Genomic DNA, 141469 nt, shown 5'->3' with positions numbered 1-141469 from the left:
GGCGACTCGACTCGTCACTGAAAAGCCACAGAGTTCATTCGAACCAGGAAGACGCTGCGCCAAAACGGAAAGCGCAGTGAGACGGGGGATTTTGACTGGCGGTGTTGTGCGTGGCAGAGCGGTGCAAGTAAAGGCCTCGTCTCTAACCAGCCGACACCGACTCAGCACAGGAGGGGATGCGGATGGATCTTTAGCATCCCATCCATCCACGCACTCACAGATGAGGGCCTTTTTACTGAATTGCAGCCAGGCGGCCCTGCAGAGCGCCCGGTTTCATATCCATCCACACTTGACGGCAATGCTCGAGACAATTTTGAGACTCTAAGCTATTTGACAGAGCTGAAAACACGTCGAGTCAGATATCCCCATTGCGTCACTGCGCAGGAACACCGGCAGCATTTACTATTTTCTTTTCAAAAGAGAGGTCCGCCTGGTCGAGATGACCAGCCTCATGAATTGTGATGCAATGCAAGAAAAGCTCCTTTGTCTGCTATTCCTCAGTCCACATTTGCACAACAAATCCTAGTTCACTTGAGATTTAAAACCATGATGAGGACGCAGCATGCGTTCCTGCTAGCCAGCACCACATGGCTAATATCACAACTAGCTCAATACGCCTAAAGACAAAAACACAATGCGTTTCAAGTATTGTGACAGACAAAAGGCCTTCAGGCAGACGCACACAAAAAGCAGCAAAATGCATTTGGCCCAAGCGGGTGTGTGTACACTGCAGCCTTCCCTTTGTCCGTTTGTGAGAGGGAGTCTGTCTCGACCCAGAAAGGGCCCGCTGGGATTTACATTCCACTTTTTCTCATAAAGAAATACAGCCTTGTGCGTTACATTTTACTCCTGACCTCTGAGGGAATTAACTTACATCTGTCGTACCCCAACTCTCACGCTCTGCCCGTTTACTCTAGAAGTGGTGGCAGACAAAATGGGTCATTTTTAATACCGTGTCTAATACAAGCAGAGGGGGATTTAGTCGTGTTGAGAGCGTGGCAGGGGTTTGGAATGCATTGTGCATATTGCTGGAGGAGGTGGTGCATGAGAGGGGCTGTTGATACTGATGCTGGGGCTTAATGTCGTCTGTAGATTTACCCCAGAAGGTTGCCACAATGCTGATATTGATTACAAAACAACAAAGAGACATTCAAACATTAGGACTGTAACAGATCAATTGTGTGCGTCTAAACACAAGGTGGAATGCAGGTGCCTTTTTGTATTAGAACTGAAACTCTAATTAATTTGATAATCAATAAATACTTTGTTCTTCTTTGTCTTAAGTATTTTGTAGAGATGTACCGATCAGGTTTTTTGGTGCCGATCACCGAAATCAGTATCTGCCGATCCGATAATACTAGAGATGCACCGATCAGGTTTTTGGTGCCGATCACCGATCACTGAAATCAGTATCTGCCGACCACCGATAATACCGATCACGGTGTCGATTTAAGCATTATTGCCTAGGACTATGAGGAAATACATATATAGAGCACCTCAAACATTAAAGAAATTACCGATTTCTTTAAACATTTAGGACTTTTACTTTGAAAAATGACCTAATTGATACATTAAAATTGATTGATTGCTATTGTAGGGGATTTCAGATATGTATGGAACACATCTGCGTTATTCATTTCCTTGAACTCTTATCGAAATCTATATACAGGACTTTTTTTAACATACAAAAGTCTGACTTCTTTTTATAAACTCTTCCTTGGTACAGTAAAAATGTTTTAATGTTAGCATAATTTAAGCTAAATCTAAGAAACTATCTATAAAGATCCAAAATCAGTTCATTGTTTACTTTTATTTGTTCGTGTATGATTTGTCGACATCTTATTTTGATAAACGGATGTTGTTTCACGTGGTTCTTTCCGCTAACTTTGCAAAACCGGATGTTGTCACTTAAATCCTTTTGCTAACTTGATCAAAACCCTCGGGCGCTCCCGATCGAATGCGTTTACCGTCAACATCAGTCTATAGGGGCAGACATGTGAGAGTCGGCTGAGTTGACCCAGAGATTCAACTCGGGGGACGGGGACGCCGCTCGGTGGTGAGGATCCCCTCGTGGTCCTCTCATTCTGCGGCCCTCGCCGGGCGCATCGTCTCCGTTGCGATGCGCCACGATTGAAACGTCTGATAGTTCTCGCAGGTGTTACGTCATCTGATCGGCCGTTTTGAGAACGCCGATCAAAACCGATGATGGGAATATCGGCCGATATGGATCGGCGCCGATCAGATCGGTGCATCCCTACTATTTTGTTCTGTTTTTTTGTTAAACAAAACAGGGATTTCCCAAATTATTCTAACATCTATCAATCCAAACCATTAATAGAGTCATGAGGAAAATAGTCAGGTAAATTGAATTGATCAATAAAATAATCCTCTAGATGAAGCCCTATTTGGTATATCAAACGATCCATTTTGGTTTCCTGATGTCGAGTTTCTACTTTAAGCATCTGCTCCAAGATGATTAATGGCAGAAAGAGAATGCCTAAAGCAGCATCAAGAGCACATCCAACCCATCCACAAATCTGCTCTGCTGACTTCTTCGAGACTTCTCAGGGATACACAGTGGCAGCTGTGTGTGTGGTCAGTGAAAGGGTCATAGGAAGTCAATGACTCAGATGGAGCAGTGCGTTAGGAGAGTGAGTGAGCAAATAATGTATAGGATGAAAGTGTGCATGCTTTTAAATTTACATCTCACTCGGCACATTTGATTCCTCTTAGAACCGCACCTTTGGACATAAGAAAACAAACAAATCAAAGCTGGCCTCGTGAACTTGACCATGGTTTCAGGTCTGGGAGCGTTCAGCAGACCGTGGAGCATAACCGTTTACATATTAGAGACAAGCGTCTTTGAGTACTATGAAAAGCGCTATAGAAATTGTATGCATTATTATTATTATTACATATGAAGCCCATCTGTCTATTTGCTCATTAGCTTTCCTCTGGTGTGTGTGTGTGTGTGTGTGGCAGAAACAGGCAGCATTGAGTCAGTGTAGACACAAATGTATGTGAATTAAATGACTAAAGAGGAAGAGTTTGGTCCGTTAATGCAGAGGAAGAACAAGGTTTTTGTTGAAGTTGGGCTCAAGCTTCAGATCAGATGCAGTGAACACTGCTCTCAAATACCTGTCTAACCCACATGGCTGAAAAAAACTAAACATTCAAATATACAGAGCCAGTCTTCAATGACCAATCTAAACACAATTGTTTAATTAATACATAATTTTATGTTAGAGTTGGGACTGTAAATTGACTTCGAGAAGAAGGCTTTTACAAACACAGCCTCCCGTCGCTCTTATCTGGCCATACAAGGCCTTAGTGTCGTTTCTGCTGCATCACAAAGAGAGTGTTTAGTTTACACACTTGGAGTGATGAGAGAAAGAAGATAATTGTAACACACACGTACAGCGGTTATAAATATGCAGCTCTACAGAGCATACTGCTGAATAGCCACCGCAATCTCTCCACACCACCAGTCTCTGCAGCTCTCTCCGTCACACAGACACGGTACAAAACCCTTGGAGGGCATTTCACACACACAAATAATGATAAATATATCATTGTCAAAAGGTTCTACCCTATTCCGCTTGAATATTAAAGGGACTATGCTTTGCCCTAGATCTGCATCACAACTTGTGACTTCTAAACTAAAAGCAGGCTAAGTAAAGGAATGCGTCACCCAAAGCAGAAAGCACTAAACAAGAACTCTCTGTGCTCCATGGCCAAAAGAATGAGATCATAGTGTAGTTTTATGAAGCTTAGATAACCAAAAATATACATTGTCCTAGTTAACTTAGTGTTAGGTTGTAATGGTTTATTTTGATAACATGTGCAGAGGTCTTATGCTTTAAATTAATACATATAGAAAGATATTATAATAGGAAATATTAGGGAGGATATTGATATTGTTATTAATGTATTATGAAGCATAGGGGTAATGTTTACTCTATGCAAATGGCAAAAATTTATGTATGTTGCATGAGAGTGACTGTTAGTTGATGAAGCCGGTTGAAATCTGTGAAGTGACTTACAATAATAGACGGGACATTTATTGTGAAAATACTTGACCGGAAGTGACGTTTTGACCTGGGGTTCAGTGACATTCGACCCCTCCATTGTTCTAGCGGGACTTTGAACCAATCACTCGGTGGTAAAGGCTGGACTCACCTTTAAGAGTGAGGATTGGCTGATTTTGAGTCTAAGACTTTGTGGATTAGAGATAACGTTCTCTTCCGACGGAACCACGAAGGCTGGAGGAGCCGGGACCGATGAAGACCACGATCGTGAGGCCTTGAATGTTTGTTTTACACTTCCTGCCATTACATGTTGATAACTTAATTCACGCGCGTCCGGAAGCCCGTTTTCCATCATTTGCGAAGTGCCCAGTTTCAGAATATCCTTACATAAGCTAAAGATGCAGTTCAGATATTATATTTAGTCGTCTTATGAACTAAACTTCCTCTGGCAGGATTACAATCTGCTCTCCTTACAGGCAGCATTCCCTGTTCCTGTCATTTTATGTTGTTTACCCAGTTCGAGAAATGTAAACAAGAAAAACAATATCAAAGTTAGGCCAACGGTAATGTCAGAACAAAAATAAAATGACAGTAGATTTTGTTAAATTAGATTCAAATCTGAGATCAGACTGCAGTCTTTACTCAACCCTGTCCTGCCACTATATTGGTGTCTTTTTATACATTTAAAAAAGTTTTTTTCTAATTGCAATAAAACGAGAAAATATAATAAAATGATTTATTGAATAATAGAGTACTTAGCCTTCATTCGGTGACGTGTGAACAATAGAAGTTTATCTTCAAAGCTCACAGCTTGAGAAAAACCTGTCTTCTCTCGTAACTTGATCCAACATAATCCTAAAATGATGCCGACAGCTTGCACCTGTTGTCCTACAGAGACGACACATGACCGAGGTGCGTAAACGGGAGACGACCGTCAACATTACAACACCTATTATTACACTCTCGATGCATACCTCAGCAGGCTGCCCGACAGGCGAAAGAACACACACACAGAAACAATAACAACCCGATTACTTTAGGGCCGCTGTGGGATGATGAAGTCAGGAGACGCTGTTATTCATTCTCTGTCTGTCAGCACTGTCACATTAAAACAAACTTGCAGAAACACATACCGTCTGCACCATCTATTGACTAAAGATCCCATAGCTTAAATGCTCTTGGTGGAGATGAGAACAACAGGCGCTACTGCGGGCTCTGCTTCCTACCTCAGAGCATTTTGTCGAGATTAATTTTTAAACGTGCACTATCCTACCGCTTTCAGAAGAGTTCATATAGCGTTTGTGTGGAGGGTAGGTCTGTCTACAGAGGCTCCTCCCCCCCTTTGCAGAAAACTATCAAGAAGATGAATGGCACTCAATGCACCTTGTTAATTGTTGACAAAGAAACAAATGAGTCCTCAATGATTTTACCCACCGTCTTCTCTTTCATCTGTTAGAACAACAATAAAGTGTGCAAGAATTGACAAGCATTTCATTCCAGGACTAAATAAGATGACTTGTTGTCCACAAATTACATTATCATGAATCCCTGCATGAATAGATGACATTTTGGCATATTTAGGATCTGTAGGTAACGATCCACGTATGTTAATACATTAACATGTTCATTAAGATTCATAAGGGGCTAGAATTAGATTTGTGGAGGAAATTAGAGTTCCATAGAAGTGAACAGTATAATAATCTTCTTTCATGGCACAGATACAAATAAATATAAGCAGAAAAAAAAGACAGGACTGACAAGCTGTTATTGACAACAAAACCAATGCCCTCAGCAGGAGAAAAAAACACTTTCATCAGTGTGTGTGTGTGTGTGTGTGGGGGGGGGGTTGGCTTGACGTTAAGCATGCAGCTTATTCTAATCAATTCCACACGGGACACCAGCATGTGCTAAGTGACCGTAAACTACTCGATAAGGCCGTTAAGAGCAGGTGGTTAAGTGTGACGACAAGCTAAATGGACTATACCAGTGGGCCTTTAAGGGAGGGGCAGTCAAAACGGGAAGGACTAGAGGCTCCCGGCAGCCGAGTGCTCAGAAACGCTGCAGGGAAACGCGTTACAATCCGTTACAAACCTGGCACGCTTTCAGAAAGCACCGGGCCAGTCCCTGCTGCCACCGGGGCAGGCTGACAGAGGGTAAAGTCAATAAGGTGTCATCAGCCGGGGAGGGAAGCACGCATGTAATCAGATCTGGTCGAAAACAACAACAACCCGCCATGATCATCGCAAGTGTTTGCGTGCATAATAGAGAACAACATGAGCGTACCATGTAGGGGGGGGGGGGGGTGGACCAGCCCTATTGTCTTCCCCATGCAACTCGCTCAGGCATGGTGCACGGGAGGGTGGTGTTGAGTGGATTAACTGGTGCAACGGGACGGGGGAGCAGCTGGTGCGGGTAACTTCACCCAAAAGAACCCAGGGGTATTGACTAGGCTGCAATGTGAAAGGGAAGGATGGATGACATGCTTCACATTCAACTTGTATCCATCAGGACCATTGGTCTACATCTGCAGATATAGGCCCACGTCACTCACCTCAAATAATTGGGATAAAAGAAAATCTTAAAAGTACACATTTCATGCCGTCACATAACGCATCAGTTTTGGGTCCGGCTGGCGTTTGCTTACTTTAGAACAATGAAGTCCGTTACAAAAGTTCACAAAAATCAAGTATAACCTCATGTAAATAGGGTGCGTAGCAGAAATGAGCAGAAAGGTTGCTAGAAAAAAAAGTAGGGAAGGAGTTATAGGATGATGGCATGGCTATAAATTAGATCTGGACCAAGCTGCTGCAGTATAAAACTCATCCCAGCATCCAGCCAAGGACCTTTGGGCCATGGCATCTCCTTCCCTCTTTGCTGTTGCTTTCCAATGTCAATAAACTAATAAAAGTAGAGGGAGCGTGGGTGGGGCTGGAGAAGAATATAAAAGCTACCCAACATTACGTCGTTATTTTGTATGGAGAGATTTTGACATTTTCCTTCATTTGAATTAATCATGAAAAAGCAAAACAATTTAATTGATTCTGTTATTGACGATCGGCTGTAGAAATGCCAGCGCTAACATCAGTTTAGCGCCTCATATTCGGCCGGTCTCCTCTCCTGTGCGCCAGCCAACTGGCCACAGACAGGCAGGCAGATAGTCAATATAATGCCGGGGAGCACAGAGGGCCAGACCAGTTACCGGGCAGATTCAGCTGGACAGTGATCCCACATTTTGCCCGCCTGCCTCTCTAAAAACAGCCACACCCCTGCACTGTGAGAAGCACACACACACAGACATGATTCTCTTGCATATTATATGGGCAGAGGATCATTACATGATATGGTCAGCAGGCACAACACAAGCAAACACACCCTTACCGCAAGGCGGACCTCGATCAATAACTAAACCGATCAAAATAAACAGCTCTGCTTCAGCAGACAGCTGCTACACGCGGTAAAGGGGGCTCGAGAAATCATCGTCCTTGTACAATATACTTGAGCCCCCTCTTTTCTTTTTACACATGCACAGGTTTTATTTTGATCTATTCCTCTCATTAGCTCCAAATATAACCGATGTGTATAATGCTGCAACATGCCGCATACACTACATTCAAGGCGAGCAAAGTGAGCTAACAGACTCTGAAAGTGCTGAATTACTAAAGATAATTACAGTGCACCGAGCCCAGCTTCAGTCCCAGACAGACTGAGTGGCCAAAAGTGCAACGCCAGCATCCATCACTTCATCCTAATGGGTCGGAGAGCGCCAGCTTCCAACCCACAGTGGCGAGAGTCACCGCACCCAGGGATGGATTAACCAACGGGCCTACCGGGCCCAGGGGCTCCCTGGGCCTGAGCCTCCGCGCGTGACGTCGCTGTGATTAACATTGTATTGATATGAATATGATGATATGACACGATGCGCCGTAGCCGGTATATGCTGGGCTTAAGTCATTCATGTCAGTAACAGGGCCCCAATAGTCCAACTGAGAAACTAAAGAATAGCCTAAACATTCACTTTGAAGATGTCACAAGAAAGAAACCATCATGATACCTTTCAAGTGAGTGTTTATCCCCTCAGTTTATCTAGAGGACTTTAGAGGAGCTGAGTACTCCATGCAATATGGGCCCTTCAACTCTGTAGGGAGAAATCCAAAAAGCAAGTGCAAAACAATAGCAGTAGAGCTCTGTCTACACCCCAACACACACAAATGCGCTGTTTATGTATTTCTGTAAAGTTGTTCTTCATGAAGACCCCATTATGATGTTATCCACCCCTGATCTGTCTGAATGGAGCCCCTCAATCATAACACATCATAACATTTCACTGTATGCTCCTTTAAATAGGTTTTACTGGTAGGCCTTAACTGGGACAAGTGAGATTCCTTACATGAGCTTATAAAAACTATTTTGAACAGTTTCTAAAAAAAAAAATCTCGCGGTAAACTCGCGATAAAAAAATGAACGGCGTTAAAATGGGTTTGCGTTAACACCGTTAAACTGACAACACTAGTTACAACTATCGAATATTTAAAGTTAGTAAACTGGAGACAGGCAAGTTCACGATAAGGTTTTTTTTTTTTTTTTTGCGGACGGGGGGGCCTTGACACGTCCAGGCCCAGGGGCCCGTGGTTTCTTAATCCGTCTATGACCGCACCGCCTCACGGCCCAAAAGCCAAGAGCGACTGAGGAGATGCATTGGAAACCCTAAAGGTGTGTTCACACCATAAGCTAAACTATTTTTCGCGTCCCCCAAAACGCGCGAGTTTACTTGCTCGACCATTTGCCGTGTTCAAGCCATAAGCGTCGAAACGCTCCGCGAAGGGCGGGGCTTGTCTCCGTGTCTCGTCTCCGTAAAGACCGTTATCTCCTTCATCCACCAGAATAACTAACCACTAGTTCTGCTTTACGTTTGTTGTGGACGTCCCACACACCAACGCCCTCGTGTTTGGGTTCATGACATCACCCGTAGGCTCACTCAGCTCGGTCACTTTCACCGATGAAGTTACTGTTGCGCCTGAAAGACTTCCGCTTCCAGCTACGAGAGCGGAACATCTAAACGTGTGTTATTGTGTTCATAACATTATTGTCCTTCTTGTTCCGATTCAACAGCGATGACGCGCGGAGCAACTCAAGAGCGGATTGGCCCGAGTTGCGAGATTACCGCCTCAAAATGTAAATATTTTAACTAGGGGCGAAAGTTGTGCCGCTGTAAACGCGCCGCCCGGGAAAATATCACGTCTATCGCAGCCACAAGTGTCTGTACGTTGACTTTTCATGGGATTCGGTCGCACGAAAAAATAGTTCCGCTTTTGGTGTGAACGCACCTTAAGGCTGAATGATGAAATGTAGTTTAACCCGAAATATCCCCGCAGTAGGAGGCAGGAGTTTGGATTGAATTTCCATGGGTGTGGGCCCCGAGTCCGACACGGCCGTACCAAGCAGCTGACTTCCAAGCAGATGCAAATATCTGTGCCCTCTACAAGATTTATGCTCTCCATTCAGCTGCCCGGATTTTGGAGCCAGTTGAAAAGTGCCAATGCTCCTGTGGTACAGACGATAGCTTTTACAAAAATTCACTTCACCGAACATGGGCTACGACGATTAGTCAACCAGTAACAATAATCAATTGAGGTGTTTTTATATTTTTTTTAATTAAGTACAACCATATATTGGTTCTGGCTTCTCTGCAAAGCTTTGCTTTTTTGGTTAAACATATTTATAAACATTTAAATGGCTCAACTCTGAATTTTTAATTTAATAGATTAAATGATCAATATGGAATTGGATGGTTCCACTTGCAGTGGATGATTTCAGGTTCTTAAATGCGAACAGGATTGCTAGTCTGTCACAGGTTAATCTGTACTTCCCATTCGGAGACCTCCATCTGCAACTGTCGTCGAGCCACGGCCAAGTCATGACTCATCAGTTTCAGGTTAAGATTGATTCTACAATTTTGATGGGAAATTTTAATGGACCAAACAATTAGTTAATAGATCAAATCAGCCGATTAATTGATAACATCCTTTAAGATTGTCTCCATAGTGACTCTAAAAAGACCTAAACACCGATGCTTGAGGCAGAGCGTAATCTGCACATTCTGACGGAGAATAGATTTGAACCCTTGACCTCAGCATCCACAACCATTTTAACCTCACGGCTGTTGCACATGAACCCACACCAAGCTGAATAAACCGGTAACAGGGCAGAGCCGAGACTACCGATGGTAGTAGCTAGTCTAGTTTTTGTTCACAGGCATTTCAGCTCAGATCAAAATCCACTTTTTGACTAGTCACACTATCACAAATGTTGCAATGTCAACCATCTGCATCATGTCCCCAAATGCCTGGAGAAAACCCTGCAGCCACCCCATTAGACACCAGACATAACCACACAAGTAGGCAAATTAAAGTTTACTAGATGGAAAGAGCCAAAATACCCAGCGAAATTTTTTTATAAAAAAGGAATGACTTTGTGTTTTAGCAAATACAATCCAATCACGATTAAACATTCATCTTCACATAATGCTTGCAGTTTCCCATAAAAATAAAAAAAAAGAATAAATAATCTGATCCCTTCAGACTTCTCACAATGTTACAGGATGCAGTGAAATGAGAACTATTTTGAGCTCCTCTTCTGGATTGCTCTGGCTTTTAGGAAGAGGAAGAGGGGAGACCGGTGTTGACAGCAGCAGAAGAAGCTGTGCATAAAAACATGGGTTGTGTCCCAATTCAGAGGCTGGACGTGTGTTGCTCTGCCACAGAACCCATTCCTGCTGCTCTGGGAGCCAGTAACAAAGTGTGGCATCAAAGGGACAACACGATTAATGGTTCATTTGGACTTTGAACTGATCACACATTTCATTAACTTCAGTTTAGGGTGCCAGAAACACCAGCGACCAACGGATGTGCATGTGCTCTATTTGTGTTGATAGCACTTCCCCTCTCAAATCCCATAACAGGAAGTTGGACTTCTCTGGACCCAAAATAACTCCATATAAAAGCGTGTCATGTGCACAGCTGTGTCTGTAAATTACATTTTGTTGACTGGCAACCACCACATGGCAAACAGTGTCTGACAACCAACTAAGTGCAAATTCCTGATAAATATAACATAATGTTAACCAACTTTTCCCAGCACCATTAGAATAGTGAAAAGCTGAGTGCATCAAACACACCACTCCTTCAAATTCAGGACAACACAGAATCAGTGACCATGCAATGAGCTCTTGGAGCATAGACAGAAAGTCAGAGAAGAAGTGCATGTGTCATTTACACTTGATTTCACACTTGTGACAAACGCCTCAGCAACACACACCGTGGCAGCATTAGCACAGGGGGATTCAGGAAACAACACACTCCACAGAGCGTCTGCTGCATGTCAAATAACTTTCTAAATTCAAAGAGTCACTGCTCTCACACCCAAACCCTGCTGACCACACCCAGAAAGCCCCAAAACACCCCGATTATGTAATGTAGCCTCTGAGTCAAAACCTGGATGATAAACGTAATCCCTTCAATCCCTTAGAGCTGCAGACGATGCCATCTGATGGTCTGCCTCTGCGCTCTCTGCTCCTCTCTATTCAGATAGAGAAAGAAAATCACTCCATATGCAGGGATGCAAATATGAGAACAGAGATGTTGGTTATCTTGGCTAGAGACAACTGAGAAGCCACTGAAATAATTAGGTCCACAGGCATGAAACACAGTGGGAGCTTCCTCAAAATCACATCAGCTGACGTATTGAGGAAGTGTTTAGCTATTTATTTCAAACCAAATCTCAAATGATAAACAAAGACTTCAGGCCCACAAATAAACTAAAAGCCCAGCTGAGTTGTGTTGTGCATTAACAGGAGTTCCTGTCAAACACATGGGCTTCTTCCTGTAGATTTTATTCCCCAGACCACAGACGACCAACATTATTAACAGTTCCTCGAGTTGTTAGGGCGCCTGTCAAGGACCCTTAGGTGGTCCCAGGACCCCACTTTGAGACAATTGTTTCTATTTCAAGCCTCAAGTGGATCTTTTAATAATGCGGTTTGTCTCCGAGAACAAGCACGCTGAATCTTCCCAGTTTTAGCAGAAGGCCCGGTGTAGCCTCACGGAACAATAGCGGGACACGGTGGCGCGGAGGAGCACACAAAGCCGGGTGAATGAACCGAACCCACGAGCCCAAGACCCGGTCCGCCGAGCCTCGTACCGGCCACAATAAATGGCGTTTTTTTAGAGTCACCCGCACGTTGAAAGCTCAGACTGTCCCCGCCCAGCCGACCCATGCTAGCCGTCATCCCTCATCACAGCCTGCCACACACCGGCCACTCCACGTTGCAACGAGGGCGTCCGTCTTCAAAACAAACGTTTTACACAAGGTGAATTCACCCCCCGCCCCCCAAAAAATAAGAAAAGCGAGAGGGAGAGAAAAAGATTAAGAGAGAGACTTTATCTGAGCAAAACAGTCCTTTCTTTAGGGAACGTCAGTTGGCGACAGCACAAAGAAACGACAATGCGGCGCAGTTAACTTAAATATCGTCGCTCCAGCAATGGACGTTGTAATTTCTCCGTACCTTCTAATTATCCGGCTCCGTTCCTGAAGACTCGAACAGCCCTCCCTTTCGGTCCAGCACTGAGGCGAAACGCGCTCAACGTGTCGGCAGAGCCGTGAATCTCAACGGGACCAACAATAACCCCGCGCGGTCAGCGGCGAGCGGCGAGCGTCCCTCTGCGTGTCCTTCCCTCCACGTTTGCGCGGCGGCGGCGGGCTGCTCCCCTTCATGAAGGATGGACTGGGGCGGGGGGAGTGACCGAGGAGTCCCGCAGCAGATTGAAGACGACGGAACGCGGTGGTCATGAAAGAGGATGCAGATTAAATCCCGCGAGTGGTCCAATCAACAGCGCGAGACCGGTGGTTATGCAAAGCAGGAGTGACGTCACATTCAAACCAAGCTCTGAGCTCTGGGCTCCGGGCCTATGGGGCGCGAGGAAGATTACTCAAGTGTTCAAAAATTGAGGTCAGAAAAACGCTTTTTCACAAATATATTAAACAGATGAATACATGCACAGCTTTGTTATCGTTGTACCTCTCACACAAAAGAGAAGAAGAGGAGAAGCAACAAGAGTAGCGTGCATGGTTACAATCTGGTATCTTTAAATAGAAAGAGTCCCTAAATAATTTAGCTCCTCGACGAGCAAAATATCCTCACGCTCAAGTGTCCAAACAGCAAACCAGCGAAGAGGTTAAAGAAGGATTAGAGCAATTTAGTTGTGTAAGTGTATCTCACAGGAGACACATCAGCAATGTCCTGCATTTCCCACAATGCAACTAATCCAGAAATGCATTTGTCTTTTAAACTCCCTGTTGGCAACATGTTAGCCTTAAAGCCCTATGGTTGAGATGACCCCTGATTATTCGTTTGTTTATTATTATATGTTTTAATTTCAGTCTGCTACTATCTGGATTTATGATCCAGTAGTTATAAGTTGTATTCAGCAACAAAAACAAACATCTCCAATGATCAAACACGAGACAATGGCATTACGCACACAGTGCTTTTGTCTCTTTATATTTTCATCTTAACATTATCTTATTTAAGTGTTAAGTGTTATTCAAGTGTACTTAAATTACATGAAAATCAGCTATAATGAACGTTGTGGATGTAATTGCAATGAGGCAGTGAAAAAGTAAAAGGAGCAATGCAATTTGATCAAACAGGTTAAAAAAATCTCTGTTTGAGGAATATAGATCTTACACTCCACATACACTTATTGCTTTTTCCTTCCACCCAGGTGTTTATTCTCTGTGCAATAAAATTTGACACACCAATTTGCTTGATTAGTATTCTTCTTCCTTCACATACACTTATGCTGCATTCACACCAAAAGCGTTGCCAATATTCACAACGCAGCATGACGGTTTTCAGTTTCCTGCCATTTTGATTATCAGAGTACAACTGAATTCAACTAATTCTTACAGAAGTTTCATTATCTGTGCTTGTAGTTGAGCACTGTGTCCACTTCCCTTTGGTACAGGCTCACAATAGCTGAGAGTTGAATGCTTTTCTTCTTCTTTTTTTGAGCTGCAGCTGCAGGCTCCACAATGGAGATTAATGAAAAGGGAGAAGACACACAAAGACTATTGCGACTTACAGAGAGAAGAAAGAGTGAATGGCTAAAGATATCTGACATTAACTATTGTTTTTTTCTATTAAAGCTCAGCGACGAGGAGAAAGAATGGAGATATTTAGGGGGGGGGGGGGGGGGGGGAGGCCTGGGGGAGTGTAGGGAGGAATGAAGGCTAACTAGAAATCATCAATCAGTGAACACATTCGTAGGTGTGCCTCAATGAGAAGGCAAAGTGTGTTAGTCATGTCTCAGCTCTGCGTCTCCGTTCCTGTTTCATCAGCAGCATGTCAGCCTTTCTAATCGGCGAGCGGCCCAGAGCCAGAGGGAGGAGGGAAACCACAAAACTCCCCAAAGTTTCACAAAATCTTCAACTTAAACTCATTGTTAGTATTGAGCAGGTTGAACACGACACAAACAATGTCAACGTTAATGCAAATCACGAAACCAAGTTCCTGCCACAGAAAGGGGCCTCTTTGGGTGTGGATCCACCAGTAGAACCATTCCATAGGCTCCTTCTTTTATTTGACTAAACCCTGCACTGATTATATACTCCATCGTTATATCACTGAGCTGAAAAGGCTACTTAATCCCCTCGCATCCTGCCCATCCATTTCAGCTGGCCTCTTAATGTTGTTTCACAAGGGTGTGGCTCAGCACTGGAAGAAATCCTTAACATAATTAGGATGGAGTGATAATCTACACAGTTTTTATCCACACGTCTCTTTCTTTGGTGGGGCCTGCCCGAACACTTCTATCGCAGACAGCTGCAGGCAGTGCCTGTTGCCTGTGGCACAACACCGCTATGCAGGCTCACGCGCAGACGAATACGCCAAACACAAACTCAGGAGGCTGATGATTCAGTGACTCTCAGTATTAAAGATGTAAGACAGGAAAGGGAAGCGCTTCCGGTTTATATACAAGGCCCCGGACTTCAAACAGCGAGCCACAAGTGACTGGATTTCAATTCAAGCTGAGATTAAACTGGCGTCCACAGAGCACCATTTCCGGCATCAGGGCACACCAAAACTACAGCAGATGGACCAGCAGCCTCTGGACAGAGACACTCCTGCAGGGCTGTGAGTGTGCACCAAAGAGTAAAAGTAGTCCAGCATGTGCACGCATCACACGACCAAACGACAATCCTGCTCTAGGAAGAATGGATGAAACGTGTCTCTGAGGTGTGTTCAACTCCAAAGACTTCCCTCTCACACCCAGGCGTGGTTAGAGCAGTGCAGAATGAACGGAGATGTTCGACTAAGTGGGCAGGAGGCAGGCCAGGCCTCACTTGGGAACATTCAATAACCAGGAAATGAGCTCATCATATCGGACTGTTCTGGGGGGAATAAGAAAAGCCCAGAGTTGCTATCTCTGAGAGCTCTGTGCTGCAGCGTCTCAACTGAGGACTCACAGCAACTGGGTTTGGCTGTGTGTCAGATTGAAGGATTTATTTGGCTAACACAAGAATCAACCTCAGTCAAAGTGCTGCTTCCCCCCCCCCCCCCCCACGTGGTGACAGTGTTGATGCACGGATCAGTCTGCAGACACGTGATCTCCCTCTTCCGACAATCAGAGGAATTTCACCAGAAGTCATGTGACTATGTCAGGGTGACGTTTATCAGATACAACATTAAAATCCTATTTCTTTGACATTCTTTATTTTCCATTTAACAGACTTATTAATTTAGCTAGGCCTTTATGAAACACTTTTTTAATTTTTTTTACTGCATTTCATTTTTAAAAGCTTAGGTTACTTTTCAAAGAGCTTCTCTCGAACCTCCGTCAGAGACTTTTATTTTTGTATGCACACGTTTAATGTAGACAATGTGCTATTTTTTGCATTAAAATTACAATAAAATAAATTCACATTTATTTTCTCTGACAAAGTAATTGGCCTGCATGCTTTAAATAATAATAATAATACATTTATTTTATAAGGCACCTTTCAAGGCACTCAAGGTCACCGTACAACATTAAAAACAGTTCAAGGATGGACACAATTAAATAAGCAGAACAGTCTTGATATATCCTTAAAAGGATATATCACCTCAAACATACAAATCTCTTCCTCTTGTGCTATTGATCAGTTAAGATTATGTTAGTGTGTGTTGCTTAGTTTGGGAGCTATTGGTTCTAATTTCTTTCCAGTACGATGGTACTATATGGCACGCAGCTTGTGATGCTCAAAGTGCCAAAAAGTACATTAACCTCAACGTCTCTTTCTAGAAGCCATAACCCGGTTACACAAGGTAATCCACAGATGTTGTTGTGAGCAGTTTCATGTACAAACTATGGTTACAAACTATGTCTTTATTTGGCGATGAACCAACAAGGGGAAGTGAGGCTTCTGAGGTCACCGAGGTCAACTTGAGTTCACTAGCAGTACATCTTCATATGTCGTTGTTCTGGGGGAAATCAAAGGAAGACGTAATGATCTCACACCATAATTATGTACTCTAACAGCGTGATTTCTGTAGATGAAAACAGATCATGACAAAAATGAAACAAATTTACATTTTAATATCAAAGATGATCCGGGAAACTTGAACCAGTAGATTGGCGATACATGACATCGAGTAGATGACTTCAGGACAACTTTGCATCCATTTTATCAAATGCAGATCATTAAAAACAAAAACATCTAACTATAGGAAAGGTGCATCTCGGTAATTCGAGATATTATCAACGTGCATGACATATAAGTCAAAGTTAAGGCCGTTGATGTGTGTGGCACATGTCTGTAATCTAGATTCAAAACCCAACAGCATATCTGAGCTTCAACGTGGAAACTGCTGGTTTATTCGATATCATCCTACATCTATGAACGTGTTAACGCTCAGGCCAGAGATCATCTCTCCTTCATATAAGCAACTGTTTTCTGTGAGACTCCTTTTTGATATAGTGCGTTTTGTGCGTTACAAAGAAACACAGAGATTCAAGCATGTCCTGAAGACCGAGCCACTGGGATAGAGACATCAAATATAACAGACAGACTAAAAAGCATGATTCAGTGCGACAGGACATTATTACGGAGATGCGAACATGTCTCTGCCTAAACCCTGCTCCACTCTGTCAGGGGGATTCAAGTCATGCTTCTTTTCAGAACATGTCAGATACGGTTTGAGGACTGAATCGGCGCTCTGCCTCTCTTCTTCTTCTTTACCACCATTAAAGAGACATGTGTACAAGTCTGGAGGGGAGGTAACCACAGGCAAGGTCGAGTGCTTCATTAGCGACATTATATTGATCGTTACTCAGATAAATGCAAAAGTCATCACATACACTCTGCTGCTACAGTAGTTCACGAGGATTGCCATTTGAAGGCAACATGATGCTTGGGCAGTACAACCGCAGCTAAAGGTAACTTTATACTGAAGGCTCACGGGAAAGGAAAACAAAATGAAATGAAACGCCTGAAACCGCACGTCTGCAGGTGGTCACGTGCGGCGACATTTTTTGAAAGGAAGTCATCTTGATTGTCTCAAAAAAGACAGACTACGACCAGCTGGCTTCTCCCCTCAATTTTGTGCAAATTGACATCTCCGGCTGTGGGTTCCTTATCACTCCAAAGTTGTTTTGAATGCCTGGTCCTCGAGAGGTAACCTAATTTTAAATACTACAATTTTTTTTTTAAACACAAAAATAAAATAAAACAGGCCCATCATGGCCCATAATAGGCCCACAAAGTATCTTGACAATAGGCTCCCGCTCCAGCAACGTGCATTAAATACATTAGAAAAGAGACTGTTTTTCATTTAAAAACGAAAAGGGAACAGAGAAGTGCCTGTTCATTATTCGTCCGCGATGCTTCCCCGTCCTGTCCCATCTCGTCTTCCTCATGGACAGGAAAGGTCCAATCAGGAGATGGTTGTTACACATCCCTTCTACAGCATGCTGGTCCAGCAGATGGTGACTGAGTTTTGACCAGAAATACAGCAGGTTGGTACGGAAACTATGGGCGGCAGGAGTGTGCAGTGTACCCCTGTGGTCAGCAGGGGGCGGTGGTGAGGCTTCTGAGGTCACCGAGGTCAACTTCAGTTCACCAGCAGGACGTCCTCGTATGTCGTTGTTCTGGGGGAAATCAAAGGAAGATGTAATGATCTCACATCATAATTACATACTCTTTTCATGTAGTGGTTATATTTATAGACACAAACTTGAAATTCCAAATTTAGAGCATATCTGTGATTGAGTAACTGCCTCCAGCGAACAGTGAGAACAGTGCAAACACCGGCAACAGGCATAACAACACGATAACGACACGTGCAGAGGGAGAGCGACTTCAGTGTCTGCTCAGGAAGACATTACTCCACTAGATCTTCACATTGCAAATTTGTATTTGCTGCTACATTAATGCTGAGTATCAAATTGTGTACCTTTAACTTAAAGTGACGTCGGAACGGAAAAGGGTAAAATAGTACAAATATTTTTCTAATGTGATCTTCACTGTGTTCATACGACTTCAAAATACTTACTTCTGTTATTTATTAATTATCCGCTGACGAGTCATAATTCCTCCCAAATAATGAATAATAATTAACAATAGACGATGCTTTAGTCTTCATCGATCTTGGGCCCTGTCCTCCTCACCTGTCACAGCAGCAGAAGAAGGAGCATGGCGAGGTCTCCAGAACTCTGTACATCCCAGAGGTGGGTGCGTCCGTACACTCCGCTATGAAGGCATGCAGGTCTGTGATGTGCATGGCTTCTTGTGTTTGGTGCTGTGGAAGTCGACGAGTAGACGTTACTATTTCCCCCCCGCACCCCGTCCATCAATTCTGGCGGTCATTTCCTACGTCCTTTCCTACCTTGATGGTCTCGTAAGCTCCGGTGATGAGCGCGATAAACAGCGACAGCACCATGTAGATGAAGAGGGAGATGAAGGTGTACAGGTACACTTGGCTGAACAGCCACACCAGAGTGCTGCTCTCCTGCATCTCCGCGAACGTCACAAACATGTCGTCCCCGTTGATGAGGGAGAAGAGGCACTCGGACACCATGGACAGAGAACGGAACTGAGGGACACAGAACAGCAGTCAGGCTTCTGCAAACTGAAGTCGGTGAGCAACGCCGTCGGCTTCAGTGGTCGACGCTCCAAATGTGGCCAGGAAAAGACAACTTCCTGAAACATGTGGCTGCAGCAGTACTGTGCATAAGACACCGACTCAGGGCGTCCTCTAGTAAATGAGAGGGACGACAGCGATGAGTCACGTTTTCTGTGGTCGAAGTTTCACTGAGTCACTTTCTTTGGATGGAGAAGGGTCCACAGAGAGAGGTTCTCATCATTAGAACCTCTCATTAGAATCTAATGCAGGGGTGCTCAATACGTCGATCGCGATTGACCGGTCGATCGCGGCGACCTGCCAGTCGATCGCGGCGTAGTATTGGTAAATCGCATGACATAAAAAAAAATTGGCCCGCCTCCCTGAAATTTTCTCTATAGCATGTCTTTGTTCTTTTATTAAACTAAACAGTCGTCTGTTGTTGATCGTATCTACACAGCAGCATGTCATTTCTGTCTCTACGTGTCACGTTAACACTTCTCGGTTCTCCGTCTCGCGCGCCGCAGGCAGAGCTGTGTGTGCGCGCATCGGGCCGGAGCAAAAAAAAGTCACTTGCACCCCCCCCCCCTCCCCGTAGGTAGATCATTTTGACCTGGTCATTTTATAAGTAGCTCGCGTGCTGAAAAAATGTGAGCACCCCTGATCTTATGGAACAAGGCTTCACCTCAGTTATTGAGAATGGGGACGCTCTTCTGTCAAAATCTGGTTTTGTGACCAAAAGGACGGGGTTAATCTCAAACGACAGCCATAAGAATTACAAACCAAAATACTTATTAGGCAATGACAAACACACTGATCTTAAAAAGGCTCTTAAATGCAAGGACTCTGTAAATAAAATCTGTAGATTGCGCCTGTGTAGAAAATCCTTGTTGTTTGCACTGTCCTGTTTTATGCAGATTAATTGCCATTTTCCCCCCGATTGAATGCCAAACCAGTGGACATTTCCCAAACCGAATGTCTACAAGCGTTGGAGTTGCGTTCACCTTGACGTGGTACGGCCCTAAGACGATCCAGCCGCAGAAGCAGTAGCCGAGATAGATGACGGCCACGCAGCAGCAGAACCGAATCACGTTGGGGAACGCTGCTCGAAGCGTCACGATCAGGATCTACGGGAGGAGCAGAGATGTTGGATCGAATTACAGTGGGAGAGCACCTGGTTCCCAGGATGTATTACCCAACATCAAACTATTCAGGGAAGTGATTTTTATTTAATTTGTTATCATCTTTTGACAAGTTATTAACTCAACAAGGCCCTTGACAACGTTACCAACTGATGCACACCAGTGCGTCGGTGTCTTACATTGTACTTCTGGAAGAATGTGAGGTAGCGAATCACTCCGACCCACACCAAGAGCGTGGAGGTCCCCAACAGGATGCCGCACACGTCATATGAGGACATATTCTGTCAGGAGATAAGGAGAGACACCTAAAAGACAGCTCACCACAGTGCTCACTGGCATCATCAGGTAATAACTAACCGCGAGGGGGGAAAAGAACGGCGGTTATTGCCAGTCAAGCGGGTGACTGTACGCGGGACACACCTTGGACTCAATGCCGATTTTGATGATGCTGCCGGTGATGGTGAAGATGTCGCTGATGATGAGGAGGATGTACCATCCGTTGATGAACTCCATCCGGTCCGCAAAGCACACTTTGCGACCCAAGGTGTCCCTGAAGAACTGCACGTACTCCTGATGAACGCACAATGAGAGAGAGGGATCCGCTTGAAGCGCGAGGCCCACTGGCTGGACGCTCACGTTCAACTCAAGAGCTCATTCTGTTTTTTCCGCAGACGTTTGCGTACCCGTTGCAGCGTGATGCCTCGCAGTATGGAGCGTCCACACAGCAGCAGGGACAGCATGCACACCAGGGCCACGGCGACGTCGAACGCCACACGCGTGTAGTTGTCAGCTGGAGGTTTTGAATAAACCGGGGGGAAGCGGAGCGGTTAGCAGGCTGGAGTAGCGGTGCAGCCGCTAAGTACTGCCACTGGCGTAGTTAGAACTTTTCACAATGGAACTTCTTGTACGAGTAACTGAAAGCATTTTCTTTTAACACCGTTGCTAGTTTGCCACCGGTCCATCATCATCTTTCACTTGATAGACTGTTGTTGTATTTCCACGGGGGCTACGAGTCTTAAGTCATGTCCCGTCCGTCCACTCGGTCGCCTCACCGTGTCCAGAGACGCTCGGGTCTTTACACTCCTTTATTGTTGCCTGGTTCTCCAACCGGATCTTCACCTTGCCGCTGTGAGCCTTGTTGTCCAGGACCATCTGCAGGAGAGAGGCGAACAGCAGACACTTCATAACCAGTGAACTGAAGTATTTCAGAAGATAAAGTTTGTCATGAAATAGAGACAGAGAAGTAATTATGTCTCAAACGTAAGGCCACAGGCACCATCGAGAGCAAAGATGGAATACATGGAATATTTAACATTAGGTTTAATGACATGAAGAGGAGCTCACATTATGCAATAACACACATATTTAGGCACCAAAAAAAAGAGGATTTAGATTTTTTCTTTCGACTGACTATTTTTAAAAGAAATGTCGCTTCACGGTTGAATGTTGCAGTTTGCATCCATGTCTATCCAAAATGTCATCCCTTCATGATTTTAACATATTAGATATTTTTGTGCAGTTATCAAAATGAGCATATAAGCAACTCTCGAGTTTTGGTCAAAAAAATCTAAAACTTATTTTGGAATGTAACAGTTTTAATGAGTTTCTTGAGCCTAATTTAATGGAAGTGTCAAATAAAAATAAAAAACCCTTCAGGTGTTCCTGAGATTCAAAATGACGAGAATGGACCAGAAGGACAGACTGAAAACAATATTTCTTTGGCCCTGGCTGTCGCAAGCAAAAAGTCTTCATACAAGTTCCAGTCTACAGTTTAAAGTGTAGCAAAGGTTTTGAAACAACATTTAGACCAAGATGTAAGGAGATAGTGTGTACCGATCAGCATAGACTTGATCATGGCTTAGATTGAACTAATAGTCAGACTTCGCAGAAAAGGAATCCATTGCATCTTAAGATGGTTAAATCATACTTTTTTTTAAGATAAAGGAACATGTCTAAAACATGGCATCTAACTGCTCAGCTCCCTTCACTCGCAGAAAATGTTTGTCACCTGGAAGAAGACACAAAACACAATCTTCCTTCTTGAGCTCAGAAATGAAACTTCATCATATGTATTGTCATGTGAACATTCCCATAAAGATGTTCCCTCACCTTTATGTGGAAAGTGTAGCAGTCTGGGATCTCATTGTAGATTATAGTCTGTATATTGATCGCCTTCAATTTGAACTCTATGGTAACATTAATGAGCCTTGGAGAAAGAAAACACAAACAGATGATGATTCAGAGGGAAGCATTCACACCTGTGTGTGTGTGCGTGTGTGTGTGTATGTGTGTGTAATTTGTGCAAAATGAAGCCTTACTTGTGGAATTTGAGTGTGAAGTTCCTGTAGTTGCTGGTGAGCCGAGCTTGAGGGACCGCCAGCGGGTCCACACCAACGCACTCTGAGATTAGTGGAGGTCAGACAGAGAACAGTCATGTTGAGTGAATACTGACACTGAAGGGAAAACAGGGGGGGGGGGGGGCATCTTCTCCCTTTTGAATTTCTGGCATTTGGCTGTTCTTCTCTGTGAGTAAAACATTAGAAAAACAAGTATGAAATCAGAATTAGCAGCGCACAAGGAAGCGTTTCACACATATGTGATATATTAACACAAGGTTGGTTCCATTCGTTGGTTCGTCAGGCTGCGCAACAAACTGCAGTAGATCGCTGGAGATCCTGGCAAACTCAACACTTTACTCAGCACTTTACTTTACTCAGCACTTTATTTAGTATTAGTATTTAGTTTTTTAGTATTTAGTTTTGTGTTTTATAATTATTTTGATTAATGCTCTGATGTGCACCGCTGCTGTGATTTTTGAAATGTCCCCACTGTGGGACGAATAAAGGTATATATCATATCATATCATTGTTCTTACTTCCTCCTGATTTGGACAACTTTGGAAAACACACTTATATGAGGAAGTAAGAAACAGGAAATGTGTCTGTTTTCAAAAGGTCAATTAACATAGAACACACTAACAGGACACAATCATATGATTATATAGTGAGCTGGGCCACAAAATAAGAAGCAACCATTTAGCAAATGACGTTTCAAATGTGTCTAGAATATCAAAACATGGACGTCTGCAAAACGTGCAATCTACAGGAGCGCATTGCACTCAACAAAAAGACAAAAATTGGCATCCTTCTCACGTAATAATAACCTCAGCATCTCATAGTTGTGACTCGCTACCTCATGATTACCAGATCACATGTTCCACAACCGATTGGCAGATGTTGCAATATACTATTCTGCCACTGTAAATGTTCATAATCACACTGGACTGCATGTCTTATCACCACTTGGATGCAATTACGATGCATGACTTTGTAGCCAGTTTGTTTTCTGCTGCTCCTGCAGGAACACACACTGTGCTTAATAATAATAATACCTATAATCTTATTATAACATTTACGTAACTTGGTGATTTCCATCTCTCCCGATGTCTTGAACATGGTAGACATATTAGGGAAAAACCCTCATGAACAGAGCACAGAACACTTTATCTTACATTTATATTCTTAATTCTCGCACTGTCATTGAGTGTTATTAATGTTATTGTCTATCGTTGCACCACCCGCCATGACAAATTCCTTGTATGTGAAAACATAAATGCCAATAAAAGGTTCTCATTCCGATTCAGAAATAAAGATAATAGAATCAAGTACTGGCTCAATTCATGCGAGTGGTGCAGTTGTTATAGTCCCATGTTTTCATGTAGAAGTGAACTTTTTGCACTTTTTTCAGCTGCTCTGGTTAACATGCAGCGAGCGCAAATGCTCCCGGTCTACTTCAGCATTACATTCTCACAGAAATATGGATTTAAAATGGTGCTATTCATACCTATTAAAGCCCCCATCCTTAAATTCCAACCGTTGATTCAAAGAACCAACAACGTCCCAGAGACAGTCGAACACAGCCTTCTAGCACTGTTGGCAACGCTTGTGGAATAATTGACCGGCAATGTCTCCTCCGCCACATTGAACAGCAAGGTTCACGTACCCGTCATGACGCGCGGGTCTATGATGAAGGTGTCATTGGCCGGATCGATGCTTCCCTTCTTGTAGTACTGTTGGCAGAGGGAGAGCGCACTGCCGTTCTCCCCGTAAACGTACGCATAGCGTCCCACTGTGGTCTCTGCTAAGGCCAGGTACTGTGGAGAGGAGGAGACGATTGGTACTCAGTAATTATTTTGAGGAGCAAAGCCAACCAGCTCTCTCACACCATTTTCAAAGAAAATAGTTGTATTTACTTTATTACACCCTTACTAAAGCACCAACTTCATCGTTCAACTTCATCAGGGGATGACACCGTCAGTTGCTGCACCTATCTGGCCCAAGCTGAAATAACTCAACAACTGTTGGATGATGTGGCAGAAAATGTAGCACGGACATTCATTGTTGTGCAAGACAATGGATCTCAGTCGACCTTCAGTGACCGCCTGGCCTTTCCGGTGTGACCACTGCCACTGTTGGTTCTAAGTGAAGTGTCCCAAGCAACCGTCATCCGCCGCTCTACACTGCTGATAACGCAGTCCCGACTGACGGCCTCCGGTTGCCCCCTCATGAAAACACTGTTCGCTCTGTCGGCACTGTTGCGTTTGCACATTCATCGATGTGCCTGCGAGCCGTCTTTAGCGAGCTCTCTTTCTCCACGAGCAGCCAAAGTAGTGGCCACAAGCTTTTCTGATTTCCTCCGGCTCACCTGCTCCACGGCGTAGAACATGTGGTCGTAGACGTCGCTCCGCGTGTAAACAGCCAAGGAGCCGTCTGAGGACTCATCGTAGTCTTTGAGGAAGAGGTTCTTGAAGGTCATAGTGTTCTCCTCCTTGAAGGTCACCACCACCTGGTTACTGAGGCCAAACAGCACCAACTGCAGCAGAGAGAGAGGCGAGAGTGAGGCATTAAAGAAAAACCTGAGGTGCACCTCAGCTGCAGACTGTTTTATATTATATTTATTTGAGTTATTTTAAGGTATACAAAGACATTCACTGAAAAAGGCACACACATTTGTTTACATATAAATTCACTCAAATACTATTTATTCCAAGTGTTTTCCTGTATTTGTTACAACCTTTTACAACAAAAATGTCAGACTTATAAACAGAGCGTATATGATGGGTAAGGCCAGAGAGAGAACCTGGTCACAGGGACAACACACATGACCCAGGAAACAGTTATCTGAGTCTGTGTGAAAGAATTAACACTTAAATGACATTAAACAGTCTCGGTTAGTTAATTCAAATTCAACTGTATATATAGTCACCTAAAAAAATAAGACAGATTATTTGACAATTTGGGCAGACAGAAAGTGTACAAAAAAAGACATATTGGAAGTACAGAGAGGCCCGATGGAAAACAAAGCGTGTGGTTCGTAAAAAAAAAAGAGCAACGTGGGATTTAGACGTAGCACAAGACGCACCTGAGCCGTGACAATAATGATCTTGAGCAGCTGCAGGATCAGCTTGTAAGGCTTGCGCCCCTTGGCGTCATATTTATCACAGGGGCTCATGAAGAAGTACTTCAACTTCCTGCGAATGGCCTCCTCTTCCTGATCGGCCCCGACCCAATGGCCTGCCGTCGGCGTGGGAAGCCGGTGGTTGCAGTCATGATTGTCGTGCTCCCCGCTGCCGTCCATGGAGCCGTAGCGAGTCCCCGAGCTGGACAGACCGCCTCGTTCTGAAGGAGGAACAAATAAGGAGCTTTCATTGTTGTAGTCTCTTTACTGAGTGTTTAAGCTGTGCCTCTAAGGAGGTGGCTGGCGTGGCTTTTGGTCTTGTTTCGCCACGTCAGAGGAGCTGCTCGCTGTTCCGTTAGAAGTGGCGCTAAGTCTGCTGTAAAACAATACCTCAGTAAACGAGGCTTGAATAAAAAGGGAGCTAGGTCACAAGACTGGGACACTAGAGAGCGCCACGGCCATCTTAAATCAAAGGTCGGTGGTAATAAAGCAGATGCCGAGCACCAGGACGAGAGATCCTGTTGTGCAGTTGTGACAAACTGCACCAATCACGTGAATTGAGCCATTCTATTATTTGTATTTCCCCAATATGTCTATTGAATATCGTGAGCACCAAACACCAAGGGAAAATCCTTGTATGTCAACAACCTACTTGGCAATCAAACCTCTTCTGTTCATGCCAGACTTGACTTCCACTCAGTGACAGGGGGACGACTTGCTCCCTGACAGCATCCCGTCAGCACCAAACATGCCCGAGCGTGAACAGTCTGTCTTCAGCTTCCACCTCCGCCTGACAACTTGTCTTCGTCTCTCGGGATGTGTTCGATGTACTCGTCTCCGTCCCCTCCGGCTCTTTGATCATGTGCTCAACGAGGCTCCACGTGGGATTTAACTCCATTAACTCTGAACCAAGAGGACTAATGGAAACAAAGGGTTGTCCACCAAAGCACAGAGCCCATAAATAACACGGGAGATTTGTTTTTTTTACACTTGTATTTAGAGTGTTAATGACTTTTAGATGCAATCGCTCCACTTCTTATCTTATTAAATAATGTATGTATGTCCCCGTTACAGAACATAAACCACAATGAGTCTTACAGCAAGTGTAGAAAAGCATTTCAACCAGGAAGGCGGAAATCTATCGAGTTTGCAGTGTGTCTGCTAGTTACTGCTGACATCACTGGTACACGACTGGGAGAAGGAGAAGTGAAGCAGATTCCTGCGACGGTTGTTGTGTCAAAGATGAAACATGTTATAGTCTGCAGGTACACAGACATTCAGGTGTGAGGTCACACGGAATAAACCCGCCACATCCCTTTGGGAGGAATGGGAAAACACCACCAACTGGTACTAATCATAGTCATCGAAAAGAGATGACAAGGGCTTTTAATTAAAAAAGAATAACTTGTGACATTACTTTCCCTGGCTGAATAATCAAATAAAAACTAAATATTCTATCATCCTAACTCCAAGGTGTAACACTATCTGATGTTCACAGATGTAATGTTTGATGCAAGTCTTCCTTTGTAGTAAAACTGTTATATGCTCTGGCTTTTCAAATATGATCAAGCCTTATTTGGGTCGTATCACAAATGCTTCAATCTACTCCGACTCATTTCATGTGCACTAATGTATGAAGGTGGGTGGAGACGGAATACAAAGTAGTAGTTTGGTCAAATTTCAACGGTACATCAAAAGTGTAAAAACACATTCTTCGTCAATTGTGTTGGTCTGGCCTCATGAGTGTTGTTTTTAAACGCTGGTTGTCTGAATAATAAATACGTCTCGTTCTCACGTCTTCATTGAAAATGAGATCACACTCTCAATGAGACTACCTGATTAAATAAGGTGCAAGTGATACAACATCAGAGCTGTCTCAACAGAGCAGACAGTCGACGGTGTCGTCTTTGTAGGAACGCTACAACTCAGTCGGCTAATCACGCCTAATTATTGTCACATGCTGGCTGGGTTTGGCTGCTTCCAAGAAAAAGAAGTAGAAGAATGGGGTCTCTTTGTTGATTCACTCAGTTTTACATTCAGGACATGACGAGTCGGCACGCGCTCGGTCAGATAAACTGCAGGCTCGGGATGAATCCAAACTCAAGATGTCCAATAAGTCAGACGAGAACACCACCAGCATAGAAGAGTTTCCTAATGGGAATGAGAAGTGAAACAGGACGAATAAACCACCGGCATTCAACACGAGTCAGCGCTAACCGTCGACGAGATGACAAAGAAAGGAATTTGGGAACTCCAAACACTTGTTACACATTTGTTTTCTGGTTCCGCCACAACCAAACTACAACACACAAGAATACATTTAAGTCATGTATGTTCTCTGGTACTCATAAGGATGCCATGAGCTTTTTTAATATGAGCTTTTTCTTCTCGTGTTTCTGATGTGTTTACAAGGAAAGTCAGTCTATTTGGGAGTGATCGCAGGAAATTTGTTGATATTTCTAAACAAAGGAACACAGGCTTGTATTCAGAATATTAGTGTAAAAAAATTTAGACTTCCAATCTCTAAACTGGCTTAAAAGAGTTCCTCACTAATGCAGGAGTGCACTCGGGTGACGTTGTCAGACTCACGATGGACAGTTGTGAATAGAGGTTCATGTTTTCCGTTTCATTCGTTCTTCCTTGTCAAAACCTGGTGCCTACGTCACGCAATGTTTCAGATTTCGTTTTGCTTCCACTGCAGTCACAAAATATAGTTATATAGTTTTAAATATGTTTAAAACCAGGAGGCCATTGATGTAATCATTTAGCTTGCCCAGACGTAAGTCAAAGTAAAATAAATCCCAAGTTTTTTGTGACTGAAAGTGACAAACGTTTACTGGCTCACCGTAGGAAACGAATGATACCCGGAGATTGTATCAGATAATATAAGATATTCATTTATGAGTCCCACAGTGGGGAATTTGCAGGATCACAGCAGTGGGTGCAATTAGAGCAGTAGCAAAAGATTAAAAAAATACAAAATACAATAAACAATATTAAATATACAGAGGAATACTAAATATATATATATATATATATAAGGTCGTATCACAACAAGGTAGTATCACAACCACATGTAGTTTCCAGAACCAGGCCCACCTGTTAACCCGTGTGAACTTTCAGCTGCTGAAGCGAAATAAATAACTTCCAGATGAGCTCTACAAAATGTGACATTTCTATTACCTACAAATGCCCCCTGGCTCCAACAGGTGAAAGACAATGGGTGCAGACACATCTTTGACCAGAGGACTCTGTCGATCGGCACAAGATGGATAAATCGGTAAAGATATCTGTGATTGTGATCAGAACATATGTGGTTGTGGTGCAGCATCTGGGTCTTAATACCAACAGTGTGTTTATCAAGAATACCTTCAGTCCCTACACCCTCTGCTACTGAGGCAAGTACATCACACCCTGTGTTTAGTACTTTTACACTTCAGTAGTTATGTTAAGTCGGCACATTCAATTTAAAGATGCATTCTATCACCTGAAAAACTAGGACGAGCTGCTAAGGTCGATAAATCCATCAAATCAGTTTTTAAGATTAAACAACCAATCCCGTTGTCCAAAAATGTCAGGTAGTCAAGTGGTATCACAAGTTCAAAAGAGTCCAATGTAATGTTGTTACATGTCTTTTGCTGGGGTATAAACCCCAAATGTGGCATACACTCATGTTTTCTAGTGTTTTCGCTTACAAAGTTAGACAAACAGTTTAATTAAAACGCAATAGTCATAGAGAAATATAATGAAGTGCACATGTTCCACCAAAAGACTAACTCTCAGGATGAATATAACAATACCTCACAACTCCATTAGTGTCCGTCTGTTATTGTGTTCCAGTCGTATCAACATAGGGCCTTTCTGGATGAAGACACCACTCGAGAGGAGAGGAGAGGAGAACCCCACTTTGTCAACAAGGACACAGGAGACATGTCGACTGTTTGTTGGAAACACGCTGGATGAAAATGCCCTGAGCTGTCACGACTAAGGTGGCCTCATTGATGTGGATGTCTCAACAACAACAACAACAACAACAACGACGACGCTCTAAAACTATCTTATAAACCAGAGTGACACAGCAACGCTGCGTATTAATAAGCATAACAAGCTGTGCCTGTAAAAAGACAAATGAGTCGTGAGTGACGGCTGACTTGATTTAAAAGTTAAATGTCGGCGCTGCATTCGTTACCTGAGGGGTTCTCCGGTTTCGTCGCAGCCATGTGGTTATCCGTTTGAATGAACAATAAATAGGACAATAATACCTCTAAAGCTCAGAGAGTGTGTTCACTGTACCAATAACAGTGCACAGTTCACTCACAGCGGCGCCGAAACAGCAGCCGGGCCAGAATGCTCTCTTCCTCACTTCCTCTCTCGCTCTCGCGGGTCATGTGACCGGCGCCACGTGACCACATAGCTGCGAGCCGAGGAGCTAGCAGGCCGCAGATGTACAGCACGTTTTGGGTGGTCGCGGTTGATTCTTGCGCAAGGCGTGACTCACCGTGCAGCCGAACGACACACCCTTAAACATATCCACCCGTGGTTTTGTGTGAGCTGATGTAAGTCCACTCCCAAATAAAACAACAACAATGTGTATCACATCTGATACACAGGGCTCTCAAGTTTTGAAGACAGGCAAGAGTAACATTTCCATCAGCACCCCCCGGATACAAAAGATACGTTTTTTTTTCTGATTGGCTATTGTGTAGCCCAAAAGTGGCACCTCACAGCAGAACTCCAGGGGAGCGCTTGATTCCTCCATGGTGAGGGCAGCGCGGCTCATGTTTGCGCGCTGCGACACATTAAAACATTAAACCATAGCTCTCAAGTGTCACGCATTGAGCGTGACACTCACGCATTTCGGTCTTAAGTCACGCACTCCCGCCACACATCGTATTTCTCACGCTGAAAAAAACTCTCGGCTATTTAATGTTTTAATGTGCCGCAGCGCGCAAACATGTGCTGGCCAAGCTGCCCTCACCGTGGGGGAATCAAGCGCTCCCCTGGAGTTCTGCTGTGAGGTGCCATAATAAATCCTTTTAAAACCAGCTTTATAGTTATTCTTCTCTCAATTTGTAATTTACTGAATTGAAGACACATCCAGATGCAAACAAAAAACGTTTTATTAAGTATAGTTTGTTATCAAAATAATAACTAATGGCAACCTTTGCGGAAGCGTATGTATTTTTTCATGTAAATGAGGTGATAGACAGGTTATTTTCTAAAGTTATAATTTTAACACAGTGACTGCAGTTTAAAATAAGTTTAATGATGTCCTTCATTACATCCTTGTTTTGATAGATCCTTGTTGTTTGACGACCATATAGCAGCTCTCTAGATCATGCTTCTTCCACTTAGCCTAAGAAACATCATCAAATTGAGATCCGTTTTATCTGCAGCTGAATTGGAGATCACACATGCTTTTATCCCTTCTCGTATTGATTACTGTAATGCACTTTTCTCCTCTCTCAATAAATCTGCGATAAACCGGTTGCAGGTAATACAGAATGCTGCTGCCAGAATACTGACAAAGACAAATAGACGGTCTCACGTCACCTCGATACTCAATTCCCTTCACTGGCTCCCTGTAGAGCACAACCAGCCACATTTTAAGAGTGTCAGAGCCTACTGTGTCACCGCAAAGAAAGAGCCACATCACAACACACCACACACAGCGCACACACGCACACACACACCTCTGATCAGCCAGATTTGTTCACACCAACATGACACCAACATGATAATGACGAAATGGACTGTACCTTGCAATGGACATTGTCAAGTTCAACACACACACACACACACACACACACACACAACACACACACACACAACACACACACACACAGTTCAACCACATACCAAACAAACAAATTAGAAAACTTTAATTTTTTTTTTTTTTTTATTATATAGTGGGACTTATGGACTTCCCTTGACTGAACTGAACAATCCCTTTCAAATCTTAATTCCAATTCCGCCACTGCCACAATTCCATTTCAATGGTGTCAATGTGTCAAAAAATCGAAAATCGAACTTGCGGGTCGAACGGAATGCTATGGGGCTGGTATGGGGGGTGGGGTAATCAAACGCCACCAATAAACCACTTTAGCCGCCGACGTTCGGGTTCGACATTCAACGCTGCTTCTCCCGCTCCGCTGAATTGAGGGCGGCTGCGGGCGAAGAGGCGCTGGAGAACGCGTCAGTAATAGTGCGGGACATCAGCTGCCAGCCAATGCGACATAATGCGGCGTTCATGGCGTGATTACTTTTTTGATTTCTTTCTTTTTCACCGTAGTAACACACGCTCGACATTCGGATGTGGCGGTTTCCGTTGGTCGTTCGCGTTTGTTTGAGACCCGTGCCCCCCGTGCTACTTTTTTTTTTTTTCATCTCTCATGCGCGCGCGTTTGAAAAAAAATACCGTAATGAACTCAAGCGAAGAACACGCACATAAAAAAACACAAACTTAGATATGAACGTAAGAGCCGCATGACACCAGGCAAAGAGCCGCATGCTGCTCGCGAGCCGCGGGTTGGCCACCCCTGCTGTAGAGCATAATATCAACTTTAAAAGCCTCACTCTCACATACAGACTCCTTCATACATGGCTGAATGACTTCGCCCATATTCAACAGCCCGCCATCTCAGATCCAACCTCCAAAACCTTCCATCAGTCCCTCATACTCGCCTTACAACTCGTGATGACCGAGCTTTTGAGGTAGTAGCGCCAAAGCTGTGGAATGCTCTGCCTGCACCCCGAAGGTTTTCAGATTAGTATAATTTAAACTTGATCTAAAAAATGTACCTGTTTACACTGGCATTTGGTTGATTTTAATATTCTATGACCTGCTTTTTATCTTCTTTGTTTATTTATTTGATTGCACCATCTTTTACTGTGCATTGTACTTTGCTCTTTTAACTGTTGATATGTTTTGGCCCCTGTTATTGACAATTCTTTTTTAAATTAACTATTGTACTACACTTTGTGAGACTTTGTCTGTGATAAGTGCAATATAAATACACTTTACTGACGTACTTACCAACAGGTGGTTTTCTTTGTCTGTTGACTCAGTGAAAAGGCTATTGCTGCTCAACATACCAAGTTATTTTCACAGCACAGTCTAGAGACGGTCAATTCTGTATTCATTAAACCTTGTCATACTGACTGTCGTGTTAAAAAAACTCCATGTCTTGCAACTGATTCTAACTTCGATAGTAGTCGAATAACTAGCAGAGTGAAAAGTCTCTATTTGTCCTCTCGACCAATGATTCACCCTCCCTCCCTTTATTTATTTCCCAACACTTAACTTTCCCGTTGCAGCATCCAAAATTGTAAAATACCTGATTTATGAAAACAAGGCCACACCCAGAGATTGAGGATGAATATCAAATAAAGAAACATACCTTCATGTATTTATTTACAAATGATCAGAGCAAAAGACAAGAATACATATTTGCATACAGACACATAAGTACAGCTGCAATACTTCCGCATTGTGGTGATTCTACAATACAGACGTGTGTGGACAGAGAGGGCAGCGACGGCCGGTCAATACCGATGCAGGCACAGATTTTCTCTGACTCATATACGGTAACATGGGGATGTGGTCGACTTTCTATCAGCTGCTTGGCTCGGAAATGGTTCGGCATCAGTGGAAAAAAAGAAGAACCTCATTGTTAAGATGAATCAACTGTTCCAAGTTTGTTGCAAGTCTCATTAGATTTGTATTCTTTTGTTCTTTACCGGCAGAAATGTGCTTCAATAGATTTTGACTTTGATTGTTATAAACATCTATTCATTGATTTATCTTTGTGGGTTCTTCCACTCATATTGAATGTTTTGAGTTTAAATTGTTTCATGACTTAACATCCTAAAATGTACTAACCTTCATAATATTACAAACAACAACTAGGCAGTCATATTATTTTTTCTTCCATAGTTGGCATGAATTAAAAGATCATGTGACAGGACAGTTTATCAAAATGTTTCCTGGCCCTGGTGAGTGCACATCAGTTATAACATCACATGCCGGCGTAATGGTTAACCATAAAATCTACTTTATCTTTCAAAGTCTTTCTCACGAGGCTGCGAGACAGTGAAGAGTAACACAACCCAATATCATTAAAAAAAATGCACGTATTTGAAACTTGTGTAATAAACCTAACTGTGGGGCCACGATTTTGTTTTGCTCATGACAGACTTCGACTAACTGTAGGCTGAATCAATATTTGGAGGCATCAGTGTACAAAGAGTACTTTCCCCTATTAGGACACAACACTGCAGTCATACGTACACCTACAAAAACACAACTACACAACTCCTCTCAGAAGTTGTCCACAACTGTGCTTTTGAGTGTACTTGCCCGTTGTGTTTGGTTCATGTAGTCTGGAGAAACCCTAATTCAGTTTTTGGTTGAACAGAACTTTTTTTTTGTTAAAGCAACAAGCAGGAGATGCAACATGACTTTAATTGGACTGTCGTTTTTTGTTCTGGCTTTATGCAGCTTCTTCACTGTCCATAGCAGGCCGACAGGTAAGTTCAGTTATTCAAAATATGTCGATATTTGTGTTATCTTGAGTTATAATCTTCATGAGGCTACGTTGTTTCTTTTTGGTATGCTGATAAAGAGTATTTACCACCTGTCATGTTGTGATTTACCAATTCCATGATATCTATTTTTTTTTACAACTCTTTCACTGTTTTCTGCATTTTCTGAAATAAATCAACCAACTATTTTACAGATTAACTTAACACACACAGATATTATCAAATGTCTATCCGGCCCCACAGATAATTACCAAATAAAAAAGTAAAAAGCCTACAGCAAGATAATACCTTTCACATTATACACACTTATGGAGAATTAACAATGAGACAAAGGGGAGCCTGATCTTTGAAAACATTCCGGTAAAGTTGTATTCCTAACTTGTTTCAACAAGTATCAATGAGATGATTGTGTAATCATTTTCAATATGAATAGAATCAGATGCCACCACCATATACCACACAAGGTTAGGAGACTGTATGACAATTATTTGGAGCATGTGTTTGTGTGTGTGTGTGTGTGAGAGAGTGACAGTGGGGGAAGGCTGTTAGACCCAGCACTGCCACTGGACACCAGCCTGCTTATTTGGCTATTTTATTGTAGCCAGTGTAGCACTTCATTCTGTTTTATTTTAAGTTATACATATACGTTTTATATCAAATAAAATACTAATCCACTCCGAACATAGCTGTGATCCCGTCAGTATCGTTAACTATGACGAGTCTTGCCCAATTTAATCTTGTTCGCCCTTTTTCCTATGAGGTGAAAGATTTTGAGAAATTGTCTTTTGTGATGTCATTCAGGAAACCCCAGTTCCTTCACCGACTCGTTGTCCTGCATTGATCTTCCTTCACTTCTTTTGTTCCTCGTGTGCATTGTTGTCAGGTGCCTACCTGCGCAACATCGACAGCTTCATCCGAGCCGTGGAGCAGGTGGAGGACTCCAACCCTGGTCTGTCCCCCCTGGCTCTGGTCCGGGCCCTGCGGAGGACCGCCGGCAACGATGACGTGATGACCGTCCATTTTTTGGGTGCCTCGTATAATCTCACTGATGCGGAGGTTCTGGAGACAGCCATTCTCAATGCCTCATCCTTCAGCTTCTTTGACAAGGCCATCCACCACATTGTGACAGATTACGGAGAGGAACGTGGGGTGGTTCTCGCTCCAGATGGGACCACGTTAGCACTTGCACCCTTACTGCTGGGAATCGAATCGGGACTGAAAGCCAAAATGGAGGGGACGCCAGCTGTTGGGCTCTTCCCTCTCACTTTAGGCAGGACGCTGGGCTTGTCCTTCCTCAGCCTCAAGGACTTCCCGCCATCTTTTCGCCTGGGGCCGAACGGGTGCTGGGACAATGTGGACCGTCCTAAATTGTTCAAGCTGTCTCGGCCTGCCACACTGGCCACTGACGCTGTTATTAATGGCGGCATGGATGGAGCTATACTGGGCATGGACTTCAGCAACCTGCCGGCATCAGAGGAGCCGCATGCCCTCAGTGAGGTTTTGAAAGGATACTATAGTTTTATTCTGCAGGAGGGGCATGGTCTTGATGCTGTGACCAGCCATGTCAGCGCGAGGCGAAGGGAGATCTCTCGATCTACTCTGGAGCCACTCGATCTTTACAGCCAAGTGATGGAGACACTAGCCTTAGTCTGGAAGTTGGAGAAGACAGAATGGATTGCTCTGGACACCGAAGTGGGGAAGGCAGTGATGGATGGACTACAGACGTTTGTGCACAAGTACTGGGGTGAGCTATGAAATAATCAACAAACTGCACTAAGGTACAAGTGGCTGCAACTAACCTTTATTTGCATTATCCATTAGACTTTCGACTGTATTTCTGGTTGATTAAATGGTCGGTTAAAACATGAACGATATCCACAACAAGTCCCCAAATCACATGGCCTCTTTTTAAAATGTCTTGTTTTATACAACCTAAAGTCAAAAACTCATTGTTGTTGACTGCCACAGTATGAAAACTAAAATAACTAAATGAAAACTAAAATATGAAAACTAAAATATGAAAACTAAAATATATGATATATATAATATTTGTTGCTGATATATTCTGGCACCAAAGTTAGCACTTAGGATGGTGAAAGAACCCTTTTGTCTTGAGTGTTATTGTGGGTATAGCCTGACTATTGGAAAGCATTAACAATTTTGCATATATAATCCTAATAAAATATTTCATTTTGTAAGTGTAAAAAATCAGACCAGCCAATGTTCCTTTTTAAAAATCTTTATTTTACATAAAAACATTATATTTAAAAATCCCACCAGGCTTAAAAAGTGATGTCAGGATGTACTGGCACACCCAGGTGTACACTTCTACGTCATTGCAGCAAGGTGAGAATTTAAAGGAAGAAGAAGGGAGAAATTATTGGGCTTACATTGACGGGCAGGTTTTAATTTTTTCAGAAAAAACAACAACTATATGTTTACTGTGGTGGAATAAATGTTCCGATGCCTTGTGAGAAATCAAAAGTATTCTAAGCACGGTGGTCTTATCACACTTTATTATATAGTAACAAGTTCACAAATGATCAGAATGTGAGCCAGGTACAAACAAGTGGAACTAGACACAAGTCAGTCAAAATAGAACAAATAAGTAAAAAAAACAAAAACAAACAACAAAGCTGAGTGGGAGCAAAGTCTGAACCCTCCTGAAGAAACCTCTCTCTTAAAGTCTCTGTCTTTCTGTCTTCTTCTTTCTCTATCTATCTCTTCTTATACACATCGCGGACGTGCACAGAAGAATTTGTTTTCCCCCAGGAGACCTTTAGACCTTGTTTATTCTGTTTCTGCAACAACAACCAACATTTGAGTGACCTTTTTGGTCCATCACTCAGTCATCGGTTTTTGTGACCTTCACATGACCCCACACAGGATTAGATTATCCCCCATAGACAGATGGGAGAGACAGCTGTTGATACATTTTCTACTCCAACATTTACGACATCATTGTTTCTCAAATAAAGCAAATATATCTGCAGCCAATACACACTGGTATACCTGAGATAAGCTCATATTGGTCACGCAGTGTCTCGTCGGCAGTGGTGGTTTTAGTATCCTAACTCTCATCCTTTCTCCTCTCGCCAGACTGCCCTCAAATCATCGCTCGCTGTCAGTGGGGGGCAAAAGCCCACCAGGGTACACCTATCCCTCTGTCTCTGCCCCTCCAATTTCTCTATGTTCACCACACCTATCAGCCTTCCTCTCCCTGTTTATCCTTCCAAAACTGCTCTCGCGACATGAGAAGCATGCAGCGTTTCCACCAGGAAGATCGTGGTTGGAGCGACATCGGATACAGGTAACCCCCCCCTGGTCTGACATCTTGGTAGAATTTGCTTATTTTTTTGTTGCCAACAGTTGGATCAGAAGATCGATACCCCTTAAGACAGGCCGGGTTTAGAATAGTTTAGCATGAAGATTAAAAACTATGGAAAAATGCAGGCTTGGCTCAATCTTAAAATAAAAAAATCAGCCTGCCAGCCCATTCATAAGTCAGTAATCAACACATTGCATCTTGTTTGTTTTTACACATTAGAAAAATAGTATAAAATATCGGACCCTATTTTGATCTCAACATCAACCAAGTTTGTGCCCTCAGCTTCGTGGTGGGCTCTGACGGCTACGTCTATGAAGGCAGAGGTTGGAAACACCTCGGGACACACACCAGAGGGCACAATGCCATCGGGTACGGCGTGTCAATCATTGGTAACTACACTGCCGCACTTCCGTCTCGCCATGCCTTGGACCTGCTGCGCCATCGTCTCGTCCGATGTGCAGTGGAAGGAGGATGGCTGGTGGCCAATTTCACCATCCAAGGCCACAGACAGGCGGCGACCTACACCTCCTGCCCTGGAGACGCCCTCTTCTCAGAAATAAGAGGCTGGGAACACTTTGGGGAATGACTGGACCCTCACTGCCAGTTTGATATTCTCAAACATCATTAATGGCTCGTCAGGATATGATAACTGCCATAGCTGTGGTTTTTTATTTTTCTTAATTCTTTCAACGAGTTGTATTGTTCTTGGATGACCGTGGACTAGTTTAGTTTTACCATGGGTTTAATAGAGAGCTCATTCAGGTGTGGGTCCCCTGAAAGGGCTTCACAACTAACACTATCAATGTACTTTGACCCAGCGTACACCAAAGATACAAAGGTCACCAGGATGTCATGTGCAGTGAACCGTCTTGTTAACATCTTTGAATATATATTCACCTTAGTTGGCAGATGTTCACAGTATGAAACTTTGAATTTTTTGAATCAGGGTAATCAGTATGATAGAGTTTTATAGGGCAAATAAAGCATGAATAAATATATTTCTAATTATGTTCAGCTTGTAGTAATTGCTAACTCAGGCGTTTACAACTCTGATCATTGACACTGGTAATGCATGAATATTGCCAGGCTTGTATGAATACTAATGTTTTGATTTTGACCCACGTCAGTGGGACAGAGTTGAAAAAAGAAAAGCGCTTTTAAGAATCTCAATCCAATCATCTTTCTTTTGTGCCGAACAATACTACCATTACTTCCTGAAGAATAAAGGAAGTTTAGTGGATAAAGCTGCTAACTGGAGAGCAGAACGAACCAGTGTGTTAACCTGTGAGGTATATCTGTGATTACAGTGAAGACCAGCCGCGAAGAAGAAGATACCATACAGTGAAAGAAATAAAGAAATTGGTTTAAGTGAAAAGAGGAAGGTTAGTTAGAGTCTTCTGTGTCTACTTCTCACTAATCGGAAACAAGTCACAGTTTTACACAGTAAGTACGAGCCATCTAAGTAAACAGAGCCTTTAAATCTACACACATGCACACACACACACACACACACACACAAATGAGTCACACAAGTTTCAGTTGAGTTCCAACTTATATGTCAAAGTGGCCATATTTTTCAATCCGCTGAGAGAAACACTGAAAGGCCCAGCAAAGTGCGGCAAGTGATTATTTTTGTTATTGATTAATGTGCAGATTATTTCCTCAATTAATCAATTTGCCTAATTATTTGGTTAAATGTCCAAATGTTTTCCAGAGCAACCTCTTAAAACTTCTTAAACATACTCATTTTGTTTTGTCGGACAAGCAATTAAAAAACAAATATGAAGCCAAAAACTGAGGAGGTATTTTTGACAGAAATTTAATTTAAAAAAATGGCAATTCATTGTCTGTCCAACGACTAACAGATCAAGTCAGCAGACCCCAATGTTCTCCAACACTTTTTGCACTTTTACATGACCCACTTTTCCTCACTGACACTAAATGACCCGACTCGTGCTGCTGAACTAACAGACTGTTTACTTTGCAGAGGTCATCAGAGGCCATCGTACAATGGGAAGCTGCAGCAAATGAAGATGAAATGAAAAGTATACTATAGAAAAGCAGACAAATCTTCACAGTGAGGATGCTGAGACGGATAAGTCATTATTAGTATTTGGCTCATAAACTGAGCCATCAAGCCTAAACACCAGTATCGACTGTGGTTTTTAATATTTCAGTCATAAGCCTTTACAGGAGGCTATCAGGACTTCAGCACCATCTGCAGGTTCATAGTGGTGAGGTTGTGTATTTATGTATTATGTTATATTCAAATAATAAAATGTTTAAAAAAGGCTATATGCGAGAAAAAATACCATATAAATTAAATGGTATTTTTTCTTGCATATAGTTCATACACATGCTGACTCAGCATGTGTATGAATATGAATAGAATAGAGCAGGCTCAAGCACTGTTCTCAAGTCTACTTGAGGATCTGGGAGAGTCCTAGGTACCAGAATGTGGTAACCAGGATGTGTATCGATATAAATATACACATGACATATATGTACGATACCAGGCACGTGCACAGACATTTTGGGGGGCAGGTGCTCAAACCAAAAAAAAGGGCACCCAATGCCAAAAAAAAAAATTCTGACAGAGTTGAAGCATTAGCATCAATACACTAATGATGCTCTCCTCGACCTGCGTTTCCTCTGGGCAGCATCAAACCACAAGCTTACATTTTCTTTATGAATAAAGATGAATTATTATATTGCAACAACAGTACAAGTGTTCTGATTGGCTAATGGGTCGTCATGCCAGCCACATATTGCCCTCCTCGCTGGTCTGATACGGATCCGTATTGCCCTCTGACGTCATTTTCAAAATGAGCGATATTGATAGACATCAACAGCCAAGAGCAGTGGTCCTCAAACTAAGGTCTGCGGGCCGGATACGGCCCGCCTCCACATTTGGCCCGGCCCTCTGAACAATACCAGAGAGGCCTTATGATTTTTTTTTTCAGTCTGGCCACGCAAATCCTAGACAAACCCCTGTTAAATAGAACAGAATAAGAACTCTCTCTCTCTTCTCTCTTTTCTCTCTCTCCTCTCTCACTCTTCTCTCTCTCTCTCTCTCTCTCTCTCTATTCTCTAAACATAACTAACGTCAGTAAACAGCTGCAAGGCTTTGAAATCACGGATTTCGTGAGTTTTTGTTTGTTTATTTTGTTTAGGAACGTCATGTTTTCAGCAGCGCTAATGTTGTGGTTGATTTATCACAAAACAACGTCAGGGGACAAACACCGTCATGACCTGTTGGTCTGATGCTGCGGGTCAGAGGAGAAGGAGGCGCACCCGTTTGGTGACGCGAGGAGCACTGCGCGTAGGAGGGGGGGGGGGGGGAGGGGCGCGGCGGGGAGAGGGGGAGGAGGGGGGGGGGGCTCGCGAGCGCCGCGGAGCATGTCGGGGCGAAATTCTCAAATAAATGCCCCGTCGGATATTAAAACACATTTGGGGGGAGTTTATGACAGAAAGAGTAACTTTTATTCTTAAATCCTGATGAATAAAAAAAGTGGGCTCCAGCAAAAAGGGCACTTTTCTCATCCAGGGCAAAAGGGCTGGTGCTTGAGCACCACTAGGGCTCTATCTGTGCACGTGCCTGTACGATACGATTCTCTGAATCTGGGTTTTACGTTACTTAATAACGCAAGAAACACGGCAACTTTATCTTTTTCCGTCTGCTCCTTCACAATAAAAGCCCCGCACCGGAAAACTGGTGAACTAATCTTACATTAGGTTGTTCAGCTGTAGTAAGACGGCATTGAAGGCCTAGGTAGAAAATGCACGGCCCGCCACTGCACATAATAGACCTGTAATAAACCTGGAGTTGTCCCCAGAAAGGTCCTGCTAATAATCACTCTGTCATGTGTTAAAACTTGAGAGAATTAATTATGCAAAATGTGCAGGATTTAGAGGCATAAATGGAATATAATAATCATAACTACATATCGTCGAGTGTTTAATGACATGAAACTTTAATTGGCTTTCCTCAAGTTGTCACATTCATTTAACCTTCTCTGCAACAGATCTTTCAATGTTTTTGGACAGGTAGGGGGGGTTGGAGATTGGACGGTAGTTAATGGGGATGTCGGGGTCAAGACCAGGTTTTTTCAGCACAGGGGTGACAGCAGCAAGCTCAAGTGTGTGTGTGTGTGTGTGTGTGGGGCGGGGGGTATGAGACCAGAGTTGAGTGAGGAGTTGATGATGTTTGTGATGAGAAGGGAGAGTAAGGGGAGGCAGGCCTTGACCAAGGAAGAGGGGAGGGGGTTGAGGGCACAGGTGGAGGTCTTCATGCTGGAGACTATGGAGGATAGGTCCGTTTTAGTGATTGAACTGAAGGATGAGAGTGAGTGGATTAGAGGTAGGGGAGGGGAATGTTGGGGGCTGGGGGAGAGGTAGTGGAGGAGACAGCCAGCTGGTTGTGTATTTGGATGATTTTGCTGTTGAAGAAAGATAGAAATGAGTTGCATTTGCTGGTGGTGAAGGAGGTGGAGATAGTGTCCATGGGTTTGAGGAGTTTGTTGATGATAGATTGATAAATAAACATGTTTACAGCTTTTTGATCTGATCTGAACACAGTTACAGAGGCGTCTTAAAGGTGTTGCATGTTCATTGAGGTCAGTCAGGATGGAAAAACCCATTCGTTGAGCTTGACTGTGCATAATTAGAACATAAACATTAAGGATAACGTTAGTTTTTATTTGGTCTGAAGTGCAAAGCGATTTCAAAACTCGTGACATGTCATTCTGAAAGTGAATGAGAACACAATTGATCTAAATTATGTTAAGGGTAAAAGACTAAAGCAGACTTTAGTCCCTGACCTGCAAAATATGAATCTAATTATAGCAAGGACTACAAATTATGTAGACACCAGTATTGACTGTTGTTTTATAATATTTCAGTTATAAGCCTTTACAGGAGGCTTTGGTGAGGTTGTGTATTTATGTATTATGTTTAGATTAAAATTATAAAATGTTTAGAAAAGGCTAAATGCGAGAACAAAATACCTTATAATAAACCTGTAAAATATCAACCAGCTCATTGCATTCTATAAGATAATACAAATTAAACACATGTAGACTTGTAGACATCCAACATTCCTGTTCATTCCTGTTCCAGTCAGAGGGCTGTTTCTTATAAACCAGCTGATATCTGTTGGCTCACTGGCAAACCTCCCTCTGCAGGTGACACATAGAATAGGAGATAAGACGAGCGAGACGTAATGAAACTGAGATAAAGACGCACTGGGCATAAATAGGCCGTCGTGGGTGAACAGAGGAACACCGTGTCACAGCCTTCACTGCTCAACGAGACCATCAGAAGAGGAAACATGGGTAATAACTTTCAGCTTTCTCTTATATAGATCACCTGCAGGGTTCATATTGTGAGTTTGTTATTCTTAATTTCTGTACTTGTGTAGCCCGCTCACTATACATGCTATCTATGTATAGCCACTCTTAGGCATGTCACCGTGGCTCTTTGTTGTTGTAAAGAAGTGTTATGCAGCTGGAAGTTGCATTCAAGTCGTATGTTGTGATGAAAACTCATGTGACAAACTGATCAACAGGTTATGGAAATATCATGGAGATTGAAACTACTGGAGCCTCGATGCAAACAGCTCAGCAGGACAGGCTGCCCAATTCAGGTAAAGAAGATTGTTTTTAAAGCCTTTTCCATTTTAACATAGTTCTTCTTTATTTAATTTGGCTTTGTCTCTTTTTTTAGGTTTGTTTCTGAAATCTGCCTCTCGGACCACAGACGAAGTATAGCCTCTTGGCTAACTCTGGCGCATTTACAGAAATGTTTTTAATAATGTGCACTATCCCTTATCAAATAAACCAAAGTAGTATATCCATCCATCCATTTTCAATACCGCTTCATCCTCATCAGGGTCGCGGGGCGCTGGAGCCGATCCCAGCTGACATAGGGCGAAGGCAGGGGACACCCTGGACAGGCCACCAGTCCATCTCAGGGCACACAGAGACATACAATGATTCACTCTCACATTCACACCTACGGGCAATTTAGAGATCAATTAACCTGACGGCGTGTCTTTGGACTGTGGGAGGAAGCCGGAGAACCCGGAGGGAACCCACGCTGCCACGGGGAGAACATTCAAACTCCACACAGAAGGGCCGCCCCGACCGGGAATTGAACCCACGGCCCTCTTGCTGTGAGGTGACAGTGCTAGTCACTACACCACCGTGAAGTCTTGTATATGATTGTTCATATTATAATCAGTAGCTTCAATTAATAATAGTGCCATTTAACTGATTAAACTGTTCATCAGAGTGACAGGAGAAGGGTTGTTTTGGGAGGGCGCTAAATCACTAAACCACTAATTGTTATATCTGTTGACTGACAGGGAAATAGCTTTATGTGTTGCACCGAGACTATAATCCTGTTCTCCGTTGGATTTCCCTCTAAAAGGTGTGAGTGCATCACACCAGATGGCAAAGACGGATGCAGCCAGGATGGAAAAATATAGGGGTACAATCAACAGAGTGGGAGCAAAATATGGAATCGCTCCAGCTCTCATTGCTGCCATCATCTCCAGAGAGTCCAGGGCTGGAAAAGGCTTAGACGGTGGCTGGGGAGACCACGGCAATGCCTGGGGACTGATGCAGGTTGTAATAAAGTCTACTGTTTCACTGGCATTCTCTTAATAGAGTCCTCCATTACAAAAATGCTCAATTAATTTCCATATCTGCAGGTTGGTGTCAATCCATCCGGAGGCAGACGAACTGCAGGTGGTAGCTGGGACAGTGAAGAACACCTCTGCCAAGCCACTGAGATCTTGGTTCATTTTATCAAGCTTATCCGCAACAAATTTCCCAGCTGGAGTGCGGAGCAGCAACTGAAAGGTTTGTTTGACTGAATTTGTAGATTAAAAGGTGCTTCAGCTCTCGTCACACCTTCTCATTCGTGTTTGTCTCCGCAGGAGGGATAGCGGCCTACAATATCGGGGATGGAAACGTGCGATCCATTGAAAATATGGATGTAGGGACAACAGGGGGAGACTACTCCAATGATGTGGTTGCCAGATCGCAGTGGTACAAAAACCAAGGATCATTTTGAAACCTGGAGCCGTCCCCAACAGAAATCTCCTGCTAATAATCACTTTGTAATGTGTTACAACTTTAGAAAAATAAGCATAATGTGAAATTTGCAGGATTTAAGGGCATACATGGAATGTAATAATCATAATTACTTTACTGGCTTTCCTCAAGTTATTGTCACATTCATGTAACCCAGTGGCAGGCCGTGCATTTTCTACCTAGGCCTTCAATGCCATCTGACTACAGCTGAACAACCTAATGTAAGATATTAGTTCACTAGTGTTCCAGTGCGGGGCTTTTATTGTGAAGGAGCAGACAGAAAGAGAGTTGTGGGTTGTTAGTCGTATTCACATGACACTGCAACAAGTGAATCAAAATGTTACATGAAGCGCAACACCTACAAATACATACCCACAGAGTGCAGATACATAAATACACCATGACAGGATGCTGCGTCATAAACGGACAATGCGTGTAGCCCACACCACTGTAATAAACACAATAACAAGAACACATTTACAAGAACCAGCCACATTTATATATAACAAAACATGACAACACAATCAGACAGAACTGTGGCACTAAAATGCCTCACACGCAATAGAATCAGAAATAACAATATAATAAAAACAACAGAGACAAATGAACACAACAAGCAGCTCACTCACTTAAAGTTAAAGTCCACTCTCCTCTCTTTGCCAACAAACAACTCAATGACGCAGTCGTAGAGTTTATCGTAGAGCTTTAAGTCCACTAAAAGCTCCTTCTGATGGCCATGAACGCCAGTGATGAAAGTCGAGCCTCCCCAGTTGCATTTCTGGAATAAGTCTTAATCCATTTCAGGGATGAAAATTGCTGGGTCAAGCTAGCTAGCTGTGGTGCGGCCGTAGGTTATAATGTCCGTCTTTTCCTGAAACATCCTCCTTGAGAAAGGCTTCAAGATTAAATTCGCCACCAAGTCCGCCTCTCTTTCTTCCACCATTCAAAGTTTAAAGCAAAAAACTTAAACTGTGGTGACTTCTTAACTTCTTCACCACCGCTAATCTATCTCCTTCTCTCAATTGAACTGCATGCGGGGCCACTAACCAATCACAGCGCAGGTTACTCTGACGTACTTCCATGGCCTTCCAGAAGGCCAAAGGTCCTCAAGAAATACACCCAGTACGTCAAACTGACAATATTATACAGATTGGTTGAAGATTATTTCAATCACCGATAAGGTCCCCATGTACTTCACCAGGCTGTACTTGGCCTGTGTGAAGGCCTGAGACGAGCTGCTCTTCTTCCATAGAGACTGTGGAGGTGAAATCTGATTGGATAAAAGCTCCCGTTAAAATAAATTGGACTGGAAGCAGCACTGCCGGATGGAATCACAGCAACAGAGGAAGACAATAGTTCAATAAGAAAATACAAATTAAGAAAATAATACCATATAATAAACCTGTAAAATATCAAGCAGCTCATTGCATGCTATAAGATAATACAAATGAAACAGATGTAGACTTGTAGACATCCAACACTCATGTTCCAGTCAGAGGGCTGTTTCTTATAACCCACCTGATTTCTGCAACTTCACTGGCAAACCTCCCTCTGCAGGTGACACATAGAATAGGAGATAAGACGAGGGAGACGTAATAAAACTGAGAGCAAGACGCACTGGGCATAAATAGGCCGTTGTGGGTGAACAGAGGAACACCGTGTCACAGCCTTCACTGCTCAAGGACCATCAGAAGAAGAAACATGGGTAACACTGTTCAGCTTTCTTTGGTTTAGATCACCTGCCCTGTTCATATTGTTAGTTTGTTATTCTTACTCTCGTACTTGTGTAGCCTGCTCACTATTCATGCTATCTATTTATAGCCACTTAGGCACGTCACCGTGGCTCATTGTTGCAAAGAAGTGTTATGCAGCTGGAAGGTGGATTCAAGTCCTCATACCGTACCCTAATGTTGATGTGAGTTGTGATGAAAACTCATGTGACAAACTGATCAACAGGTTATGGAAATATCATGGTGATTAATACTACTGGAGCCTCGATGCAAACGGCTAAGCAGGACGGGCTAAAAAAATCAGGTAAAGAAGATATATATATATATATATAACATATCTATAAGAATCTAAATGGCTAGTTAGTTATGAGTTTACATACCAGGAAGTTCACTTGTTTTTGCTCATTGTACAAACACAGAAATAGGAATACAGCTCAAAAAAGGACAAACAATCATTTTGCCATTGCGTATGTACACTACAGAATGTAAAAAGAATAAAGTATAAATATAGACATAAACACACGCAGAAATTAATCAGTATTAGCATAACAATGCAGCATAATATTGTTTTTTAAAGCCTATTACATTTTAACATAGTTCTTCCTTATTCCATTTAGCTTTGTGTGTGTTGCATATGTGAGCCTCTGTTGCATGTCTTGTTAGTACTTGACAATGTCCAAGAGTCTCCTGAATGATGATACTACGTATATGAATATTCTCACTCTATTCATTGTTTGTGCACCCATTGTAAAGCATCAATATTTATTTATTTATTTAGAGAATAAGGGACAGTGCATATTGATAGACAGTACAATGTACATGTAAATATGCCAGATTATAGCCAAGAGGCTAGTTTCCATCTGTAGTCCCTTGGCAGGTTGATGTAGTTTAAGAATACAAGCAGAGTGAAATAGAAAGCACGCATCACTTCACACGTAATGACAGTACACCGATACAAAAGAAGAAAACCTTGTATATGTAATCTTATCTGTTTTTAGGTTTGTTTTGTGACATCTGACTCAGACTACGGATGAAAAATAGCCTCTTGGCTAACTCTGGCGCATTTACAGAAATATTTTTATTAATGTGCACTATCCCTTATCAAATAAACCCAAGGAGCATGTGTTTGTGTCAGTTCATATTATATTCAATAATTTCAATTAATAATAGTGCCATTTAACTGATTAAACTGCTCACCAGAGTGACAGAAGAAAAGTTGTTTTGGGGAGGGCGCTAAATCGCTACACCACAATTTTTATATCTGTTGACTGTAATAATAATCCTGTTCTCTGTTTGATTTTCCTCTAAAAGGTGTGAGTGCATCACAAGAGATGGCAAACACGGATCTGGACGAAATGGAAAGATATAGGGGTACAATCAACAGAGTGGGAGCAAAATATGGAATCGCTGCAGCTCTCATTGCTGCCATCATCTCCAGAGAGCCCAGGGCTGGAAAAGGCTTAGTGGGTGGCTGGGGAGACCACGGCAAAGCCTGGGGACTGATGCAGGTTGTAATAAAGTCGACTGTTTCACTGGCATTCTCTTAATAGAGTCCCCCATTACAAAAATGCTCAATTAATTTCCATATCTGCAGGTTGATGTCAATCCAAAAGGAGGCGGACACACTGCACGTGGTAGCTGGGACAGTGAGGAACACCTCTGCCAAGCCATTGAGATCTTGGTTCATTTTATCAAGCTTATCCGCAACAAATTTCCCAGCTGGAGGCAGGACCAGCAGCTGAAAGGTTTGTTTGACTGAATTAGTAGATTAAAACATGCAGCAGGTCTCGTCACACCTTCTCATTCGTCTTTGTCTCCGCAGGAGGTATAGCGGCCTACAATATGAGGGATGGAAACGTCCATTCCATTGAACATGTGGATGAAAATACGACAGGAAGAGACTACTCCAATGATGTGGTTGCCAGAGCGCAGTGGTACCACAAACGAAGAGGCTATTGAAACCTGGAGCCGTCCCCAGAAATCTCCAATAATCACTTTGTCATGTGTTCAAACTTGAGCGAAATAAACAATGCAGGATTTAGGGGCAGAAATGGAATATAATAATCATAACTCTATGTCCTTTAGTGTTTAATGACCTGCAACTTTCATTGGCTTTTCTCAACTTGTTGAAATGTATTATCATGTCTCACTTGTTTGTTTAATTATGGAAACAACTGCATCACATCATCTTCCTGTGAACTGCATGTTGTACACATTATTTTCTCAAGTATTAAAGAAAGAGTGAAATTAATAGAAGATATCCGTTTACAGCTTTTTGATCTGATCTAATAGGCGACTGTGGGTCAGTGGTTAGCAGGTCTGTCTTTCACTCAGGGGGTTGGTGGTTCAATCCCCGTTGCTTTGGATAAAAACGTCAGCTAAGTGACGTGTAATGTAATTGTAGTGGCACTCAGTCTAGTTCTGGGTCTTCTGTACCACACTTTTGAGATCAGTCTTTAAAGCTATTAATTGAAATGCGAGTGACACAAGTCGTTTCATACAAAATGATGTTTACTTAAAAAACGTATAGTACATGGTCACACGGTCAAAAATCTATGTCGCTTCCAACAACTCTGAGCTCCAACACGACTGACAGTCCAACACAGCTGTTATACTGACGTGACGTCATCTGATTGGAAGCTTACATTCAGACAAATTATTAAGCTTTCAAATACAAGACTAAATTATATATGTTAAACTAAACATTCTTTCAAATCATAATGAAAAGGATTTATATTCAGTTACCTTTTTTAATTTTTAAAACTAAATTATTATAACAAATGAAATCATGCATTTGGCTCTTACATTACCCGGCCCCTAATTGGTTAGACGGGAGGACTAAGCAATTATACTTAAACATTATAACAACAAACAAGAGCCACAATACTTCAACTGTCCATAACTATTAAACTAGTATCTTCTCATATGGCCTCTTCCAATAGGCACAGCTTGTTTACTGGCCTTTCCAGCATGCTGGTTTTAGTCATTATCTTTACTCTTCTCATTGTTCCATTTGAGTCTGGCAATGTTTCCACAACCTTCCCCATGAGTTGCGTGGAGAGGAACTATCCACTAGTAGCACGACGTCTCCGGTCATGAAGTTTCTTCTAGGCTTCCGCCATTTCTGGCGCTCCTGTAGAAGTGGAAGATACTCATGTGTCTATCTGGTCCAGAATAAATCCACGAGATATTGGAATCGTTTCCGTCTTCTTCTTGTGTATGTGTCGTCTTTGCTGAATATGCCTGGAGGCATGCTGTTTTTTTCTTCTTTTCTTCCTGTACTGTTTAAATTTGGACTTTTGCTTTTCAGGGTCCTTTTCAGATTGATGGATTGTTTGTGAAAACTCTTTTCTTTCTTCTTTCAGTTTCAACAGAGTTTCCTTTACTTTTAAAATCCAGGCTACTGATCTTTTCAATTTATGCCAATCTGAATGGTAGTTTATCAGTTCGTTCAATGGTTCCATATCTTCTTTGACTTGGATTGCGTTGACTGACTTTGTTCTTGACTTCCGGATCGTTTGGAAGGCTTTCTTCTTTTCTGTCTGGCCAGTCACTTTCACTGTTCAACAAAAAGCTTGGCCCGTTGATCCAGGTTCTCCCTTGGACCAAGTTCTTTGCCTTCAGGCCTCTGCAGGATTCTTCTGTAGCTTTCTTCAGCAACGCATCGGTTGTTGGGCATTTTGACCCTCTAGTTCCTGAGTGGCAATCCAACACAGTAATGACCACTCTCGAATGTTGGCGTCTTCTGCACAGAATGCAAACAATGCTTGTCCTCCTCGGACATCTCGTCTTTGTCATCGTACTTCCGCTCTGTAAAATCAGTGTTGTACTGTTCGACGAGAAGTTTCTCTATTTCCATCATGGAGATCCTATTTACTGAAAGATGAGGTCACTCACTCTCTTTGTCTTTCAGTTCTTTTCTTATGGGTCCGTTCACCACCCAGCCTATGGCAGTCTTGACAGCATACGGCCCTCCATCTTGACTGTTGATGATGTGCCATGGCTCCATTGCTCTCGAACAGTTGGCTCCAATAAGTTGGCCTATGTCAGCTTTTATCTCTGGCAAACTCACTTCTCTGAGGTAAGGCCACTTCTGGATGTCTGACTTCTTAGGTATGTTTCCAGAGTGCACGGATATGCTTCTGTGTGTGAACACCTTCGGCAGGTCAATGAAGCTGCTGTCTTCCCATCCGCACACTTCAAGGTCTGAGATAGCTAAACTGTTCATGAGCTTTGGTTCTTCAGGTTTGTCTTGTCCCATGGTGCTGAGAAGTATTCGTGTCGGTTTTCCTTTAACATTCAGTTTTCGTTGTAGGTCTTCCGTACAGAAGGTTGCTGTGCTTCCTGGGTCTAAGAAGGCGTATGTTTCTACACACTTGTTACTCTTCTTTGATTTAATTTTCACCGGTACTATTGACAACACACATTCAGCTTCTCCAGCCCCTGTGAGGCTACAAGACTTGTTGGACAGAAACCTTAGCACACGATACTTGGCTTCCATGAGCATCTTCTTTCTGTTCAGGCACAGCAGATCCTTCTTTGATTATGTGCAGAATGTCTGGATGCTTCAACTTACATTCTTTACATTCACTTCTTCTATTGCAGAATTTGCTGAGATGGCCAGGCATTAAACATCCGAAACACAAGCCCTTTGACTTCAAGAAGTCCACTCGTTCTTTGTGTGGCTGAGCTTTGATTGTACTGCATGCAGCAAGAGTGTGAGGCTGCTGGCAGTATAGATAGATAGATAGATAGATATAGGAAATTTGTAAGGGTTAGGGTGGAAGAGGTGGTGGAGGGTGGTCTTGTCCAATATGGACACCAGTTTCTTCAACGACCTCTCCAGGTGCTCAGCTCGATGATGGAGCCAGCCTTCCTAACCAGTTTGTTAAGACGGCTGGTGTCTGCTCCCCAGCACTGGCGACAACCGACTGGTAGAATAACTCCAGCATCTTGCTGCACACGTTGAAGGAGCTTTCGACTCATCCGTTGGCCTTCCAGTTCAGTCGGCTGTCGATGGCTCCTCCACCATGACACGGCTTATCGAAGGCGCTTGTGGTTTTGCTTGAGATCGCTGGCTCGGCATGCGTTTCTTGAGGCCCTTTGCTTTCTGCTGAAACATTGGTGGCGAAGCTGCTTCCACGTATTTCTTTCTTTGGGGGATACCTCTCGTTCTGTTCTGTTTTTCCACTGGTAGATGGGCGGCTGTCTAGTATATTACCAAAGAGTGGATCTGATGCTATTTTAGCTTGACGGTCAATGTATTTCACCAAGTCAGCAAACTTTGCTCTTCTGCCACTTCACTCTTTGATATCGAAAGCTACAGCCCGCCAACATTCTCTCATTTTGTACGGCAATTTGGACAACATTGTCCGTAGATTGGTAGGGTTGTCCATCTCCTCTAAGTATTCAATGTCCATCATGGTGTTGAGACATCCAATTAGGAACATTGCGTAAGCACTCGGTGCCTTTTCATCCTCGGACCTCACTTGCGGCCATTTTAGTGCTTTATCAATATACGCGCTGGCAATCCGTAATTCGTCCCCGTAGTGCTTATGAAGTAGCCGCTTTGCTTAAAGGTAGTCTTTGCTTTGTGTCACATGAGTGCAGCTGCGGACAAGCTCTTGGGGTTCACCGGCTGTATACTGTTCCAAGAAGTACAATTTATCCTGTTCATTGTCAGTCTTCTGTTCTATCGCATGTTCGAACGCTCTGATGAAAGACTTGAACTGTAGCGCATCGCCCTTGAACACAGGAATGTCCTTTGTTGGTAGCTGAGACAGCTGTTGTTGTTTTACAAGTAGCTCTGTGATTACATTCTGCCTTTGCATGACCTTTAGTATGTCATCACTTCTGTCTACTTGAGTGTCAGGCCGATGACTTGTGGCTGACTGAGGCGGTGGTGGTTGCGAGTGCAGCATTGATGGTTGAATGTGAACGTTTGTGTTAGCTTGTTGCGGTATCCTTATGCTAACCCTTTCCTTCTCCACTTTCCTAAATTGTAATTGTTGCACTGGCATATGGTAACTGTAACCATCTTCAGATCTTTCATATTCTTTAAGCACCTTTAATTTTGCTTGACTTTCAGCTAATGCTGTTTTCATCTCTAATTCTTCTTTTTCAGCTTGGATTCTAGCAGATTCAAATTCAAGCTCTTGCTTCCTCTTCAGTGCTGCAGCACGCTCTAGCAGGGCTGCATGTTGTGCTTCCTGTATAACCCGTGTTGATGAAACACGTGATGCACATGTTGCATGACTTACTTGTGTTCCACATAGGCTACCACGTTCTGCATTTCTACCTCCTGCCTGGGAAATACTGTCATGTGGTCCAACAGCTTCTTGCAGGCTATCCACTATATCAAATTCTTTTTGCTGTACATTTTCCATTGGCAGCACTGGTGTCGTTTCATGCACAACTGCTATCCATCTTTTAGTTTCTTTCATAAATTCTCTGATTGGTGCCATTTTCATTTCAAACCAATTATCCTGGTCAAATGTTCTTTCATCCTCATCTAAAAGATTTGCAACTTCACTGTTGAGACTTCTGAACTCTCCCACCAACTCTGCAAAATCGTTTTCCATTACATCTTGCACATTTTGGACGTTTCCAGCATCACTCATTAATATCTCCAACTGCCTTATTGTGCTTGTCAGAGTTCCTAATTTTCATCTCCTCAATGCAATGTATTTCTGCAACTTGTTTTCTAATGCCTTCTCCGTTGGCTTACGTGATCTTCCCTGCGCCGTCACATCCTCCACACCTCTCTCTTCCCCATCAGCCATCGTACACGTTGCAGAGTTAGTGCTCAAGCTGTATGCCTCCGTTCAAAAGCTCTTTTCTTTCACGGAACTTTTCTCTTAATAAACGAGTGCAAAAACAGCTTCTCAAAAATCGCCAAAACCTCCGCATTGACTGAATATAGGCTTATCACTGTAGGTTCTCACACCGGTGCATCACGTTGGTATTTTCAGCATTGAGCAGTTACAAATTAATTTTCGTTTTCCTCCAATCCTCCGTATATCTTCTTATCTTCATAATACTCAAAGATAAAAAGGAGTTTTCGATACCTGATCTCGTAGAATACTTCAATGGATTCACAGGTCCGACGTTAGCTTCCAGTCCGTTTACACGAGCGGCAGACTGGCTGCGCTCTCGTAGCATAGCTCCATAGATCACCCGTTCCACCGCTAGCCTCCAGTCCGCTCCACTCGAGCGGCAGCTGGCTGCGTTCCCCACCTGTCCAGGTAATCCAGCGAAGCTCGGCTAAACTGAGTTTTTTGACTAAATTGTAGTGGCACTCCGTCTAGTTCTGGGTCTTCTGTACCACACTTTTGAGATCAGTCTTTAAAGCTATTAATTGAAACACGAGTGACACAAGTCGTTTCATACAAAATGATGTTTACTTAAAAAACGTATCGTAGGCCTACATGGTCACACGGTCAAAAAACTATGTCGCTTACAACAACTCTGAACTCAAACACGACTGACAGTCCAACACAGCCGTTATACTGACGTGACGTCATCTGATTGGAAGCTTACATTCAGACAAATTATTAAGCTTTCAAATACTAGACTAAATTATATATGTTAAACTAAACATTCTTTCAAATTATAATGAAAAGGATTTATATTCAGTTACCTTTTTAAATCTTTTAAAACTAAATTATTATAACAAATGAAATCATGCATTTGGCTCTTACAGTAATGATCTGAAGACGGTTACAGAGGAGTCATCTGATGTCTGGCCGTTGCAAGTTCATTGTGGTCAGTCAGGGTGTAACGCCCTGTTCTGTGTCTCCCTTGTGTGACTTGTTGATTGTTCATTCCTTTCACCTGGCCTCAGCCACTCCTGTCTCAATTCTTAATTCCCTCAGCCACACCTGTGTCTACTCCTGTGTCTTGCCAGTTCATTCCCGTCACCTGCCTTCAGCCACTCCTGTCTCAATTATTTATTCCCGTCACCTGCCCTCAGCCACTCCCTTGCCTCCCTAATCACTCGTGCCCTACACCTGTGTTTTCCTCCCTATACATTCTCCCAGTCCTTCCCTTGTCCGCTGTTGGATTGTTGTCTTTTTGTACCATCGTAATTCTTGTCTTTAATCCCCAGTGTGTTTTTCTCGTGTTTCGTTGCCGACAGATTTGAGCTTCCTTGTTAAACTTTCTCTCAAGTAAAACAAGTTTTTGTTTCTATTTAAATCCAGCTTTTCTCTGCACTTGAGCCTCACCCCTTTAAAACCTGTGACAACCCGTGACACAGGAAATGCGCAAAATTATTAAACATGCTGCCGACTGAGCAGAACTCTTCCGATAGAGGGCTGTTTATTATAAACCAGCAAAAAAAAAACCCAGATAATAGACCTGTAAAATGTTTAGCAGCTCATTTAATTCTATAAGATAATACAAATGAAACGGATGTAGACATGCAACACTTCTGTTCCAGTCAGAGAGCTGTTTCTTATAAACCAGCTGATTTCTGGTGCTTCACTGGCACACCTCCCTGTGAGGGTGACACATAGAATAGGAGGCAGGACGAGCGAGACGCACTGGGCATAAATAGGCGGTCGGAGTGAACAGAGGAACACCGTATCACAGTATTCACCGTATCACAGCCTTCACTGCTCAAGGAGACCATCAGAAGAGGAAACATGGGTAATAACTGTCAGCTTTCTATTTTTTAGATCAGTGGTTCTCAACCTTTTTTCACTGATGTACCCCCTGTGAAATTTCTTTCCAGCAAAGTAACATTTAACCAGCGCAAATCATTTTGGGTAAAAGAAAAGAAGCAGTAATACATAGCGCTGTGTCATGAGTGTTTGATTTATTATACTATAGAAACTGAAGATTGCATTGTTTCATTGAAATGAAACGGTATCATTCATCGATGTGTAACCGTCTCATCAGTTACTAATTTTATTATACATTCAGAAACTGACTGATGATCCTTGGCAGGGAGGTGACTCCTGTGATCACCTGTGTGTGTGTGTGCGTGTGCAGAGGTGCATAGCGTGGCCTTGACTGTATGAAGTTGATGCTGTCGTTCAAAACGTCATGTAACACAGGGCTCATGTTCCGAGTGAGTCCACTTCACGTCAAAGTTTTCTGATTTTAATGCGATCTCCGAGTCCTTGCCGATGTCGCTGCAGGATGTCCAGCTCACGCCGTCAGGACTTTACGCATCGTGTCCTGAGATGACCTGAATTCAGAAATGTTCCTCTTAACCCTTGTGTTGCCTTAGGGTCAATTTGACCCGAATCAATATTACACCCTCGTGTCGCCTTAGGACTAATTTGACCCCATTCAATGTTTAATGTCGGTGTTCTTTCGGTAGTCAACAAACAAACATAAAGTGCCTCACACTTAAACTTGGAAAACAATATTAATTCTAATAATTTTCTGGAGGTTTTAATTGCTGGCGTCAAATTGAACCCAAAGGGTAAAATATGTTAGTAAATATAAAGGTAACAGGAGGGTGAAACATTGAATCGGGTCAAAATGACCCTAAGGCGACAGGAGGGTTAAATATTTAATCGGGTCAAAATGACCCTAAGGCGACAGGAGGGTTAAAAAAAACTCTGGTGGCTTACCAGCATGATTTACATGTTTGGTCTTGGGCGTTCAAGGTGCGCTAGCTTCATGCTGCTGTTGGCTAACTTTTCTCCACAGAACGGGTGGATTGCAAATCGTGGACGTAAAACAAATTAAAATATAGTAGTCTGAAAACTGACGGGATTTTGCCGGCTCTGGTTTTGACCCGGTCCGTGTACGTTTTGTTCATTTTGTTGTTGTTTCCTTCAAAATAGGGAAGTAACGTGGTTGCTTTCTTTTACCGTTTGAAACGGAAAACCACTTCTGTTTTCCGTTGGAAACGGAAAACCATTTCTGTTTTCCGTTTCTGTCTGAATCCAAAAACAAGAAAACGGAAAAGCTTAAAACGATCGTCAAAATAAAAGCAAGTCACATTACTTTGATTAATCTATATTATGAACTGTGTTGCAAAAAACAATGCAACGATTAAGTGACAATTAAATTGATTCTCGCTGTGTACATATATACATGAATATTAAACTTCCTGTAGTCACTACTGTCGCTAACATATCCAGGATTATTTATTTATATTGATGAATTAATTTTCTTCTAACGTTACCCTGCTATGTGTTTGCGTCATAGGAATGTAAATATGAATGTAGCAGGATTCATGCTGCCGTCCGTTTCCCCCATAAGCAGCCAAAGTTTTCTTTCGAAAAATACTTTATTTCGGCAGACCGCAGACTGTGCTTCGGCTCTGCTCACCCTCACTCTCCTTAACGGCGGTTGGCATGGGCATCCATTGGCACACGCCACCCCCTCTGTACTATTCCGTTAGTTGACGCTCCTCCCCCCCAACATCAAACCCCCCCACACCCTCACTCGCCATCTCCCCTCCAATTTATATGGCTAAGGGCCAATCAAGGCACACCTCCCACATCTTGGGCCAATTCGGCCCATTTTCGGCTTTTATTTTGACTTACATTTTAAGCACTTCCGTTATCTCGTTTTTAGATTCAGACGACAAACCGAAAACGGAAGTGATTTTTCCGTTGTTCAGTTTTTGGTTTTAAACGGAAAACGAAGAAACCACGTTATTTACATATTTTTAATGAAACGAACAAACAAAACGTTCGTTTTGTAGCGACCCTGTAAAGTGTCTGTGTAGTTGGAGATATAAGCCGTCAAGCCGTGGCAGTGTGCTTGCTGGTTGAGGGGCGTGCTTGTGATTGGCGGAGCAGAGGGGAGGCGGGGTTAACCTGTCAGGACACGGGAGTTAGGGGTGGTTGACGGGAACCGTTGTTGATGTTAGAGCTGTTGAGAGGAGCTGTGTGTCTGTGGTGGTGGAGGCCCAATACAGTACCGGTTGATAACGTCGTCCCGTCTCCGTGTCATTACGTCCGAGACGTTACAGCTTGTTTGATTAAGCGCTTAGGCGACAAGGTGATGCTCAAAAACACAAACTAACAAAGCGTACACGGACCCGCCTTCTTTGGCTCGTCTCTCCGCGTTTTTTTTAGCGGCATCGCCTCTCCGCTTCAACAACGACTCCATTGTTTATGTTTTCAAGGCAGCAGTGATTGACAGGTGATGGCAGGGTGCGTGCCATGTTGGGTCAAACCATCCTTTTATGGGAGGGACGCGTAGTTGTTAGGATAATTATTTTATATAGCCTGCTTAATTTAAAAGTAAATGTATAATTTGCAATTATATTGTATTGATTATTTATTAAATAACTATTTTTTTAAAAATTGTTTAAATGAATACCAATTTTTTTTAAATCTCGAGTAGTGCTTTCACGTACCCCAGGTGTACGCGTACCCCCATTTGAGAACCACTGGTTTAGACCACCTGCAATGTTCATATTGTTGGTTTGTTATTCTTACTCTCTGTACTTGTGTAGCCCACTCGCTATACGTCATGCTATCCAGGCACGTGCACAGACATTTTGGGGGGCAGGTGCTCAAACCAAAAAAAAGGGCACCCAATGGCAAAAAAAAATTCTGACAGAGTTGAAGCATTAGCAGCAATACACTGATGATGCTGTCCTCGACCTGCGTCTCCTCTGGCAGCATCAGACCGCTAGCTTACATTTTCTTTATGAATAAAGATGAATTAGTATATAAGCAACAACAGTACAAGCGTTCTGATTGGCTAATGGGTCGTAATGCCAGCCACGTATTGCCCTCCTCGCTGGTCTGATACGGATCCGTATTGCCCTCTTACGTCATTTTCAAAATGAGCGATATTGATAGACATCAACAGCCAAGAGCAGTGGTCCTCAAACTAAGGCCCGCGGGCCGGATATGGCCGCCTCCACATTTGGCCCGGCCCTCTGAACAAGAGAGGCCGTATGATTTGTTTTTCAGTGTGGCCACGCAAATCCTAGACTAGCCCAGTGGCGTCCCTAGGCTAAAACACCCGGGGCTAAAGCCCCGGGTGTTTTTTAATAAGCCCCGAATGTAAAAAAAAAGAAAAAGATTTGGCACACAAGTGGTTAACACCTCCAGGTCGCACGTGACGTCATTCACCCAAAACAGCGGAGTCAGGCTGGCAGCAGGCGCACGTAACAGCAAGCTGCTGTCTGAGTGTTTCTATGTCTAAAAATGTCGCTGCTTCACTCTTCTGGGCTAAGCCCAGCGCCGCCGCTCCCATAACGCGCATCGCTCTGCCGTGATACGCGCCGACACATCCTCGCACACAGGTGAGCACACTCTCACTAGCACCCCCCCCCCCCCCCTCCGGTCGACAACGCTCGCCGTGGGTCACTTTCCTATCTAAGCTGCACTTGCTAAGCCCCAGATGTATCCAAATCCTAGAGACGCCCCTGGACTAGCCCCTGTTGAATAGAACGGAATAAGAATTCTCTCTCTCTTTTCTCTCTCTTCTCTCTCTCCCTCTCTCTATTCTCTAAACATAACTAACGTCAGTAAACAGCTGGACGAGGCTTTGAAATCACGAAGTTTTTGTTTATTTTTTTAGGAAACGTCGGACCAGTTGTGACGTCATGTTTTCAGCAGCGCTAATGTTGTGGTTGATTTATCACAAAACAACGTCAGGGGACAAACACCGTCATGATCTGTTGGTCTGGTGCTGCGGGTCAGAGGAGAAGGAGGTGCACCCGTTTGGTGGCGCGAGGAGCACTGCGCGAGCACCAAGTGGAGGAGGAAGTGGAGGAGGGAGGGGCGCGGCGGGGGGAGGGAGGGGGGGCTCGTGAGCGCCGCGGAGCATGTCGGGGCGAAATTCTCACAAGAACTCAAATAAATGCCCCGTCGGATATTAAAACACATTTGGGGGGACTTGATGACAGAAAGAGTAACTTTTATTCTTAAATACGGATGAATAAAAAAAATGTGTCTCCAGCAAAAAGGGCACTTTACTCATCCAGGGCAAAGGGGCTGGTGCTTGAGCACCACTAGGGCTCTATCTGTGCACGTGCCTGGTGCTATCTATGTATAGCCACTCATAGGCATGTCACCGTGGCTCTTTGTTGTTGTAAAGAAGTGTTATGCAGCTAAAAGGTGCATTCAAGTCCTCATACCGTACCCTAATGTTGACGTGTGTTGTGATGAAAACTCATGTGACAAACTGATCATCAACAGGTTATGGAAATATCATGGAGATTGAAACTACTGGAGCCTCGATGCAAACGGCTAAGCAGGACGGGCTGAAAAACGCAGGTAAAGATCTATGTGTGTGTGTGTGTGTGTGTATGTCAGAATCTTAATGGCTAGTTAGTTATGAGTTGACATACCAGGAAGTTGACTTGTTTTTGCTCTCATTGTACAAACGCAGAAATAGGAATACAGCTATAAAAAAAAGGACTGACAGGGAAATGTGTTGCACCGAGACCATAATCCTGTTCTCTGTTTGATTTCCATCTAAAAGGTGTGAGTGCATCACACCAGATGGCAAAGACGGATGCGGACAGAATGGAAAATTATAAGAGTAAAATCAACAAAGTGGGAGCAAAATATGAAATCGCTCCAGCTCTCATTGCTGCCATCATTTCCAGAGAGTCCAGGGCTGGAAATGCCTTAAAGGATGGCTGGGGAGACAATGGCAATGGCTGGGGACTGATGCAGGTTGTAATAAAGTCGACTGTTTCACTGGCATTCTCTTAATAGAGTCCCCCATTACAAAAGTGCTCAATTATTTTCCATATCTGCAGGTTGATGTCAATCCATCCGGAGGCGGACACACTGCACGTGGTAGCTGGGACAGTGAGGAACACCTCTGCCAAGGCACCGAGATCTTGGTTAATTTTATCGGTCGCATCCGCAACAAATTTCCCAATTGGAGCGCGGAGCAGCAGCTGAAAGGTTTGTTTGAAGATTAAAAGGTGCAGCAGCTCTCGTCACACCTTCTCATTCGTGTTTGTCTCCGCAGGAGGGATAGCGGCCTACAATATGGGGGATGGAAACGTCCGTTCCATTGAAAATATGGATGTAGGCTCAACAGGGGGAGACTACTCCAATGATGTGGCTGCCAGAGCGCAGTGGTACCAAAGCCAAGGAGGCTTTTGAATCCTGGAGACGTCCCCAGAAATCTCCTGCAAATAATCACTCTGTCATGTGTTAAAACATGAGAAAAATAAGCATAATGTGAAAAATGCAGGATTTAGGGGCAGAAATGGAATATATTAATTGTGGCAGCGGGGGGTGTTTAGGCTCGGCTGCAGAATGGGTGGAGTGGGGGAGGAATATAATAATCGTAACTCTCTGTCCTTCAGTGTTCAATGACCTGAAACTTTAATTGGCTTTTTCTCAAGTTGTTGACATTCATGTAACCTTCTCAGCTTTTGAGTGAGCCACACCTTGTATTATCATGTCTCTGTGGTTTTACTTGTTTGTTTAATCATGGAAACAACTGCATCAAATAGTCTACCTGTAAACTGCATGTTGGAAACATTGCTTTCTCAAGTATTAAAGAAATACTGAAATTAATAAGATATCTGTTTACAGCTTTTTGGTCTGATCTGAAGACAGTTACAGAGGCGTCTTAAAGGTGCTACAGGTTCATTGAGGTCAGTCAGGATGGAAAAACCCGTTCAGTGAGCTTGACTGCACCATTAGAACATGAACATTAAAGTTAACGTTACTTTTTATTTGGTCTGAAGTGCAAAGCGAGTTTAAAACAGGAACATGTCATTCTGAAAGGGAATGAGAACGCAATTAATCAGAATAATGTTCAGTTTAAAAGTCTAAAGCAGACTTCAGTACCTAACCTGAAAAATATAAATCTAATAAATTATAGCAAGGAATAAAAATGATGCAGACTTGTTTGTAAATCTTAACATTCCTCAAAGAATTTTCTCAGAAAATGCACAAAGTTATTATACATGCTGCCGAGTGAGCAAAACAAACTGCAAGCCATTTCCAGTCTGATTGCTGTTTCTGATAAACCAGCTGATTTCAGCTGCTTCACAACAGAGGTCATCAGAGGTCATCGTACAATGGGAAGTTTCAGCAAATGAAGATGAAATGAAAAGTATACTATAGACAAGCAGACAAAGCTTCACAGTGAGGATGCTGAGACAGTCATTATTACTATTTGGCTCATAAACTAAGCCATCAAGCCTAAACACCAGTATCAACTGTGGTTTATAATATTTCAGTCATAAGCCTTCACAGGAGGCTGTCAGGACTTCAGCACCATCTGCAGGTTGTTGGTGGTTAGGTTGTGTGTTATGTTTAGATTCAAATAAAGTGTTTAGAAAAGGCTATATGCAAGAAGAAATACCATCTAATAGACCTATAAAATATCAAGCAGCTCATTGCATTCCATAAGATAATACAAATTAAACACATGTAGACTTTTCCTATAAACCAGCTGATTTCTGCTGCTTCAGTGACAAACCTCCCCCTGCAGGTGACACATAGAATAGCGAGACGTAATGAAACTGAAAGAAAGACTGAAAGAAAGACGTATCAAGATCACCTGCCATGTTTTTCTTCTTCTGGGTGTCCTTCCTTCCCTCCTTGCCTGGATTCCTTTTCTACCTTTCTTTCCTTCCTTGCCTCCTTTCCTACCTTCCTTGCCTTATTTCCTTCCCTCCTTGCCTAGCTTCCTTCCTCCCTTCCATCCTTTCCTTCCTACCTTCCTTCCCTCCTTTCCTCCCTTTCTTAACTCCGTTCCTTCTTTGCCTCCATGCCTCCTTCCTTCCTACCTTTCATTCCTCCCTTGCCTACTTTCCTTACTTCCTTTCTTGCCTCATTGCCTAGGTTCCTTCCTTGCCTCCTTCCTTCCTTCCTTGCATGCCTTCCTTTTCTATCCCTCCTCTGCAGCTCGGACCCCACTATAGATCATAAATGAGAATCTGTGTATGTGTGTGTCTTTGGTTGTGTCAAAGTGCACTAATGAGAACAACTGTGTGCTGCAAACATCAAAGGTTGCCATAGTGATCACTTCAAAGGGAAGACAGTTGCCAGAATTAACATGGAGTTAAAGCTAGGGAACTCCTATCAAACTACCTCAAAAAGTCAGATAACCGTCGCTCCATTTCTTTCGGCAATATCTTTTGAGAGGAAGGATGACTTAATGAACAGATAGTGTGAATAGTGGGAATGTCGGGAAAGACATGTGTCTCTATAGCGGCGATTTAGAAATCAGGTACGATTGTCTGTGAGATATCTTTTTGGAGGGAAAGATGTAATGGCGCTCCATGGGGAAAAATGTGGACTTGCTCCCTCGTTAAAGCTTCTCTAGAAAGATCTGGGAAACTGTTGGAGTCCATTGGCACACGTGAACGACAAGCACAAGATTCCCTACTACTGTACTCGAAAATAATGCCTAAAGAGTGAGAATTGCAGCCGTAATGACGATATACAAATCTTTGTTTTGGTCCCCCACACACACTCATTGAAAACTGGAAGACAGCTGAAAATCACACAAAACTAAAACGGGGACAGTTAAAATAACTATAAAAGCTATCAAAAAATAGAATTATAAAGTTATAGCTAACAATGTTGTCAACATTTTACAGGTAGAATTGTTTCTTTAGCTGAATGTATGCCGATATTGTAAGGTTTTGAAATTGAAAAAGTTAAAGCGGATTTTAAGCTTTGCTCCATAGGAACCCATTCATTTTTTATTCCATAAAAAAAGTAATCATTTGAAAATTTGAAAAAATAACAAATAACAAATATCTGAAAATATACAGTAAAAGTCAACATTTAAAACAAATTATGATTGAATTAGCTGAAAGTATGAAGATCTTAAAAGCTTTCAAAGTTGAAGACATTCTTCATTGTGATCCCATTCAAATAATAACCATAACATATTTATAATATGAATTAAATATGAAAATGCATAGCAATTATGCGCTGAATGAGCTGAATATTTTAATATTTTAATAGTTTATATAGCTTAACATATGAAGGAGGAGATAAAGTCCAAAATACGTACGGAAGAAATAGAAGAAATTTCGTAAAGCTTACAAGAACAATAGTTGGACTGCTGAAGCATTTCAACTTATAAAGAGGGAAGCTGAACGAGATGTCTGATCCACCAATGTAACCGAGGGTCCTGGAGTTGTGTGTGAAGTGCACTTATAACATGTCAACAAACGGAGTCGGGAGATCAGACATCATGTCGTTCAGCACACGGCTTCCTTCTTTATGTAGTCTGTCCTCCCAAATCCCGTTACTTTTCCTCTCTACGGCAAACCCAAAGGGACATATCATCTCAATACCAAAGCACATGAGACGGTCTGTTACACGTGGCGACTTTCAGCTTTCTATTGTTTAGAGATCATCTGACGTATTTGTATTAAAACACAAGTCTAGACCGCCGTCCGCTATTTATTCTTTTTGAAATTGCATTTGATTTAATAAATAACTTGTTGTGGCTCCTTTAAAGGGTCACTTTGGTATTAATTTACTTTTATTTTCACATTTGTTTGTGTCTTGGGGACACACATTTCAAAGTAAAGTCTCGTAACATTGATCTCTTTGGCCATGAGAGGAGTGTGCACCGTCTACAAAGTGCAGTGTTGTTGAATATCTGTAACAATTACAACACACTGTTTCTCTCCTGGAAAGTGGAAGATAGTGGGAGTCAGCTGCAGGAGGCGTAGCCCTAAGACTGCGGTCACTCGGACAGTTTTAAAGAGTAAACAGGAAGTCAAAGAAACGGTTACATCCTGTTAGATCCAATCTGAATGCTACTTAAAGTTTATAGACCTCATTCGGTTAAATTCACGTGTGTTTGTAAATACATATTTATGTAGAAATGTGTGTGTATCTGCATTGCATGCTGTCCTTTGTTCTTGTGGACTGCCTCTGAAACACTTTGCTACTTGTTTTAAAATGTGTTATATAAATTAGCGTTATTACTATCAATCACACAGTAGGCTATATGTCTTTTGATTGAACCTGAGACCAATGGTCAACAATCGAGCGTTACGTATGACAACTACACAAACAAAAAGGATTGTCTACACACGATTGTGTTCGTTGTCAAATCTAAGAGCCCATCGGTTGACAGGCGTTTCCCAGCATGCATTGGGGCATGATGGAGAAACGACACCTGTCGCTTGTGTCTGCTGGTAAACACCAGACAAAAGCCTGTAAGCTGCCGTGTGGTGGGATGAAGAACCCAGAACAAGTTATCTGCTGATAAACCCCCAAAACTGGTAGACTAGGGCGCTTAAATAATACTTTGACATGTCGAAATCTGATATTTTAAGCTGCTAAGGACATTTTTGTATCATCTATTTTCGGTGTTGCAGACGTCTGCACCAAGAGACAATACTGGAACTTCAGTGTTTATGCCAAAAGGAAGGACGCAGCAACATCTGCAGGTTCATGGTGGTGAGGTTGTGTATTTATTTATGTATTATGTTTAGATTAAAATAATAAAATGTTTAGAAAAGGCTATATGCGAGAACAGAATACCATATAATAGACTCGTAAAATATCAAGCAGCTCATTGCATTCTATAAGATAATACAAATGAACCAGATGTAGACTTGTAGACATCCAACATTCCTGTTCCAGTCACGGGGCTGTTTCTTATAAACCAGCTGATTTCTGTTGCTTCACTGGCAAACCTCCCTCTGCATGTGACACATAGAATACAAGACGAGCAGTCATAATGAAACTGAAAGCAAGACGCACTGTGCATAAATAGGCCGTTGTGGGTGAACAGAGGAACACCGTGTCACAGCCTTCACTGCTCAACGAGACCATCAGAAGAAGAAACATGGGTAATAACTTTCAGCTTTCTATGGTTTAGATCACCTGCCCTGTTCATATTGTTAGTTTGTTATTCTTACTCTCTGTAGGCCTACTTGTGTAGCCCGCTCACTATACATGCTATCTATGTATAGCCACTCACAGGCACGTCACCGTAGCTCTTTGTTGTTGTAAAGAAGTGTTATGCAGCTAAAAGGTGCATTCAAGTCCTCATACCGTAACCTAATGTTGACGTGTGTTGTGATTAAAACTCATGTGATAAACTGATCATCAACAGGTTATGGAAATATCATGGCGATTGAAACTACTGGAGCCTCGATGCAAACGGCTCAGCAGGACAGGCTGCCCAACTCAGGTAAAGAAGATATATTTATATATATATATAACATATCTATAAGAATCTTAATGGCTAGTTAGTTATGAGTTTACATACCAGGAAGTTGACTTGTTTTTGCTCATTGTACAAACACAGAAATAGGAATAGGCCTACAGCTCAAAAAAAGGACAATCATTTTACCATTACGTATGTATACTACAGAATGTAAAAAGAATAAAGTATAAATATAGACATAGACTCAGGAAAAGAATATATATATATTAGGGCTGTGAAACGATTACAAATTTTAATCAAACTAATCACAGGTTTCTGTGGATTAATCATGATTAATCACATATTACCGATATTCTCGGTATATTTTTGTGAGAACATAAAGATTTATGACAAAAGACGGATCTATACATTTATACACAGGGGTGCACATAACTTGCTCACCGGTGTGCGCGCATCGCGGCTGAGCTCTGCCGCGCGCGAGCCGAGAAGAGTTGTTGAGGGGGAGGGTGCAAGTGACTTATTTTTCACAGCACTAATATATATATATATATAAGCTATTACTATTACATATCATATGTAAACAATAATTTTGCCATTACGTATGTACACTACAGAATGTAAAAAGAATAAAGTATAAATATAAACATTAACACACGCAGCACTACTGTTTCTGTGAATTGTAAACAAAAAGGCTGCAGAAATAAATCATGAATCTATCAGCATAATAACAATGCAGCATAATCTTGTTTTTTAAAGCCTATTCCATTTTAACATAGTTCTTCTTTATTTAATTTAGCTTTCTTTGTGTTGAATATGTGAGCCTCTGTTGCATGTCTTGTTAGTACTTGACAATGTCTAAGAGTCTCCTGAATGATGATACTACGTATATGAATATTCTCACTCTATTTATTGTTTGTGCACCCATTGTAAAGCATCAATATTGTATAAACCTTGTATATGTAATCTTATCTCTGTTTTTTAATTCCAATTAATAATAGTGCCATTTAACTGATTAAACTGTTCATCAGAGTGACAGAAGAAAGGTTGTTTTGGGGAGAGCGCTAAATCGCTACACCACTAATTGTTATATCTGTTGACTGACAGGGAAATAGCTTTATGTGTTGCACCGAGACTATAATCCTGTTTTCTGTTTGATTTCCCTCTAAAAGGTGTGAGTGCATCACACCAGATGGCAAAGACGGATGTGGACAGAATGAAAAATTATAAGAGTAAAATCAACAAAGTGGGAGCAAAATATGGAATCGCTCCAGCTCTCATTGCTGCCATCATCTCCAGAGAGTCCAGGGCTGGAAATTGCTTAGACGGTGGCTGGGGAGACCACGGCAATGCCTGGGGACTGATGCAGGTTGTAATAAAGTCTACTGTTTCACTGGCATTCTCTTAATAGAGTCCCCCATTACAAAAATGCTCAATTAATTTCCATATCTGCAGGTTGATGTCAATCCAAAAGGAGGCGGACACACTGCACGTGGTGGCTGGGACAGTGAGGAACACCTCTGCCAAGCCACTGAGATCTTGGTTCATTTTATCGGGCGCATCCGCAACAATTTTTCCAGCTGGAGTGTGGAGGAGCAGCTGAAAGGTTTGTTTGACTGAATTAGTAGATTAAAACATGCAGCAGGTCTCGTCACACCTTCTCATTCGTGTTTGTCCCCGCAGGAGGGATAGCGGCCTACAATATGGGGGATGGAAAGGTCCATTCCATTCAAAATGTGGATGAAAATACAACAGGAAAAGACTACTCCAATGATGTGGTTGCCAGAGCGCAGTGGTACAAAAACCAAGGAGGCTTTTGAAACCTGGAGCCATCTCCAGAAATCTCCAACAATCACTTTGTCATGTGTTCAAACTTGAGCGAAATAAGCATAATGCAAAATGTGCAGGATTTAGGGTTAGAAATGGAATATATTAATCATAACTATATGTCCTTTAGTGTTTAATAACCTGCAACTTTCATTGGCTTTCCTCAAGTTGTTGTCACATTCATATAACCCCAGCTTTGTAGTGAGCCACACCTTGTATTATCATGTTTCACTTGTTTGTTTAATTATGGAAACAACTGCATCAAATAATCTTCCTGTGAACTGCATGTTGGACACGTTGTTTTCTCAAGTATTAAAGAAATACTGAAATTAATAGAAGATATCTGTTGACAGCTACTTGATCAGAGCTAATGAGCGACTGTGGGTCAGTGGTTAGCAGGTCCATCTTTTAATCAGGGGGTTGGCGGTTCAATCCCCAGCTAAGTGACGTGTAATGTAATGATCTGAAGACGGTTACAGAGGCGTCATCTGAAGTCTGGCTGTTGCAGGTTCATTGTGGTCAGTCAGGATGTAACGCCCTGTTCTGTGTCTCCCTAGTAATGAAGGCAACCCCGAAGGGACATATCATCTCCAATACCGAAACACATTACTGTTACTGGTTACACTACTGGTGGCGACTTTCAGCTTTCTATTGTTTAGAGATCATCTGACGTATTAGTTTTAAAACACAAGTCTCGACTGTCGTCTGCCTTTTGTTCTTTTTTAAATTGCATTTGATTTTATAAATAACTTGTTGTGGCTCCTTTAAAGGGTCCCTTTGGTATTAATAGACTTTTATTTTGACATGTTTTTGTGTCTTGGGGACAGACATTTCAAAGTAAAGTCTTGTAACATTGGTCTCTTTGGCCGTGAGAGGAGTGCGCACCGTCTACAAAGTGCAGTGTTGTTGAATATCTGTTACAATGACGTCACACTGCTTCTCTCCTGGAAAGTGGAAGACAGCGGGAGGCAGCTGCAGGGGGCGTGGCCCTAAGACTGCTGTCACTCAGACAGTTTTACAGAGTAAACAGGAAGTCCTGTAAAATATCAAGCAGCTCATTTAATTCTATAAGATAACACAAATGAAACAGATGTAGACTTGTAGACATCCAACACTCCTGTTCCAGTCAGAGGGCTGTTTCTTATAAACCACCTGATTTCTGCTGCTTCACTGGCAAACCTCCCTCTGCAGGTGACACATAGAAAAGCAAGACGAGCGAGTCATAATGAAACTGAAAGCGAACAGAAGAAACGGCGGACTGGGTCTAAATAGGTCACATCCTGCGTGTTTGCGCAAAGGAGTGAAGAGAGGGACACCGTGTCACAGCTCTCACTGTCCACGAATAGGAAACAGGTGGCTGCTGGTGTTAATCTACTGTAACAGACTGATGCAGGTTGTAATAAAGTCTACTGTTTTACTTGCCTCGATAGAGTCCCCCATTACAAAAGTGTTAATTTCCATATCTGCAGTCAGACGCACGTGGTGGCTGGGTCAGTGAGGAACACCTCTGCCAAGCCACCGGGAAAGCGGCCTACAACACGGGGGATGGAAGCAGCAGTTCCATTGAAAATGTGGATGAAAAGACAACAGGGGTATGGAGGACTCAAAATGAATAAATAAATAAATGCATGAATAAATATAGGAATAAATAAATAAATGTTTAAATAAATGTATAAATAAATAAATAAATGCTTAAATAAATGTATAAATAAATACAGGAATGAATAAATATAAGTTATAAATCAACAGGACATCATTAAATAAATATATTTCTGTATTTCTTCATTTGTTTATTTATCTATTTATGTGTACACACGTATTTCTTTATTTATTTATGTGTGACATTTACGTGTCCGTATATTCAAATGAGCGGGGCGGTCCGAACCTCTGTCTAAAGCATGATTGGTCACAGGAGTGTGATGCACCTGGTGTGTTATGCTCTACTACTTCTGCCTGGCACATGAAGCTGAAGTTGGCTCGCTCAGCTAACCGTAAGCAGAAGTTAGCCGAGACAGCTTTTTGTCTTCAGCCGTTTATCAATTCCAAGTACACTGAGTACAGACTTGTGTTCTTTTGGAGTCTGGTCTTGGGAGTCTGGTCTTGGGAGTCCAGACTCTCGAGGACGCAGGACGGTCTTTCTGGTCTTGTGACGTCACCACATCAACTGTTCTTGCTCATGAATTTACTCGAATTATTCACTGTAAAATACTTTACAGTGGAGTAGAATGTGTTGCGGTGTTCACTGTTGTTTGGCGTTGGCTACGAATAAACGGTAATAACTATACAAGGTCTCGTAGCTTTCCTGACCCAGAGTCGCTACAATATGAAGCTATGAATCTTAACCCTCAGTCAAATTGACGAAACGTTATCTTTTAGTAAATAATAAATTCGTTGTGCTCTTTAGATCCTCCAAAACCTAATTATATCTCATGTTTAGCCGCTACGGAGACGTCAGAGCAAGCGGAGCATTTCAAAAAGTCCTGCCGAGATCAGGCTTCTCTCGGCGGCCACACAGCGCGCTGAGCGCCCGGAGCTGTGGAGCTCAGTGGTCCCACGAGCAGAACCTCAAATCTCCGTCGGATATCCTTATTAGGCTGAATCTCGATAAACCGACCACATAGTTGATGCTTAAACTACTAACTTCTCGGCTAAAAACATCCTTAAATTCCATTCCGTGACTCAACAACAGTAGTATTTAGAATGTACAGACAAGAATGCATAATAAACGCTGTTCGTCTACAGGTCCAAGTGCTAGGGATCGATTGCTTCTGTCTTGCTCGCTGACTTGACCAATCCTGTTCAACAATGAGGTTCGGACCGCCCAGCTCATTTGAATATACGGACACATAAATGTCACACATACATAAATGTAGAAATACGTGTGGACACATAAATAGAGATATAAATAAATGAAGAAATACAGAAATACATTTATTTAATGATGTCCTGTTGAGTTATAGCTTATATTTATTAATTTCTATATTTATACATTTATTTAAGCATTTATTTATTTATTCCTGTATTTATTTCTTTATTTATACATTTATTTAAGCATTTATTTATTTATTCTTGTATTTATTCATGCATTTATTGATTTATACTTAAGTCATTTTAAGTCCTCCATACAGGGGGAGACTACTCCAATGATGTGGTTGCCAGAGCGCAGTGGTAGGCCTACCATACAATGGAAGGCTACTGAAGCTGTCCACAACAGAAACCTCCTACACATAATGAAGCAAACGCTCTGCAATGAGTGCTGTGTGAAACTTAAAAAATATGATTCCAAACAAAACCACAAATGATGTCTCCGTTTATTGCGCTCACTGTGAACTTTGCATGAGAGATCTGCAGAGAGGATGCAGACATCAAATGGGGGGAATCTCCCATGAACTGAAGCAGCTTCAGGAGTAACATTCATTCTTTTGAAAGCAATCACGTGATGACATTTATCCTTTTTTGCTCTTGACACGGTGTTTCCGTTGGTTGTTTAAAAAAAGAGAACATACAAAAAAAGGCTGCCGATGCCGCCTCGGCGTTGAGTCCGAGTCAGCGGTAGGTGCAGTGCTGCTCCTGGTGCTGCCGGAGGTCCCCACGTTGCTGGAAGCCGTCGTGGCAGCGAGGACAGCGGTGGGGCCGGTCGTCCATGTGTTTCCGGCTGTGGGTGATGAGGTTGGAGCTCTGGCTGAACGCCTTCCCACATATCTGACACACGTGGGGCTTCTCGCCTGGCACACAAACACAGCACAAGTCATTCGAAGGCACAGGACACACAGGCCGTGTCCATTAAACTTTGCTCTTTAGACTTTTTCCGTGTTGGTCATCTCACACACCTTGTGACGCGTGGCACGATAAATGATTCCACACATTACCTGATTTCATTCAATCGCTGGTTTGCTCCAACGGACACAATATTTGATTTAAAACATTTCAGAAGCTGGCTGTTAACTTAAACACATAGTTTGACATTTTGGGAAATACACATACCTGTATTCATCCTACCGAGAGTGAGATGAGAAGATTGACAATTATGGAGTTACAGCCAACAGCCGGTTAGCTTAAGCATAAAGACTGGAAAAGGGGGGGGGGGGGACAGCTGGCCCGGTTCTGTACCGGGGTTGCCAAATCCAACCTGCTCTGCGCCTATTAATTGATATGTTACATCTCAGTTGTTTAATCAAAAATCTTAAGTTATGCTTGGGACTATTTCCTGGTCGGGTGAAGTGACGAGGCGACAACGAGTCCAGTGTCAGCAATAAGCAGAATGTTGGTATGAGAACGGAAAACTGGGGTTCAATTCGATAAACGTCATGTGACGGCAGCCTTTTGAAAACAGCCAGTGAACCCACCAGTGTGTATGAAAGTGTGTTTCTTCATGTCGGACTTCTGGTGGAACCGTTTGCCACAGTACTGGCAGGGGTAGGGCCGCGTGTCCGAGTGTATGAGCAGATGAGTGGAGAGGGTGGAGGAGCGCTTGAACACTTTCCCACACACCGTACAGCCAAACGTCCTCTCCTAGAACAACGGGCACTGGGGTTATGGATTCAGAAGTGTTGAACCTTGTGTGTGTGTAAGAGTTATTATTATTATCATCATCATCAGGGTGAGACTGCAAGCAGAAATGTGTTGCCGACCTTGCCCCCGCATGGTGACCGCTCAATGTCTGTCCTGCTGGACTTCCCGTGTGCTGGTTCTCGGCCTCCATGATTCTTGCATATGTGAGTCTTCAAACTCGACAGACATGAAAATATCTGCAAAAAGAAGACATGTTATCAAGCTTAAGAGAAAATGTCATCTGGGAAACTAGTGAAGTATGTTTAAAAGTGGACATTTCTTGGCACTTTGGACTAGAAATTGAAAAATGTTCTCCCGTTTGTTCAGTTTTGAGTTTTGTCTTTTAACTTCCAGTCTTTCCCTGGCTATAGTCAACTCATATCAAACTCTGGGTCCTCATCAGTTCAGACAGCTTAGTATATGTTCCTCAAACCTGAGGCCAGCAAGTCCACATTTATGAGGATGACTTAACGGCACCACATCTACCCCAATTATGTTTAATTAGCCTCAAGTCAAGTTTCTTTTTCTAGCTTTTCTTTTTATTGAAGGAATTTCTCCTCAAGCTAAGACCAATTAAAGTAGGTCTGTGTCTTAATCCTTCAGAGGTATTGTTGGTCGAAGAAGTACTTTGTAATGGAGGGGTGGCGTACTTTGCCACAGAGTGGACACTCCTGCCTGGGAGCACTGGTCTTCGAGCAGCCGCTGCTCCTGGTCTTCCTCGGGATGTGAGCGTGCTGTGTCAAGTCTCCCAGCCCCACAGCCAGTTTGTCTGGATATCCTGAGATCACATGAGGTCTGGACCGTAACGCTGGTGTGGAAGGGGGAGACTCGACTTTCTCCACGGCGCTAAAAGCATTTGGGATGAGCGAACTGCAAGGCTCAGCAGGTCTCCAGTCTGAGTGGGAAGACACACAGATGGACTGGTTGCTAGTGATGCAACAGTGAAACTTTGGATTGACACACTTTTGAATAACTGAAAGTCATATGTCATATCATCAGGAGAAATACCTCACAAAATATCATGCAAAAATTGACAAAATAAAATGTCCGTGCTCACTATAAATTATTTAGCTTTTTTGAAGTGATCTAGGAGGCGTTTTGTGAATTTTCTGTCTCTGTAAAGTCATGCTTGTGATAAAAAAAAGAAAAAGTTTGTCACCCAACATAATATTTGAGAATGAATGGCTGAATGTGCTCACTTCCATGAGACTGGGTGGCAGCAGGAAGCTCCTGCGCTGCGTTATTATCTGGTGTTTCTGATGTGGAGTACTCCAGGGAAGTATCCCGGTGCCCCGCCTTTTTCCCAAGGTGGTGCAGCCCTCCTCGCTTCACCAAGAAAGAACGAGGCATCGCTCAATTGGTGGGAAGAACCTCGCAACACCCAAAAATCAAATAGATCTAGAGGTTTAAGAAAACACGCAAATGTAAAGTTAGGTTTCATTGGTTAATCATGCAGTTTGGCACTGTCTGCGTCATCACACCGACCAGATTCATACATTTACATTTCCCCGATCTAAATCTTCCTGATGGCAGCAGAACTATTACATTCAAACACGTGTTTCCTGCTTGAATAAAACAATAGATCAAATAGATTAAACAACAACAACGGTTAAAAAAAACATGTGATTTACTTCAGCATCAGGCCCTTTAATTACTGAGGTTAAAATTAGGCTTCTTGTTTCGATTGTTATTTCGGCCTCTGCAGCTTTGCACATCTGGATTTTGGCAGTTGGTTCTCCTCTAGCTCCCAGACTGGATGCTGAACTGTGATCTTGGGCAGATGTCTTTATGAACCTCTCGTGTATGTTTTGGTCTGATCAGTGTTGCCTATACGCTTCCTCAGTTTACTCAGTCAATAACACCAGTCGGCAGTGTGAAGAGGATCTGCTCAATATGTTAATATAGAAGGCTTATTTTAAATTCAATCCAGAAATCCAGACTGTTTGCTGTCCTGGCTCCTCAGTGGTGGAACGAGCTCCCCACTGACATCAGGACAGCAGAAAGTCTCTACATCTTCCGCCGGAAACTAAAAACACATCTTTTCCGACTATCTGGATTAAAACACAGATTAGCACTTCAGTGGCACTTAAATAGCTCTTATGGTACTTTTGTAGTTCGACTATGTTGAGGAAATTTTACCTTCTGTATTCTTGTTGTTCTTAGTTTGTACTCTTGGTTGAATGCACTTATTGTAAGTCGCTTTGGATAAAAGCGTCTGCTAAATGACATGTAATTTAATGTAAAAGTTAACAAAAACACAACCATTCAGATTTTCAGGAGATTATACACAAATGAAAATATTCCTATAAATATTATATTCGATTTCTGCCAATAGATCCCCTTAAACGCGACACATGTTCCTTGAAGTCAAAGTACCAATAAAACAATGTTAAAATGATTGTCCTGGATTGAAACATTGTGTCACCAGTAATGTAACTCGTTCTGTGGATAAATAAATCTCTGTGAAATATATATTATAGATTGTTAATATTGATGAAATACTTTTCACCTGTATAACTCGTTAAACTTTACTTGTGTAACTCTTTAAAGTGGAGATCAATTCAAAAACAACTTCACATACATTTAGTTTGTTTAGGTCAGGGGTGCCAAACCTAGGGTGCAGGCCCTTCAAAGGGTCACAAGGTAAATCTGAGAGGATCATGACATATATAATGGGGAATAAAAAATGAAGAAACTAACTTTTCTACACATATCTGTCAATCATTTTGATTTTTCTCTGATATGTTTCACTGTTTTTACACATATAGTACATTTTATACACATTATATTATCATGTATAATGTGTAATATGCATTAAGTGACCTTTTAAAAACGGTATTTGTGCTTCTTTTTGCCGAACTGAAACAACTAAGAACATCATGAAGATAATTACAGAACAAGGTGATTATTGTCTGAATCCATACCAAAAATATAAATTGGTTTGAGATAGATCATTATATTTGAAATAATTCAACTCAGTCTGTTTTAACCTAATGTTTTTTTCTCACAGTAAATGTCAGGAAAAATCCACAATGGTCAGTCCAGAAGTTTATTAAATATTTTGTATTAGATTCTTTTCTTAAACAAACAAAAGAATATTAATAAACTGAAACTCTTGTAGTTGGGATTTAACCTGACGTATGAAGATAGTTTTTTAGAAAATAAATATGCAAATACTTACCAGATTTTTACATCCCACAAGTTCTTCTTCAGGTCACAAACTTCACACCAATAATGTAACTGAGATTAAAATCTTATGAGACAATGTGAAGTCAGCGTCTCACATGGGAGGTCAGTGAACGCTGAGGTGGATTATAAGTCGTCGATGTTCTCTGCGGGTCGGTGGGATGATGAGAGCAACGAAGGACGAGGAAGTGTTTGAGCTGTGACACCACGGAGGCGACAACCACACTGCTTCCTCACACACAAACCCGAATGCTGCACAATCAAAGCAGCACTAAATCTGTCCAGAACTACTAAAAAACACCACTTTTATTTTGTGCAAATTGTGGATGGATGTGTTGCAGTGGTGCACAGAATAAACTAACCACGGCATCCCACTGCTGTAGAGAAGACAGACACAGCCGGTGAGAGGGGAAGAGGGTGGTGGACGCTGTTGCTGAAGATTCTTCAGAAAATGTGGACACACTACGTCGAAACCCTCGTGTTACAAAATAACCATCGAGGTCTGGTTTAAAATTAGCTGGCGGATGAAAACTAAACGAACAAAAAAAAAAACAGTCACCGCAAGAGGAATTGTGAATAAAGGCATGGAGGTGAAAAAACGATTGAGAAAAACAACAACACATGAGCCACATGAACATGAACATGGGCCCGGTAGATTATTTAGAGTCAAGACCCAAAACACTGTCCTGCTGCCGGAAATACTCAACAGGTCTCAATGTGTATCGCGCCGTCGTTCTCAGCATATGTGCTCCTATTTGCTCCCGTTTGAGTAACATTTGCTGCCAACTACAGCAACCAGCTGTTTCTGGGGATTACTGAGCTTTAAAAAAAAAAAAATGCAACAATGATTATATTTTTGAAAAAGTCAACGTCTTCAAAAGAAACAAAGGGGCTGAGTGGGGGAGTCAGAGGGCATTGAGAGAGGTGCCAACAGACAATAGACGCTGAGTACAGCAGATAGTTCAGTGATGATTCTAGTCCAAGAACAAGCAAAAGTACACAAAAATGCGAGCCCAAATATACAGACGCAAGCTGCAAATCACAGATGGAAGTCACTGGGAATTTAAAACGTCTGAGTGACGAAATCTTCACAACGGCCCAGCGTGTGTTGCATCATTCATCTTCTTTCTTTGGTTAAGGACGGTTCCAATTACCCCATGCTGAAGGAGATAATAAAGGAAGCAATGAGGTATCTTTTCCTGAGCATTGAGACATTTCGACCTGCTCGTATCATGGCTGCCACTTAATGCTTCCATTTCACTCCGTTAGGAACAATGCTAAACAAAACAAGACCATTCAAGTAAAGGACGACAATGACGCAAAGCAAAAGTAATCACACTGCCTTCTCAAACTGAAGCAGGAACACAAAATGACGCCATGCGAGAGCGGCCACAGTTCAGGCCAAAGAACACAAGGTCAGTAGCCGACTTGGAGAAATATGTGTCAGAGACAGTCGCATTCTGGCAGTTTGGAACGAGTGTAAAATCTCCCGTAATGCGAATCTAATAAGCTTTTAGCATAGCATTTTGTAATTTAAAGAATACAGTGTTCATTCTGTGAAATGTCACTTTAAACAACATTGTTAAACAGCATTTCGACCAACTAGTCAGACGTGTTGACCCAGTTGCAGATTAAACTTGACTATTTAGCCTAAATAAGTATTAGCAGCTAATGTTAGCTCCGTCAGCTAGTTCAATTAGCTAAGCAACAATTAGCTACACATGGGTCTAACTACTGGTTTGTGTGGTGCGACCTGTTTGTAGTCAGGATTAAATCTCAGTTTAGTGAAAGACTCAACCAAACCCAAGTTAGACGAAGCTAATGTTCAACATCTGACTGAATACAATCAACCCAGTAAGAAGCAGCAACACCACCGCAATCAGGCTTTTGCAAAGGTGCATTGTCAAAGTTTATTTTGTATCATTCATAGGGATACAGAACACTGAAATGTATCCCCCCCCTACACCTGCTTCCCCCCCTCCCACATTATACTGGAATTTATATAATCTTTACTGTCATTTAATATATTTGATAACATCAGTTGAATTGCAAGACAGAAAGAGAGGGCGGGCAGCTGGGTACGATGCTGCGGACAGCCGTCACAAACGGCACGTGAATCAGAGAAATGAAACACCTGACTACCCAGGAGGAACTCACATGTGACACACACACACACACACACACACACTGTTTAGCACGGCATTGTCTTATTTCCCGCTTTTAAATCGAGGGGGGGGGGGGAGGGGTTGAACGCACGGACGTTCCAGTTTCAAGATGGTACATCCGGAGCAACACAGTGCGACTTCTTCCGTCCACACATAATTCACTTCTTATCGCTTGGCGGTTTAATAGCGGACTCGCCGCTGAAACCCTCGTTAAACACACGTGTAGTGGTTAAGCATAGCGTGTAAACCTACCGACCTTTATGGCACGTTGGATGCCCAGTCCTTCTTGCAATTACTTTATGCATTTTAATAGTTTGGACTGAGATCCATACTGAAAAGTTAGAATCTGTAAGATTTCAGCCGTGGTGCATCCGGCACCGGCTGTGGTTAGTGGTGGAAATGGCAAACACGCTTTGATAGGACGGCACCCAGAGATCAGATCTGCTTTCAGTGGTTACCAAACAAAGCGTGGGCTGAGAGGGCAAGCGATGCTGACACACCGGCACCTTCAAGAACACGCTCAACACTGTTTTCCCCGACTAATGAAACTTTTTCCTGTAGAGCCTTCCAATCCCTCAAGGGAAAGACGGACGTCACCGTTAATGAAAACCAAAGCATAGGAAAGGCAAAGTAAAAGCATCAAATTGATAAATGTGTTCGAATGATCTTGAGGAGCATAACTAAGACCCCGTTTACACGATGGGAAAATGCATATATTTTCATGCGTTTTGGCCTTTCATTTACACAAAAACGGAGGTTTTATCACGGAAAACGATCATTTCGAAAAACTCCGGCCAAAGTGGAGATTTCTGAAAACTCAGTTTTTGTGTTTGCGTGTGAACTAAGTCAAACGGAGTTTTAGGTTGTCAAACGTCACAGTATGCGACTAAAAATGCTTCACGTCATGTGAGCGTCCTATGTTTACAGTTAGTTTGCTTAGGTGCGCCCGAGTTATTTCCTCCTTGACATGAGGATACTCCTCGGACGGGTACTGTTCTAAGAACAATGCCAACATATCCCTATATTTAGTTTGGCATGATTCCCAATCCACATTATCGAGTGCTTTATTTGCCTTATAATCTAAGGCGACTCGAAGCAGCAGCTCCACTTCGCTGTCTGTCCATACAAATGAACCTCGCGCCATATTTACTCTCTAAAGGAAAAGGAAGTTGGTCGTGTTTTTCGTAGTTGTTGTTGGTTTTGAGACTTCTGATTGGTTTGCATGTCTTTATCCTTCTCGTTACACTGCCGACTACAGGTTTGGCATAGTTATGACGGCGCCCGGGCGTGTTATGCGGTTCATATAAACAGAAACTTTTTTGAAAACCACCTTGTGTGTACAACGTTATTTTTGAAAACGGAGGGGCAGAAATATTCGTTTCTGTAAAGACCCGGCTATGTGTAAATGTGGCCTAAGAATGAGCAGGTACTCAAGTGGAAAGCAACGCTCCGTTTGGTCAGACGATATCCACAGACTGGGTGGAGATTTCAGTTGCTCAACCCACCAATGACCACTAAAAGGCTGTTACTTGCAACAGTACGGTGGGCAAACCGACATCCTCTTTAGCTCTTCGATGGCCATCACTGGAAGATCCAATTTCCTTATTTCTCAGGGGACAGTAGTACTTCTCACCATTACCATTCCTTCAATTGTACTGCACACCGATGTTAGAAATGAAAGAGGGCCTTTAGAGAATTCAGACAACGCCCTACAACATCGGTCCGTGAAATAATAAAGCCGGGATGGATAATCTTGGAGCGAGGTACTCCGATGACGTCAAGGAATATAACAAGAAATGATCCCACCACTAATCCATTCATCCACACCTTCTCTCACTGCTTCGTGTCATGAGCAGACACGTTTGCTGTAGTGCAAAAAAGCAGATCGCTGCTCTACGTATGACACCCTGTTTGATAAAATGACACTCCCCAGCTTCAGCAAGACAGTGATACAGCTTTTCATCTTGTCCATATACTTTATGCTCTGGTTACATTGTATATTTCATATCTCGCCATACATTTTACACCCTCTTGGTTTTCTACACAGAATATATTAATGTCTGATATGTAAAATATTTTCCACCCACACTCTCTGTTGGCATCCTGAGGATATGAACCGCTCCCTCCACTTTCATTGGCCCACATGCTGCAGTGTTAGCTGTCAAAAAGTGATATGAGCATAAAATGTTGATTCCAGATGTGCGCCGTTAACCGGGTTTCTTTTGGCGAGTGTGGAACCGATAATTCAAAAGGAACCGTTTGACATTTTTTGGAAATACACTGAGAGGACTGACGGCGCTCTACAGCCAGGAGACGGTTATCTTAGCTGAGCACGACGACTGAAAACAAGGGGAACAGCTAGCCTGGCTACGTCCACAGGTTCAATCTTGAGCAATAAATATTGAAGGTATCCTCATCCATGTCCGATATCTAACCAATAGTCTTAGACTTCGGTCTTCACTAGAAACAACTAGGTTTGGGAAACAAACGTAGTTTGTGTAAAAGTAACTATACGGAATTGGCGCAACTAAAGTTAAGAAGTTGCATGATAAATAAATAACCGCGTGGACCCAGCCATCGACCCCGACCTTCTCGCTCTTGATACCACGTGACCTCTCCTGGTTCCTGATTACGTGGACGGCATAAAAATGAATTACATGGGTTATACACAAATTACAGTGCATAACTTTTATTTTTTTACTAGCTGCTTCAGCCTCACTTGAAATTATCGAGTCAGGACACTGACCTTTTTCTATTTATGCTAATTAAACTTTAGCATTGACCATTATACCACTTGTGGTTATAATGCAGTTACTTTAAACATTGTGTAAAACAAGTTAATATGCCGGATTTCTCTCCGTGACTCGGGACAAGAAGTCACTGTGCGCGGCTATGCTAGGCTAACTACCTCCCGGCTGTAGCTTTATCAGGGCTCTCAAGTGTCACGCATTGAGCGGGACACTCACGCATTTCGGTCTTAAGTCACGCACTCCCGCCACACATCGTATTTCACACGCTGAAAAAAACTCTCGGCTATTTAATGTTTTAATGTGCCGCAGCGCGCCAACATGAGCCGCGCTGCCCTCACCGTGGAGGAATCAAGCGCTCCCCTGGAGTTCTGCTGTGAGGAGCCACTTATCAGCCAATCAAAAAAAAGAAATGGGCTACACAATAGCCAATCAGAATAAAAACCGTATCTGTTGTATCTGGGTAGGATTTAATCCAGCAACCAATGAAAGTAAAGCATCCTGGAATTGCGCGCGACTGACTGATATCCGAAAATTCCGTTCTGCGGGGTGCTGATGGAAATGTCACTCTTGCCTGTCTTCAAAACTTGAGAGCCCTGCTTTATGTTTAACGGACAGACAGGAGAAACGTCTCGGTCTTCTCATGTAGTTCTCAGCAGGAGAGAAAATTAAAGTCCTGAAACGTCAAACTGTTCCTCTAACTCACATAACAATGATCATGCTCGGTTTGGAAGAGAATGGTCCCCAGCCTCTCTGAATCTCCGGGTTAGGAATCCGGTCAAACTGCGGCAGGTCAACAGGAGGTTGCATGTTCACCTCACAAAGATTAAAAAAATACAAAACAACAGAGAGCAAAAACATAATGGGAGAAGAAAATCCAAAACCATAGCAGCACATTTCCGTCTGTGAAACCCTCGTGTGTCACAGTAAAACTGTAACAGGCGACTCGTTGGCACAAAGGACGGTGTAGAAAGTTTGGCCTCTGTCGGTATCTCTACACTCCTATAGTTTCATATCGATATATAAAATATATTAAAAAATATCAAAATAAATTACAACATATAAATAATATTTAAAAAAAGAAAAGATTTGGCAACATGGAGTTTCTTTCTTCCTTGTTCTCTGGGTTATGGTGAACATGTTTTTTGAACATGATCTGTTGCATTAACTCACATATTCAGTATGTTAAAGGAACAAAGTAATGAATGCCATCTGCTGATATCCCTCCCGTTTGATGGGTATGCATTCCTACACTGCACCTCCCTCTCCTCACACTCACCACCTGTTTTATTTTCAACACTCGGTCTACTGAGAGGTAAATGGACGGCTGATATATGTTATTTTTTGTCTTTTTTTGTGCGTTTCTTCCCAACGAGAGCTTGAAAAGGGAAAAGAGAGGATATTTAACTCTGAACCAGTCAGGAAGTAGAGTCGTTTCAAGTGTCTGTCACTTTTTAGGAGAGTTATCTTCTGTCCACCCCGGTTTCACTCATTATCACAGTCGCAGGAGCAGGTCCCGCGGACCCCGAGCAGCGAGAGGCAACAAGAGTCATGCTGGTCAGTGCTTTTCTGTTTGGTTGCGTGTCGCATCTTTGCTTTTGGATGGTTTCTGGCCCGGTTACACAGGGGGACAAGCAGCGAGGCTATACGTTACCTCCTGGTCGGTGAAAGAAAAACACAGGATGGGACAGCATGGGGGGACAAGGTGGAGGAGACGGTAACAGGGGCGGGAAAACAACACGAGTGGTGGTCAGGGGTCCAATCAATGCTGCTATCAAGTTAAAAGGTAAACACTGGAAAAGCCGAGGAGGAGGAGGACTGGATGGGATGATACAGCCCCAGTTTACAGTCGCAGTCCCGTAGAGCTCCAGGGTCTCTTTAGCGCAAACAAATCCAATGAAACCCTCACACCCTCCTCTCCGGGTCTCAGTTGTCCAGGGCCTCAGCGCACACCATGCCGCCATACAGCTGCTGTGGGTCCGGATGCGTCAGAGCCCGCTCCTCTGCCTCGCTGTCCGTGCTGCCTTCGCTGTCGAGGCGGCCAGACGGGTGACACAGGCCGGACAGGCTGGGGTAAAGGGCGTTTGGAGGCAGCGGGCTGGGGAGGAGGTCGTCGTCTGAGCTCAGATAGTCTCCCTCAGCGGAGGCGGGGCTGGCCAGACACAGATCCTGGTAGTTGGTACTTCCTCCTCCGCTGCTGACCCTGTGGCTGGGGGCCGCCTTCTGCCCTCGCATCTGCCTGATCTGAACACAAAGAGAAAGGCTTTACTTTTGGTTTTGTCTTTACTTCAGTGGTCTTTCAAGAAGAAGAACAACAACAACAACAACAACAACAACAACAACGTGTTCGTTACCGGTCTGTGGCACTTAACCCATTCATTCTTTCGGAAAATCTAAATGTTACGGAATTAAAATGGTGTATCTTTCTCCTAAAACAGCTGGGCTCTAAAATAGCACATGTTACTCAAATCGGAATAATTTGAGTTAATGCGGAGGACTAATATACAGTTGCCGCTTTAGTATTTCCCGCAGCACGACGATGCATGTGCGATCCAGTCAAAGTCAACTGCAGTGCCCATGTTCACTGTAATGCGCATGTGGCTCACGGATGTCTTTTTAATGGGCAACGATGGAGCGTTACAGCGCACACAGGGTGTTTTTAACAGGCTCTTTTTTTTCTGGTTAGATGAGCCCTTTGCAAAAGCATTAAATGTCAGGTGCTGGGACTTTTTGTCAAGAGGTTACTGGGTGTGAAAAGACCCCCCCCCCCCCACACACACACCCACAGCCACAGTGAAACCCAGCTCTCAGATTACAGAGGTTGTTCTTGCCTGACAGAAGAGCTGCCGCCAGTTTTATCTATGAATGCATGCCGTCTGCGTGTTAACCTTGCATGTACCAGTGAGTCATGACAAATCTCAGAGGTTTTTGTATGTACTCTGGCTGGCTGCAGGGCAGAGGGGAGGGGAAACCGTGGTTAACCAATGGAAATGTTTTGACTGCTCGTCAAGCTGCAGTAAAAAAGAAAGAACATCGGTCTTTTTCTAGACAGTTTTTGCAAAATAAGCAGGTTAATTCATATCAGCGTCGTATCGCGGGTCGTGAAACCATCTGCGTTATGTAGAATCTGTCATCATGGATCATCACTGTTATTATGACTCAACCGTAAAGGTTTACTGAGATTTCTCTGAAGGATTCACTGCTTCCTTGGCTGTACGCACGCAAGTTTCGGTCTCGGTTTAAAAAAGAGGAGCAGTAAAGGGCAGGGCAGTCTCATCCTGCCCCCTCACTTAAAGGTTTAAACTCTTCCCTCCTAGTCATGCATGGCAACCCTCTGAATGAACAAGCCCTGAGTGTTTGAGCTTAAGAGGTCATTCAATTTTAATCAAGCCATGAAATGGAAAGAAAAGAAAAAAGACAGCAACGGAGTAGGTGAACAACTGCACGGCTGCGTACAGAAAAAAACATTCTTCTGAATGTCATGCACGTTTTCCATCTTTCAGGAACGAATCACTGTGAGAATGCAGCAGCGGCCTCCTCTTCACGAGAAAGACATCAACACAACTGAGTGGGCGCATCTGGGTGGAAGTGGTGTGTAGATGTACAGGATTCTTCTGTGGTGGCTGGCGAGGCTGCATGTACCTACACACACACACACACACACACTGTGTGTGTCTGTGTGCGTTTTATGGCGGCGAGCCATTTTGAAGCAAAACTCAGTCAACAAAAATCATATCGTCAACAATATTGTTAATTACGCGTTTGTCAGTTATACCACTGTAACCCTAATAAATCATAAGAACATCAGATATAAATATATCAACAGTTGCTGGAAGCAAACAAGACACATTTGGAGACTGAACTACATTTTAAATCATCCGGCACCGGGTCCGATTTCAGACTGAAACACTGAAACGTGGCTTTTGTTGTGACTTTTAGTCGCCGCATCTGCTGGTTGGAGAAACAACCGACCAATCAGAACTCGGTAGGTGGGGTCCGCTTCGATCGTACTCTGGTGCGGACCAAACCAATCGGTTTCCAAGTGAACGATTGGATTGCAGGGAGAACAGAATGTGTGCAATATATTTGTGCAATGTGAAACCAAAGCAGATAAGTAAAAAAACACAAATCGGATGATGAATTGAGGTATAAAAGCGATTATTTTAAAGAAAGCCAAGCCTATTGCAGTTCATTTAATATTTATCTTAATATTTTGCTGTGAATTATCACAAAATGAAATCCAGTCAACGGTGCCGTTTGGTGTGTGCGTCCGACCTCGTTCTTGAGCTCGGCGATCTGGTCCCGCAGCTCGTTTATGTCCTGTCTGGAGTCTGAGTGGTTCAGCTGGCCCTGGATCAGCCCTTCCTCCTTCTGGAAAACACACAACACACACTGAGGGTTAAAGTCACGGTTTCTTTATTGTTACAATGTCGCTGAATCGATCATCTGCATACAAATGGTAACGTCGACAAGCACACATTTGAGGTACGTACAATCCTTGCAGGCACGACGGTACATAAACACACACAGACACACACACACATAAACACACACACACACATACACACCTGTATCTCAAGATCAGCAACCTTCTGCCTGAGTTCAGCCATGGCAGCCATACAGTCTGCTTCCCTCAGTCGCACCGCCATCACCTCCTCTTTGCTCTGCATTGTACGAGGGGAGAGAGAAGACACCATGTAGATGACAACAATGTGTTGGATTCCATTGATGGATTCAACACTCTCTCTCCCTCCTCCTCTGTCCTCCATCTCTCTCCAGGCCTTCTTCAATGACCCTTTTCTGGATATGACACAGAAGTTAAAGTCAGACTAATTTCTTTGCCATTATCCATAAAATATGTTCTACTTCTGTTCTATCTATCTGGTCCTCCCTTCTTTCCATCCCTCTCTTGTTCCCCCCTCTTCATAGGCATTCCTCCTGTTTTGTCTTCATTCCTTGCTGTATTTCTGATGTGTTTTGTAAAGATTCGGATATTATGGAAAATGGTGTTCTCTCTCCTCCTGCTAACTCCTTTTCTCTCTCTCTCCCCGTCTCCTCTCCTTACGGACCTTGCAGTCAGACTCTGTCTGCTTCCTTTTCATCTCGTTGATCTGGTTCTGGAGCGCTTTGTTCTGATTGGCCAGCATCTGGAGCCGGTCCTGCAGGGCGGAGCGTTCCTGATCGTTGCGACCAATCAGCTTGCTGTGGATCTGGTTCTGGAGTGAGGGAAGTCAAACGGGGGAGGGTGAGGAGGACTCCAACACAGTTCTTCCTTTCATCATTAAATTGGTGGATTTTGATCCTGATAAATAACGGTAATGAATAATGTAATCCCTGAAATGTAAGAACATTTTGGAAAATGCCACATCAGAGCCTAAGCTGACATCTTGGAATAACGTGTGGTCTGACCAACAGTCCAAATCCCTAAAGAATAATAATTGTAATGAGATGCGATGAAGACTTACAATTACCTTGTTATGAAACCTACTTTTCAGATTTTTTTTAATGAAATATCTTTGCACTAGGGAGGTGAAAAAAACACAGCGGGAATGATCTACCGTATGACTTTATCATCACTGCTCATCTCTAAGCTGGACTGGCCTCGTGCGTCCAACAACAGGACCGCCATGGTGTGTGTGACTGACCTGGCTCTCCAGCTGCAGAGCTTTGAGTTTGACCTCTCGGAGCTCCGCCTGACCCTGGGCTTCCCTCAGTCGGACCGTCATCAGTTTGTCCTGCAGCTCGTTCATGGCGTTCTTCTTCGGGGACTCCTTCCAGTGGCCGCCCCCGCCACCCGTGCTGCTGCCGCGGGACATGTGGTGCTGCGGAAATCAGAGGGAGTATCACAGGTGTGGAGCTCTCCTGCCGCTGCACACACACACATAGGTAGTTTATGAACAAAACAACAGCAGGTGTGTGTGTGTGTTACCTGCCAGTGCTGGTTGAGCTCAGTGACGGTGTCCTGCATCTCTTTGAACAAGCGCAGTGTTTCCAGCTCCCTGAGCTTCGTCTGCTTCACCTCCTCCTGCAGAGCCGGCATGTTGTTCTCATCGGGCAGACATGTGCTTCTCTGGATGAGAGAACGATGTTTACGATTTTAAAAAACCACCAACTAGCCATGCCAACTGCTCAGTGAGGCTCTACCTAACCACAATAATGCGAGATGCTAATTGATGTCAAGCCGGTATAATACTTGCTGAATATGACCATATATGCCCACTTAGGTCAGCGTCAGCATGCTAATGTTTGCTAATTAGCACTAAACAAAGAACACTTTAGGCCAACTAGAAACTGTTTACCGAATAATGATGATGGATACATTTCTAAGTGGTCACTTTTCTTACATTTCATCCCAACAGGGGACATGAACGTCTGGATCAGATCACATGGCGATGAATCCAATAAGTTTACGGGAGATTTGACTCAAAACTACAGATGACGACCTGTTGTAGGAGATCACCAAATACTTATTATTAAAACAGGTATTAAAATATCTGTCTGAACCAAAGTCATTGACCGACCAACTGAGAGTCAGAAAAACAGTTTCTTAAATATATAATAATTAAAAAAATGTAAAATTATAATAACTTGTAGAGGCATATTTTCTTTTCTATCTTTCAGTTTTTACGTGACACTAAAATCATCATCGGGGAGAAGCAGAGCTGTTGTGTTTTAACACCTTGTGAAGTAAAACCGAAAGCTTTAAATGTCACAAAGGTCGTCGTTCGGAACTTCAACTCAACACTGTTCTCTCCCTCTCTCACACACACACACACACACACACACAAGTGTCTGTTCGGTCACCTTCTCCAGGTCCAGGACCTTGTCTTGCATTTCCTTCAGTGCTCCTTGCAGTTCGGCCTCGCGCAGCCTGGACTGCTCCAGCTGGGTCTGCAGATTGCTCACAAACGGCTCTGTGTACTGAAACAAACATCGCTGGTGTTACAAAACCGACACGGTGCGACACGACTGTGTTGGCTACTGGGAACATAAGTTGGTCGGAGGGGTCGATTGGCCACGTTTGTTTTGTGCGATGGCCGTACACAGGCTCGTTGCAGATGGTGGAGTGAGGAGTCACGACTAGGAGCTCAACTTTTACCCACAGTGCGTCAGTGGTTGTGAGTTCTGCCACAAGCTGCTGCTCTCTCTTTCTTTCCTTCGCCTTTGTTCCGCTGGTGCTACTTGAGTATTCACACACTGCCACGCACTCCTGGATCCTCGAGTGACGGTGGAGAAAAAGCTTTCTACATTCGGGGGAAGGCAGCAGGAAACTTGCAGCAATACATTTGACGCTGCAGCCGCAACGACAAACAGGGGGGGGCTCTTGCGTTACTCCTCATTTCTGTCAAAAATGATAAACTGTTCAAACTGTTTTAAACCGTCTCAGCTGAGTTCTTAATCAGTACTTTTGTAATTGTCTGTATCGTAACCAAACTTCAGTGACGTCAGCAAATAGAAAGCTACTGTACATTTTCATGTCGCCACATCAAAGTTAAACTACAAAGTAAGAGCAGCAGAGAGAAGGCTGAGTGGAAAAATGCTTTCCTACTGGGCAAATTACAAATATGGCAAGTACATAGCGTGCGTAAAAAGTCTCTTGATTTGCCATTTTGTGCGTTTCAGTGTTGAGGACAGCGAGTGTCTAGAGGTGTGTGAACTCTGGTGGGGGAGGAAGGCCAACACCCTGAACTGGAATGAAGTCACCCGTCAGAAGGACATCATTTACAGTTCTCGAGATCTCATGTTTAAAAAAAAAGTGTATCTGTATAACAAAATAAATAACAATATAGTAAGTGTAAATGTGCGCAGCATTTTAAAGAGAGAAGAGCAATGTTTGAATTTTGTCACAAAGGACAGTGTAGTTTGCTGACATGACTTTGTGAGTTTTTATTTGAAATAATTCATAAAGACTTCTGGTTGTGTTTTTTTTTGTCGAGGTTATCTGTAGACTGTATATCAGGAAGCCCCGCCCCCAAGCATACTCTGCTTCATAGTCTGGTTGACTCTAAACGAACTAAATGAACATCATGCTGTATTGAAGAAGACCTGGAACTAGAGATTTAGACCATAAATACATGGTTACAATGTCTCTTAATAAATCAAGTGAGAAGTCATTTTCTCAGACTTCTTTTTGCACCCAGAGGAGTCGCCCCCCAAATAGCGATTAGAAATAATGTAATGTTTCATAGTTTAAGAAGTAACTGTACTACAATCTGAAAATAAATATTATTTGCTTTATGTACTTAAAGTATCAGAAATAGAATACGGGGGAGGAGCTCGTGTTTCGTGACGGGGGCGGAGCCTGTGTTTCGTGATGGAGGCGGAGCCTGGGTTTCGTGAAAGAGGCGGAGCCTGTGTTTCGTGACAGGGGCGGAGCCTGTTTTCCGTGACGGGGGCGGAGCCTGTGTTTCGTGACGGGGGAGGAGCTCGTGTTTCGTGACGGAGACTGTGTTTCGTGACGGGGGAGGAGCCTGTGTTTCGTGAAAGAGGCGGAGCCTGTGTTTTGTGACGGGGGAGGAGCCTGTGTTTCGTGACGGAGGCGGAGCCTGTTTTCCGAAACCATTCATTATATATTCCATAAAAATATTTATCATTTAATAATGTGGAAAGATACAAAATATCTGAAAATATACAGTAAAAGTTGAAGGTTAGGTCAACATTTAAAAAAATTATTGATTGAATTAGCTGAAGGTATGAAGATCTTAGAAGCTTTTAAAGTTGAAGATTTTCTCCATTGTGATCCCATTCAAATGACTAACCATAAAATATTTATAATATGAACAGTTGAAGAGTTAGAAATATGAAAAGTAATAGCAATCATGAGCTGAAGAAGCTGAATATTTTAAAACGGTGTTAGCTCGGCCTGAAGACTGGAAGCAAGGCGACAACTAATGTTGGCACAACTGTTTGCACCGCGGGGATGTGTTACATGGAAGAATCAAACGGAGCTGTAAAGGTGCTTGGAGGCTGTCTTTGTAACTTTGGGACACAGCTGTTTCCCCTTGTTTCCATGGGAACGTCATGAACCATCAACCAAATAAATAAATGCTAATGAGCGGCCTCCGCCTGGAGAGAGATTCTTCCTACATGAATCCCTCGTTGGAGATCTGTGAGGGGAAATGACATCCCGCCCGCCGCCATGGTCTCCGTGTTGGAGTCATCCTTTCTGTTGCCCCCACAGAGTGTGTGCACAGCCTGTGTGTTGGCGTTTACCTTCTGTTGCTGCAGCTCTCTGATGGTCTCCTGCGCTTTCTCCAGGCTCTCGCTGGCTGTGTTGTACTGCTGCCTCACCACCGCCAGCTCCCGCTTGATCACGTAGTTCTCCTCCGCTTCCTGCGCCCTCGTCACCTGACCCTGGAACAGCAGGCCCGGAGGGGGGGTCAAGATCAGCTGCGGAGTTGCAACTCAGAAACACAGACTATACAGGATACCAGTGTTGGGGAAAGGGTTGTTCTGGGCATCAAGGGAGCGTTTCCATGCTAAAGGTGCTGCATGGTGCATTGCATATACAGTCCTAAAGGAATAGTTTGACATTTTGGCAAATTTGCTTAATTACTTTCCTGCAGAGAGGCGGCTGAGAAGATTGATATCTTTCTTGTAGCAGTCTGGTAAATACAAAGCTACAGCTAGCAGCTGGTTAGCATAGCTTTGCATGAAGACTGTTTCCCATCTTTATGTTAAGCTAACCTCCCCTAATATTAGCTTTATATTTCGTGTACAGACACGAGGGACTTCTTATCGAACTCAACAAAGCGAATTAGCGCTTTTTTCCAAAATGTCTAACTACGTCGGGTATTTCATTCACATTTTCATAAGGTGTATTAAAAATGAAAATTAGTCACAATGATAGTAGTAATAGTTATAAACCTTCACAAGCCACATGCAGGGATTGTACAACCTCATGAGACCGTATTAGAATCTAAATAAACATTACATGCATTCAGGGGTCACAGGGCGGTTTTGTGGGCTGAACCGATGAACAATATCCTTTCATGCACTTTTGGCAGGTAGATGTTAAGAGGAGGGAGGCGAGCAGTGCAGGAGAGCAGAAACAGGAAGAGGAGGAGGAGGAAGAGGAAGGCTTGAGTAGGTCAGAGGACAGCGAGGTCAGTGGGAAAGGGGTTCACAGTACTCTACCTGTATCAGCCTGTCTGCCAGAGCGGCATTCTCCTACAACGCAGTGGCGGGGAGGAACAAGAGGGTGAAAAAATATAGAGATGAAGAGAGAGAGAGAGAGACAGTGAAAGACAGTGGGACACCAGGGAGGATAAACCACAACAAAGCCTGAGAGGAAGAGCAAGAAACGGGATCACGGAGGAATTGTTCGAAAAAAGACAGATTAAGAGAAGCGTGTGAAGACAAAAGAAGCAGCCGTAAGATCCCTCAGGGAAAAAGTGTTTCAGAGAAATACAAATAAAGCGTACAAACTTAAACCCACGGCGCTTTCTGGTGACAGTGTTGAGCTAGATCCGATCAAAACGTCATCCGTCCTGCGCTGAGCAATCTGGCTGCTTCGCGTCAACCTGATGTATTTTAGCATTTAGATAAGATGGAATCTGAACCCGACTCTTACCTTCTCCAGAGTCTCAATCCTCTGCTTCAGCAGCCGGTTTTCTGTGCGTAACCTCTGAACAGAGAGCGAGGTGGGAGAGAGGGGAAAAACTATTATATTCTATATATAATTAAGTAATTATGTTTTAAATCCTACTAAATTTGTTTTTATTGTAATATCCGCATCATGCACACACAGCTGAGTAGACACACACCTTGATCTCAATTTGTTCCTCCATTTCTTTGTTCTTGATTGTGGTATATTCTTTCTCAAGTCTGGTAAAAGATAACAACACAGGATTATGCAATGTTACCCGAACATTTTACATTGTGTGTGCATGTTTTTTTTAAAGAATACTCGGGCTGCAGCATTCTGTTGTTTGGCGGTTCATCATAATTTGTATTGCAGAGTAAAAAAACCTCGACACCAGTGAGACAGGAGTACACGCTAAAGCCGGTTCAGTAATGAGCGCTCTTACTTCTTCATCCTCTTGGGGTTGTACTTGACCTGGTAGGCCCTGAGGATCAGCTTGTCTGTGCAGCTGTCGAACTGGTGGGGGATCACCTTCTGGAAATGCTGGCCGACCCGGAGGGAACCACACACAAGATTAGCGAGTGCAATCAGAGATGCTCATTCATATTTCATACAGAAGCAGGATGGAACATTTTAGAGAGGGGAAGAGGAGCGTCTGCCCTGCGTTCATTTTTAACACTACCGCGGTTCTGATAAAACGAGGCTCACGGACAATAATGATGATGTATTAACTCATCTGAATAATTCTATGAGATACTATGAGACTTAACTGAGTCAATAATCTTTCAATCGAAACCTCTCTGAAGATCTGCTGTTTTTCTTTGTGATATATGACAAGAAGGGGAATATTTTGGGGTTTGGATTGTTACATAGAAATAAACAGAATGAACATTTTACCGACACACCTGTTCAATTAATAAAGGGAATGATTGACAGATCTATCAATAATGACAATAATAATTATAGGTAGTTGCAGCCCTATTTTGAGAAAAAAAATCATTTGAAACTAACTTCTAACTGGTAAAATCTTTTGCCCTGAGATGGACTGGCGGCCTGTCCAGGGTGTCCCCTGCCTTCGCCCTATGTCAGCTGGGATCGGCTCCAGCGCCCCGCGACCCTAATGAGGATGAAGCGGTATTGATGATGGATGGATGGTAAAATCTTTGATTTGTTTCTAGATGTCTGTCTGTTATTAGAAATCAGATCATTATGAGCACAAATCAAGATCTAATTCATGTTTTTGCTTCACAAAAAAATCGATATCGCATAGTGTTTATCCTCATATAAAACCCCATCACCCACTGAATATGTCCTGGTTTCAGTTTGTTAATTAGCCTCTCTTATTTTGTTATCAGAGCAGATCTGTAGTTCAGGAAGCGTGCGTGCAAAAGAGAAGGCGGGGCGCAGAGCCTCTGACTCTGAAAACTAAAAAAATCTGCAGCCGCTTACCTGCGACATGCCCTCCATGTCCAGCTGAATGAGGTCAGTCTGGTTGTACTGCAGGATGGCCAGGCCCACGCGGAAGATTATCTCCAGGCCCTGCAGACAGGTCCCATATTTGCGTTACGTGAGCTCAGTGGACTGGAAGGTACAGATTAGCAAACCGAATATATACACAGTCAAACACATCTTCCAGCCTTAAAATCTTCCCTACCTCATACATGAAGATGTCGAAGATGCGCGTGGCGACAGGCAGAGGGAGGAAGGTGAGGAAAAGGGTGAGGAACCAGGATGAGGCATACATGGACGTGTGGAAACTCTGGGATCGAAAGTGGACGTTCAGCTCTGGAAGTTGCTCCTGGGGTGAAGAAAGAGAACGAGTGCACTGGAGATACAAACGAATGCTTTGCTGCCCCCCTGTGGAGGAAAGCTGCGCTACAAGCCTTGTGTTTGTGTATGGACTCGCTTCCTTCCTCTGTACCTGTAGCAGATACTCAAACTGGTAGATGCAGAGGCCCAGCTCGGCCATGCTGGGTTTGAACAGCTCCCTCAGACGGTACTCCTGCATCAGGCGCACAAACACACAAAACGCCTCCTCCTCGGGCATCTGGGAGGAGGGGGACGGGTGAGTAAAGTTCCCTCATTAGACACGGATTGGACATTGCTTATGTTGAACAGTTTATGATACACTCACTCATATATTTCACTTCTAGAGACAACTTAATTGGCTTGCAACTGTTTCCAAATCCCGCTGCATAATCAACTGTTTGTGGTTGTAGAAATCAGAGAAATCTAGCGTGGCTATTATTTACGATGAACCTGAGACATTCTATACTGACCCTTCAGGCAAAGTATCCTCATAATAGATCATTTTACAGGTGAAATACGTGATCCTTACCTGCATAAGCAGCAGACCAACTATGAATGCGCTGCCTTGGCAGTAGCCCACCTCTCGGTCCACCAGAGAGTAGGCCTGAAACAACACACACACACACACACACACAAACATATTAGAATTTTCGATGCAATGTATTTATAGAACGCAGCGCAGATGACATCTGTAATGCAGACCGAACATTTGCTTATGAAAAAGTCACCAGAGGCCACTTCATTTCCTACCGCTGAGCCACCAGAAAACATGGTTGATGTGTAAAGGGTGAACGAGGTTTTTGGACTATTGACAAAATGAGCAGCGCATCTGGCTCTGGGCGCTTGTGATGGGCACAAACGATTGAAGAAATGATTAAAGACAGCCAATGGAGTTGAATTTAGTGCGATGAAAATAACTCTGTACCTATGAGGGTCTCGTTTTAATCTTTTCAAAGATATTGTCGGGGAATTATCTTTCCTTTTATCGACATAATCTGAGCTGCGACCCCCAAGCTGCTCTCAGCGTGAATGCACACCAAATGAATCCACCATTTAACAAACTGTGCCCACGGCCTAATACACGTACCAGACGTCGATTCCAACCGACAGCAGTCTCAGCTCGCTGATGATCAGAGCTGTGAGAGGCTGCAGTGCTCACCTTCATGACGTTGAAGAGGACCTCCTGCCCCAGGCTGTCCTGGCCTTTGAAGAACTCGTGCTCGGGGTAGGTGCGGGCGATGTCTCGGCGGATGAGCTTCTCGCACGGGGACGTCATCTTCAGCAGCTCGGAGTACTGGTTCTTCACCGGCATGTCGGTGGCGTTGCCCAGCAGCTGCCAGACGATGGCACGGAAATGGTGAGGGATGCCCTTCCTGATCAGCTCCTGGAGGGCAAAGAGGGGGAGAGACCTTGCTCGTTATGTGGCGAGGGATGCAACTTTAAGCATTTCTTGAGGAGCAAAGAGGGGGCAGACTCACTTATGGGATAATGTACAGATATATTTACAAGGATAATTTAGTGTCATGTTATAATTACGGCCCCTAGCTGCATTATGACGAATCACAACGCCGTGGAGTTATGCTCTGTTTATTTGCGCTCACATTATGCCGCCCGCGAAGAGAGAGAGGCGTGTCGGTGCAGTGCAACTTCAAGCCATCGGTAGAATCAGATTTAAATAGCCGAGTATCGACACGTGCCGACAGATTTAGACAGAGTTGGAGATGGTTTCCCTTCCTGAACTCTGTTCAGTCGCGGTGAAAAATAAACCCGTGGCGCTCCGACAACACGGAGGCTACAAATAACGCACGGCATGACCGTAGGGGTAAAAAAAAAGAACCGGACGGATAGAAATGACCAACCAGCCGCAGCTTAAAAGCTGCAACGAGTCAGGGATCCACAGCCCCTTTGGTTCCAGGAAACAACAACATGTGATAATCGAACTCCGAGGCCGATAACCGTCTTATTTATATCGTCTCTCTTTTCATTAAGTTCAATGACTCAATATCCAGTCCCCACCTTCAGGAGCTTGTCCTTCTTGCGTCTCCACTCTTCCCACTCGTTGACGATGCGGCCCCACAGGATCCAGGTGTCCTCCTCCAGGTGAGACAGGTTGGAGGAGGCCGAGGAGCTGGACACCAGCGAGGAGCCGCTGTTGCGCCGCGAACCGCTCATCGAGCGCATGGACTTGGAATCGGCCTCCAGCAGCCTGCGTGGAGAGACCGTTCATGAGGACAGGGAGGCACAGGACTGCACGGGGCCTGTTTGTCTTAGACGAGCAGGTACACACACACACACACACACACGCACACAAGAGTGAGAGGGACGCTAAGGCACGGCAGACTGATGTGACATCGGGAGAGTTTGTGCACGACCTTGCAGAGACGCCAGAAGCCTCAGGGCGTGTTACCTTAAAGTACAGAGTCAGAGGCACACACAGCTAGCTGGCCATCAGGATTATAAATGGACCCCAATAAAGCAACAAAATGCCTTTGCGCACAAAGTCAGACGTATGACTAACGTTATTTGGGGGGGGGGGGGGGGTGGGGGGCAGTTGGCCTTGAACTCATTGCCCTTTATTAATCTTTAATATCTTTCAACCCATCTCAACATTTTAAATTAACATGCTTACTTTATGGGCGTAGACATTCTAGAGTTGGATGTTGAGCAAGCATAAACGATATAAACAAAAAAAGTATATATATATATTAGGGCTGTCAATCGATTTAAAAAAATTAACTAATTAATCGCACATTTTGAAATTCATTAATCGCAATTAAAAGTTAAAAGTTCATTCTTTTTAAAGACCAAACTTCACACAGAGCTGTGTTTTCAAAGAGGCTCCTACCTATAAAGTGCCAGCGAGGTATTTAATATTGTGGATGATAGATTGTTTCTTCAGTGAAACATCAGATTAGTAAAAAAAAAAAGTATATTGAGACCCCATTGGTCCTGTCATCTTTACCACTGAACACAGCAGAACCAGTGGCCTTGGTAACTGACTGACATTCAAATATGTCACGTTAACCCTCTGGAGGCTGGGCTCATTTAAATTCACCTTAGGCGTTTGCATATGACACATACCCATGTGTTATACATCAAACATTCCAGAACAATCTCAGCTCTATTCAATGAGGCTCATTGTCCTCGCGTCGTGTTCTCTGGTTCTCTGACTGACAGGCTGCTAAATGAGCCTCACCTGTGAGGTGGGAGGTCCTTTGTGATTTACTGAGTGTTCATTGGTTGTTTTTTTCCCAAAATGTTGACAGACAAACGGATTGACAAATCACGTTGAAGGTTTCGTGTGACGAGTTCTTTCCGCGCCGCGTCACCCGACACGTCGCCCCTCTGTTCCTCTGTGTATCAGAGGGGGAGACGAGAGGAAGGAGGAGCAGGAGGAAACCCGACTGATTCATCCATGAGTTTAAACTGATTTCTGATCCTTATTTTCGCGGAGAAATAATTGTTTTTAAAACGGAAACAGTGTTAAACCGTACTGCCGCGGTTTGACACTCGGTTTGAGTGTAAACACTTCAATGAACACCGGAAGTAAACAAAGTTGCGCTAATTGCGTTAAAATATTTTAGTGCGTTAACGCGGCCAAATTAATCGCATAGATTAACGCGTTAACGCTGACAGCCCTAATATATATATTTTTAGACTGAAGAATGTATTCCTCTGTATTTCCCTTAAATAACAGTAAGTCAAGGGAATAGAGAGATCATGTCAAAAAGGTCAATCCTGCTCTCACACACGTCTGCACAATAAATATGACGCTGCAGCCTTTTCATCTTAGCCAGTAAGTCACTTGTTTGTTTTTCGTCTTTGTGCTAAGCTACACTAATCAGCTGCTGGCTCCAGCTTCATATGTCACCCACTGATAAGAGAGTGGTATCGATCTACTAATGGAACTTCAGAAAGCATATACGCCTATTCCGCAAAATGATATTTCCTCTAAATGATTTTCTTCTGATAAACCTTCTGTTACTGGGAGAGCATGAAGCAGATGCTGTAGGAAGTGTACAGTGGAAAGAGATTCACTGTCTGTTGGAGTCCTCGCTCGGATTAATGGAGTCCAATCAAAACTAAAAGGTGTTTTTGTGCAGCGATACAAACATGTGAACAGTCATTTCCCCCGGAGAATCTGGTGCACCTCGTAGTGTGGGATTAAACCTTATCTAACTCAGGGTTTAAACCTCACCCTTTCCGAAACATGACTTTGAAACCAGGTGATTACATTTCATTTAAATAATGGGCGTCCTGAAAGGACTTGCAGAAGCATGTAAGTGTAAACACCGATATATAAAATGATCTATATACAAGATGCACTTTACTTTTTAACTCCCTTGGCACATCTGTTTATCCATTTACGTCCAAGCGCACCTCGATCCAACACCAGGAAGTCCATTTTATTTATTTTTTATCATAAGAGTTGATTGTTTTTCATTTACAGAAAATGTCTGGAAGAACCTAGAAACACAACTGTCAAATCATATTTAATTTTTGTATTTAATTTTAAGTTCTTTGTGAATTGATATAAATATATTTGATACATCTTATGATTGAAGGCCCCTGAATTTAATCTCATTTCATATTATGGCAGTTTTTGTAATATTTTGTAATATTTTATATTGTATTGTAATCAAGCAGATTAATCTATTCTTTGTTTTTTGGGGTTTTGGAAAGAAAAAGACACGACCCTCCAAACATGTAGAGGAATCCCAAACTTAACGGGCTTGCGGAATGGAGTATGGTCTATTGTTAGGAAGTCTAAACAGAACACACAAATACTCCTTCAGTATTAACTGGCTGAACCTGCTACTATACAACTATAACGACTGTCTTATTTTCACTCCAGCAGTTCATATTGATGAAGACAGCTGCTGATCTCACCTGTTCTGCTCCTCCAGTTTGGCCAGCAGCTCCAGTTCATCGGGACTCAAGTTCTCCGAGTCTGCCGGGGAGGCTGCCGGCGCCGACAGCAATGCATCATGGGAAGAGGAGTCTGGGCTGAGAATTGGACTGCCCGTTGACGGGGGATCTGTGTCCATGCCGGGAGGGGAAGAAAGGCACTCTAGCTGAGGGGGCGCCCCACTGAAGCCCTCTCTCTCTGGGCTGCCGCTGGGTATAGACATGGCGGTGACGGTAGAGGGGGATGGGTGAAGCGGTGTGGGTGAGGTAAGAGGGTCTCCCTCCTCAGTGAGCCAGGCTATCGCCTGATTGGCCACCTGGCTGGCTGTGGAGCCAATATGATCAGAGGTCTTCGAACCTGTCATGGATTTAGAAAAGGCTCAATAAAAATGACTGACTGACCACAGATAATTGAACAAAGTTTTGTCTGAGCCACACACAAAAATGTTCATCATGAATTAATCGTTCGATTTTCTTTGGGTCTAAACCCAAAGATTCTTCATTTATATTATATCAAGACATGATTGAGACGCACATTTTTGCTTGAACATTGAATTAAATACTATAATGATTATAGCAATATTGTTTTGGGGAATGGCGCCCACCTCCAACAGATAAACAGTCAGACAAATATAGGACTCATCCCAGTTATCCCCTTATACAAACATCCAAACCCTTAGCATTTTTCATTGAGACGTCATGTTTGGCTGAATGGACTGAATGGAGTAAACATACTGGCCACATTAAGAGGCTAATAATGCCCCTTCACATCCTGGCTTAGGTAACTGCTTTGAAGGAGGGGCCCTGAGTCACTGTAATGACATCATCCTGACAGAACCTCACGGTCCATCACTGCAGACAGACTCGGCTGTCGGAGAGCTATTTTGGTTATAAGATGGACTGTTGTCTGACAATTAAATATTTTTTTGTAGCTGCAGTGTCAATCAACTGTTATAATCTATAGATACACTCAGAACTTTTGTGTCTCATGTTTGTTGTAGTCAGAGAGAGATAGGACTTAAATGCCAACAATTTTCCAGAGAAAAGGTTATCTTTTGCTCAAAACAGGGGACACACACACACACACACACACACACACACACACACACACACACACACACACACACACACACACACACACACACACACACACACACACACACACACACACACACACACACACACACACACACACACACACACACACACACACACACACAGGGAAAGTGCAGGTGATTTGACACCGGGGAACGAGACACAGGTGGACACAATAAGGGGAGGCTAGCAATCACACAAGTGGAAACCATAAGGGCGGGGCTAGCAATCACACAGGTGGACACAATGAGGGCGAGGCTAGCAATCACACAGGTGTAAACAATCAGGAACAGAGCAGACAATCACAGGGACAGGAAATGCAGAGAAACAGAGGACACGAGAGACAGGACTTCAAAATAAGACACAAAAACTCTGGATCGTGACAGTATGCTGCATTTCTCTCTTCATTGGGAAAGGGAGTGTAAGAACGACCATGTCAGCAGTATTACACTCATAATGAGAGACCACACTCTTGAAAAAAGGTGCTAACTGGAACTAAATAGTGTTCTTTGGCTTGTCCATGTAGGAGAAACACTTTTGGTTTCCGGTATAACCTTTTGCAAAGGTTCCAGGGTTCTACCTGGAACCCACTATACAGTAACAGTCAGAACCATCTGTACACGTTTCCACCCAGAACCCTCGATGAGAGGTTCTACAGAAAACCCTTCTATGTTTTACTGGTTCCACCCAGAACCTCCCTGGATCCAGAACAATTCCACCTCCTAAGGATGCAAACAAAACCCCACACTGGGCGTTCGACCGAGAACCCTTTTGTATTCCCTTGTTCAAAGAAATGTGTTCAAAAGCAAATGGTTCTGGGTAGGACCTCAGTCTTTTCAAAAGAACGTCTTTGAAACCCTCATTTCTGAAAGTGAGTTTACAATCAAAGTCGATGGTGTTAACAAAAACCCATCGAGTGGTTTACTGCCAAGAACCCTTTCATATTCCAAGGGTTTCATCTAGCTACAGTCCGCTCTCCCAACTCTCCTTCCTCTGCATTATGGATGGCAGCTCCTTTGGCCACACACACACAAACACAAATGTACATACACACGGTGCAGCTGACCAGTCAATAATAACTTGCATACAAACTTATGCAGAGGAGAGAAATCCCAGCCAGACGCCAGTGACCAGGTGTGTCTGCAACAACCACTTCTGTGGTGTGGTTGTGGGAGTGTGTCAGGTTAGCCGGGACAGACACAGACATGCACACCCACTCGCGGGGATAATGACAAAAATACCCAACACACACAAACATTAGTGTGATCATAGCTGGCATATGAAACAAACACGGCTTATTGGTTGACAAATGCCATATTGAACCGTCTGTATTAAAAAAGTCAATGCAATGGGAGATTGATTTTGGCTGTGTAATCAACCATGAAGGTCGAGAGAAACGTGCAGATGCAAGCAAAGAGAGCAGGAAAAAAATAGCCTGCGGGAGAGGAGAGGAGAATAATAACAGTCTGAACAGGGAAGAGACATGGGCCAGTGTCATGCACAGACACCGGCCCAATCAAAAGAACCATTAACAAGTCAATGACACCAATCGCATTGGTCAGAGGCAGTGGCGGCTGGTGAAATGTTTTTGTTGGGGGGGGGCGCAGTTGGGCGACGCGGTTTAAATAGCACTCAACAATGAGAAGAAAAGAGGTTTTGAGTAGAATATTGTAAAAAACAAAGCTTTATTTCAAGAACACACCGTGCTCAACACGGTCCAATAACAACTATCAACACACTGTGACTTTGGGCATGAGAGGTTCAGAGCAGCTTTAAGGAACATTGGGTTGGGTTTCAGAGGTTTGCAAAATATAAGAGTTTCACTCTCACATGAAAGAGGTTCAGAGCAGAATAGAGTCAGAAAGAGATCACATGTTACATTGGGTGTTTGACAGAGGAGACCCACGACTGTAAAGAAAAGTAGCCCTCCTCTCTTTAAAGTTGGAAAACTTCTCAATAACTCTCTGATTAAAGTCATCATGTCTGTAACCAGCCTGTTTCTATTATTCTTGAGGGAATGTGTCTGTTTTTCAGAACTTTCTCCTTCTGCTGCTCTGCAAACAGGGTTAGCTTCATGCTGTTAGCTCGATAATTGTCTGCAGCTCTTTAGATCCCTCCCACCGTTGAAGTCCAGAGAGTTTCAGTCCCAGGACTTTGGAACAACAGACAGGAGAAACTAAACAGCGCATTACTCACTGAGCTCCAGCTAACAGCTCCGTTAGCAGCCTGCGGTCTCTTATTTGCCGAATAGTCCAGTCACGTGACATAAATTGGCCAGGCTTTCGCATCGTGCCCCAAGATTCAAATGTTTGCTCGCTGCCGAGCACACGTTCGGAGGCCCGAAAATGGGGGGGCTTCTCTCCGTGAGGATGAGTGGCGATATATTATTTATGTCACATTTAACTTAAGTGGTTGACACACATTTAGCGTCAACACGGTATATTTGCTATTTAAATGATTTGGTATATAATGTTTTTTGACAGGATATATTATATTTTTTTCTTCTTCTTTTTTTTTCATCTCAAAATTTTAAGAGGGGCGGCGCCCTAGCGCCCTCTATGGACGCACCGCCACTGGTCAGAGGCCTCGGTCAAGAGTCAAATCTGAATTGACATCCTTTGTGGTGATAATGTGATACCCTACTAATCTCTACATTGCTTGTGAGAGCTTACGATCTTTATATCCTTCGATGGTCAAACTGCTGATACCGTGATGACTGACAATGGCGATGATGATTAATTTCACGGCACTCGACTGCATCAATGCAGCATGGATGACATCAAATCAAACCTTTTCTCAGGGGCCGATCACACCGGACGCGACTCTCAAAAACGCGTCGCTAGCGAAACCATTGTTTTCCTATGATACCGATGGTACAGCCTTTCATGCTCGCCATTTAAATGCCGCACGTTGCATTTCTTAAGCGTTTTTTAGGCGCGCATAAAAGTTAAAATATTCTCAACTTTTTAGCGCAAGGCACAGAGTTGCACAGCTCATCAACTTCCTGCTCGGCCAAGGCAGCCAATCAGATCAGGCAAGAGGCGGGCTTTATTACTTTACCACTATCATCGAGACACAATTCGCGGAATAGATGGTGGTATTCTCCCTACTGCCGAGCTTTGCATTACGCCCAACAAGTAACCCAATGTCAACAAACCAGTCTCACTTTAAAATCAGGAATAATTAGCCCCCTTCAACCCGGTGGTCACTTTGTTGATTTTGAGTTGTGGCTAAATGTTCACAAGTCATTTTCCAGGCTTTCTCCACCAGGTGCATCTATATTACAATACATGCTGGGTTTGAACACGATAACAATATATAGCAAAGACATTCAGCAAATGGTGTTTAAAATGTATTGAAATCCACTTTTGATGCAAAAAGAAGAAGAAGAGAGAACTAGGAATAATCTGGATTTGTAAAAAAAAGAAAAAAAGAGGACCTCATTAGATTAAAGATCAGCCGATTAGTCATGACAGTACAAAAGAAGAGAGGCTTTTGCTACGCAGCCGTGTCACTGGTCAGACCTCACTGTGAAAAGGTGTGAGTCACGCAGGACTTCAGCAGAGTGCTACCAAAGTGGGAGTTTTTCCCTCTCTCTCTCTTATGCACACATATACACACACACACACAAGCACAGACAAGCACATACAGACACACACACACACACACAAGCACAGACAAGCACATACAGACACACACACACAAAGGTTAAGGGAAGGACATTGTGAAGGTCTCTGACGAAGCAAAACAAGCCAGATTTCAGAGCTTGGCTGTTGCTCTCCGTATGACTGCAGTCTGCCTCCAATGTCATTGGGCACTTGTAAGAAGCTGCAGAGGACTGTGATATAAAAGGCTTTCACTGCAATCCACTTCGAAAGCTTGTTTTGTGTGCGTGCTACGTGACAGATTACGTGGTGTGGCCAGGTATGTGTGTGTTGCCATGCATGGGTGTGTATGAGTCCTGCTGTCCTACAATTTGGAGAGTTTATGTTTATTAATAAAAATAATAATACATTTGATTTATATAGCGCTTTTTATAATACGCAAGACATTTTAAAAATCATCATAAAAGAGCTATTTAATAAAAACAGAGCACACACTTGCACATTAAAAGCAGTTCTGAAAAGGCGGGTTTTGGGATTAGAATAAGGAAAGGTCAGTGCAGTCCCTCCTTGACTGATCACCATACACAATTATTGTATTGTGTAAATTCTATGCCTGGGCGCATCATCTCCGAGCTGGCACTGTCTACAGGAACAAACAGGGCCATTGTTTTCTTTTGTTCACCCCCCCCAACATGAAAACCCATGTTTGCCCCGCCATGATCCGTCTGATTTAAAAGGAACTTTTCATCGGCCTGAACGCGCTTTCTCCGAACTCCATCTGGGCGTGGCGACGTTGAAGCGGCCTTTGGCAATTCAAATAAGAAGTGGTAAAAAAAAAAATTCAAAAGTTCCCCCCCCCCTTATGATCTCTTCACAATACACCCAACAACAGCTCCATCCATATTTGCCCTTTTGGAAAAATAAGCAAACAGTAATATTCCTACCTATCATCACACAGACATTCTGAGCCGTCAATTATTTCCAAAAATCTCCTTGAATAACCTGGCCAGCATTTCATGAAAGAAAAACAGAAAATCAGCTTGTTTCAACTTCGCTGATGTGTCTCCCCCCCTCCCTACCCTCCTGTCTATGTGTGTGTGTGTGTGTGTGTGTGTGTGTATTACAGGGCTCCAGACTAACGTTTTTTACTAGGAGCACAGTGGTCCCTAACTTAAAATTTGAAAATTTAGGGGCGCACACTATAAATCGACTTGCAAAGTTTTCCCATCATTTTTACTGTATTACTGATAAATAATTTGACAATATACAATCTTATAAACTTGTGCAATAGTTTTAATAACATACACCAGTTATACAGCTTAAAAATACAAAATGAATATTTATGCTCTACTGACAACAACAGAACAAGTTGTAGACTTGTGGTGGCATCATATACACCTTAAAATGAAATCACATATTGTGCACAATTATTTATGTGTTAGTCCTACCACCAGCCTAACAGCTTAATCATAATGGTGCCTGTTTGCCTTAGGAGCGTCCTTAATCTTCTTGTACGTCTTCCGTTTCAGTGTATCTGCGATGATGCCAACAAACTGTGCGACCTTTGCATTGAAAATGCGGAAGGTTATTTTGATCGCGGTATTTATTTATTTATTTGTATGCGTGTTATTCGCAGAACTCAAAACGTATTGAACCGAATCGCATGGAATTTGGTGGGATGATTGGTTATTATCCGGGGACCAGTTGATTAGATTTTGGGATCAATCAGGTCCAAGGTCAAGGTCATGGAAAGGTTTAAAATTTTTTTTTACATACATTTGTGTCCAATTTGTGTGCAAATGCCAATGCCAAAATGTTCAAAATTCAATGCTCTTGTGATATATGTAGGTATATGCGCTTGTGCCGAGTGCCCGCTCTAGTTGTATGTTTGTTTTTTTTTTACCATTCTTCTTCCTTTGTAGAAGTTTGGCCTTTAAATAGGCAGTTCTTCTTTGGCAATGAAAAATGACGTGTTGGTTAAACTTAATAGCAATGGCCTCCTCGGCGCACTGGTTAGCAGCCTCTTGTCTTCTCAATGCGACTGGGAGTGGAGCTGCACTTTCATTGCACAGGTCGCGGCACATTTTATGTTTCAGACTGGCGTTGTGTTTGATCAGCGTGTTTTAATTGTGTAGTGCCAGTCTTATCAGCACATTTCGTGTTCCCGCATGTTGTGGGAATCGACAGCAGAATATACAGTTCATTGAATTGGTCTCCTGAAATACCTCAGCCAGGTGAACTCGCGCAGCCACATCAAAAAAGCTGAATTCGCCACGACCGTTTCCTCACAATCTGAGTCGGACTCATTCTCGGATTTGTCTTCTATATCATTAGGTTTAGGAAAACTGATAGGTCCATTGCTTACAGGAGACACCGCTATGTCAAATCTTTGGATTCGCGCAATAACCCCCAAGACACGCCTCTTTTCACACATTAGCCTATAACCGTGGTCATCCCCCTACAATTTTTAGGTAATTTACTTAAGTATTTCTATTTCATGATACTTCTACCTAACTGTGTTTTAGAGGGTATTGTCTACATTACATTTATTTCACAGCTATTTTTATTGGTTACATTGTAAGATTTATATACAAACATGTGATCTGTTTATAAAATAAGATGCTTTGTTATAAAGCAAAGGCACTGTATGAGAACAGTATGTACAAAATGTGCCCCACCGTGACCAAATACTAACTATTCATACAATCTGTCAGGGATCATCTTCTGTCGCTCTCCTGAAGGTTTCTTCCCCTTTTTCCCGTGAAAGTTTTTTTCTATTTCTTGGGAGTTTTTCCTGATCCGATGTGAGGTCCTGGGACAGGGATGTCTATGTGTACAGATTGTGAAGCCCTCTGAGGCAAATTTGTAATTTGTGATGTTGGGCTATACAAAATAAACCGAATTGAATTGAAAATTAAAGTGCCACTTACATAAATACTGTTTAAGTATGAAAATGCTCAATCCATGGAGAAATACACACCGCCTGTAAAAGGGGTCAGGATTCCCGTACGGTTGTGATAGAATATAAAAAAGATCATTTCAGTTTTAAACCTCACATCCAGTTCATTGCCATGTGTGAGAATGACATGAGCTGACAGGAAGTAAACATGGAGTTTTTTTATCTAAAGATGTTCTCGCAGAAACCTTAAAATACATGGATGAATCTGGAAATGAGCACGATATGTCTCCTATAGAGAAAAAAAATCATAATTCTTGGTCCACCTCGACTGCTGCCTAATCTGGTGGCTCAAGTGGTTTATGTTCATGTCTGTGTACTGGAAATATCGAGCCTTTAACCCATCAGCTTTCCAGCATCGCCATTACAGTACCGACCACCTGTTCTCCAAACAGCCCCCGTGTACCCACTGCTGGAAACTCTCTAACGCTTGTGTTGTGCAACAAATGTTTTCCTGGATTTGGCCAATGAGAATTAGGTGTAACATTAAGTTTGAATGAAGAAGAGACACATTCAGGGCAATCGAAGCGACACTGGCGACGAAATGCTGCCCAGACTTGGCGCCCTAAATCTACTGACCACGTTAGCTTTACATGACTAACGCTTTCCTGCTGCAAATTGTGTTTGTATGCGTCTCCTGGTCGGCTCCCATGAGTGACACTGTCAGAGGAAATTGTCTCGAAATAGCCATCCCCTACAACCCATCAATTATATTCAAGTGCAGGTGACTATTTTGCTCTTTTCCACCACTGAATGGTCAGTGCATTAGCACTACTACTGCTCAGATTAATGTTGTATTTAAAAAAACAGACAACATCCACTAATCACGCACTAATCTTAAAACTGGATTACATGGAGGATAAACAGCGACATGTGGCACACACTGCTACTACAGGCACATAGCCACTGCTTAATGTGAAGCTAAATGACTGACATTAGGCATCCTGCTGCAGTCATTATATTATCTTTTAATTTCATACTTTCCCAGCAGTGCCGTCACGCACACCGATCAGCAGCTGAGCAGCTGCGTGGTCGGCCGCTCCGATTACAAACATCTGCCGTTTTAGCGTTAGAAATAAAAACGAGCACCAAAACTACATCTCAAAAAGGATATTAGTATGTATGGTTTTCTTGTTTTTGACAACAACCTTCAAGCCTCCTGAGGGAATGAGAACAAATAATCCAATTTCATAACCTAAAAAAACTAAATAAAAATGTTCTTTTTCCAAATGGTTTCCCTCAAAGCAGCCCATTAGCCGACAGGACGCATCGCGTTACAGGTGGATTGTGCAAACTGGACTTCATCAACAGACAACAGCCATGTTTGACAACAGAGGTTTCAAAACGTCTCTCACTCAGTAACACGTCTGTGTCGTTAATCATACTCCCACACATTCGCCCTGCGGTGAATCATTCCCTCGGGTTCATTTTAAACATCACGTTGACTTGGCTGAGGAAGTGCTCCGACCTTTTGTACAGTGAAGCAACGAGTTTGTACCCGACTACCTCGTGAATCACAGATATTTTGGTAACACTAGCCATGCCTGTATGCTGATGTGTTTGTCCTCTCTGTTTAGCCACTTAGCTTACCTAACGACAGTGGTGTAATTAGGGCTGAACCATTTTGATTATTATGACTATAATTTTCACATCAGTATTCATTCAAATGATTAATATGCTAGGGTTTTAGAGGTGAGCTTTACCAAACAAAGAAAGGTGCTACATTCAATATTCAGAGCAGAGGGATTCCCTCCAAACCGCTCTCGACATGGTGACGACTGAGCCGGCGGCTTGCTGCTAACGGTGCCAACAGCTTGAACAGTGCAAGCAACAGCGCTGACAGGGTTTACCTGAGGGGGGACCGGAGGGTGCGTGCTCCCTCTTGGTTTTTTTCCAAAGCAAATATTTGTTTGTGTGACACTTTTAAAAATCTGCGCCTCGTTGGGGAAACGTCACGTTTCAGAGGTCTGTGAAGTGTTAGCATTGCCAGCAAAGAGATATTCTTTTCACCAATGCCGTCTCCTTTAATTTAAAAAATACAATATAAGCACAAATTATAACTTGGTCGCCTAAATCTACTGACCACGTTAGCTTTACATGACTAACGCTTTCCTGCTGCTAATTAAAAGTAAGGATGAGCGAGAAGTCCAAAAGATGAGCTCATCATAATCATTTACATTTGTTTCAATGAGAATAATGATGTAAATAAGTATCATTCCTTCTAATATCAGAAATCCTATTGCAATTGTAATATCAGTCATAATAATCACAATGTGATGTTTTTAAAATGGCCCTATGCAAATGTCTGCCTCATTATTTTCAACATAATTCGCATTATATTATTAATCCAGCAGAGTGAAAATGAGATCATAATTCAGTCATTGTAAAAATCTGCAGGGCTGAACAGAGAGTTACACAACTGCAGTCTTCAAGAACAAAAGGGGAGAAAGCAGAGCTCTGGAGGAGTCGGAGTGAGCTTGAACCACATGAGCCAGGTCATCACGCTGCTCCATGTTTCCATGAGTTAGAAAAGGAAATGAAGTGCAGTGCACACGGGCCAGGCCGGCAGTCAACCAGCAAGCCAACCAGTAAGACAAGCAGATCCAGGACAGCTGATACTGAAGGCTTTCAAAGGGCAATAATTAGTTTTTAAAATCAACCGTTAGTAAAACTGTGCGCATGGTGCTGTTATTTTAATGACCCCGTGTTAAGTCGCGACCCTCTTCTGCAACTCCGTCAAGCTGTCATAGCTTCGTTACCATGGAGCCCACACTGTCACTAACTGCCCTCAATGACGACATGTTTTAGAAAAACGAAAAGGCGACTTTAGAGAGCAGCAGACAGAAGGGTCGAAAAGATGATATCAGGAAGTGGAAGTGATTCAGTAGCAAAAAAAAGTTACAAAGATCAAGATCACAGTGTAAAAGTGAAGCATGCACCACATCAGCTGGTGACTGAGACCGAAGACAATGAAATAAAGGAACAACACTGTTCCTCTTTGTTCACTGTTAGAATCATTGAAAAGCAAAAGCAGCGTGTCAACCTTCAGTAAACATTTAGTAGCTCGCGTAACATAGAAGCGCTGATGCTAGTTAATGATGTGCTAACATACTGTGCTATTGTTAGCTCCACAGGCTTAACAGAAACATTACGTTTTAGGAACGCATATCTCCTTCCCACCTCTCCGGTAACGACTATCGCTATTACGCAACGTTTAACCATAACTCGCTAAGATCCACTAAAAGCAGCCTGAACATTAAGGAAATCTGGTTGGAGCTGGCCGACTCAACTCAATGATTGGCCAGTCTGCGTTTCCAGGGCGGGACTTAGCAAAAAGAGTCAATTAGCAAAGGCAATTAATTCTGTGAAGCAAATGGCCAAACAGTCAAACAGGTATTTTCGAGCAAAAGCAATTTTGCAAACTGAATACTTGTTTTATGTAAAAAGGTTAAAAATATTTGTTAGATGTGAATATTTGCTGTTTTTGTTTTTGTCCTGTGACAGTAAATTGACACAAGACATTGTAAAACATCAACTTGGGTTCTGGGACCTTTTATGACCCGAGACCGAAGCTGGAAAACTGGAAAACCAAAAGGTTGCACACAAACAAACGCTGAGCCTGTTGAATAACAGCCCCCCACGTGATAATGACTGCCAACACAGCTGCTGCTACAAACGACGGTTCATTAAAAAAACATCATGCTCCTTTTTGATTATTCATCTACGGTTTTCTCACTGGCTTTACGCCACTAGGCTGAATGTTGGATCTCATTGTAAGGGGGGGGGAGACATAGTTTTACCCTAGTTTGCACAACTTATCAAAAGGCAAATCTCAATTCAGGCGTGGGGAAAACCAGTGAGTTCATTCTTGCTACGACGTGCACTTGGGGCTCCTGGATGTGTCTGTTCGACAAACACGGTGGCACATGTTAATAAACCTGGACAGCAGCAAGCGGACAAACTGTACAGCACCAGTTATCCCTCCTTCTGTTGGTGCTGGAGGCTACACACACACACACACACACACACACACACACAGTGCGATCACACTATCCAGAGCATATTAGCTTACCGCTCCTCTAACACTGATGAATAATGTGGCAGCAGCAATGAGTGCACAGGAAACGGTTTGCTGGGATGAGCCTGGGTGTGATCGGCTGTCATAGTATGCAACCATTTGTGTGTGATCGTGGGATCAGTTACACAAGTTTGGAGGCTGCGGCACATCAAAATAAGGTCACCAGGATGTGAGGCATCAGATACCTGTTTCCTTGACGATATGCGACGCCTCTTGCACGGTGAGTTGTTGTCACTGATGAACCTGAGAATAATCTCACTGTATCTCACACAAGGATGTGATGTTCCCGTCAGTGGTACGTGGGCTTTAGTCATGGGACATTCACGCCGTAATTACAAATCAAGAGTCAATTCTTTCCTTCCTTAAATAGTTTACCCACTCTTAAAAAGAAAAGCTGTCTGAGGGTCAGTCAGCGGTATCCTTAATCTTTTATTATCACACCTCAAAAGTCAGTTGCCTACTTTGTATTCCACTTGGGAGGTAACAATGATGCGCACCTGGCTCAGATGTAAACAGTCATAACGCTGTGGTCTTCTCAGTTCTTGAGAGACGTGCAGGTTTTCGGTGTTCATAGCCAGACATTTAAAAGGGGATTTACTTTTAACCCACTCTCTGATTAGATGGATAAAGTAACCACACCTCGAGGCTTTGCCGTGGTGCTTTTCATCCCCAAGGACGGTAACATCTTGATAGAAATATACAGGTGGATATAACATGGTGGCCCCCTTTCTGCCATCCATCCACTGTTCATTACACACACAAAATAAAAAAGAAAGGAGAAAAAAAGCCCTGTATTAAAAGGATGACTCCTTCAACACTTTGTCCTGCGGTTTCATTCTTGAAGAGCCTTGAATGTTATTGACTGGTGCTTCATTTGGACATGACAGCTCATTCTCCCGGCCTGCTGTTTGCTGCCGGAACTACGGGGCCTACATGCTCTGCAGACTCATGGCTCGGCTGGATCAACATCTGTGGCCGAAATGACACATCATCCCCCCCACACCACCACCACCACCACCTCTTTGCGCCACCAAGGCATCCACCAACAATACGATTGTGTAACATGCACGAAGCACGCGCACACAGAGAGCATGCGATCCCTGTGGAGGCTAACATGAATGGGCCGTGTCTCCGATGGCACGCCGAACAGTGGAATTTTCCCTGAGAGAAATGGAGCAGGCGGATGAAGCTGCTGTTGATGATGGGCTTCAACAACCGGCACCGACGGGGCTTTGCTGCGTGGGACTGCTTTTTATTTATTTATTTATATTGAATTGATACACATTAATAAGCTAGTAATAGGCTCCACGCGATAACATGTATGTTATATATACATATACACATAATAATAAACACCTCAACTACACGTATACAACAATGAATGCCTACCTGGGCTGCTTTTCCATAATCAGAGCGCGGCGTTTATCGTCGCTCCTGCATCGGTCCGTCACAAATGTCAAACGTGTGTTATCGGCGAATTAAAACCTTCATAGACCAGCGAGGACAAACACGGAGAGAGCCCGTCCACGCGCACTGCCATCGTCCTGCCGCCGCTCCACCAGTAGGCAGCGCCGCGTCGCACAGCTGGTCGCGAGCCTCTGCGCGGTCGGAGAGGCTCGCGCGCGCGCGTGTCCGTGAGCGGAATTAGAGGAGCAGAATGTTTATGGAGAGATTCGCAGTTCGAGGGGGATTTGATGTATACGGCAGCATCAGTCATGGCAAGTTAACCGCGCCGATTGGCTGGCGTCCTGAGTCCTTTAGCTGAGCGCGAGGCGGGGCGCACCAATCAGGTGGCAGGACGAGATGTGAGTGGCATGTGACGCGCCAATGGCCCGTTCGAACGGCGAGATCCCGTTTGGAAGGGCAGCGGAGACAGCCAATCACCGCAGAGCTGTATTTGGCAGCAAGGCGGGACCCGCAGGTGTCATACAGCGGATTATCTGTGTTTGGTACAAGTAAACGATTAATTATGTGATTATACCGTAGCATCCAACTGAAGTATTGTCATAACTACAAGCACATGTATTTGGTATGGCTATTTTCAGGGTTATTTCTTGAAAGAATAAAAGAATAATATTTTGCTAGAGCCATTAATTTCCCTAAACCAACCGCCACGATAAAAAGTAATCGACCTGTTCTGTGTAAATTCACCTTGACCACAGCACAGAGACCGACTGCCTCTAATACTTTACGGAAATGTAGCTATACACTGTACACATATGAAAACGTTACTAAAGTACAACTATAGATAAGATATATACTTTATTAAAAGTGTATATTCTTCTTCATTCTTATTAATCCCCATGGGGAAATTAGTTCTCTGCATTTAACCCATCCTTAGTTATTAAGGAGCAGTGGGCTGCAGTGATGCACCTGGGAAGCAACTGGGGGTTCAGTGCCTTGCTCAAGGACACTTCGACTTGCAACTAATGGGGAGAGCGGGGATCGAACCGACAACCTTGGGGTTGCAGGACGACCCTCTTACCCCACTGAGCTACAGCCACCCCAATAAGAATTGTTAAGATTTTTACGATTCCGATGCCTTATCGATTCCTGCTTATCGATTCGATTCTCTTATCGATTCTCTTATCGATTCTTATTGGGCAAGGAGTGAGAAAAAGAGCATAAACGAGTTTATTTACATTAATTTTCTTTTATATAATTTTCTATAATGCTGCACACACCATATACAGTATGTATACATACACATTTACATTTTTTTTAATAACCAAAAACATTTATACATATTCCTCTTGAACTTAAAATAAAACTTACATAACTTAAATAAAATGTATTCTGTTTAATTTAAACATGTTCCTAGAAATTACAGTGCTCCTTCCTTTTTTTAAAGGGTATATGAACTGAGCTGCCAAAAATGAAACTAGCAGTGGCAAATACCAAGTGTGCAACCATCAATTGTATGGATCATCAACAATTCTTGTGCAGAAAAATAAGCATGTCTGCTTTCTCCGGGAGGATACGCGATCTCTCAGGACTTATTGTGTCTCCAGCCGTGGAGAACACTCTCTCAGATGGGGTGGAGGATGCCTGAGCACAAAGATATGAGGCGGTGTACAAGACGTGCTGTAGCCTGTGACCCAGACAGACTACCAGCCTCTGAACCGGTCTGACTCTGAACCTCATCAGCTAAATTGGATGGCAATGGAGATTATTTATAAAGTGAAAGCTGGTTTACACAATGAAACAAATGGCACGAACAAAATCGCTGAATTTGCTGAGCTGACATAAAGCCACATTAAGAGGGGAGGCAAACACGACCTCTGCCTCAATGTAGGGGGCTGAAAATGGAAGATTCTATAGCTAAGCTAGCGTAGCTATATGCTAAGTTTAATAATGGATTAAAAATCGATATGCTCAGTTTAATAATGGGTTAACACGATAACGCGAACGTTTGCTGATAACACACGCCCTCCGATCATTAACACCGTTACGATCAAACATTTCTCAAAACTGGACTTTCAATCCAAACGTGAAGTGATCAATAACGGGAGACCAATGCCGGAGCTCAAATGTATGCTTCAAACAAAGGGACAGAAGATAACTTGATCAACTACACACAATAAAGGCAAATTGCTTCACACAGTGAGTGGTTGTGATCACTTTTGAGGAGTTTACCTTGGACAGAAAGAGATGAAGCGCCGACGTTAGCTGAGCTGCTGCTGCATCGAACACATGACATTCCTGTCATTTAATTCCATGCTGTGTTCAAATGCTTATTCATATTTGTTGTATTTCCTCCCTTTGATCTATAACACATGTGTTCCACAAGTGTAGTAACACACTTGTAACACACGTTCCACACGTGTAACACACGTTTCACAAGTTTAACACAGTGTAACACAACCTCAAAATAAGCCCTATTTGATTTAGAGGTCACGGTGAGCCTTTGACTAAAACTCATTGTTTGAGAGCTGATGACCTCACTGAAATTAACAAGACATATCACCTTTGCAATAAAGATATGTCTGATTATAAAATATGTGCACTGTCAATGTACAAATGGAGATACCTTCTAGGTTCATCTGCTTGGCCCTATATTCAGTAGGAAATGGCTTCAAATGTCTTCAGCAGGTGAAACCCTCTCTGATGGGGTTGTTTTGAAAACCCCTGCGTAACCCAAACACGTTGTAACAGGAAAATATGTTGCACAAAATAATGAATGCGGATACAGTTCTCTCAGACTTCATAGTGTTTGTATTTTGTAATAAAGGGGAAGCATATTGCATCAGTGGTCCAAGGGAGCGGAACGTTAAATGCTCAGCCTTGACACGAGTTTCAGATCTCCTTTTTCATTTAATAACTGGTGCAGTGCTTGTTGAAAAGATGCCTGTTCAGAACTGCCTGCCTGGCCTGTGGTGTTACTGCTTGCAGCTTTTCTTGAGAACCGCTCATACAAACAATTTCAAACTCAACAATGTGCGTCTATGGGTCCTGAGCAATACGGTAGTTGCATCATACACACACATTGCTGCTACCAACTGTCTATAAAATGGCAGGCTTTACTGTTAGCCAAGTTTGGCCACCTGGGCCTGGGGCTTTTAGTTGAGGGCTGCATTTATAGATTAATATGATGTTTAGATATGATTTTTTTTAAATGATGTTACTATTCTAACTCATTATACTGGAAAAAAGATTCCAGCAAATTGGTGCAACTAAGCAGTTCACGGATCATTCTGCAAGGTTTGAAAAACGCTTGATATTCATGGAAGAAAAATTTGTCTTTGGGCCATAAATGAAGCACAAGGTATTTATCTTTTGGTCTGAAGTACAGAAACCGTTATCTCTGGTGAAGAAATCACAAAGATGACGATGTGTGAGGTGGGCACTATTGTTTTTCTGCACATTATTGGCCATGTGTGTATCGTACACAAACATGGAATTTGACTCCGGTTACACAGTGCTCTTGTACATATGAACATGTGATATACAAATAAACAAGAGAAATATTTAAAAAAAATACATGAAAGACAACAGAGTATAACACAGAAACTAAGCATCAACATTAACAATGAACTAGTATGTACAACAAATTATGGGGGTAGTAGTGTTGGGGGGCTCTTCCTGAAGTCCACTGTCATCTCCACAGTTTTGGACTTGTTCAGCTCCAGGTTGTTCCGATCACACCAGAGGACCAGATGTTCCACCTCCCGTCTGAACGCAGACTCATCACCGTTCCTGATGAAGCCGATGATCGTTGTGTCGTCTGCGAACTTCCGGAGTTTAACAGACCTCGACACAAACGACTGCACCCTGAGATGCAGTCGTTTGTGTAGAGGGAGAAGAGCAGTGGGGACAGCACACATCCCTGGGGGGCACCAGTTCTTACAGTCCGGGTGCTGGATGTGATTTTTACCAGCTTCACCTGCTGTGTCCTGTTTGTCAGGAAGTTTGTGATCCACCGACAGGTTGAGGCTGGCATGCTGAGATGGGAGCTTATCAAACCTGCAGTAGAAGACATTCAGGTTGTCAGCCAGTCAGTGATTTTTCTCAGTGGGTGGTATGTTTGTGTGTGTGTGTGTGTGTGTTGGGGGGTCGTCTCCTGTAGTTGGTGAGTACTGCCTCTCCAAACCGACGAGGGGTCATTGGCTGAAAACTTGTTTTCAGCTTTTCAGTGTTGCTCTTCTTAGCATTTTTTATTTCTCCCTATAGGACGAGAGAAGATGAACCAAGCAGTGCTCATAGAGTCCCTAAGTTCCAGTGTGTGTTTGTCCCTGGTGCTACACTTAATATGCTATCTGTATTTTGATAGTTGTTTGCTGAAGTTTTCTCTGTTAAAGTCCCCATGAACAACAAGCATGGAGTCTGTTTGTGCTCCATGTTATTGATCTGCTCAGCCAGATGTTGGAGTGCCTCACTCACACAGGCCTGAGGTGGGATGTAAACACACCGGCCAGAATGGATGAGGAAAAATCTTGCAGTGAATAAGATGGTTTGCAGGCTATACAAAGGTTTATGGCGTTACGTGGTCCGATCGGAGGAGTTGGAAGCCTGGCAGATGTAGTACGATGTCTGGGATGTGCGCACCGAGCCAGGTTTCAGTGAAGCACAGGGCGGCAGATCTGTCCAGGATTGACACAACCAAAACATATGATCTACATTAGCTGTGTTATGGTGGAATCTCAAACATTCTGGCCTTATATTGTGGTACTTTCTATTTTTAGGAAGTCTTACATTTGAGTATTAAGCGTTGTACTACCTTAAATTGAATTAGGCACTGATACTGAAGGGAGATGTATGGTTGGATTTGAGGCTAGATTCCCAGAAAGCACATTTTAATCCAGTTGTGATCAGATCTCTATACTGATGTGTGTTTTTTTTACCACAGGCAAGCCTTGAGGGATATTCTCTGACTTTGTAATGAGGCCCCTCATATCAAACGTGAACATTGTATCAGGTACATTAAATACCATCTATCAATTTGCCAAATACCTTTGCTTTATTGCCATCAAGTGGAATAAATAGATACTGCAGCTTCCCATGCTCTTAGTGACGAACAAATGCTGAAAATGCTTTATGAAAATACTCATAATTTAAGATCTTTCATCCAAAATATATCATCGTAAGACAAAAGGATAAAAACTAGCACCAGAATATTGGCTGTACTGTATTACAAAAACGGCAGGAAGTTTTTTTTGTAAGTCACATTACACGTATTATAACATAATTAATCTCCAGAAATATTACGGCCCAACCGCAGTTCATTAAATATTACAGCCCCTTTCCCTGACCTCTGTGATTCTGGCTCATCACAGACTTAGAAACGAGCACAAGGTTGTTTCTGAACAGGCAACGCAGTCTAGTGACCGACGCATTCAGGTGTTACGGCAATTAACGTAATCGCATTAGAAAGTACACGGTATCTTTTAGACAGTATAATAATTGGAACATAGATAGTTATTACCATGTTTCAGATAACAAAGACCCCAAAAGCTGTGCCATTAATGTATCTTAAATCTATGTCTACAATATGAATACTACTGTGTATATGTGTTTAAGTGGCACCGTTACATCTCACGGCTTTGTCCTGCATCACATGATGTTGAAAATAAAAACAACAGAATCCTGATAATTGTATTGATAGATTAATTTCGTTGTTAGTCTATAGTTTTTATCAGGCACAAGATCTTACGTTGTTTTTTATAGTCATTGATCCGGACCCCATCGAGAGCGCACGGTTTTTCTTTGGTTTACTTGAACGCACCATCCATGTGTGCTCACTGTGCTCTTAAGACTCGCTAACTCGGTAGTATTGCGCACTTTTACATCGGCAGCACATACAGTTATCAAAGCAAGGTAATGTCGCAGCCTTTTCCTACTTTTCACATCATACTTGACATAACTTGTATGTCTGTATATGTTATGACCCACTCAAGGAGTTTTAATACTTGGTAGCAGTGGCTAAAGTTAGGATGTAAAGATTTGCTTAGGCAGCTAACACGCTAGCCACACTAACGTTAGCTTTGTTTTGAGTGTACGAATTAGCTTTAGCTATCTGTTTATTTGTCTCACTATTCGTTCGCTATACAATGCCATGACGTTAACTCGTGCGTGATGTTATGTCAGAAGAGTTGGATTGGAAGAGGGTAACGTAGCGTAAATGTCGGTTACTAGTAATTCGTGACTCACGCTCAATTGTTAGCTGTTAGCTGTTAGCTCGCTAACTAACCGGGTTGAATGAAAGGGAAGGCTCCGTCGGCCATTTTTGTTTTCAGTCAGCGTCGTTACAATTGCTAGCAGGATGCACCGGTTAATTTGAACTTCTATTTTGATCAATGTAATTAATAGATTAAAAAAAAATGATTTCAGTTAGGCCTGCGAACGTTGGCCAAACCACCCTCGTGTTAACTTTGCGACATTATGAGCTAGCGGTTAATTGTAGCATCAAGCTAGTTCATCGGCTCTGTGTAAAATCTATTTTAACAGAAAATTCGTAACACAGTAATTCTACGATTCACTTTATTATATTGGTCTACTACACGATTGCGGACTCGAGTAATAACGATAAGTAACCATTACAAAGAGTAGAATATTTTGAGATTTACGATCAAATGTACTAAAAATAAATCTAAACACAATTATTTTGTTTAAATTGAACGAACACCTGGCTTCCTTTTGAAATACAAGCTTGCACATTAAGGAGGACGCTTCCAAATTTTTTGCTTTGGACATTTTTTAAACTACAAATCGACTGACTGGCTTTCACATTGTTCATACAGATGGCTGAAACCGATGTTGATAATGACCTTTTGGACTACGAGGAGGACGAGGAGCCCCAGGTAGCCCCTGAAACTGCGACCCCAGCAAATAAGAAGGAAGTGAAGGGGTCCTACGTTTCCATTCACAGCTCAGGTTTCAGGGACTTTCTCCTCAAACCAGAGCTGCTGCGGTCCATTGTCGACTGTGGATTTGAGCATCCCTCAGAAGGTGAACAACAGTTTTGTGTAATTTAATGTAAACTCTCCAAAAAAGCTATATGGAAATATTACTTTTAAAGCAACCTCTGTATAATACAATAAGACCTACATTGCTTCATAAAGTATAAAAAATATATATATATATCATCTTTAAATTATCATTTGATTGCCAGATGTTTTTGAAGATGTGTATATTGTCTTTTAATTGCCATTTGTTTCATTTTCAGTCCAACATGAGTGTATTCCACAAGCTATACTGGGCATGGACATCCTGTGTCAGGCGAAGTCCGGGATGGGAAAGACTGCCGTGTTTGTACTGGCCACCTTGCAACAAATAGAACCTGTGGATGGTCAGGTGAGTTGGTCAAACTTGCGTTTTGCTTGCCTTTCATGCTCAATAGTCATATCTCTTATAGTTTTGTACTAGGTGGTGTTAAAAATACTGTTTTGTAAACCTTGCATCCTCTGTATTACATTTTGTTGCAATCAGCTGTTTGTTGATGTCAATACAAAAGCAGAACATGCATTACATACACATTCAACAGTTAACAAGACATATTTTCTAATTTCCCCATATGCCAGGTGTCTGTCCTTGTAATGTGCCACACGAGAGAGTTGGCCTTCCAGATCAGCAAAGAGTATGAGAGATTCTCGAAGTACATGCCAACAGTCAAGGTGTCGGTGTTCTTCGGCGGCCTGGCCATCAAGAAGGACGAGGAAGTGCTCAAGAAGAACTGCCCTCACATTGTTGTAGGAACTCCAGGGCGTACCCTGGCCCTAATCCGCAACAAGACCCTCAATGTGAAGAACATCAAACACTTTGTGCTTGACGAGTGTGATAGGATGCTGGAGCAGCTGGGTGAGTACGAGCTGTAGTCAAAAGTGTTTAGTGGTGGATGTTAAAGAATTGTGTAGCTTTGGTGAAGGACTGGTCGGTATGTTAGACAGTTGATGCGGGTATTGTTCTTTGAATTCATATCTCATGGACAGCAGTATAGCGTCACCGTGTGTCTTAATCTTTCTCCATCATATTGTCACGGCAGTAGAAAATGGGTTGTTGTGGGTATAGCTTTAATCTGTAATTATGTTTTTAAATAAAGTTGAGAAATGTTATGATAATGTTGACTCCATTTTACAAAGAAGAATCGAAATGCAATGTTCAGAGTATATTTCTTTTTTTTGCTGACAGATATGAGACGCGACGTCCAGGAGATCTTCAGGGTGACGCCTCATGAGAAACAGGTTATGATGTTTAGTGCGACGCTAAGCAAGGACATCCGCCCTGTCTGTCGCAAGTTCATGCAGGATGTGAGTTATCATTGAGATTTACTAATGTTTCAAACTCTGTCCATCATTCCGCTATATGTCAAAGACATTTTAATCCTATATTGAGCGATCTTTGTTGATAAACAAATGTTTAAATTGCTGAGGCCTTAGAGAAAGTGGGACAAAGTGCAACAATTATTTTAAACTGAGGTGCTGGGAAACTACAGTAATAATGCAAGTTTATCAAACTGTATGAAGTTGTAGACCTGTGTGTGTATGAGACTAACCAGGCATGAGAATCCCTCACCTTTCGGTGAAATTCGCCGTTTTGAAACCAAAATAGGTGACTAACGTGAATCGTGTAGATCCGAAGAGTTTTTGTTTTGGGGTAGCGGGGGGTGTCAATTGGCCGGCCAGGGTTTATGAGATTGCAGTGGGACACGGAGAAAATGTGGAGTGGTGCTCTTCGCAATAAAACATCTTTGATGGGACGTGTTGCGTCTCGGCCAATCAGCGTCAAGATGTCCTCATCGTTTGGGGGTTCAGGTTAGCTTGAATGTTAGCCCTCTACATCTGCTGCTGTCACGCTGCACGGTGTAGCGATACTAACAAAGTACCCGTACGTTAAACACGATGTGATTTAGCATATTTTTAGTATCGATACTTCATTAAGGGAGCGTGGGATCAGAGCGCACGCGCTGCTCCGTGTCAAGCTGTCTGCGCACACTGCGCAGCGCTCACAGAGAGGCGTTAAGTGGCGGAATTTTCGGCTTTAAAAATAAAAAAATGCCAGAAGTGAAATGTTTAAGTTCAGTCTGTAAAGTTGTGTAACTCTCCAGCTGCTCATCCTGATGAACTCAATCATCCGGTCAGATACAGACTAACGGCCTCATAGTGATAATCAATCCTATGATGGCTCCATGTAGTTTCATTAATATTTTGTAGGCTAATACTAATATTACTGCCATTTGTTAAGTGTTGAAAAAGTTGGTAAAAAGTGAACCGTACAGATATTTTATTTATTACTATTATAGATAAATATACCAGTATCGTATTTATGGTATACTGTTTTATGATATTGTATCATGATATTTATGACAGGTATGGCATAGATTAGAAGATTGTGACAACCAGGTAGAAGCAGAACAGACTCGAGGAACAGACTCGTGGCTCAGCAGAGCACAAGACTTGAAGACTTGTTCACGCCAACAACAAAAAAGGAAGTTGGTTCATGAATGACCATATTATACACAATATTACTATTATTATAGGGCCCGATCACTGACTTGGTGTCAGAATGGAGGTACTATAGATTATCATCCAACATCGATGTTCGTGGAAGTCACCAGCCCCCCCCCCCGCACGCCTATCCTCACCTTTTTCACCCCTGACCCGTTTTCATGCCTGCTAACGCTTGTCTTGCTGTGTAGCCCATGGAAGTGTTCGTGGATGACGAGACCAAGCTGACACTCCACGGCTTACAGCAGTATTACTGCAAGTTGAAGGACAGCGAGAAAAACCGGAAGCTTTTCGACCTGCTCGACGTACTCGAGTTCAACCAGGTACCACCGGCAGCTCTCTGAATCAGTTCTGTTTTTGTATTTAAAATCTTTGTCGTGAGGCTTATTTTTAAGAAATATGCATTTGTGCCCATGTCCTTCTACTCATAATAGTTTATTGTCCTCTAGAGGGAGATATTTCTGTTGATTTAAACCTGTCATCTCATCGATGTCTTTGCCATTCCCAGCAAAAATATGCAACGTTTTTTCTTTCGGTTCCTTCAGGTGGTGATTTTTGTCAAATCAGTGCATCGCTGTGTTGCTCTGTCCCAGCTGCTGGTGGAACAGAATTTCCCCGCCATCGCCATCCACAGGGGCATGGCGCAGGAGGAGCGGTACGAGCCTTCTGATTCTAGCCTCTCTTTTTTTTCTTAACACATTGAATTTAACAGGAGTTCTCTTAATTTCAATGTCTTGAATTTGAGAACTTTACATGTGTTAGGCAAATATCAAAGTAACCGGCGAGAAATATACAACCAGGTTTATGTGCTACGTCTCACTTTGGAATATTATCTTATTTATTCCTGTTGTTGCCCGTGTCTCCCATCCCCCCCATAGGTTATCCCGGTACCAGCAGTTTAAAGACTTCCAGCGGCGAATCCTGGTTGCGACCAACCTGTTTGGTCGGGGCATGGACATTGAGCGAGTCAACATTGTCTTCAACTACGACATGCCAGAGGATTCTGACACATACCTTCACAGAGTCAGTACAGCCATAATATTAATTTGTTTCTATATCAGAGATTGAGTATTTTACAAATCCCAAATTGAGAATGCAGAGCCCGGTTTGAGCCCGAACTTCTTTCTCCGCAGGTGGCCCGTGCGGGCAGGTTTGGTACCAAAGGCCTGGCCGTCACCTTTGTGTCTGACGAGACTGACGCCAAGACCCTCAACGATGTCCAAGACCGCTTTGAGGTCAATGTAGCAGAGCTACCAGAGGAGATCGATATCTCCTCCTACAGTAAGTTCTGTTTGTTGCTCACACGTGCACTCGCTCCCCACTTTAATGTGTTCACACACACACCATCTCCCAGCTGTTGACATAATGGATGGAATCAAGGCTATTTGTGCTCTGGTCTTGAGTTACTGGAGATAACATGTCACCAAATCAAAGTGTGTTTGGTTTACTCTTTAAAAGTTAATTAATCACATGTCAGGATGTTAGTTAAACTAACCCCACTGCTGAAGGCTAACACTTTAAAAAAGTTCATTACATATTTCTTTTGCCCCTCACATCCAAAAACCACCCCTTTTCTCTTTGCAGTTGAACAGTCCAGATGAGTCTGAAGCGTCTTTCCTGTGAAGCTGGGATTTGCTGTATTTTGGTGGAGGAAAAAGACCATCAACACTTATTTTAAAGCCCCCCACCCCTCCTACCATATATGTTGGCCAATTCATAGAGATAAAACTCATTTAATTTGTCTCTTTGCAGGGTGCTTGTTTTAGTGTTCTCCTTGTATTGATATTTTGTTCGGGTTGCTGAATAAAACTTTTTTTTATACCTTATTTAATGGTGTTGATCTTTTTTTACCATTGAGGCCTCTTCAGATTACAGTATTCTGTAAAACAAACCGTTGTAGTTTACTATTCTCACAAGTAGAGTGTGCCATAGTCATAGCCACCGCTTTACCAAATTTTACTATTGCGACTGCAGGTTGAGCTCAAGTAAAAAAATAACTTGCATCAAACATGGATGGGCCAACAACAACGTGGGACAGTTGCGCTCCAGTGTCTCAATCCACAGATGTGTATATTTGTGACCAACACAAACTTGGATCCAAATAAAGAATATTTACAGAAAATAGTGATCCAAAATAAATTCTCAAATACAGGTAAGACATTCCTCTTGAGCTACATTTAATGCACAAACAAGAAATTAATTGGCGTTGGTCCAGCTGAACGCTCCCATCCATTTCAGATGGTGTTCCTTATCATTTTAAGAACGCAACATTTTCTTTCCACAAAGTCGCAAAAGATTATTTCGCTTGTCGGTAAATTGTCAGTGCATTGTGGGACATGGAGTCATCCAGCATCAGTGTGAGGCTATTGTTGCAGGTGAAGTGTTTGTGCGCTGCCGTCATAGTTCTGGTTCTTTAGTTCTAGTGCTGAACAAAGTGCTTTGTTGCTCTTGTAGCGTTTCTCCTCAGGGTCTCAAAAAGAATCCAGCACATTTGAACCAGCGTTCAGTCCAATAGTGGAGGAAGTCCAGGAGTGCCTCAGGCTCTGATTTAGGGCCCATGTCTGTTTGAACAGGAGTGGGCACGTGTACAATCCACTCCTGTCACACACTCACAATTAAGGTGTCCTTTATGATTGAGAATAAAACAGAGGCGACCTGTGTTCTTCACTCATTGGGAGCCAGAGGGGAAAAATGACCCCTCGTCATAAAAGAGTCTTCATTCATCAAGAAAATTGACCTCATCACAATGAAAAAATAAAACAAAGTCCTCCTCGGTACTAGTCTGTGAACTGGTGCATGTCCCCGTACATCCATTGCTGTGGGGGGAGGGCCACTTCGTTGAGGTGGCCGCAATCGTCGCTGCATTTACACGACTGGATGAACATGGCCGACCTCTGGAAGCGCTCGCCGTCCGGGCAGACAAAGGTCACGGGCACGGTGCGCACGCGCCGCGGCGAGCAGCACCGTCCGTCCGTACACACGCCACAGTAGTTGGGCCGGTAGAGCCGGACGCTCGCACATTCTCCGTAGGACAGGCGGACGGGCTCTGCGGCTTTCTGGGTCGGGGAGCACTTCTTCCCCTTCTGTGGTTGGATCAAAGCAAAACGATGCACGTCATAGTCTGAATGATTAATAATAACAATATGTGGTGTTCCTTTCCTGGCTTCATTAGCAAATGTCAGAAAAACAAGTCGTGTGAAGATTTTCATAAAGTAAAGAAAATGTGATGAGCTCTGACTTATCGGGCCTGGCCCTTTACGTAACAGCAGGTTTAAGCAGCTTTGCACTCAAAGTCATTAGTTTCACATTAAAGGGGGCCAGACTTCAACTTGTTATGCCAAAACTGGGATTGAGAGGGGGATTATTTTTAGTTTTAGCCGATTCTTTTTAAGATTAAACCCCGTTATTTAACATTTGAGTGTCCTTTCCCATTAAATACACTGACACCCATGATCGCTCTTGGCACCGGAGCTCAATGGAGCCAAGAGAAAGAGCTCTTAGTGCGTGTCCAACATGGAGGATTAATATAGACACGCCACTTCCCTGGACTGGGAGTACACAGACAGTTGCTTGGCAGGAATGCCGGGGGTGGGGGACTATATTTAAAAAGGCGCCTGCTTGCCACCAAAACACCGCTGAGTAAATCAGCCCTGTCCAGTTCCCATTGGATGCAGAGCTTCCCCGTAAGTAACGCTAAAATAATCTCCCTCCTTGAACTGAATAAATATTGGCTGTAGCACAAAGAGCAGATTTCACCCAGCGCCAGAAGGTCAAACGTGTCATTCTTTGCGGCACAGATTGGACGTTTTCAGCCTCTGCTCTTTAGTTTAAAAGATGTAAACCAGGGAGCAGAGCGATAATGAGCAGGTATTGTTTAGTTTTGTTCCCCCTGCGCAGTCTGACATGGGGAGATAAGAGGAGAACTAGTTCCTCGTGGATGCGTGTTATCACAAGGCGTTTAGGTTTCACCGTGCGAGAGATAAATTGTGGCGATAAGACGTTATCTCGGCAGCAGTGGGTGAGCGCTCGACCCAAACGCTCTCCGCCCGTCTCCGCTTCAGTTCAGCCCGCCTCACCTTGGCGGGGGCCGTCAGGCCACGGCACGGACGCACGGTGCAGAGTCTCGTCTCTCTCTGCAGCTTGCACTGAGGGTTCTTGTTGGTGATGCGAGAGGAAACGCCCATCCCACAGCTGCTGGAGCACTGGGACCAGTCCGTGGTCTGGACCGGACACTTCTCCTTCCGATGGTTCCACACTGAGGAGACGAGGGCGGAAAAATCATTAATCAGGCCAGTGGTTCTCAACCTGGGGGTGTGGACCCATCAGTATAAAATATCCTCCTCGTGGATCTTGAAGCTTTTACATGTATTTAAAAAAAAATTAAAAACGGTAGCCAATAAAAAAAGTCAGACGAGACCACCTTTAAGGCCTCGTTGTGTATACTCTATACGCTAATACAAGCGCCGTGTAGTCTGTTTACAGCCTCACAGTATCTTTTTACGTGTGGTGATTACGTGTGCGGTTCAAAAGTCATAAAACTAGTTTACGCTTGTGATGATTATCTTGGTCAACGTGTCATTGTCACTGAGCGTATGTTCTGCAATAATCCAATGGAAAATGGCCTCCAAAAAACACAGCATCCCGGCAGCGCTCTAGTAGCCTCAAGCTTTGAAGCCGCTTCTTTTCCCTCTCGACAGGTTGAAGCATGTGATTACTCTTCAGTTCAACATGCAGCCTTTGAAGCCTGAAACTAACGGGACATGAATGAGGGAGGGAAGCCGTGGTGAGAAACACTCGATAGGCTCCCTTTCTCTCACCAGGCAGGTGTTTGTAGCCACGCTCACTCTCCCAGCCGCTGGACTTGACCTCTGCGAGCTCGTTGGCCAGCTCATTTTCAGAATGCTGCTGACGTCTGGGCAGGTGCTGTCGTGGCGGAGGCGCCTGTGGTGGGAGATAAGATAAGCTGAAACAGTGCTGGGGAGTCCAACCGCCTTTTGTGTGTTTTTCCCAGCGTTATCACCACGGCGCCCTGATTATCAGGGGATTATTTCAAGGCAATCGGTCAGAGGAGACATGATTATTTGGTTTATGGATTAAATTGAAAGTATTAAGTACCTCAAGCTCCTCACTAAAATAAATATATATATATATATACACTACCGTTCAAAAGTTTGGGATCACTTAGAAATGTCCTTATTTTTCAAAGAAAAGCACTGTTTTTTTCAATGAAGATAACATTAAATCAATCAGAAATACACTCTATACATTGTTAATGTGGTAAATGACTATTCTAGGTGGAAACGTCTGGTTTCTAATGAAATATCTCCATAGGTGTATAGAGGCCCATTTCCATCAACGATCACTCCAGTGTTCTAATGGTACATTGTGTTTGCTAATCGCCTTAGAAGACTAATGGATGATTAGAAAACCCTTGAAAACCCTTGTGCAATTATGTTAGCACAGCTGAAAACTGTTTTGCTGATGAGAGAAGCTATAAAACTGGCCTTCCTTTGAGCTAGTTGATTATCTGGAGCATCACATTTGTGAGTTCGATAAGACTCTCAAAATGGCCAGAAAAAAAGAACTTTCATGTGAAATTCGCCAGTCTATTCTTGTTCTTAGAAATGAAGGCTATTCCATGTGAGAAATTGCAAAGAAACTGAAAATTTCCTACAGCGGTGTGTACTACTCCCTTCAGAGAACAGCACAAACGGGCTCTAACCAGAGCAGAAAGAGAAGTGGGAGGCCCCGGTGCACAACTCAGCAAGAAGACAAGTACATTAGTCTCTAGTTTGAGAAATAGACACCTCACAGGTCCTCAACTGGCAGCTTCTTTAAATGGTACCCGCAAAACGCCAGTGTCAAAGTCGACAGTGAAGAGGCGACTCCGGGATGCTGGCCTTCTAGGCAGAGTGGCAAAGAAAAGCCATATCTGAGACTGGCCAATAAAAGAAAAGATTGGTATGGGCAAAAGAACACAGGCATTGGACAGAGGAAGATTGGAAAAAGGTGTTATGGACAGATGAATCCAAGTTTGAGGTGTTTGGATCACACAGAAGAACATTTGTGAGACGCAGAACAGGTGAAAAGATGCTGGAAGAGTGCCTGACACCATCTGTCAAGCATGGTGGAGGTCATGTGATGGTCTGGGGCTGCTTTGGTGCTGGTAAAGTGGGAGATTTGTACCAGGTAAAAGGGATTTTAAATAAGGAAGGCTATCACTCCATTTTGCAACGCCATGCCATACCCTGTGGGCAGCGCTTGATTGGAGCCAATTTCCTCCTCCAACAGGACAATGACCCAAAGCACACCTCCACATTGTGCAAGAACTATTGAGGAAAGAAGCAGGCAGCTGGTATGCTGTCTGTAATGGAGTGGCCAGCACAGTCACCAGATCTCAACCCCATTGAGCTGTTGTGGGAGCAGCTTGACCGTATGGTCCGCAAGAAGTGCCCATCAAGCCAATCCAACTTGTGGCAGGTGCTTCAGGAAGCGTGGGGTGAAATTTCAACAGATTACCTCAACAAATTAACAGCTAGAATGCCAAAGGTCTGCAATGCTGTAATTGCTGCAAAAGGAGCATTCTTTGACGAAAGCAAAGTTTGAAGAAAAAAAATTAATACTTCAAATACAAATCATTATTTCTAACCTTGTCAATGTCTTGACTATATTTTCTATACATTTTGCAACTCATTTGATAAATAAAAGTGTGAGTTTTCATGGAAAACACGAAATTGTCTGGGTGATACCAAACTTTTGAACGGTAGTGTATGTTTATAAACATGTGTGTGGAATTGAGTCACAACATTTGATATTACAAAAATAAATATAATGGTCCTATATAATAGGTTCCCAATTTGTATTTGCATATATATATTTGTGGAAATGAGTCACAACATTTGATATTACTAAAATAAATATAATAGTCCCATATAATAGGTTCCCAATTTGTCTGTATATATACATACACACACACATACATGTAAAAACTAACCTGATGCTTCGCTGGGAGCCGCCAGGTGCCTTTATTGCAGTCCACGCTGAAGCAACACTGCCCAGGGATCCTGACCAGCCGTGGGTAGGGGCAGGAGGCCGAGGCCGGTGGCAGCTTGTTGGTGCAGAGGGGAGCGCAGCCGACGGCGCCATCGATGCAGGTACACTGGTGTTTACAGCCGGCACGGAAGCTCTCGCCATTCTGGTAGATCCTGCCGTTGTACTCGCATGTGCATCCCTCCGATTTAGCTGGAAAGACACATTTCAAATCAGCTGGAGCAAAACCTTTAATCACACGCACGCACACACAAACACACCAGTGGCGGACCGTCAGGGCCTTTCTAAGCCTTCTCTGAAGGCCGAAACATAATTACAAAGTTAAAGCTATTTTAAAATACAAACAAAAAAATATATATATATTTTCTTCATTTTTATTTTCTTATGCACCAATTGTCTTCCTCTGTTGCATCCGGCAGTGCTGCTTCCAGTCCAATTTATTTTAACGGGAGCTTTTATCCAATCAGATGTCAGCTCCACAGTCTCTATGGAAGAAGAGCAGCTCGTCTCAGGCCTTCACACAGGCCAAGTACAGCCTGGTGAAGTACATGGAGACCTTATCGGTGATTGACATAATCTTCAACCAATCATATCGTTAGTTTGACATGCTGGGTGTATTTCTTGAGGACCTTTGGCCTTCTGGAAGGCCATGGAAGTACGTCAGAGTAACCTGCGCTGTGATTGGTTAGTGGCCCCGCATGCAGTTCAATTGAGAGAAGGAGATAGATTAGCGGTGGTGAAGAAGTTAAGAAGTCACCACAGTTTAAGTATTTTACTTTTAACTTTTAATGGCGGAAGGAAGAGAAGCGGACTTGGTGGCGGATTTAATCTCGAAGCCTTTCTCAAGGAGGACGTTTCATAACCAAAGGCCGTCCGACCCCACAGCCAGCTAGCTTGAGCCATCAATGTTCAGCCCTGAAACGGATGAAGACTTATTCCAGAAACACAACTGGGGAGGCTTGACTTTCATCACTGGCGTCTGTGGCCAGCCTTGTGTTCATTTGTCTCTGTTGTTGTTATTATATGGTTGTTTCTGGTTATATTGAGTGTGAGGCATTTTAGTGCCACAGTTCTGTCTGATTGTTTTGTCATGTTATATATAAATGTGGCTGGTTCTTGTAAATGTGTTCTTGTCAATGACTGTGTCTACTACCGCGCACTTTACGAAGTACACTGCAATGCGTCGCTGATGAAGTGCTGTCTCAAATGGAACACTTAACCGTTAACCACTTGGCGGAAGTGACGGACGCAAATCTGTTCACGGCACCCGCGAAATTAAGCCGGGAGTGACATATGCAAATCTGCTTGCGATACCCTAACCCTTAAACTGACAAAATGAATGCACGTCTTGCCCTCTTTGTGTCCCTTGTTTACCTTTCTCCACCCCATGTGGAAACTGCGATACCTCCACAATCGCGGCAGGAGCCTCCGTGGTCTACCGCTTGTGCTACCGTAGCCATCTCGTCCGCCATTGTTTTAGAAATAAAATGAAAAGCTGGCGAAAGGGCTCCTCCTCTTCCGCTACGTCGCCAAGATGGCGGCCGCTTAGGGCGAGTAGTGTCCATCGTTTTACACTACATTTTTTGCCCGTTTGCAGTGCACCATCCGGGTACTTTCAGTGCACTGAATTCTGCTGGTTTTTTCAGTGGCGCACTTCGAACACTGAAAGTCAGTGCTCGAAGTGCTCAAGTGCGCGGTAGTAGACACAGCCATTGTGTTTGTTACAGTGGTGTGGGCTCCACGTATTGTCCGTGTATGACGCAGCATCCTGTCATGGTGTATTTATGTAGCTGCACTCTGTGGGTATGTATTTGTAGGTGTTGCGCTTCATGTAACATTTTATTTCACTTGTTGCAGTGTCATGTGAATACGACTAACAACCCACAACTCTCTTTCTGTCTGCTCCTTCACAATAAAAGCCCCGGACCGGAACACTGGTGAACTAATATCTTACATTAGGTTGTTCAGCTGTAGTAAGATGGCATTGAAGGCCTAGGTAGAAAATGCACGGCCTGCCACTGACACACACACACACACACACACACACACACACACACGCAAAGCAAAATGGCAACAGGGGACTCCTCCATGCGTTGGGGTATCACAGAGATGCATCTCAGTTTCTACAGGACATCCTGTGAAGTCTAAAAGGCAGCAATGCTTAAGCTTCCGGATACAGCGAGCGAGTATATTAAGAAGAATTCACCATGTGCTCACGTTTCAACAGCTGAAGAGCAAGGTTTAACCTTGATGTGACCGAATAAACACACACACATTGACTTAACATGGCAACAGAGGGCCACTGAGATCGAAAGGTCAGTCGAAATAGGGACACAAGAAGTGTCAGACTCCTTGTTTTCCAGAGTGTGGAAGAACCAGCTATTCATAGTTTGTGGGGCAGCATGTTCACGTGCGGAGGGTGTATTTTTATCTTTGAAACCCCCTGTTGCTGCCATAAAACCTGTACAACTCATTAAAATACCTGTCTTGTTTCTGTAAGTGCAAGGTTTCATGTTGCCTAATCTCTAGGTTGCGTGAGCTTTGGCTTAATGGAAAGGTGGGGGCATCAAGGCCTTTAAAGCAGATCACATTCGTCATATTCTCTTTCGATACAGGATTATTTTAGTGTACGCATTTTAATACTACGCCCTCTATGGGGTACGATGCTTCCTCGCAACACCCCCTCCCATCCCGCCTCACCTCGACAGATGCCCCAGGCCATGGTCACGTCGTTGCCGTAATTACACTCCAGCCCTTTGTGGTGGTCGCATGGCCTCACAGGGCCGCAGTCCTGGTTCAACTGGGCCGCACACACCTTGCAGCACCCACATCCATCCGGCACGGCGCTGACTCCTGGGGGGCAGACCGGGGGCTGGTCGGGGCAGTCGCACACGGCCGGGCAGCTAGCAGTCACCTGGAGGAGGACGAAGGGGAAAGAGGAGAGAGAGGGGAGATCGGGGGAAAAAAGGAACTCCATTTATGTGGTTCGAACAACATGGGAGCTCTTCAATGCAGATTCAGGACTGAGCTTTTCTAGACAGATGGAGAGCGCCGACTTCATTGGAGGATGTGTGGCAACCAGGGTGCATCAGTCATCAGTGGTGCACCAGCTTTTCAACATCGAATGGTGACAAGGAGCTGCTACATTCATTGTTTTATTTTTGATTTCTGCCGAATGTTCTCCCCAGGATTCGGGATGTATTCAATTATTCCACAGACGAAGCACGTCACTAGCCTCGACAGTAAGTCAAGTCACTGCCAGCCAGCCGGCCCCGGGTGTCTAGACAGCTCAGGGTTTTACGGGTCCCCCACTGACACGGGGTTTGAGTCATCCCTCGGCACTAGAACCAACTTGTTGCAGTTACTGGGAATCAACATGTCACTGGGCTTTAAAAAAATTAAATAAATAAAAAGAAAGAAGACATGAGTAGACACGCTGATCACCAGGACAACGGGACTCAGAGGAACTGAATTGTTATACAAGCAGTAATAAGAGCGATAACCCCACCTAAACTCCTTTTACACCACTTTATATTGCATCCACTGTTTAGGCAGACAGCCATAAAGCAATCACAGCTAATCTGATGTTGAAGATGAAACACATTCGTTTGCGCCAGGGGATGTTTGTGCTGTTCATACTCTGGAGATCAAAGTTGAAGAACATTTATATGACCAGAAATCGCTTATTACACATGAATATAATCTTTAAAAACACTTCCTGGAAGATCACTCACAGCTGCTCGCTCGTCTTACCTGTGTGATGACTGCTGTTGTCAGTACTGTCAGGTAGATCAGAAATGCCATGATTGGCCTTTGATGCTTTGAGGGGAAAAGTAAAAATCAAAACAATATCTTCAAGCTACAATCCAAAGAACGTCTGGGAGATCCTAAATAGCTTCACACTGAGTCTCAGTCGTTTATGGACCTAGTCCTTGTTTTTCTAGCGGGCCGAGTGTCTCAAATGTGATATATACCCGCTGGTGAGCCTCAAAGAGGCCCCGCCCTTCTCCGTGCTTCTAGCCATTCAGCGTGCAGCCAAGCAGCCCCGACATTCCAAACGGGCGTGGCTTCACCGCGAGGACAGCTCGCTGATTGGTGGGCGTGTTTTGGAATGAATGCAGCCATTCATAAAAATCGCAGGGCCGCTCGGTATTTATTTTATGGGTAAAAAATGTAAATGAAACAGCCGCTTTCAAGTCACACTCAGGCACATTCCTGCTTTTGTGGCCACCGCTCTCCTAACACTAAGTAAATATATTCAGCTGGGCCAGGCAGCATTGGTCACATTAATAGGACCTCCACCTCTAGGAAAAAAAATAAAAAAAGAGGGAAGAAGGGGGGTGGAATTCCCTCCGTTTTTCCAGACTCATGTACACTCTAAAAAAAAAAAAGTTGAGTCAACTTAAAAAAGTGAGGCAACCAGCTGCAAAGCCTTTTTGAGTTCACTCAACTAAGGGCAAATGTGTTGTGTCAACTTATGATAAGAAGTTCACTCAAAGTGATATCTTAAGTTTGTCAAACGTAACATTACTATTCAGACGTACTTATGTATTTTAGTTAACACTACTTAAAATATTGCATTTGATAGTTACATCTACTCATGTACTTAAGTTCAGAACACTTAAAATATTAAATTGGAGAAACTTTAAATTGTGTGTTCTTGTAGATTAAAAACATACATCAGCAGCACTTAACATTTTTTGTTGAGAAATGTTTTGTTGAGAGAACTTACTTTTAACTTAAAATGTTTTGTTTCTAAATTTCACTGCCCATTATTTGAGTACACTCAACATTCTTTGCAACATTGCCTTCATTTAAATTAATAAAAAATGTACACCGTTTTCTTTGGAAAAGTCAACAGTTAAAGAAAACAAACTTCTTCAAACAAAAAATGTTTATTAACAATAACTAAACATTTGTTTGCATAACTATATGAATTCCAGTTGTCAACACTTGAACATAGACAGCAGAGGGTCAACATCCTTAAAAATCAAAATGGCTGAATAAAGAAAAAAAAAAAAAAATCTGTTTTGTGAATCCAAAATCAAGGCCTTGAAACAAGCTTTGGAACATGGTTGTGACACGTGTGTAGCCGTCATGAGTAGGTTCCCCCCCCCTAAAGCACCAATAAGCAACAAGTAGCCAGAGGGATATTCGGTAATAAGGTTTATTCCGACAGCAGACTGTGTCTCTGCTCTCCACGCTCCTCTCATCTCCTGTCTGTCCAGCTCCTTTATGGAGACAGACTCAGATAACCAACACAGATCGTCATCAGCTGGACTGATTACCAATCTGATTACCAATCAGTCCAGCTGATGACAATCAGACACCGTTCCCTGAACCACACCCCCGCTCCACCCACTCTGCAGTATTCCCAGTTCAACTCCTTTCACATAAGATTCCTCCGGGTCTGTATTCTACACAAAAACAAGCATACAGAGACTATAATAAATATTCACCGCCTCTTTTAAATTTTCATTTTTTTTCTTCCCATTCTGTAACAATACAATTTAAAAGTCAAAAGACATTTTTATGCAGATTTTAAAAACTAAAATATAACACTTTCATACAAGAGTCACCTCCTACACATTAGTATTATAGTATTTCAATCTTCATAGTCTGTTAAATTAAATGAATAAATTGAGCAAAATACAGGGAAACATTTGCTCTCACGGTACAGGCTCCCTTTAATTCAATAAGTGACAAAAACCTGAACTGGAGCAAATCTGCCATTAAACAATGGACAATATCCTTCCAAATCTCATCCATATCTAAATATAATAAACAAACAATGGTATCAAAAACCAATGTATTTTAAACAGGGGCTAAAGAAAATATTTGTATATTATTTTATTATATATAAGATTAAAGTAGTATATATATGTATTTACATATATATATATGTATTTATATATGTATTTGTATATATATATATATATATATATATATATATATATATGTGTGTGTGTTTACTAACATACATGCGCAGTGGCCTTAGTTACCTCAGCAGATGCCCAAACCACTTTATTAAGTTTTCTCAACTTAACATTTTAAGTGGATTCCACTCTTTATTAATGAAATTGACATTTTGAGTTAGTTCAACTTTTTTCAAAGGCATTTGTTGACTCAACTTTAAAAAATGTGTTAGGACAACACATTTGAAGTTGGGCTTTTTAGAGTGTAGGTGCCAGAACAGAAAATTAAAGTGGAGTGTATTAAGCAAATAGTTAGATAATAGCAGCTGTCAAAGAGCGCGAACACACCCATCACGGTGTGAGAAAATGGGTTTCCATAGATTTTAAAAAGGTACGTTTTGATTGTTTTGCTGTTCATATTGAATTCAGGTGCACCCGTCTGTCTCTGACTATTATTTATTGCTGACCACATGGTGCTGACACAGGAGTGATGAGGATATTATCACTTGGAAAGAATGGTGGATTATTGTTTTAAGGGCAGCTCATATGAGGGTTGGCCTCCTCCTCCTCTTCCTCCTCCTCCGCTGTCTTCCTTTTCAACCACAGGTTTCCAGCCACACCTGCCCTGACACAGAGACCTCCTTTGATGAGAGAAATGTGATAGGCAGAGGCTTGAAAGTTAGGTTCCTGCTATGAACGTCCGTGCATAGTTCTGGCTTAGACCTAGAGAGGCCAAACATCTCACACGGTCTCATATGAGCTGTGGTGTTTAAGGTGCTGGGAAATCTCTGGGCGGAATTAAACCTTACCCTCAGACAGGAGGTAATGATATATATTCAGTTTCAGGCTTAAAATAGGTGATTGGTTCAGTTTTTTAGGTTTGGGTCAACCTGCGTATCACTGGCGGACCCAAATGAAGCAGATGAAAAAGACCTTTGAGCTGGTTATATGGGGCTGTGGCTCTCCTGAAGGCTTTTTCCCTTTTTCCCTGTGAAAGGATTTTTTTCTATTTGTTTGGGGAGTTTTCACTCATCGGATGTGAGGTCCTGGGATAGAGATGCTGTGTGTTCAGATTGTAAAGCCCTCGGAGGCAAATTTGTAATTTGTGATATTGGGCTACATAAAAAAACCTGAATTGAAAAAGTGTCGTCTCTGTTGAATATAAGAAAAATACAGTTGAGTTTATATTCTTCTTTTTTTTAATTTGCATTTTTTTGGTGCTTAAATTAGTTTTTTTTTCTTTTTCTTATATGGATAATGTCTTTGTATTTCCCCCTGTTTTATTCTGAACATTGGAGACTGATTGTATATCTGACTAATAGAATCTTTGAATGCAAATCATAAAATTAGATTCCCCCTCATGACTACAGATGGACACACTTCTTCTCTCATGTCACATGTCTGCCTTCTCATCAAAGTCCCAAATGCAACATGAACTCTGAGGAGTGAGATGTGAATATCAGGTAGTAAACACGTCCAGCTGGTCATCTTCTCTGTTCCTCCCGAAGAACCAATCTCTCTCCAGACAAGTTTTCAAAATGTATGATTCACTAAGCTGATTTTTGTCCTCACAAAAACACAGAGCCTTTTAGTCCGTCATGATTATTCCGAGATGAAAGTAATTTCTTATTCAACCTCCAGGTCGCGCTTTATTGTTTAGAGAAGATCAAGAGTTGTTCTGAACTTCTCGTCTCACTCATCAAGAGAACAAATAAATGTGATTAAAAAAACAAACGTATCTTCACATCATATCAACCAGACTCAACTCAATTTATAATATTATAAATCTCTCTCACGGACCATGCGTTCAGTTATTATTTATCTTTGTGGAATCTGCTTTAAACAACTCAAACTGGCTGCGTCGTCCTCTTTCACAACCAGCATTCATCTTTGCAGCTACCTGTCCGACGAGGTTGAGGACTCGAGTCATGACTCAATTTAAAACAGGAAAGCGCCCCAGGAAGCTGCCAGTCATCGCTCTAATGGTGTGACCAAGGAGACAAAGTCATGGCCCATCTATTTTAATCCCCCGGTGGTCCCGGTACACGGGGAGTTCTGAAGGTCCTGTGACGGCTTCTGTTTTCAACTTATTCTCCGATGCCGAACGAGAGGAAACCAGAGATCTAAAACCACTCTTGCGTAAAGCAGATCTGTCATTTTAGAGACGGGGAAATCAGTCACTGCATGTAAGCACTGGTCACTGGTGAGAGGTTTTATGGTTATGTTTGTTCCGTCTGTATTGATTTAACAGTGTATGAAATTATACATTATTTCACAAGGGCCAGTCTATCCTGGGATTTAAACCAGAGTCTGAGTCACAGTCGTGGCAAATACTTCTTAATTCAATCAGGAAGTGTATCATAGTTTTGCCACAATGAAGTTCCTACAAGTACTCATAGTTTTCAGTGTTGGTAGACGTATATAGTACTTTTACTTTAAGAAATCATAGATGCTGAGAGGGAAACTGCTCTTACACAGGATCACATCACTGTCTGCACAACATGAAGCCACAGCCGCAGGGATCGGTTAGCTTAGCTAGCCGGGCTCTGTTCAAATGGAAGAACATTTGGCAAACATTACAAGCACGTCTAAAGCTGGCAGCCAAATGCACACATTTTAATTTAATCTGTTTACAAAATCTGAAATGCTAATTCTTCGTTAGATCGAGCAAACTGCCTGCTGGCTGTAGAAATCTGGGATCAACTTATTTCCTATTCAAATTGTGTCCCAGTCAAATTATTTCTTTATGTAAAAGCTACTTCAGTTAAAGTACACACGCGGTAGAAGCAGAATATACTAAAACTTGATAAATTAAAGCTTGAATCATACAGAGTGGCCCCTTTCAGAGTGTTATATTACTGTAATTATTAGAATATCATGAGGGATGCATCAATAAATAAGCAAGTTTGTTGAGTTGGAGACACTTTATTTATACTGCTGAATAGTTTGATCTATAGAACGCTGGTATGTAACAGGCATACATTGACGCCTCTAAAACTGACGCAAGAGGGGTACATAGCGCGTCATTGGCTCACGAGATGAAACAATCCACTCATAAAGCGGTGTTATATAGTCCTGGTGTGCATGTGTTTCTATGTGCCACCTTTAGTCCCTAATATTTCTCAGTAAATGTATTGCGTCAGGCTGAACCAGAGACCGTAGAACACGCATGTGCCGTCCTCTCTGTTTAACCTTTTTTCCCGCTTCGGTTTCCACGCTTCGACTGCTAAACCCATGTTTAATGTCACATTGCGATGAATTTTGGGCGATTCCCTCGGGCAAAATCTGCTGAAATACAGACCGACATAAAGTGTTCATGAAGGGCTCAAAAGCCCAATCCCAATGTCCCTCAAAGGCCTTAAACACTGAACCTGTTTAATGACTTCACCTGAAGGGTTAAGTGGAGACAGTAGAGGGCTTGGAATAGTGTAAATATGAACAGGATGGAACTTTGATTCAACGCATCAATGATGATTAAAACAAATATGATGTAAAATTGTGTGTACTTATTTAAGTAAATAAATAATACATGTATTTACTCGTTTTTGTCAAAACTATTTTTTGAAACAGAAAATAGTGGATGGAAGAAAAATGGAAACACTCAAGTGGGAAGCACATAACAAAAATGGAAGCTCAGTAATTGACTAAACGAGTTACCTTCCTGATTGAATTAAGTGAACAGAAAGTGACGCACTGAGAGGCGACCATACGACACCGTGTGAGACGAAGCGTGTCGGGAGGGAGGACCGCAGGACGACGTGCCGCTTCTCTCGCGCGGCCGGTCAGCTGAGAGGCGCGACACGACACCGGACAACATCAACGGAGGCGCGGCTTCACGAGAAAGCCCGAGCCGAGGGAGGAAACGTCCAGAGGAAGTAACAGTGGAAAAAAAGAAGGGAAGGGGTGGTGAGAGAAAGAGAGAGAGAGAGAGGGGAGAGGGGGGCAACAGGTGTTTTATGGTAAGAGAGTTTGTTTTTTCAAGGGGAGGAGTGAGCAAGTGGCCTGGTCCACCCCGCACTCTGGAAGTCTGGCATTTCACATAAAAACACAAAAAACCGCTCACACCGCCTCTAAGGTCACGCGAACCAAATTACACGATACTGAGGTCGTATACTTTAAAAAACACAAACACACGCGGGGAGACGTCGAGGAAATACACGTTGCGCAACGTAATTCTAATGCAATTATCCGAATGGCAGCCATGACATCGAGACGTCCTGGGAGACACAGGGAGGAAGAAAGCGAGCGAGTGGTGGTGGTGGTGGTGGTGACAGCGTGATTCAACTGGTCCCACTGCTGCCACGGTGGAAACAGTTCAGCGTGTGGGAAGCTCGTCTGTGAGCGTGTTGGAGGTGACAGAAAGGGGGAATGGTGGGTGCAGGGCTCTCAAGTTTTGAAGACAGGCAAGCGTGAGCAGACCGGCGTCGGAGCTCTGCAGCGGAACAATCGATCGGCGTATTGAGCACCCCTGCATTCAAACATTAAATAGCCGAGAGGTTTTTTCAGCGTGAGAAATACGATGTGTGGCGGGAGTGCGTGAGTTAAGACCGAAATGCGTGAGTCTCACGCTCAATGCGTGAGACTTGAGAGCCCTGTGGGTGTTAATCTCTTCGAGGAAACAGGACACATAGTTTCGAGTGCATGTGACAGGGGAACCCCGCTCCTCGTTTAATATCATAATGTGTTATGGGATATGCGCTAAATCTGGACCTGGCACATAGTTCCTGTGTCGGTGGACTGATGATCGTAAAGTTGCGCAAGAGAACGGCACTCTGCTTTCCGGAGAGAAGAGGCAACTTGAACACAACTGCTATGGAGCGATGTGTCCCCCTGGTGGAGGAGGCCTCTGAGGAGAGGAGACGACATACACTGTCCTGTGAGGAAGGTTAGGAAATGACATACATGTGTCCTGTGAGGAAGGTTAGGAAACGACATACATGTGTCCTGTGAGGAAGGTTAGGAAACGACATACATGTGTCCTGTGAGGAAGGTTAGGAAACGACATACATGTGTCCTGTGAGGAAGGTTAGGAAACGACATGCATGTGTCCTGTGAGGAAGGTTAGGATACGACATACACGTGTCCTGTGAGGAAGGTTAGGACACGACATACATGTGTCCTGTGAGGAAGGTTAGGAAACGACATACACGTGTCCTGTGAGGAAGGTTAGGACACGACATACATGTGTCCTGTGAGGAAGGTTAGGAAACGACATACATGTGTCCTGTGAGGAAGGTTAGGACACGACATACATGTGTCCTGTGAGGAAGGTTAGGACACGACATACACGTGTCCTGTGAGGAAGGTTAGGACACGACATACATGTGTCCTGTGAGGAAGGTTAGGAAACAACATACAGAGTAGCAAAGAGAATCTGAAACAGGTTTTCAGCTAACGACCCTGCGTCAGTGTGGAGAGGCCTGCGGGACATCACCAACTATAGGAAACCCTCCCCCCACTCCATGGAGAGCCCTCAACTGGCTGACGATCTGAATGTGTTTTACTGCAGGTTTGATCACCCCACATTCACACCCCTCACCCGCTCCAACTCAGACCTCACAGTCATCTGCATCCCCTGTTATCACCTCCCCCCTCCCCCCTGACCCCCCACCGGCACTGACGGTCTGTGAAGAGGATGTGTGCCGGCTCTTTCAGAGACAGAAGACGAGGAAGGCAGCAGGCCCAGACGGTGTGTCACCCTCCTGTCTGATCAGCTGGCCCCCATCTTCACACGGATCTTCAACAGATCTCTGGAGCTGTGTGAAGTCCCCTCCTGCTTCAAACGCTCCACCATCACCCCGGTTCCCAAAACATCCTCCATCACTGGACTGAATGACTACAGGCCCGTCACCCTGATGTCTGTGGTCATCAAGTCCCTTGAGAGACTGGTATTGACCCATCTGAAGGGCATCACAGGCCCCCTGCTGGACCCTCTGCAGTTTGCCTACCGGGCAAACAGGTCAGTGGATGATGCAGTCAACATGGGGCTGCACTCCATCCTGCAACACCTCGACTCCCCAGGGACCGATGCAAGGATGCTGTTCGTGGACTTCAGCTCAGCGTTCAACACCATCATCCCAGAAGTCCTCCTCACCAAACTCACCCAGCTCACTGTGCCGGCCTCCACCTGTCAGTGGATTACAAACTTCCTGATGGACAGGAAGCAGCAGGTGAGGCTGGGAGAAACAACATCCAGCACCCGGTCAGTCAGCACTGGTGCACCTTAGGGATGCGTGCTCTCCCCACTGCTCTTCTACCTCTACACCAACGACTGCACCTCAGGAGACCCATCTGTTCAACTCCTAAAATTTGCAGACGACACATCAGTCATCGGCCTCCTCCGTGATGATGACGAGTCTGCATATAGGCGGGAAGTTGAACAGCTGGTCCTTGAACACGCTTAAGACTGTGGAGATGACAGTGGACTTCAGGAGGAGCCCCCCAGCCCCCCCTCACCATACTCAATAACACTGTGTTGGCTGTGGAATCCTTCAGGTTTCTGGGATCCACAATCTCCCGGAGCCTGAAGTGGGAACCTAACGTCAAGAAAATCATCAAGAAGGCCCAGCAGAGGTTGTACTTCCTGCGCCAGCTTAGGAAGTACAACCTGCCTCAGGAGCTGCTGATCATGTTTTACACCGCAGTTATAGAGTCTGTTCTGTGCACCTCAATCACTGTCTGGTTTGGATCGGCCACCAAACTGGACCAGAACAGACTCCAACGGACAGTCAGGTCTGCAGAGAAGATCATTGGTGCCAACCTGCCCACCATCCAAGACCTGTACACCTCCAGAGTCAGGAAACGGGCAGGAAAAATCACTGCAGACCCCTCCCACCCCGGACAAAAACAGTTTCTTCCCCCTCGCCGTCTCACTACTAAACAATAACCCACTGTAGCATATATATTTATCCCTTCTCTTCTCGCACTCTCCACTTCTTCTTGTATATACTTAAGTCACTTTACTTCTTAGACCGTTGCACTGTTTGTTCTGTTCTGCACTACTTGTTTTGTTTGTTCTGTGTTGTAATGTACATTTTGTGTAAGCACAGAGACACTTCACCAAGACAAATTCCTTGTTGTGCAAACTACTTGGCCAATAAAACTGATTCTGATTCTGATTCTGATACATGTGTCCTGTGAGGAAGGTTAGGACACGACATACATGTGTCCTGTGAGGAAGGTTAGGACACGACATACATGTGTCCTGTGAGGAAGGTTAGGAAACGACATACATGTGTCCTGTGAGGAAGGTTAGGACACGACATACATGTGTCCTGTGAGGAAGGTTAGGACACGACATACATGTGTCCTGTGAGGAAGGTTAGGACATGACATACATGTGTCCTGTGAGGAAGGTTAGGACACGACATACATGTGTCCTGTGAGGAAGGTTAGGACACGACATACATGTGTCCTGTGAGGAAGGTTAGGACACGACATACATGTGTCCTGTGAGGAAGGTTAGGACACACACGAGTGCAGATGAGGCCAGTTTGACATCTGCTCTTTAATGATGAGATGTAACCATGTTGCCTTTTATGACTGCTTCTTTTGGCCTCGTCATAACATCAGTGGTTATCAACTTTGAAACAAAGAACAAATGTATTGTTGTATTTATTATGAGCGAGGGCTGTAATCTTTCATCAAACCTTACACAAGATGGAGCCAAACACTTCACTATAGAAACACGTCTGTGCCTGCAGGACAGGATTTGATCCAACACACTCAGCAGCAGCTGTGAAGTCAACACCGGCAGTGCTAACACACAAAAAGGCCGAAGCGGCACCGTGAAACCTCGCTGTTGACCGGTCACCACTGCTCCGCTCGCCTCGTTCCACAGCTTCGTGTCACCCACGGGTGTTCAGGTCAGCCGAGGGCAACCGACAGTGAGCCAATGTTCACTGTTCAGCCACACCGGCTGCAGGTCACTTGCTCCGAGCTTGTGCTCATACATTTGGGGAAATACAGCAACGGCTAAATCACAAACTGTGATATCAGACGACACAGTGAGTTCTCCGCGATCAGAGAACTAGAGAGCGCCACCTTTGCAAAAAGGTGTGTCGTGCTCCCCCCTCCCCCCCTCGCCATTCAGAGGAGACAGGGTTTGTTCAGCTGGGGCTAAGATGGCTTGTTTTAGACATGAGGTGAATAGAGGTATATTCAGTATGAGAGGAGTCATGTGTATTTTTTAACATTAAAAAGGATGCACACATATAATATATTTATTTATTTAATATATTATATATTAAATATATACATATTTAATATATATAAATATAATATATATATATATTTAATATATATAATATTATATGATCTGCACAGACTTGCAAAGAAAAAGAAGAAGGATGCAAACATGTTCCCAAGATAAACCCCAAACACAAGTGTAAACCTGACAATGAGCACGACGTGTCCCCTTTAAGCCTAACACATGTTAGAGAAACTGCACAATAGCAACCCAGAGCCATTGATGGGTAGCAGGTCTGTGACCCTGGTCAGAGCAGAGGATTCTATGAGACCAT

The 141469-nt window shown here is 43.2% G+C and overlaps 11 protein-coding genes across 19 annotated transcripts in view; 6 read left to right on the top strand and 5 right to left on the bottom strand.

Moving 5' to 3' along the window:
- Positions 1-12854, bottom strand: part of prr36a (proline rich 36a) — a 30037-nt gene extending 17183 nt beyond the window's left edge. For both annotated transcript variants that reach the window (XM_056408340.1, XM_056408342.1), the window contains exon 1: positions 12589-12854. The gene's annotated coding sequence lies outside the window, so the exon portion shown is untranslated. The remainder of the gene's footprint in view (positions 1-12588) is intronic.
- A 3786-nt stretch (positions 12855-16640) lies between these two features.
- LOC130189508 (mucolipin-1-like) lies at positions 16641-30418 on the bottom strand. Of its 3 annotated transcripts, none has more exons than XM_056408345.1 (14): positions 30280-30418; positions 25746-26002; positions 25029-25196; positions 24327-24477; positions 22643-22724; positions 22434-22530; positions 21377-21476; positions 21008-21114; positions 20745-20894; positions 20504-20605; positions 20187-20309; positions 18949-19155; positions 18731-18861; positions 16641-18211 (listed from the first exon to the last, which is right to left on the bottom strand). In XM_056408345.1, exons 2-14 carry the CDS (start codon positions 25959-25961, stop codon positions 18175-18177), a joined length of 1671 nt encoding a protein of 556 aa, XP_056264320.1. In that variant the 5' UTR covers positions 25962-26002; positions 30280-30418; the 3' UTR covers positions 16641-18174. The 3 variants fall into 3 exon arrangements, with proteins under 3 accessions (XP_056264320.1, XP_056264319.1, XP_056264321.1); XM_056408344.1 differs by lacking the exon at positions 30280-30418 and adding an exon at positions 29971-30265; XM_056408346.1 differs by lacking the exons at positions 25746-26002; positions 30280-30418 and adding an exon at positions 29971-30264.
- Positions 30419-34060: 3642 nt separating this feature from the next.
- On the top strand, positions 34061-38663 carry LOC130189627 (N-acetylmuramoyl-L-alanine amidase-like). The gene is made up of 4 exons (XM_056408520.1): positions 34061-34310; positions 35209-36069; positions 37425-37635; positions 37936-38663. The coding sequence occupies exons 1-4, from the start codon at positions 34238-34240 to the stop codon at positions 38237-38239; spliced, it is 1449 nt and encodes a 482-aa protein (XP_056264495.1). The 5' UTR covers positions 34061-34237; the 3' UTR covers positions 38240-38663.
- A 3193-nt stretch (positions 38664-41856) lies between these two features.
- On the top strand, positions 41857-44730 carry LOC130190253 (lysozyme g-like). Its single transcript, XM_056409572.1, has 5 exons — positions 41857-41998; positions 43214-43297; positions 44083-44279; positions 44366-44516; positions 44594-44730. The coding sequence occupies exons 1-5, from the start codon at positions 41857-41859 to the stop codon at positions 44728-44730; spliced, it is 711 nt and encodes a 236-aa protein (XP_056265547.1).
- A 1972-nt stretch (positions 44731-46702) lies between these two features.
- On the top strand, positions 46703-48454 carry LOC130190252 (lysozyme g-like; the record flags this gene model as incomplete). The annotated part of the gene is made up of 4 exons (XM_056409571.1): positions 46703-46784; positions 47792-47988; positions 48075-48225; positions 48303-48454. Coding segments are annotated over 4 exons (567 nt in total), but the record flags the coding sequence as incomplete, so codon positions are not given.
- Positions 48455-55040: 6586 nt separating this feature from the next.
- LOC130189629 (lysozyme g-like) lies at positions 55041-60956 on the top strand. 2 transcript variants are annotated; one of them, XM_056408522.1, is made up of 5 exons: positions 55041-55129; positions 59608-59685; positions 59894-60090; positions 60177-60327; positions 60395-60956. In XM_056408522.1, exons 1-5 carry the CDS (start codon positions 55126-55128, stop codon positions 60529-60531), a joined length of 567 nt encoding a protein of 188 aa, XP_056264497.1. In that variant the 5' UTR covers positions 55041-55125; the 3' UTR covers positions 60532-60956. The 2 variants fall into 2 exon arrangements, with proteins under 2 accessions (XP_056264497.1, XP_056264498.1); XM_056408523.1 differs by lacking the exon at positions 55041-55129 and adding an exon at positions 58570-58709.
- Positions 60957-65137: 4181 nt separating this feature from the next.
- Positions 65138-67695, top strand: LOC130189628 (lysozyme g-like). Its single transcript, XM_056408521.1, has 5 exons — positions 65138-65213; positions 65480-65557; positions 66703-66899; positions 66986-67136; positions 67214-67695. The coding sequence occupies exons 1-5, from the start codon at positions 65210-65212 to the stop codon at positions 67348-67350; spliced, it is 567 nt and encodes a 188-aa protein (XP_056264496.1). The 5' UTR covers positions 65138-65209; the 3' UTR covers positions 67351-67695.
- Positions 67696-70650: 2955 nt separating this feature from the next.
- Positions 70651-78544, bottom strand: LOC130189942 (zinc finger protein Gfi-1b-like). 2 transcript variants are annotated; one of them, XM_056408979.1, is made up of 6 exons: positions 75090-78544; positions 73108-73306; positions 72559-72803; positions 71989-72105; positions 71704-71869; positions 70651-71082 (listed from the first exon to the last, which is right to left on the bottom strand). In XM_056408979.1, exons 2-6 carry the CDS (start codon positions 73256-73258, stop codon positions 70904-70906), a joined length of 858 nt encoding a protein of 285 aa, XP_056264954.1. In that variant the 5' UTR covers positions 73259-73306; positions 75090-78544; the 3' UTR covers positions 70651-70903. The 2 variants fall into 2 exon arrangements, with proteins under 2 accessions (XP_056264954.1, XP_056264953.1); XM_056408978.1 differs by lacking the exon at positions 75090-78544 and having other exon boundaries at positions 73108-75080.
- A 657-nt stretch (positions 78545-79201) lies between these two features.
- On the bottom strand, positions 79202-110732 carry evi5l (ecotropic viral integration site 5 like). Of its 2 annotated transcripts, XM_056408976.1 has the most exons (20): positions 110432-110732; positions 97291-97666; positions 94417-94606; positions 93560-93784; positions 92930-93004; positions 92513-92638; positions 92246-92389; positions 92041-92130; positions 91037-91134; positions 90773-90833; positions 90580-90633; positions 90144-90176; positions 89220-89360; positions 86811-86927; positions 85936-86076; positions 85652-85828; positions 85076-85222; positions 84575-84670; positions 84282-84377; positions 79202-82250 (listed from the first exon to the last, which is right to left on the bottom strand). In XM_056408976.1, the coding sequence occupies exons 2-20, from the start codon at positions 97530-97532 to the stop codon at positions 81933-81935; spliced, it is 2571 nt and encodes an 856-aa protein (XP_056264951.1). In that variant the 5' UTR covers positions 97533-97666; positions 110432-110732; the 3' UTR covers positions 79202-81932. The 2 variants fall into 2 exon arrangements, with proteins under 2 accessions (XP_056264951.1, XP_056264952.1); XM_056408977.1 differs by lacking the exon at positions 90144-90176.
- A 5515-nt stretch (positions 110733-116247) lies between these two features.
- LOC130189920 (ATP-dependent RNA helicase DDX39A) lies at positions 116248-121808 on the top strand. The gene is made up of 10 exons (XM_056408933.1): positions 116248-116356; positions 117280-117487; positions 117705-117832; positions 118060-118336; positions 118667-118785; positions 120174-120305; positions 120528-120637; positions 120861-121005; positions 121116-121263; positions 121567-121808. Exons 2-10 carry the CDS (start codon positions 117280-117282, stop codon positions 121581-121583), a joined length of 1284 nt encoding a protein of 427 aa, XP_056264908.1. The 5' UTR covers positions 116248-116356; the 3' UTR covers positions 121584-121808.
- Positions 121809-121921: 113 nt separating this feature from the next.
- Positions 121922-136768, bottom strand: LOC130189921 (CCN family member 1-like). 3 transcript variants are annotated; one of them, XM_056408934.1, is made up of 6 exons: positions 136642-136768; positions 129733-129946; positions 126977-127224; positions 124800-124923; positions 124059-124237; positions 121922-123065 (listed from the first exon to the last, which is right to left on the bottom strand). In XM_056408934.1, the coding sequence occupies exons 1-6, from the start codon at positions 136762-136764 to the stop codon at positions 122760-122762; spliced, it is 1194 nt and encodes a 397-aa protein (XP_056264909.1). In that variant the 5' UTR covers positions 136765-136768; the 3' UTR covers positions 121922-122759. The 3 variants fall into 3 exon arrangements, with proteins under 3 accessions (XP_056264909.1, XP_056264911.1, XP_056264910.1); XM_056408936.1 differs by having other exon boundaries at positions 136605-136695; XM_056408935.1 differs by lacking the exon at positions 136642-136768 and adding an exon at positions 130786-132015.
- Positions 136769-141469: the final 4701 nt, after the last annotated feature.

Source organism: Pseudoliparis swirei, chromosome 24 (genome assembly GCF_029220125.1).
Source record: "Pseudoliparis swirei isolate HS2019 ecotype Mariana Trench chromosome 24, NWPU_hadal_v1, whole genome shotgun sequence".
NCBI classification, from domain to species: Eukaryota; Metazoa; Chordata; class Actinopteri; order Perciformes; family Liparidae; genus Pseudoliparis; species Pseudoliparis swirei.
This window is presented reverse-complemented; position numbering and strand designations above follow the sequence as displayed.

What these genes read in the sequence shown, in the direction of transcription:
- LOC130189629 (XM_056408522.1), top strand. An exon ending in ATGGCTGGGGACTGATGCAG is followed by an intron (nt 60,091 to 60,176) that starts GTTGTAATAAAG and finishes CCATATCTGCAG; the next exon opens with GTTGATGTCAATCCATCCGG. An exon ending in CGCGGAGCAGCAGCTGAAAG is followed by an intron (nt 60,328 to 60,394) that starts GTTTGTTTGAAG and finishes TTGTCTCCGCAG; the next exon opens with GAGGGATAGCGGCCTACAAT.
- LOC130189920 (XM_056408933.1), top strand. Translation starts at nt 117,280, where the DNA reads ATGGCTGAAACCGATGTTGATAATGACCTTTTGGACTACGAGGAGGAC. An exon ending in ATTTGAGCATCCCTCAGAAG is followed by an intron (nt 117,488 to 117,704) that starts GTGAACAACAGT and finishes TTTCATTTTCAG; the next exon opens with TCCAACATGAGTGTATTCCA. An exon ending in ACGTACTCGAGTTCAACCAG is followed by an intron (nt 120,306 to 120,527) that starts GTACCACCGGCA and finishes CGGTTCCTTCAG; the next exon opens with GTGGTGATTTTTGTCAAATC.
- LOC130189508 (XM_056408344.1), bottom strand. Translation starts at nt 30,001, where the DNA reads ATGGCTGCGACGAAACCGGAGAACCCCTCAG. An exon ending in AAATCGGCATTGAGTCCAAG is followed by an intron (nt 20,606 to 20,744) that starts GTGTGTCCCGCG and finishes ATCTCCTGACAG; the next exon opens with AATATGTCCTCATATGACGT. An exon ending in GAGCTTACGAGACCATCAAG is followed by an intron (nt 18,862 to 18,948) that starts GTAGGAAAGGAC and finishes CGACTTCCACAG; the next exon opens with CACCAAACACAAGAAGCCAT.
- LOC130189628 (XM_056408521.1), top strand. An exon ending in ATGCCTGGGGACTGATGCAG is followed by an intron (nt 66,900 to 66,985) that starts GTTGTAATAAAG and finishes CCATATCTGCAG; the next exon opens with GTTGATGTCAATCCAAAAGG. An exon ending in TGTGGAGGAGCAGCTGAAAG is followed by an intron (nt 67,137 to 67,213) that starts GTTTGTTTGACT and finishes TTGTCCCCGCAG; the next exon opens with GAGGGATAGCGGCCTACAAT.
- LOC130190253 (XM_056409572.1), top strand. Translation starts at nt 41,857, where the DNA reads ATGTTTGTGATGAGAAGGGAGAGTAAGGGGAGGCAGGCCTTGACCAAG. An exon ending in ATGCCTGGGGACTGATGCAG is followed by an intron (nt 44,280 to 44,365) that starts GTTGTAATAAAG and finishes CCATATCTGCAG; the next exon opens with GTTGGTGTCAATCCATCCGG. An exon ending in TGCGGAGCAGCAACTGAAAG is followed by an intron (nt 44,517 to 44,593) that starts GTTTGTTTGACT and finishes TTGTCTCCGCAG; the next exon opens with GAGGGATAGCGGCCTACAAT.
- evi5l (XM_056408976.1), bottom strand. Translation starts at nt 97,532, where the DNA reads ATGTCTATACCCAGCGGCAGCCCAGAGAGAGAGGGCTTCAGTGGGGCG. An exon ending in AGGTCCTGGACCTGGAGAAG is followed by an intron (nt 86,077 to 86,810) that starts GTGACCGAACAG and finishes TCTCTCATCCAG; the next exon opens with AGAAGCACATGTCTGCCCGA. An exon ending in AGACAGAGTCTGACTGCAAG is followed by an intron (nt 84,671 to 85,075) that starts GTCCGTAAGGAG and finishes CGTACAATGCAG; the next exon opens with AGCAAAGAGGAGGTGATGGC.
- LOC130189627 (XM_056408520.1), top strand. Translation starts at nt 34,238, where the DNA reads ATGACTTTAATTGGACTGTCGTTTTTTGTTCTGGCTTTATGCAGCTTC. An exon ending in TGTCCATAGCAGGCCGACAG is followed by an intron (nt 34,311 to 35,208) that starts GTAAGTTCAGTT and finishes CATTGTTGTCAG; the next exon opens with GTGCCTACCTGCGCAACATC. An exon ending in TGGAGCGACATCGGATACAG is followed by an intron (nt 37,636 to 37,935) that starts GTAACCCCCCCC and finishes TTGTGCCCTCAG; the next exon opens with CTTCGTGGTGGGCTCTGACG.
- LOC130189942 (XM_056408979.1), bottom strand. Translation starts at nt 73,258, where the DNA reads ATGCCTCGTTCTTTCTTGGTGAAGCGAGGAGGGCTGCACCACCTTGGG. An exon ending in TGCCACCCAGTCTCATGGAA is followed by an intron (nt 72,804 to 73,107) that starts GTGAGCACATTC and finishes CTTCCCACTCAG; the next exon opens with ACTGGAGACCTGCTGAGCCT. An exon ending in AGTGTCCACTCTGTGGCAAA is followed by an intron (nt 72,106 to 72,558) that starts GTACGCCACCCC and finishes TTCTTTTTGCAG; the next exon opens with ATATTTTCATGTCTGTCGAG.
- LOC130189921 (XM_056408934.1), bottom strand. Translation starts at nt 136,764, where the DNA reads ATGTTGTCCGGTGTCGTGTCGCGCCTCTCAGCTGACCGGCCGCGCGAG. An exon ending in GGCTCCCAGCGAAGCATCAG is followed by an intron (nt 124,924 to 126,976) that starts GTTAGTTTTTAC and finishes CTCCCACCACAG; the next exon opens with GCGCCTCCGCCACGACAGCA. An exon ending in GCCTGACGGCCCCCGCCAAG is followed by an intron (nt 123,066 to 124,058) that starts GTGAGGCGGGCT and finishes ATCCAACCACAG; the next exon opens with AAGGGGAAGAAGTGCTCCCC.